This window comes from Pteronotus mesoamericanus, unplaced genomic scaffold (genome assembly GCF_021234165.1).
Source record: "Pteronotus mesoamericanus isolate MK-2021 breed Mesoamerican mustached bat unplaced genomic scaffold, CSHL_Meso_final contig_25, whole genome shotgun sequence".
In the NCBI taxonomy this organism is placed as follows: domain Eukaryota; kingdom Metazoa; phylum Chordata; class Mammalia; order Chiroptera; family Mormoopidae; genus Pteronotus; species Pteronotus mesoamericanus.
In genome coordinates, this window is record NW_026555105.1 from 7,436,050 (window position 1) to 7,559,641 (window position 123,592).

General features: G+C 46.8%; 1 protein-coding gene across 2 annotated transcripts; it reads left to right on the top strand.

The window, feature by feature from the left end:
• Positions 1 to 20,518: 20,518 nt before the first annotated feature.
• B4GALT5 (beta-1,4-galactosyltransferase 5) lies at positions 20,519 to 82,584 on the top strand. Of its 2 annotated transcripts, none has more exons than XM_054573614.1 (9): positions 20,519 to 20,725; positions 64,686 to 64,820; positions 72,381 to 72,494; positions 73,396 to 73,520; positions 74,393 to 74,509; positions 75,134 to 75,321; positions 76,037 to 76,159; positions 78,774 to 78,875; positions 79,788 to 82,584. In XM_054573614.1, exons 1-9 carry the CDS (start codon positions 20,611 to 20,613, stop codon positions 79,933 to 79,935), a joined length of 1,167 nt encoding a protein of 388 aa, XP_054429589.1. In that variant the 5' UTR covers positions 20,519 to 20,610; the 3' UTR covers positions 79,936 to 82,584. The 2 variants fall into 2 exon arrangements, with proteins under 2 accessions (XP_054429589.1, XP_054429590.1); XM_054573615.1 differs by lacking the exon at positions 20,519 to 20,725 and adding an exon at positions 49,407 to 49,473.
• Positions 82,585 to 123,592: the final 41,008 nt, after the last annotated feature.

A 123,592-nucleotide genomic window follows, 5' to 3' on the forward strand; every position in this document is an offset into this window, starting at 1 on the left:
TATGCTTTGCCCAGGGCCGCCCAGCTAAGCGATGGGAGATGGGAGAGGGAGATTGTGAACCCAAAGCAGACTGACTCCAGAGCTTTTGTGGTGGGAGAAACTTTTTCTTAAAATAGTTCCCTTTATGGCAAGACTTTCCAGAGCCTTTCATCTGCTAGCGCGCTCTGTAAAGCTCCGGGAGGAGGTGAGACACAGGCAGCCTTCCCCGGACAGATGAGCTAAGGACGTCAAGGCTGCTTTTCAGAAGGGATTTCCCAGTGCTCACGCTGAGGCCCCTTGGAGGAGATAAGGAACCCTGGGCAGACCAGGAGCATAAAAGGGACAGACTAAGTACACACCACGCGCAGGCAGGGACACCCCTGGGGACTCCCGCCCTATCACCAATTGACTTCATGTGACTTTGAAAAAAAAAATCCCACCTCCTGACTTGTAAAGCAAATGACAAAACCACCTTTGAGATCCCTTAGCTCGCCAGCAGCATTTTCTCCACCATCTTTGAAGAAAGCAGGCAGGCTGACACCTTGGAAGTAGACATTCAGAAAAACTTCAAAGGGCGCAGCTGGAGCCTGTTTCCAGGAAATCCTTTGAAACATCAGGCAGGGCTGGCTGAGCGGCTCTCCACGGCGGCAGCGGCGCGGCGGAACAAACATGAGCAGGAAAGATTCTGACTATCCCCCGAGCTCCGCAATGCTGAGTCCCACATCCCCCTCCAACCCTTTAGAAACCACACTTGTCAACAACCTTTCTTTCTCGCTGTCCCAGCAGCCTCTCTGAGGCTGTTTCAGCAAGGGCCGGGCTTGCCAGATTAAATGTATTTATTTCATGCACTTAAAAGAATTGTAAAACTCAATTATCCCACTGACTTGAGGTTGTGCTTTCTAATTTTCAAAAAGGTGAAAACTGATCCAAGATAAACAGAATTCAAGGAACATAAATCTATCCAGAAAACACAAGTTTCCCTATCACCATTACCAGTTTTGCATATCTCCATCTAGGTGAATTTTAGACGTACAGCAGCATATACTGTTGTATCTGTTGAGATGCTTTTGGCTGTAAGTAAACAACAACAATACCCAACCTACAAATACATGACTGACTTATAATATGTCTACATGTAGAGGGTTTCAAAGTTCACTTAAGAGAGCAATGATATTATTGATGATCCAGATTCTTCCCTTTTCTTCTCTGCTCTCCTCGACCTCTGGCCCAGCACCTTTGTGTCTTAACTACGGGTGAGGCAGGGGCGTGGGCAGGTGGGAGCCACTCCCATGCCAGGACCCCAGGCAGTACCTTCACTGTGCACAGAGGACACTGAGTGCCGAGATGACAGACACCAAACTCAACTGAATGGATTCCCCAGCTTAACTTCTCTTTAGCTATGCCCCCCAAAATGCCCCGGGTTCTCCAGTGCCACCTGATGCCAAGACAGGAAATGCGGGGAGCTGATGGTCTTGGTGCTTGCAATGAAAAAAGCCTTATCTTTGCTGATACAGTCCTGTAATCGCGTGACTCTGAACACATTGTAAGGGCTGGGCAATTGATGGGCCCTGAACTCTTGTTTCATTCTCTTCATAGTGGAGCTACCTCCAGATGTAAGGAAAGCAGGACCGGGCTGGGTGATGGAGCAGGTGCAAACAGTGAGTTTCAGACAGAAATTGAGGATGATTTTAATGAGCCCTTGGGCTGCAGCAACTAAGTGTTCAATAAGGGAGAAAAAGGGTCTGGGGAGTCAGGAATCAAAAGTCCACTTGTAACCATGTTAAATTTGAGATCTCTATTAGACATCAATGAGTAACAGTTGGACACATGAGACAGACATTTATTACCTCTAGATTTCTTGATAAGTAAATCATATATTTGTAGGGTTGTTTTTTGTTTTTTGTTTTGTACTTATAGCCAAAAGTATCCCAACGGGTACAACATATGCATATACACATATATGTGTGTATATAATTATATACAGGTACCTAATTACCTATCTGTGGTACATGCACTTGGGGGATGGGGAGACTTGGGGCTGTGGAATGGGGCGGGGGAGAAACGGAAAGACTTACTCTTTCTGGATACTTTTATTTTGCTTAAAGAAAGGAAATGGAGGCTCAGGTGTAACTCGCCTAAGGTCAGTGGCCGCCGAACTGCCATTTGAAAGAAAGATGGCCGGGCTTCAGAGTCCAAACTCCTTCTTTTCTAACAGACTTGCCCCTAATGGAGCTGGAGAGGGAAATGAGTTCTTCCAGGGAAAGTGCTGGTCTTCTCGCCTGCCTCTCCCTGGGCTGGCTCCTCCCTGGGCCTCGCTGTGGCCTTGCCTGTGGCTGCACATCGATAACTACCTGAAGGGATTCCTGTCTGTGGCTGGAAAGGGCTGTCTGCACTCTCCTTCCCTCTGTGATGGAAACCACAAAGCCTGGGGCTACAGCTGCAGTGGAAATGGTTCCGGAAGGCCCCCGGACTGCCCACCTGTCCCGAATAGATAGGTTTCCCCTTCCTTCCTTTACTTAAGGATTAGAGCTGCTTGGGATTCCGGTTGGAGAAGCCCAGTTCTCCTGCCACTGATGGAGATATGTGTTCTTGGGAGAGTTACTTACCTTCTCTGCGCCTCGGTTTCCTCATCTGCAAAGTAATATTAAACCCAGTGACTGTCTCACAGGGTTGTCATAAAGTTTCAGCGAGTGAGCAGATGGAGACTACGGGGTTCTCCATCTACCTGGCTCACCATTAGTCTACCTGCATTGCTACTGCTTCACATACTCCCTCCCCTGTAGGGTCTTAGCACATGCTCTTCCCTCTACCTGGAATGCTTTTCCCTTCCCTCTTTGCCTAATAAATGGCTATTTTCCTTTCAGATCCTCCAACACAGAACTGTAACTTTCATGAGGTCTCTCCACTGTGACCTCAACACCCAGCACACCCATGTTTGGTATACACTCATTGTTCATTAAATATTCCATGTTTGTTCACAGAGTGAATGGCTAAGTGAATAAACAAAGCATGTGATCAGTTAATGCTACTTCATTCAACAAATGTGCTGTAAATCAGGATCAGGACCTACCTCATATCCTTGTGAGAATTAAAAGTCCACATTGAAAATATCTAGAGTAGCACTGAACAAGGATTACTATTAGCACAAATTTATACTGTTATCATGACTATTCTTCCCCGCAAGTGCTCTGGTCAGCTCAGGCTCTCTTGGTTCGAGGAGACTGGACGCTCCTCCTGGTCCAGCAGAGCTCCAGCTGGACAGCTGCGTCCCTGTGCCCACTCAAGCATCCCCAGCCCTTCCCAGAGGCAAGGGCGGGTCTCGTCCTCAGGAAATAAAATTCTCGGCGTCTAGTACAGCTTCTGCAACTCGACTTCAGTGTCTTTGTACATAACCTCATGCATCTGCCAGGCATCATGGGTACGTGATGTGGCCTCTGCCACAGTCTGTGGGGACCCCTCTCTGTGAAACAGCTGTGGGCACCCCAGGAAGCCGCCATCCTTACAGCTACGTGACCCTGCCCTCCAGCAAAAGTTAACGAATGAAAGGAGACAATGAGATCCTATCTGCTGAGAATTTGGCATTATGACCTAATGATTTTTGTGGGCTGCTGCTTATAGGAAGGGGTGTGAGCTCAGGTGCTGTGAGGAGGACCTGCTTGGTCATGGGCTTGGGGAAGAGGAGACAGAGGGGAAACGGAGATGAAGGAATAATCTACAGGCAGAGCAAAAAGAGGGCACAGAATATGAAAGTTACAATTTCTGATGCCTTTTCAGATGCTTGTTCCAGAAATGTCTGAAGCCGCAGCCACTCCCTGCCCTCGTGTTTGATATGATAACATAGAGACTGCGTGGTGGTAGCGTGGACACAAATTGCCTTTGCTTTTCAGGTCTTGATTCTCCTTCTTCTAGAAACAGCACCCAAATTTTCCCAAGGGAACTACTTAGCTCCTACTTTCTGTCCACGGTGTTCAGCAAAGCTGACTCCATCTCCACCTGGCTCTCTGCCAGCCTAATCTCAGCATTTTATCCCCTGAGAGTGAGAAGGGATCAGTTCAGAAGGGAATGAGGTCCCAGTTTGAACCAATGGGACTTCTTTCGGGACGTTTTGTTGTCAACAGTGAGAAGACAGATTTTCTTGGCCCTGTAGTTGCCGAGAGGGTGGGGCCATTGGTGTCATCTTGTCCTTAGCAGGACCGGCTCATTGCTGAGATGGAGGGATGTACCTGGGACATTGTCTGAGCCCTGCATCCAGCTATGCTTAAAGCTGACACTTGAAGCTAGGCTTTCCAATGAAGTGAGCCAATTGACTTCTTTTTTGCTTAAACCAATTTTAGTTGGTTTTCCGTCACTTACGCTGCCCCCTCATACTCCTCACAGTGAGATCCTTCTTTTCACTTACGGATTCTGTCACTTTTGATCTAAAGTGTTAAGGATTTAGCCTCTATTCTGATGACCACACTTGTGCTCAGTTCCCGGTGACTCTGTAGGTTCCGAGTTTTTGGCCTTACTTCTTTTTCCTGCTTTTCTCTTCTGAGAACTTGTCTAAGAAAAAGAGAAGTGAGACCTCCCATTCATCAAGTGATTACAATTTTAATCATCACCGTTGTCCTATGTGGAAAATATTATAATTAGCAGAAGTGAGATGATGATCAATGAAAGTAGGGCCGTAGAGATGAGGAAACGCATGCCTAAGTCACTGGTGAAGTGACTTGCCCAGTATTATCTACCTAGTAAAAAGCTGGGCTGGGATGTGAACCCTGGTCTATATAACTTCAAAGCTGGCCTTTAACCATCTCTGCTGCTCAGCAACAAAAACATGCCCATGCATAACCACCCACCTAAATGATATGTATCAGAAGTCCCCAAGTTTATGCTCTTTGACCTGCAAATTCCAGACCTAGGTGTTTATCTTAAGAACACTGAAGTCTTGTTTTACAACACTGAAAGTGAAAAACTGGAAACAATGTAAACGTCCCTGAATGGGGATTAGATAAAGTGTATGAAGAATTGTGCTAGGAAAAGCTATATATATTACAGGTTCATGGTGAAGGTCATAGGCTCTAAAATAAGACTGTCTTAAGTTGAAATTCTGACTTGGCTGTTTACTAACTGTATGCTCTTAGTTTATCTGACCCCTATGAGCTCTACTTTCCTCTTCTGAAAAGTGGGCATAGTAATAGTCCCTCCCACAGAGGGTTCTTAGGAATATCAAATGAGTTAAAACATAAAATCCTTAAAACTATCACGTGAGTGGTAGCAAAGGTGGGCTTTGGAACTAGGTTCTCTGAGTGAGTGTCCTATCCCTGCTGTTTACTTAACCTCTGTGCCTTTTCTTCCCTCATCTGTAAAATGGCCTTAAGAACTGGATTAGCCCTGGCTGGTGTGGCTCAGTGGGTGTGACTCAGCAGATCAAAAGGTCACTGGTTCAATTCCCAGCCAGGGCACATGCCTGGGTTGTGGGCCAGGTCCCTAGTTGTAGGTGCTTGAAAGGCAACCACACATTGATGTTTCTTTGCCTCTCTTTCTCCCTCCCTTGTCCTCTCTCTAAAATTTAATAAGCAAAATCTTTTTTAAAGGAGAGTAGGATTATTGTGATCAATTAACACAACACATAAAAATAAAGTTCTTAGGACAGGACCTGGCACACAGAAAGGTCTTAATAAATGTTAGCTACTATTAGTTTCCTGCTGAAGTATTACAGCATCACTGGTTACCCACCTTTTCCAAGATCTGTGAGGACCCTTCAATATGATCATTGTTAATGGCGTAGAGCTCCTACATGAGCAAGATACTGTGCTAAACGATGCCAAGCCCACTGCCTCTTTTTTGGTTTTTACGTTGGGAGATTCCTGTTTTAATTCTCCAGTGACATATTTACAGTGGAATATAAATTAGAGGCCTGCTTGCACACCAAAGAAAGCCAGGTCCTTTGGGTAAACACCACTTTGTTTTGTATGACTCTCAGGCTACAACTGTGTTTTATATTTGTAAATAAATGACTCTTAAACAATTGAAGGACAGTATCTTGTGACATATGAAAATTATCTGAAATTCAGATTTCAGTCTACAAAAAAGTGAAGTTTTCTTGGCACATGCCCCAGCAATTTTTCTTCTCACTGCCTATGGTTTCATCGGCCCACATAGGCAGAGTTGAGCTGTGACAGAGACCGTGTAGCCCACAAAGCCTAGGGTATTTATTTACTAAGTGGCTCCTTACCTAAAAGGTTCGTGGCCCCCTATCTTATTTGATTCTTGTAACATTGTTTTCCCCTTTGGACTAATGGAAGTCTGAGAGGCTATGCTGCCCCCAGCGTCACAGGCAGGAAAGCTTGCCTGGGAAGCCAGGTATCCTGGCCTCCGAGCCCGGGGCCTGACCACGGGGCGAGAGCCCTCCTCGCCAGCTGTCTCTGTGCCTGGGCATCCCCCCATCCAGAGGGCCCACCAGCCCTGTTCCTGGTCCAGCACGAGAGACGGCCATGTCTCCTCAGATGGCCTTACGGGGCACCTTGCCAGTTTTTTTTTTCCCCCGCTGGAGTCCAGCCTAGCTCACACAGGCCACTCTGTGCGGCTGTGGGCAGGCGGCCTCTCTCGCCAGCAGTGTTCGGTTACCCCAGTGACATTCAATTGTTCCTAAGAGAGGAGGCCCACTTTTGGCAGCTCCTAGACCTGGATTCCAGGAAGCTCTGCCTGACTCCTTTTCTATTTGCTTCCAATCAGCCAGTCTGCCTGTATCACTTTCCACTGCGTTGCGTAAGTTCGCCTGCTGCTCTCTCTCACTTTCTTTCTTGATGTCATTTCCATGCCCCTCGGATCTCACCGCTGGCCAGGGAGGGGGATGTGGGGAAGGGGCCAGAGGGAGGGCAGGTCAGCAGGTGTGTACAGCTGCCTCCGCAGGCCCAATGGCAAACCCCAAGGTTTCCGGGGACAGGTCTCTTACCCTGGACGTAGGCACCCAGGGTCTCAGCCCTGGAAAGAGATCCCTGCAAAGAGGGCGGTTCAGCCCTATGGACACAGGACCCATGTCTATGTATGCACTGGCATGACCCCTTGACCCTCCGAGGGCAGCTGGGCAGGACACACAACTCTGGAGACAACTAACTGCCTGAGTTAAAATCCTGGCTTTGCCACGTGCTGGCTGTGTGACTTGGGAAGAATTCCTGGATCTCTCTGTGCCTCAGTTTCTGCATTTGTACTACAGAGAGAATACTAAAACCTCCTTTATTAGACTGTAATAAGAACTGAAGCATTATAAATGGCTTAGTACAATGCCTGGCACATCATAAAGGCTCAATAAGTATAAGTGATTATGATTATGATTGTAATAATTACTATTGATGCTGATATTCACCAGAGAGAAAAGGTCATATATGTGTCCAAGAAGGTATAAATAGTAATTTCAATGCAACACTATTTTTAATAGTGCTGGATTGAAAACCACCTAAATATCTCTCAATAGAGGATGGCTAAGCAAATTATGACATATCCTCACTATGGAATTCTGTGCAGCAGTTATAAAGAATGGAGCAGATCTATTCAGCCTGATATAAAAAGACTTCCAAAATACAGTGTCTGGTGAAGCAGGAGCACACACAAAGCATGAAAATGTATGTAAAATACAAAAATGCAAAACACTCCATGAACAATGTACATGGCACTGTCAGATACAGATGTCACATTTAAATGTAAATTAATTAAAATGAAATAAAATCCAAAATTCAGCTCCCTAGTGGCATCACCCACATTTCAAGTGGTCAATAGCCACATGTGGCTTGCGGCTTGTGGATCAGACAGTGCAGATATAAAGTATCTTCATCCCTGCAGAACTTTCTGTTGGATGGTGCTGGTCCAGATGGGTAAAAAAGCCAAACTGATAAAAGCAACTGCCTTGGCACAGAGGGAACAAGGGTCACAGAATAGCCTTTACTCTTTTCACAGGTATTTACTGAGCACTCAGTCTGTTCCAGGCACTGCCATCGCTCTGAGACCCCCGCCCTCCCGGTGGTCTACGTCCGGCGGGTGGGGACCCTGTCGAGCAGAAACGGGTGCTGTGGTGAAAAACAGAGCGGGGGGTGTGGATCAAGAGTGTCAGCAGATGGCACAGGGTGATGATTAAAGACATTATTTTTTCACTTACCTGCATTTTTTTTTTTTAAATGAGGAGACCGCCTTACTTGCGTAATTAAAAATGTATAGAAGGAAAGAGAAGTACCTCTCCGCCCTGGATAGAGGAAACCTGGAATTTTGCCCTGGTTCTGTCCCTAACTTGTGCACCCTGTGCCTTAACCTTTCTGATGTCCTATTTCTTTGTCTTAATGTGCCTTAGACAAGGGCTCTGCGGCCCCTCTGGCCTGCGGTTGGATGCTTCCCCCAGTCTCCCCACCGGTCCCGGAAGCCCAGGGATCATTGGAGCCCTTTGGAGCCGTTAACACGTAAAGGCTCTGCAGGAATTACAACAAACCCAGGAGGGGGATGGATTTAGGAGGAAGGTGGGGGAGACCCCCTGACAGTCAGCAGAGGCTGGAATTTCCAGCAAATTTTGCCTGAGGGCTCTCTGTGCACCCAGGTTAAACCACCACCGAATTCCTGAGAAATCCCTGTGAACAGTAGTATCATTAGACACTTTGTAATAATAGCTAGTATTGATTGAGCATTGACCATGTTCCCGGCCTGGAATAGCTCATTTAATCTCCAATACAGCGCTATGGAAGTGGGCACAATTTATCAAGCCCATTTTACAGATGAAAAAACCAAGGTTCCAACAAACTAAGTAGCCAGATTGTTATCGCGGTGGAAAGCCTGAGCTTCAACTCAGAGGCCAGCCTCCAGAGCCCTCGGCCTTCACCCCAAGCTTCAGTGGCTTCTGTCAGCTAGAACCTAGACAGAAGACATAAATGCCTTTGCTGGTTCAAAGCAGTCCCCACCTGTGTTTGGGGCGCCTAGACCAAGTGAGGATTACTTCTGACTGAGGATGTTGAGGTTTCTTGCTTCTGCCCTAGCCAGCCACTCCTCAGAAGCCAAAAGACTCCTCAGTCAGACCGTAAACTTCCCAGGGCTCCCAGCTCGTTCACTGTAAAAGCTTTACTAGGATTAACAAGGCCTTCTGTGGCGGCCGCCGCCCACCTCACCTCTGATCGCCTTCCTCCCGCCTCCTCTCCATCCCCTCCAGCCACAGCCGTCCACCCAGCTGCCCCACCCTGACAGCTTGGCGCCTCCCCTGGGTGCTTCTGTGAGTTATAACCTTGACAACTGAAGCTTCCTGGCGGACGCGAGGCCTGAGCAGAGCCTGGCAGGGTGTTTAGGGGTGCATTAGACTCAGCGAAGGGGAAGGGGGGGTTCAGGGGACAGGTGTGACAGAGAGAAAGAGGGGGAGAGAGAGTCTGTCTCAAGGGACATAACGAAAGCCAGTGACACGCTGACCTGTGTGGCTCAGTTGGTTGGGTGTTGTCCTGCAAAGTCAAAGGTCGATTTCCAGTTAGAGCACATGCCGAGGTTATGGGTTCACTCTCCAGTCGGGGCGCGGCCTGGCAGACTTGTAAGGGCGTTTGGATTTTTCTTTAGGGCAATAGGGAGCCACGGAAGAGTGTTGAGTAAAGGAAGAGCACATTTGGATTTGCTTTTCCCCATTTTGGCTCTTGTGTATAGCTACCTATTTAGCTACAGGGGGCCCTCAGCCTCAACTCTATCACTAATTCATCCAATAGTTGTTTTTTTTTAAATGGCTTCTTTTTCCTTCTTGAGGTGTGTGTGTGTTTAGAGCAATTTTAGGTTTACAACAAAATTGAGAGGACGTATAGAGATTTCCCGCATATTCTTTGCCCCTCCACATGCACAGCCTCCCCTGTTATCAACATTGCTCACCAGAATGGTGGGGTTTTTGTTTCTGTGTTTGTTTTTTTTAACCAAGGATGAATCCATGTTGACACATCATTATCACCCAAAGTCTATAATTTACTGCGGTGTTGTACATTCACTCTTGGTTGTATATTCTATAGATTTGGACAAAGGTGTAATGACATATATCTATCACTATAATATATTACAGAGTGCTTCACTAAAAGTCTTCTGAGTTCTGCCTCAGTGAGAGGAACTTTGTCTTTCCCTCCAACCCCACCCCCAACCCCCGCCAACCACCAATCTTTATATTGGCTCCATGGTTTTGCCTATTCCAGAACGTCATATAAATGGACTCAGATTTTCTCTCACTGCCTTCAGATTGGCTCCTTTTACTTAGTTATATGCTTTTAAGGTTTCCACTGTTTGATTCTTGTGAGTGCTGCCGCCATGAATATTCATGTACAAGTTAGTTTATGTATAGACACACACTTTCAGTTCTCTTGAGTGCATACCTCGGAGCGAAACTTCTGGGTCATATGGTAACTCTGCATTTAACCGCTGGAACTCCCAGACTGCTTTCCATTTTACAATCCCACCAGCAAGCAATGCGCGAGGGTTCCAGTTTTTCTGAGACCTTTTGTTTTTTGAGTCCCACAATTCTATGGTTATATATATATATATACATATATGAAGAGGCAAAGGAAGGCGGGGATAGTGTAACAAGACGGGGTTGAAGAGGAAGGCTGGTACCTGGTAATACCAGGCTTTAGGCCTCAGGAAGGTATTAAGTTTTATTGCGATTTCAGGGGGCAGCTGTTGGAGGCTTTTATGATGGGAAAAAAGCATGAAGTGATTTGCATGTGTGTGTATGAGTGTATTTTCATTGTTTTTACATTTAATTCCTAAACGGGCAATAATTCCTGTGGTTCCTCACCCTGTAACAGGTAACTGCTGTTTTCTTTTCTTGGTGTTCATTTAGTTTCTTATCACACACAGAAGCAAATACAAGCACACGTTCTTGTTCTTTGTTTTTATGTAAGGGCAGTGCTATCCCACTTGCCTTTGAACATAGCAGTGTGCCTCAGAGACTTTCCCAGGTCAGCATGTAGAGAATACCACCATCCATTTTTTAGATAGTATTCTGCTATTTTATGCATCACAATTTATTTCCCTAGACTCCTCTTAATGAACAAGGGGCTTGTTAAAAAAATTTTTTTTTTTTGCTATTAATGACTCATGCTTTCAAAAAATAATTCCATACAAATGCCATCTCACACAGATGTAGGGGTTTTTTGAGGACAAATTCCCAGCAGTAGATCAAAAAGGTATGTGTATTTATGATTTTGATAGATTTTGCCAAATTGCCTCTAGAAAGGTGGGGACAATTTATACCCCTCCAGGAATCATGAAGATGCCCATTGTCTCAAACTCTTCCCGCCCAGTGTGTTATGAAGCTTCTAGAACTTTGCCAGTGTGATAGATAGATGGAACATGTTGGTTCCTGTAGTTTCCATTGACGTTTCTTAGAACGAGAGAGACTGAGCAGCTTTTCATACATTTAGCAGCCATCTGATTTTCCTTGCCTATGAACTGTCTGCTCATATGCTTCGTTCATCTTTCTATGGCGTTGTTGTCCATTTTTCTTATCTATCTCTACGAGCTCTTCTTACATGAGAAAGAGTAGCTCTTTGTGGAACAAATTACAAGGATTTTCCCCTGGTTTGTCATTGGTGTTTTGACTTTGCACATAGTAGTTTTTTTCTCTCCCAACCTGTCTTACGCATTCTCTTTTTGCCCTAAACTATTTTTTTTTAATGTAGTCAAATGTATCCAACTTTTATGGCTTTTGGATTTTGAATCACAGAAAGTCCTCTTTCATATTTTCTTATAACTTCATTGTTTGTGTAGTTCACAATACAGCTGACTGTCCTACTTGGTGTCTCATTCTGTTGCTTGCTGTTAGCTGCTGCATAGTATGCCATCACGTGGCTGATAAAACCACATTTTACTAGCCTGTCCCTCTCTTAATGGAATTTAGGCTGTTTGTACTCCATGCTGCAGTGAACACGCCTGTGAATATCTCCTTCTTCTCGCTTGCCAGCATTTCCCTGGAGCACATAGACAGAAGTGGAACTTCTGTCAATCTCTGCATGTAAAACAGCCTCTGATTCTGTCTTAATTCACGTTTTCCTGATTAATCCTAAGACTGGGCTTTTCTTCAGGTGTTTATGGGCCCTCTGGCTTTTCTTTTCTCACAGAAATGCTTTTTCAAACCCTTAGTCCCTTTTCATTGGGGATGATTGCCATTTTTTTTTTCTTATTGGCCTGTGAGAGTTCTTCACAAATTATAGCTATAATTCCTTTGTTACATCGGTTGTTATCTTCTCTTGGCTTATCACTTGTCTTTTCCTTTGTGGGGTCTTTTGCCACATAGGAATATTGAATTTTGATATAGTCCAATAGGTTGATATTTTCCTTTGTAGTTTGTGCTTTTTGTGCCTGGTTTGGGAAATCCCTTTCTCCCCAAGGTCATAAAGATATTCTTCTCTATGGCCCTTTAATCATTTCAGAGTTTTGTGAGGAAAAAACATTTTTTGAAATCTAAAATAGTGCCAAAGGTGACAGAGATGACATATGTTCATTGAAATGGGGGTATGGGTTAAGAAAATTGGGAAACAAAGCCATAACCTCTGCTACCCCGTGGCCTTTAGCTCAGGGCAATATTCCATTTTCTGTCATGTGGGTTGATTGATTATGGCTGGGCTCTGGGATGTGAAGACCCCAGACTCAGATTTTCTCTTGCTGCCTTTGATCAAAACTCCTCATTCTTACCCATGGCCCTGGGGCTGAGCTGTGACCACAGTCCCTCTCTCTGGCCCCCCTTACTCTAGTCACAGTACCAAGGCTGGTTCAAAGCCTTCCCCTGAGACTCAGGGGAGTGCAGACAGGGCAGGGGCAGGGGCGGGGGCAGGGAGAGAAGAATCCACAGTTTTTCCTTCCTTAGACCATGAGACCATGAGTCCGTGATGATATCGGATTCCTCCAGACACCTGCCACAACATAATGTCCTTGGCCAATTGGCTTTCCCTGTTGCCCACAGGGGTGGCCTTCCCTCCAGTCAGTGGGTGATACATGGAGCCCTGTCCATCTCTTGGGAATTGGGATATTTTTTCACCTCAGCAGTGGATGAAGTGAGCCCAGCTTTGGAACGTCAGCTTTCTGTTCAGGACCTGAGCTAGATGGGAGCGGCACCGGGCTTGGATATGGGAGTTGTCTGAGCTACTCAAGGGAACTTTCTAGAAACTTCCCCATCCAGGGCCATTTTAGGATCTTCCTGAGCCTCTAGCATTGTTACTTTTTAAGGCTCCACCACATCCTTTTAAACATAACAAAATGCAGCATCATGGCCTAATAGTCATGTGAGTCCAGAAGCAGTTGACTAATTGTTGACGTAATGTTGTATCTGTAGACATGTTAATTAAACATTGATTAGCTTCAGTTTTTGCAGCCTCTGTTTTATATTTTGGAGTCAGTATTATTTTTCGGGTCTCAAGTATCTTTACGTGCCCTTGAGATATTTGGAGACTCTGGGCTCTGGTCTACAGTGTCCATTGCTAAAACTGTCACCCCGCCCCCAGCTTTCTTTCAGGAGACAGGATGTGCCAAGCCCCCTGCAGTCCACAGACTCTCCAAGCACTTGCCAAGCACCTCCCGTGCATTAAATCACGACCTGCTTCCAAATCTTCCTCCTGTATGTGACATCGAGGGATATTTACAGAAATTCTTTGTCTTCTTGGCAGAATCAAGGAGTATTTGCTGGATCCCCTTCATTTGTGTGAAATCTTGGAATGTGTCCTTCATCCTCTACCTGTAAAAATCACAAGATATTTGCAAAATGCATCTTGTGTGTATAGTCATGGTCTGTTTGCACTGCCCCTTCCTCTGTGTAAAATCAAGGAATCTTTATAGAACACCATCCTCCCTGTGGCCTCATTAACTGGCATTTTCTTATGTTTAGTGCCATAGAATGTTTACAGAGCACCCCTGTTCCAGGTAGAATCAGGGAAATGAACACCCTTCTCTGCATAGGATCATAAATTGCTTCCAGGATCACCAACTGTTTGCATAGCACATTGGAAAACCAAGGAAGATCCATATATATATTCAATATAGAGTGTACACTGCTCTTTTCTATCTATAGAATTATATAATATATGTAGTCTTTTCTTAGGTATAATATTATGAAATGTTTACAGGGCATTCCCTGTATATAGAACTTTAGGGTGTGTGAACAACTTTTCCTTTCTGAATCGAGAATTGTGAATTGCTTTTGAGGAACACTCTCATGCATATAGAATCATGGAGTGCTTGCAGAGTCCCTTCTTGTGGCCAGAATCTTGCACTATTTGCAGAACACCTATATGATGATTTTATATAAAATCATTAAGCCCTGACTGTGTGGCTCAGTTGGATGAGCATTGTCCTGCAGAATGAAAGGTTGCCGGTTTGATTCCTGGTCAGAGCATATGCCTAGGTTGTGAGCCCAGTCCCTGGTTGGGGCACATGCAAGAGGCAACCAATTGATATTTCTCTCACACATCAATGTTTCTCTCCCTCTCTTTCCCCTTCCCTTCCCCTCTCTCTAAAAATAAGTAAATAAAATCTTTAAAAAAATAATTAAATATTTGCAGAGCCTCTTTGCTTATCAATATGGAATATCTTCAGAGCTTCCTCATCTGTACAGATTCAAGGAATGTTAGTTGAAGCCTCCTCTTCTGTGTAGTTGACTGAGCCCCTCATGGCATTGAATCATGGGGTGTTGGCTCTGCAGACTCATGGAATGTTGACTGAGCTCCTTATGGTATAGAATCATGGAATGGTGGCTATATGGACTCATAGAATGTTGACTGAGCCCCCCACAATATAGAATCATGGGATGTTGGCTGCATGGATTCATGGAACATTGACTGAGCCCCATGGAATGTTGGCTGTATAGATGCATGAAATGTTGTCGGAAGCCCCTGGGGTACAGAATCATGGCATGTTACTAACCACATTCCTCACTATAAAACTGGAAATGTTTACTCTACATCCCTACTTACATGTCAAAGATACGTGAGAGATGCAAAGGGTCATGGCCGGGTCACGGAAGGTCTTACAGATCAAATGAAGCTCAGGCTTTGTTCTTCAAGCTGTAGGGAGCCACCAAAGTTTTGGAAGTAGAAGAGCAACATGATTAAAACTATGTTCTAGGAAGCTCAGTAGAGGGAAGGAAATAAATAGGATAAACCAAAAGGCAGTGGCTTATAAAAATAATTTTTCATAACAAAGTGAAAACTAGGGTACTGATTGATTTTACTAAACTCAATAATCTTTAGTAAATACTTTGATAAAGTAAAGACTCATTCTTTAGTACAGGGTTAGCAAACTACAACCGATGGGCCAAGTCTGGCTAACTCTTTTATACCATTTCCTCTTATCTTACTCTTTCTTCAGAGGGGTTTTGTGGAGAAAGGTCAGAGCCCCGGAAAAGTCACAGTGACTGTGGATGAGGCAGGAAGTTGTGGGAACCCTCATTAACTGCTATAGAGAGTGTAAATTGGTACACACACTTTGGAGAACAGTCTGGAAGTAGTCAGTTAAGCAGAAGACGTGCATAACCTACTGCTCATCAAATCCATTCTTGTATGTATGTGTTCTGGAGAAACTTTTGCCCTGATGCACAGGATACACACAGAAGGGCACTGTTACAGTTATTATTGCTGTCCAGTGTCCACTCCAAACTAAGTAGTATTACCGATAACCACTTTATCATGCTTATAGATTTGCAAAGGGTACAGTGGAGACAGCTTCTCTAGAGCTTCTGCTGGGGAGACTTGAAGGTTGAGGCTGATTTGGCAGTTGGGGGCCGGGATATCTAGAGGTTTCTTTTCTTACATGTCTGGTGATTGATGCTGGCTGTCAGCTGGGACCTCTGCTGGGGCCATTGACCAGAGCACCTGGGCTTTCTCACAGCATGGCGGCTAAGGCCAACCAACATGTCAGAAGCTGCGTTACTTCAGAACCTGTGTGGTGGCATCTCTTCTTCCTTTTTTTGGCTATAAGTGTTCACAGTCCCACCCAGATTCAAAGGGAGGGGAAATAAAGAAAGTTCTAGAAGAGCATGGAAATGGGAAATATGGTTGAGGCCATCTTGGGAAAATAGATTCTGTCACACGCGTTCATTGCAGTGGTGTTCATACTGGGCCATCATCTCTTATCCAAACTCCTTGAGGTCAGAAGTGTTTTGAAATTTAGAAAACCACAGAATTTTGAAGGTAATATGGTACACACACTGAATATTTACAAAGCACTCCTTGAGCGGGATAGGTCACCCTGTGAGCAAAAAACCTAAATATTTCCTCAGAGGAGCATGTATATTGCTATGAAGTGTGATGAAGATTATAGCTAGCTTTCCGTCTGCTGAAGTCCAGTTTTGTCACTAAAGAAGTTCAGATCAGGTCAGGTCTTGCTGCCAAGTAAATTATGAAAGAACTACTAGGTTTCAGATTTTTTAGATTTGGAATTGTGGCTAAGGATCTACACATCAGTAATAGCAAAATATTGGATACAAACTAACTAGATATCATCAGGGAAAAAAGGACTTTGAAAAATGTGGCCCAATTATATGATGAAATACTATACAGCAGGGAAAATGAATAAACTCAAGCTACATGTTTCATTGTGGATACATTTTATAAAAATAGTGTCGAGAGAAAGCAAATTGCAGAAGAGTATGTTTGTGGTCAGTCAGTGGTGACAAACAGCCCTCATATCTCAGAGGCTTAAAACAGAGTTTTAGTTCTTGCTCATGCCACGTGTTCATCACTGGCCAGGTGGGTTTAGGGAGCTTCCTCCTCACTGTGGAACCCAACAATTGAGACAGCTCTTCTGCGGAAAATCGATGGTTATTATGGTAGGGGAAAAACAGCAGCAAAAGATGCACTGGCTTTTAAAGCTGCTGGCAGGAAGTGATGCCTGTTGCTTTGGCTCCAAGCCTCAGTTTCCTCTCAAAGGGGCAGATTAACCACTGTCTGGCTGGAGCTAACCAGGGTGAACCTCACAGTCAATGCATAGTCTGCTGGCATTTCTGGTACTGGAAGCTTTCAGTGCTAAGGCTCCTGGGACTTCAACAGCAGTTCTGCTCTAGTCAATGATCCTTATTCACTGACTGCCCCTGGCATTTGGAACTAAGATATTCATTGCTTTGTGATGTTATCACACTGCTGGAGATTAGTCTTCATGGATTGTGCGATGGCTTTTGTGCAACGGCTTTCTCAAAGAGGGTGCCCGGAACCTCTGGCCTCTTCACAAGAAGCACTTCTTGCCTCGGCTTCCAGCACACCCAGCCTCCTATCCCCCTGTATTCTGGGCAGCGTAAGACTCTCTACCATGCCATTCAAAGCTAGACTTCCTCAGGGCTCAGCCCCAAGTGCCCGCTCTCTTCCTCCAAACCAGCTGCCGACGGAGAGTACTGCAGTGTGGTTTCCATTTCCATTTTTCAAAAGATGTGGCATCTTTCCATATGCTTATTGGCCACTTGGATATATTCTTTTATGAGATGCATATTCAAGCCTTTTGCTTGTTTTTCTTTTTCTTATTGGATTGTTGCTCTTGTCTTTATTATTTTGGATATGAGTTCTTTATCAGCTCAAGACATCTCTATTTCTTATCTTACTATGCAACCTATATTTTCTCCTTAAAGGTGTATTTTGATGAAGAGAAATTCTTATTTGTCTGTAGCCCAATCTATCAAAATTTCCTGTTTTGTTTGGTGTTTGTGTCCTCTGACAACTCTTTGCCTACTCCAAGGACATGAAGATATTCTTTTATGTTTTTGTCTAAAAGCTTTTTTTGTTTTACAGTTTACAGTTGGAGTTACAATTCAACTTGAATTGATTTTGTGGAAGGTGTGAGGGAGCAGTGGGAAGTCTTTTTTTTTTCCTCCACATGGAAGTACAATTGATCCAGTGGTAGATGGATGTTCATTGTACTATTCTTGCAACTTCCCTGTAGACTTAAAAATGTTTTAAATAGCCTTGGCTGGTGTGGCTCAGTAGACTGAGTGCCAGCCTCTGAACCAAAGGGTTACTGGTTTGATTCCCAGTCAGGACACATGCCTGGGTTATGGGCCAGGTCTCCAACAGGGGGGCCCACGAGAGGCAACCCCATATTGGTGTTTCTCTCCCTCTCTTCCCCTCTTTAAAAATAAATAGAATTGTTTAAAAAATGTTTTAAATAAAGTGTTGGGGGAAATGTTTAAAAAAAAAAGGCAGAGGGAGTGTTGTAGATAAATACTAGAAAAAAATTCCAAATGCAATGTGTAAACCTTGATTTGATACTGTTGAAAGTTAAACACCTATAAAGGAATCCTTTAAACAAATGGAGACACATGGAAATGAACCATATATTACAGGATATTATAGTATGTTTGTTCATTTTCTTAGGAGTGGTAATATTATTGTGTTTATCTAGGAGAATGCAATTTTTCTTAGGATTCTTTGCTGAAGTATTGAGACAGGATGTACCAGTGAAGCAGCAACTTACTTTCAAATAATTCAGAAAAAAATCGTACATATGAATATAGATAGATAAATCTGGAAAAATGATAACAATCGTTGAATCCATATGGAGAGTATTCTTTGTACCACTATTTCAAGTTTTCTGTATGTTTGAAACTGTTTATTGGACACATGGTAGGGGAGAGGTCATCATGTGGGCCCAACAAAAAGCAGTTCATGTCAGCTCATTTCAGCGACGCAGGACTTCGGGTCTAGGGCTTCACCTCTGCCCTCTCGCTTATTCCACATCATTTCACAGATAACAAATAGAAGCTCAGAGGGGCAAGTGATTTACTCAAGGTCACATGGCCAGCTTAAGCCAGGCCACGATTTGAACCCACATCCATCTGAGTCAAAATTCTCTGCTTTTCCATTTTGTTGTTTAAGCCTCTTCTCTTCCACCTCATTTCTCAGCGCTGTTGGAGCTGGTGAGTTGTGTGCATTTACTGTGTGCGCCAGGCTTTGCATGTATTACTCAGATCCTCACACCAACTTGATGCAGTTTTTACTAATAACATCCCCCATGTTACTGAGAGGCCCAGAGAGATTAAGTAACTTAATGTCACTCAGGTAAGAAGAGCTGGGAGTCAGGGAACTGGGCAGTCTGGTTCTAGAGCCCTCACTGAAAGGATCAAAGAAACGCTGTGAAAAGTATAAATCAACTTTAGGAATATAAGACAGGATTATTGTTAGTTTTCACAGAATCCCTGCAAAATCCTCTCTCCTCCTGACTGCTTTCCGGCATCCCAAGACAGTGCCTCCAGGTTCAGATGTGTCTTCACAGGGGACACTTGCCTCCTCAGTTCAGCCGGCAGCTTCTGGAAGCTGGGGATGGTTCTACCCGCCCTGGAGGTAAGTCTTCTATCTAGGGACTGCTCACTGCCTCTGGAGAGCCTCTGGCCTGGAGCTGATTGTAAAGCCACGTGTTTCGAATATGGTCTCACACTCTCCTATGGAATAGGATACCAACTTACCTGCAGGGTGAGAATTAGGGATGAGGTGGAATGCTGAGGCGTTTACAGCCTAGGCTCAAGGGTATGCCTTGGGAGACAGATCAGTTTTGATTTGAGCTCTTACCCTTTCTCCAAGACTTGGGTGAATTGCTTCTTACTCTAGGAATTTGTTTCTTCTTTAAAACAACAACAACAACAAACATCATAGGAATAAGAGCACATATCTCAGGAATGTTGAGGGGGATGTAAAGAGATATATAAAACCCAGTACCTCTTAACACATGTCTTCACATTGTTAACTGTTATCCTTACATTCCTTATGATTCTGTGGCATGTGGACCCTGCCTAGAGCTCCAACCTCATTCCTGCAGCTCTCCCTGTCTTCCTGGAGGCAACTTGAGGGCAGATCAGGCTTTTTAACCTCAGGCCTTTGCATCTGCTATTCATCCTTTTATGCCTCAGTTCATGTCACCTGCTCAGTGAGGCCTTCCTTGACGCCACTACCTTCCTCCTCGTTTATTGTGCTCCTATCCTTTATCAGTACCTGATAGGATGAATCGATGTTTCGTTTTCTCCTATTTGAATATAAATTCCAAGAAGACACAGATTTTGTTTTGTTCTTGGTAGCCTCCCCAGGGTCAAGAACGGTGTCTGGGCTACGTCTGGCGTTCCATAAATGGTGAACTGAGCGAATGAGTGAATGGGTGAATGAATGAAGGCGTATTGCCTCCAATCCCAGATCTTCCGCTGCATTTGGCGACCAGCCGCTTCAGACACTGCAGACGATCCCTTGGCTCCTGGGTCGGGGGTGCGAAGCGCAGAGCCGACGGGCACCTGAACGATGTTCCCCGAAAGCCTGGGCGGTGGCCGTGCCGGGAGAGGGGCTGTCGCCATTTGGCGACGTTCCCATCGGGCCTCCGAGCGGCGGCGGGGGCCGCAAGGCGCGCGCGCGCCCTCCGCGGCGGGGCCTATTCGCTGGCCCCGCCCCGCCCGCCCCGCCCCGCCCCGCCCCCAGCCGCCCGCCCCGCTCTCGTAGCTCTGGAAGCTCCGGGCCGCTCCGGCCCCCGCCCGCTTCATGTGTCCGGGTCCGCGGCGGCCGGCGGCTGGGAGCGGCGAGGCGGCGGCCGGCAAGACCCGGGAGGTGGTGGCCGAGGCCCAGGCGGCGGAGGAGGCCCGGGAGGCGGCGGACGGGAAGCGGTCGGAGCAGGCCCGGCCCGGCCCTCGAGCGGCCCCCTGGCTGCAGCATGCGCGTCCGCCGGGGGCTGCTGCGGCTGCCGCGCCGCTCGCTGATCGCCGCGCTCTTCTTCTTCTCGCTCTCGTCCTCGCTGCTCTACTTCGTCTATGTGGCTCCCGGTATAGGTAAGAAGGGGACATGGGACCCGGGAGGTGCCGCTCCGGTCTCGAGGGGCCCCGGGAAGCCCCGCCCCGCGGCGCAGGGACCCCGGCCCGGAGGCGACCCGGAGCCTGGCGCTCAGAAAACTACGGGGACCCCAGCCTGATCCTCGGGAGACGCCAGGACATTCCCGCCCTCTACACCCCGACGGGCTCCGGAACTCCCCCGCGCCCCCGTCCGCCTCCCCCGTGCCCCCCTAACCTCAGCCCATGGGGAACGCAGCGTGCTCCCACACACCCCTCCTTCGTGCCGGGACTCCCCCCTTCCCGCTCCGACCGCCTTAGAGCCCGCACTTCCCGCTTCCCGGCTCCAGAGCTCCCGCTCCTCCTCCCCCGGGGTCTCCTCGAGCCCCCGCTCCCGGCATTCCGTGCACCCCGAACCGCCCCGGCCAGCCCGCGGGTTCTCGCCGAGCATCGAGACCCCTTGCCCGGATCTGAAGGCGCCCCGCCTTCCCCGTGGCCATCCATCGTCCCTCTTGCGCCTCCCCGATGACTCTACCGTTTCCTGCTCATCCTCCCTGCCCTTTCTTCCCACCACTTTCCCCGGCTACATCCACCTCCAGGTCGTCCCCAGCACCCATGTTCTCTCCCCAGTGGCCGGATCCCTTGCCTCGCCGCCCAGTGGCATCCCTCCCCATTCCAGCCACTAACCCTGGTGCGTCCAAGCCTTTTCCCAGCTCTGCTCCCACCCCCGCCCCGCCTACCCCAAGGGCACTCGCTAGTCACTTGCCTCCCGGACGTTTCTGCCTCCTCCGCGTCTCAAACCACCCTCCTGCGGTCCTCTGCCACAGTTTGTACCTGAAGGAAGGACTTCAGGTGCCGTCTGCCCTCTTCTCTCTTCCACTTGTGCCCTCTCCCAGTCTCGAGGAGAGAAGGTGGCCCTTCAGTAGTCCGTGGTGCCTGCTCTGGGGTCAGAGGGGACATTTAAATTGGCCCTAGAGGAGGAATGTGATAAGGGCCCTGGAGGAAAGGTGGCAGGTGGGAAAGGGGGAGAAAAGATGGAATGGGTACCCCTGCTTCTCAAAGGCATGTCCTTCAAAGGAAAGAGCCACTGAAGAAAGAGAACCCTGCTCGGGACTTCATAGGACCACGGAGCAGGCATCTAGGGCAGGAAGGGAGATTAGAAGGAACCCACAGTATGGGGGTGTTAAGGTCAGAGGACATTGAGGTCAGGCTTGGATTTGAATCTCTGCCCTGTATGACCTTGGGTAGTGGTCCAACCTCAGCTTTTCTCCTCTGTAAAATGGGCTACTGACCCTAACCTCTTAAGGTTTGAAGGGTGGAAGTAGATGAAGTCCCTTTTACAGCACTTATCACTGTACCTGATACATAGTTTTCATTAAAAAAAAAAAACCACACACCAAAAAACTGTAGAGGAAAGGGAGTAGATGGGAGGTTTCAGGAATGTGTTTGCCTGGGGCTCTAGAGAAAACCTCAGTTTAGGGTGAAAAATGATCGGGGGTGGGCTAAGGATAGTAAATTCTACTAGAAAAAGTCTGGATTATTTGTATGTTATGAAAAGGTTGATGATTGCATTAACTATAGGAAAATACCCCTTAGGATTGTAGTAGCGACTAGTGCCATTCTGTTTGACCCATCAACACGGAACTAGCTGAATAGAGACATTTCTAGATAGAGCAGGAGACTCCTGATTTTTGGGGGGAAGCATATTTTACTTGATGGTTAATTGATGGCTTGTACTATAAACTAGGTCTAGGGAGATAGAACAGGCAACATCAGATCACCCTACTAATTTCTGAGGTGTCTTAGGGAAAGCATCCCTCTGGGAAGCCAGCGTATATGGTACGATGGGTCAGTAGATAGGAATTTTGGCAGAATAAGAACAGGTTGAGTAATTAGTGAAATTAAATAAGAAGAGCTCATTCACATACTGGATATTAGAGGGATAAAAATGGGTGTGAAATGATGGATTTGGAGCTCGAAGCAGTCTTGCAGCTGTAACCCCTTTTGTGAAAGTGACAGGTATTTTCTGCTGTGGATGCATAAATCAGCCATATCCACATGGAAAAATATATCCCTCTGAGTTGGTGATCACCCTTTTGATTAGAAGGATTAGAAGCCAGGTTCTCCAACAGAAATGGAACTTACCAACTTAATTAAAATTCCTCAGTGGTAGATTTTTAGGTCAGTGGAACCCTAACTAACATAAAACTATACGGTTTTATGTGCTTTGAGATAGGAAAACCTTATTTGGGATAATTATTAAAATGAGCTTAGAAAATAATATTAGGTCAAACCATATGAAATTTCTGTTTTTGCGGGGCAAAGACAGTTGTATATAGTGGCAGTTTGGTATGGCTCAACCTAATACATTTCCAAGTAACGACAATTGTTGTCTGGCAAAACGGAAAGTGTCAGACTTATATTTTCTTCCAGGTTTAATTTTTTCCAGTCCTTGCTTTTGATTTGCTTCATATGCCCTGTGGCCACATTTTGCTCAAGGGCTAAAGAGAAATCACCACTCCAAGAGTGTGTTACAACTGTATTCAGAACTAGGTAGACTTGAATTCGAGATGAGAAAACTCATGTTGGTTATAATATAACCCAGCCACAATTTCAGCCTAGCCATTAACTTAGTACTTTTGATATCTAATGCCAGCTGTAATATCGGTGACTCATAGTTTCAGAGCAAAGGAAAATTTTCCTGAACTTGAGGGATCATCTGAAATGGGGTGATGGTACTATTTGACCAAGGAAATTGGATGTGAGGAAAATTACTAAATTTGACTATAGTGAGTTTGTAGCAAATACCTTGTACTTTTAGCTACTTTGTATCGCCATCCCAAACCAATTAGTACTTTTTAAAAATATGGCTTCATTGGACATTATGTTTGTTTTGTTGTTGTTAATTCAAAAGTAATGTTTTATATCAGCAGTTTAAAAATAGAAATGAGAAAGATGGGGCAGAAAGTGTGAATGAAGTGGTGGATTTATAAATGGAAGAGGAAGGTGATATATGGTGATAAAAATTCCTCTTTTCTCTAGTCCTGTCTGCCCCATAGCTTGAGTGATTCTTGTTTATTTAATCACTTATTGGACCTGCACTGATGAAAAAACCCTATTCCTTTCAGGATTCTGAAGAAAACTTTGAACTTATTTATGATCCTTCACCTTTTATAAAAAAGGCCCAAGAGCTCAGAGTACTTCCATATTACAGTCTTATCAGGTCTTTTAGAAGATAAGTGAACAATTTATTGATGTGTATGTGAAGTGCTGATTTTAAAACATTTTAATTAGTTTATGATGCCATCATATGGGAAGGTTGTATAAAGGTGACTGACCTTTGCAAGTTGTTAAAAGTTGCCAATTTTGAGAGAGGTGCCTGTAGGTGGTTAGAGGTAATATGCGATGTATTGATTAAATTTTAGCATTTGCACTTTTACTGCTTAAACTAATTTTTCTTTTGTCTTTTGATTATTGAGAAAAGGAAATATGGAATGGTTTTTTCCCTTTTGGCCTGCTTAGTTCCAAGAAAAGTTGGATTTATGGCTGGCTTTGGACAGCAGGAACCAGTAATTCTAATCCCACCCGATTTGACCAGATGACCTTGAGCAAGTCACTTGATTGTCTGATCTTACATTTGGCACACGCAAAAAAAGACTGGTTGAAAAACTAGAACTACATCTTAATCAAATTTTTAATGAGTTGTTTTTATATAGAGAAAGCTGAGAAATTTTGTTTTTTAGAAAGTTAAGAATTTATTTACATCCTATACAAATATTGGACCTGTTTTATAGACTCAAATACTTTTTCTAATAACCACAGGACAATTTCAGTATTGTTAAGTATTGTATGAAAATAGCCTTGTGTTATTGTTTCTCACATGAAAATATGCTCTCAATGCGTCAGTGCACTTAGTTCCTGAGCTTTTCTGGAATGAAAGAACTATGGTGAGATGTGGGTTATTTTATGTTAGAAAATTAAGAAAGCTCGCCCTGTTAAAGACACCCACTGCCTCCCTTTGTGCCTGCATATGCACACATATATTTTCTTCGCGTGTTGTGTCATGTCATTCTCCTGACGGAAACCGTATTTGGAAAACAGGTTGAAGTTATACATCTGAACAGGACTTCAGTCATGTTTTATGTCCTCTCTGCAGAACTTTGCTACGTTGGAAGCAAGGTCTTGGTTTGGAGTTGAAATGTCCTTTAACAGTGAAAATCTGCTAGACTTGGACGATCTTTGGAAGCAGCTGTTCAGATGGTCTCAGTTACTTTTCCAGGCCATTGATTCTCAAGCCAGTAGACGGTTCTGCTCCAGTCTAGTTTCCTGGCCTGTGCTTGACAGGCCAGTGGGAGCAGCATCTAATAAATCACCAGGAGGAAGGTCTGTTCGTGTTGCCATGACTCTTTAGAGCTCTTCAAGGAAGTAGGAATTCCAAAGCCCTCGAAGCCAAGATACTCCTGACCTACTCACTCTAACTTTACAGCTTTTTAGATCATTGGGAGATGCATTGAACACATCCAACTACGTAAAGCAAACAAAGCTTTAGCAAGCACAAAGTAAGGAATGTGATGTTGCCAAGGCCTGTCAAAGAAGTAGAGAAAACTGGAAGTTAATGTTGGTCAAGATAAAAGATAATCTGAAGCAAACAGGTTAGGTATTGGCTTAAAAGAAATTAATGGCGCTATCAGAAGAGGGCGGCTTGTGTATACTATCAGCGCAAGAGCGGTTACTCTGTCATCCCTAATACCAGTCAAAAAAGGAATGCATTTCTTTACACACTGTGTATTTTTGTAGAAAGTCATGAGAATATTAAAGGAATTTAAGATCTATGAGTGAATAATACACTATTTAGTAAAGTAGTTGAGTGTCTGCCTATCACGTTACCAGCTATGGGAGATATTTGGATTCTAGACTTTTGACTGCTTCTCCCCTTTTATAGATGATCATGTAAGCCTGTGTTGAGTCATTAACTTGCCCAAAGCAGAAAATTATAAGATATCCCTGAGGCAGATACAATATAGTCGAAAAGACAAGATTAATCACAAGAAACAACTAGACAAAAATAGAAGGTACTATGTAATTAATTGCTAAATTGTATGATACTGGCCTTTAATGAAATGGGGGTTCAGACACATCCTGTATCCAACAAATAGTTTTTTTGAGTGCCTCCTCATCAGGCACTCTCCCCCACCCCCCGCCCCCACCTTTAAAGCTGGGGATAATGAAACTGAAGGGCTTACCACAGAAGAAGCAACAGGAGAGCCTTGAGCCGGCTGCTTTGGTTCTTTAAAAATGTCATAGGAAAGGCAGGCGCCCACGCAGAGCTGCTTTAGCTCAGTGGGAAGTCAGAGAAAAGGGAGCCTTGAAGACATGTTCTGGGGTCGGGGGAGTGTTAGCCCGGGACAAACTGCCACTGCCTATTGCTCCCCAGGTTGCTGGTCTCGCGGGATCCCTTAGAGTTTAGGGGATGAGTGCCTGTGCGGGAAGGAGAGGGGAGGGAGAGGTGCTGGCACAGGGTCCTTTATCTCAAGGGTGTTTATCTCGCTCTTGCAGGTGGGGATTTTAGGGAGGTTCCCCCCGCGAGGGTTTCAGCAGAACTGGTGTCAGACAGTCATTTGGGAGTTGGGCAATCTAGAAATGAATATAGAGGAACATTTCTGGAAGTTTGTTGTTGTTTTGGTTTTTTTTTTTTTGCCCTTGTGGTGCTTTTACTGTAATGGGGAGACAGCCAGTATATAAGACAATTTCAAATAATGGTGGGAGTGACTGAAAGTCTACTTTAGATTAAGTAGTTAGGGAAAGCCTGGTTGAAGAGGTGGTGTTTGACTTGAAAGGGTAGAACCGGTCACTCGCAGATCTGGAGCGGCAGTGGCTGGGGTGGGTTTGGGGGGCACTCAGCACATGTAACGTCCCCAAGGCAGGTATGAGCTCGCATGAAGGTTGACCGGATTTTCTGAGTGATGAGTGAGGGGTGGGAGATGAGTTCAGAAAGGTAGGAGGAGTCAGGCCCTGTAGGCCATGGGAAGGACTGTAGCATTGGACTGAACTTTACCTTCACAATCAGCTAGACTTAGGTTTGAATCGGTCCTGAGTAGGCCGATCGTTTTCAATTTTCTTGTCTGCCAGGGAGAGGATACTTTATTTCCGAGTGTCATGAGAATTAAGTGGCATATGCATGTAAATTGGCTTAACACAGAGCTTGACACAAAGCCCCATGTTTGTAGCCCTGGCTGGTGTGGCTCAGTGGATTGAGTGCCAGCCTGTGAAACAAAGGATTGCTGGTTCGATTCCCAGTCAGGACACAAGCCTGGGTTACAGGCCAGGTCCCGAGAAGCGGGTGTGTGAGAGGCAATGACACATTGATGTTTTTCTCCTCCTCTTTCTCCCTCCCTTCCCCTCTCTAAAAATAAATAAATAAAATCTTTTTTAAAAGCCCCACATTTGTAATTATCATTATAACCACAGGAGATGTCCGGCTGGTGTAATGATAGCTGAACACTGAGGGCTCCAGTCTAACAATACCAATAACTAGATGTAAACTTTTACTTCAGTTTTCTCATCAGTGCACAGATTCTTAGATCTGATGTTAACATGATTCTAAGCAAGTGCGGGCTGAACCTTGAAGTATAAAAAGGAATAGTGACTTCTGTCACTATTAAAAGACACCCCATTTTTAAAAATTCAGATTTCTCATTCACTTAGTCTCCCACATCTCATGAAATACTGAGCCTCAGATGCTGCGGTGCTGCTGAGATGGCAAAGTGTTTGTGTAAAATCATCGGACGTTGTGGTCTCACTTTTTAGGGGGGGCGGCAGATGGCCAAGTTCGCGCTACAATGCTATTGTTTTCAGACCTATGTCTTATAAAGAACACTTAGGATTTCTACACTGAAGGCTATTTTTGACATTGTTGTGACAGAGAAAAGGGGGGGGGGGAAATTTGTGTTGTCTTGGTTAAAGGAAAAAAACTGAAAGAATTTTATGGAAATATCTTGTGGATGGTAAGACATCCCTCTCCCCTTTTTGCCCTCTGGGTAATCCTTTTGAGTTTTAATCTGCTCAATCAATCCTTTCCTCTAACTTCACAGTTTTGCTTTTAAGCATGCAACAGCGCCCTGGACTCATTAGCTCCTGCCCCATCCTCAGTCCTCTAGATAATTGGATGTTAAGTGAAAATGAATATTACATTTTTTTAATATTGTGGCTTTATGCTGGAGAACATTCATACCTCCTGCTGATCCCGTGAATTCAGTGTTTTCCCAAATGGGAATCACAGTGAATAATTTAAAGTGCCATCTCTTCTCAAATTCTCCCCTTTTCCTCCCTCCTTTTGTTAGTTTGAGTAAGCAGTTATTAGACTCTAGGTATTGTTCCTCCTCCTTCCCAGGTTACAGAGGCATGCAGGTACTTCCAGCAACAGAAGGGAGCCTGGTCATTGTTTCTGAGGTACCTTAGTTACTGTCATCAATTATAAACACTGCTCTGAGGCAATTAGTGGCCTAATTACAAAGATGAAAAATGGGTAGTATTAGGTACAGGAAAGTGTACATTGTAGGAAAGCTCAGTGTTGTTTTAAAACTTAAATTAATCCAGGGTATACTAGTGAGCTCAACTGTTGATTATTAAAGAGCTGTAAAGATTTACATATCAGTAAAAAGGGACTTTTTTCACCTTCCAGGTGGTCCTCAAAGTATGATTAATAGACATTTAAACTTTTGCTTAATTCTCATGTGTTGAATACCCCTAAACTTAGACAGAAAAACAGGAGTATTTTCTCCTACTAGAACTGCTAATTAGCCTGTCTGCTTTTAGGCACCAAGACTAAATTATATTCATGACTGTGACGTGGATTATTTTCTGATCAGTAGACCATTGGCTGATGAAGATCAGAAAATAGATTTTTCTGAATGTTGTGTCGTGGTCACGTTTGTGTAGTTAAAAGAAGAAAAACCTTTTATTCTAGTTTAGAAAAATGACAAAATTGCCAATTTAAGGACATTAAACCAGATGGAGCAAAGAAGACAGTAGACTGGCTTCAGGAGTCTTGATGTACTTGTTTTGAATCTATGATTTTAAATAAAAACATTGACTCTTTTGTCTTTTTCAGAAAAGCTCATTTTATCCATATCTTCACAACATACAGAGTAGCGATCAGGCAGTTTTCTGGATCGTCATTTCCTTGTGCCTAGGATAGTGCTTGCTCCATCGTATGCACTTAAATATTGAACGATGTGTGCGGAGACACTATTGCCTGGGTGAGCCAGCCTCTTCATTGTTGGATTGCCTTTACACCGGGGGAAGGGATTCCTGTATTAATCCTGATTTTGAAGTGACTTGGAATTCATTTTGCCCCAAACTACTTTGTACTTCTTGTTTCCTTGCCTTTTTTTTTTTTTTTTTTTTTTTTTTTGGTGGCAAAATCCATGTAACATAAATTTTGCCATGTGTTTTGGTAATTTAAGTGTGCAATTTAGTGGCATTAATTACATTCACAATGTAACGCAAACCATCACCACTATTTCCAAAAATTTTTCATCACCCTATACAGAAGCTCTGTTACCATTAAAGCCACAACTCTTAACATCAGTCTAGTTTCTGTCTCTGTGAATTTGCCTTTTCTGGATACTTCATATAAGTGAATCATGTAATTGTCCTTTTGTGCCTGGCTTATTTAACTTAGCAGATGGGTTCAAGGTTCATCGGTGTGGTCAAGTTAGCATATGGCAGAACTGCATGCTTTTTCTGGCTGAATAATATTCCGTTATACATAGTCATCTGTTGAGGAACACCTGAGTGGTTTCTGCCTTTTAGCCGTTTGTGAATTTTGCTGCTGTGAATTTTGGTGGACACGGATGTGTTTGAGTCCCCGTTTTCAATTGTGTTGGGTGTACACCTGGGAGCGGAATTGCTGGGTCATATGGAAATTCTGTGTAATTTTTTGCAGAGCTGCCAGGCTTTGCCGCAGCGGTGGCACCAGGGCACGTTCCCAGCAGCAGCATGTGCTGGTTCCAGTTTGTCCGCGTTCTGATTGACACTTGTTATATTCTGGTTTTTCGTTCTTTTTTTTTTTCCTTTGGTTATAGATATAATGAAGGTGTGAAATGATAACTTATTGTGGTTTAGCTTTGCATTTCCTTAGTGACTTAGAATGTGAGCATCTATTCATGTGTTTATTGGCCATTTGTATTTCTTGTTTGCAGAGATGTCTGTTCTGGTCCTTCGGTGTTAAGTATGTTTTTTTCTTTCTTCTGATTCTTTGATTTCCAGCTGATCATTTTTTACCCATCAGAGCTTTGTCTCTCCGGCCGTGTCACAGGCATGAGATGGCAGGTGGTGATGAGAAGGGATGGCCCCTGGGTGACTAGAAAGTGTGTGACAAGAGCACAGGATTATTTTTTTCCTGTTTCCTTTCGAACACTGTCAGAAAAGGAACAGTGCTAAAGACTGAAGAAATAGAAAAATCTAATGTGTAAAACCCGCTGGACTTCTGAAACTCTCATGGTAAAATCTGGCAGTTTGATTTTTTTTTTTTTCCTGGTATCAGCTGAACTTCAAAAGCATTTATCTAAATGTGAGTGATAATGGTAGTGATTAAAGACAGGTGGTTACCTAGGAAATTTTTGTATTTTGGGGCCTGTGATAATGGAAAGTAAATTATAAGTTGCCCTTGTGTTTGCCTGATTGGGTTGTTTTCTTAGAGCTAACTTCATTAATCTCTACACGTTACACCCCTACAGTATGCTACTTGGGGGTACAGTGATGAATGAAGCCAACATCCTGTCTCTGTTACTTTTTAAGTCTTCAGCTCGGGAGCATGGCTCTAGGCTAGTAAAAAAATGTTATACTTCTTCACAGATGTGTTCAACTGAGGGTCAGTTCAGCTGGTGTTCAGTTGGTATTAACTTTCCTTAATTGCCAGCAATAAAGTGAATATGTAGACATTTAAGATAGCAAAATGCTTTTTAGAGAAATTCTTTTTCTAAGTATATTTTATTGAGTATGCTAGTACAGTTGTCCCAGTTATTTTTCCCCTGTTTGCACCCCTCTGCCCGGTACCCGCCTTCCCTCTAGCAGTCCCCCCCCTCCGCTTAGTTCATGTCCCAGTCGTGCATGTAAGTTCTTCGGCTTCTCCATTTCCTGTACTGTTCTTAACACTGCCCTGTCTGTTCTTTACCTGCCAGTTATGCTTCTTATTCCCTGTACCTTTTCCTCCCATTTTGCCCCTTCCTCCCCATATGATCTCCATTTCTATGATTCTGTTCCTGTTCTAGTTATTTGCTTGGTTTTGAGGGGGGTTTTTTAGTTTTTTTTAGAGTCAGTCGTTGATAGTTGTGAGTTTGTTGTCGTTTTAATGTTCATAATTTTGATCTTCTTTTTCTTAAATAAGTCCCTTTAACATTTCATATAGTAAGGACTTGATGATGATGAACTCCTTTAATTTTACCTTATCTGGGAAGCAGTTTATCTGCCCTTCCATTCTAAATGATAACTTTGCTGGATAGAGTAATCTTGGTTGTGGGTCCTTGCTTTTCGTCACTTTGAATACTTTTTTGTTGTATGTTCATTGCTATATCTCTAGTGCCTAGCACACTGGGTGCGCGGTAGTTGCTCAGTAAATATTTTAAGTCAGTGAAGTAAGGTTGAGACAGAAAATCTGAGGTCCTAGAAGGTACAGCTGGCTAGTTCCCTGCTCATTTGGGTTAAGTTAAAGGTTGATGTACTAACCATTAAAACTTTAAGGTGAGAAACTAAACGGATTAAATAAAAACATAATGGATTTATAAAAATGTTAACTGTAATTGAAAGCATGATTCATACTATAGTGTCAGATTCATTATGCCCAATGCAGTCTAATATTCGGTTATGTGGGGGCCTGGTTTGTGGGCAGGTGACAAGGAGAAGTTTTAAGTTTTACCCACGCAGGGTACAAAGTGGATTTCAACCCTTTTAAGCACTTAGTATCGTATATCGTATGTGTATGATAAGGTTTTGAAATTTCAAATCACTAATGAGTGTATTGATGAATTATTTTGTGCCTAAACTTGAAGTTTAGATTAAAAAAATTGATAAACGTAGGAAAACAATCAGTCCTTGTTTAGGGTGGCACAGAAAGAAAAAGTCTCGCACGTTGCTAGGAACTTGGTTTCTGATTTTTAATTAGGAAAGTACTTAGGTTAATAGCTTTGGTGTTTTTAAAAGTATGATGATACTTATACCTTTATGTCTTGAATATGCTTGCCTGTCTTTAATTTGAGAAATAGTGTTTGCCTCGAAAATGAGAAATTGTTTAATATTATACTTCTTTCAAGGATAGATGAGGAAGAAACACTTTCTGAAATTGGAAATCCATATGGATGGTATAGAAAATAAGTCCATTATTCACAAATAGCTCGTCTCTAGTGCTCCGTGCTATTGGATGGATGGTGGAAACCACCTTGCCTCTCTTGCTAAGATGGTCTTTCAGTAAAAGCTTGAGCCTGACTAGTGTCAGGCTGGCATTCATCAGTTGCTAAGCAAAAGGGGTGTCCGAGCTTTAGGCACCTCTGGACCACACTGGAAGAGGAAGAGTTGTTTTGGGCTACACATTAAATACACAAACCCTAATGAAAATTGATGAGCAAAGAAAAGCTTTTAAGAAAAGTTACGTTTTTGTGTTCGGACCCATTCATAGTCATCCTGGGCCACATGCAGGCCACAGGTTGGACACCCATCTGGAAGGGACCAGTGCAATCCTTCATTGTGCTGTGCGCGCGCGCGTGTGTGTGTGTGTGTGTGTGTGTGTGAGAGAGAGAGAGAGAGAGAGAGAGAATGTGAGAGTGGGAGGAAGTCAAATGTTTTGGTTTTGGTGTTGGTTTGATTTTGTTTCATTGCTGGCTTGGCATTCCTGGCTCTTTCATTCTGGTTTTAAGTATCCAGAAGTCTTAAGATTTGTGTGAGTTGAAAGATCTGGATTTATTTGAATTTCATTTGGCACTAGGGGTAAGAGCTGCTTTTTTGGTTAGCTTGCTGTTTTAAGAAAATGTTTTTTTCTTTAATAATTTTATTTTGTTCTAAAGAATTTGAAACATGTGTAAAAATAGAGTGAATAGAATAATGGACCTCCATGAACAAAGGTAATATTTTGATGTGACCTTTTTTGGTTAAGATTTTATTTATTTATTTTTAGAGAGAGGGAAAGGGAAGGAGAAAGGGGGGGAGAAACACCGATGTGCGAGAGACACATCAATGGATTGCTTCTCGAACACCCCCGGCTGCGGACCTGGCCCGCAGCCCAGGCGTGTGCCCTGCTCAGGAATCAACTGGCGACTTTCCGATTCGCAGGCCGGCGCTCAGTCCACTGAGCCACACCAGCCAGGGCTTGATGTGACCTTTATATTTATGAAAAATATAAAGGTGAAAGGGCCCAAATGACCTCCCCTCCCAACCCCCCCCCCCAAAAAAAAACCCAGCAATAAAACACAAAGCAAACCAGAACAGGCTTTGGCTAATTTGTTGGATTTTTAAAGCTTTTGAATGATTGGATTTCATTTTTGTTCAGATCTCTTGAAGTGAGTGTTCTTAGTATGTATAAAGAGAAGACAAATAGTCTACCAGCACAGGATTACTGTGAGCTTTAAAGGAGAGAATGTTGGTCAGACAATTGCAACCTTAATCACAGTGTTTAGTTGGAATAGAGAAAGGGAAGGAGGGAGCCTGCTAGCATTAGCAACTCTGATGAAATGGTGCATAATAGGGCAGGGTTGAACCAGTTAATTACAGCAGAGTTTCTGAAGGATTTAATGTTTTCCATTAACCTGTCCTTCATTTAAACCCTAGAAATTAGACCTGGAAGAACAAGGGTCAGCATGTTTGCAAAGGATAAGCCTTCCCACGCTGTGGTAGTACCTGCGAGGCTGCGCTGAGCTGGAGGAGCAGGTGCTCCGGGTAAGGATGCTGCAGGCTCTGAGGCACCCTGGGAGCAGACGATTACCGCTGGCGTGTGTACCACCTGTGTTCTTTTGTGTCCCTTGGCTTTTTTTTCTGAGAATATATTGCTGATTTCTGTAGCTATTTACATCAGCTTTGACCAAAACCAAGTACACGGCTTGCAATGGAAAGAATGAGAAAAATACCTCTTTTAAGACTTGTTTTGGCACCCATTTTGTGGCGTATGTTTAGTAACATTCCCCAGTAGCCACAAATTAAACACCACTAGCAACTTAATTCGAATATTGTTAGTTCTATTTTAATTTAATAGTTCTGTTATTGAAATAGCAAAATAGTCTGCCTAGATAGAAGCTCTGGTTTCAGGTTGTACGTATGTGTGAAAAGCTGACAGTTTTCATTGTGATATTTGAACAAACATAGATTATTTATGTAAGCTTGGGTCATCAGAAACATCCTAGAGTCATGTTTAATTGGGATCTAACAAATGTTACCACCCTCATTCAGTTGAACAATATTTTAAAACTATTAAATCAACTTTAAGAATGGTAAAAGGAAGTTAAATAATTTATTCAGAATCATCTTTGCATCATGTGTTTTCATTTTTTTACTGTCTCATCTTTATACACAGATAGATATTTGAAAAATTTGTACCTGAGGAATTGCTAGGCCAAGAGAACGGATTGTAGAAGAATAGTAGCAATTTATTAAATGCTTTGTTTGTGTTAGAATAACCTCATAACTTTTTGCTATAACCTCTTTTCCTGGTTAGTTCTGTGTTTGCCCACTATCGCCCCACACAGTGCCTTGATACAAGATTATTTCTGGCAAGAAATTCTTGAGAAGAAAACATACTTGCTGTGTTTACAAATCAATATATGGGAAACCTGATGGGAAATTCTAGCCCCTTTGGTGCCAAGTTGATTTAATCTCATCCTTAAACATTATCTATAAAGTTAAATAGAAGAATTGCACATTTCTTTAAACGTTTTAACAGTGTGGCTAATTTAATATGAACATGTAATATTTAATCTCTCCTCTTTTGATTGGATTCTACAAAGCTGAAATAAAGGCTTTCTCAGAAACCTAGTTGTACTTAGTGATTATTTTTCTTCAGGTTGGTATTTTTTCTCTAGTTCGTCAAGAATAATTAAACTTTGAATGAGAGAGCTATTCAAAGATACATCAGATCAGCGGAGTAGAAACCAAAGTGTGGAGCGCCCTGGCACTAAACATGCATGTCACTCCCAACATTTCTTTGTTTTTTCAAATGTAGCTGGGTGACACATATTGTCCTCTAAATCTGCAGTTCAAGGAATTAAATATATAATTGAAGCTAACTTATGTGGCGTTCTTTAGGCTAACCTGGGATTTCCTAGCCCTTTGAAAGATCTCACCTGGAACATTAGACATAATGACAACTCACTATATTCCTTTGCTTTGCAGTTAGAAATGATTAGGGTGAAACTAAATGTGATATTTTCTTTTTTCTACCCTCTTTATTTATTTATTTAAATAAGAAAGTATCTTTTTTTAAAAAATTATTTTTAGAGAGAGGGGAAGGGAAGGAGAAAGAGAGGAAGAGAAACATCAGAATGTGAGAGAAACGTCCATTGGTTGCCTCTTGCATACCCTCAACCAGGAGACCTGGCCTGCAACCCAGGCGTGTGCCCTGACCGGGAACAGAACCGGCGACCTTTTGGTTCGCAGGCCAGCACTCAATCCACTGAGCCACACCGGCCAGGGTTTAAAATACCTGTATGTACAGAATCGGGATACTGTTGAGTCCTGCAATTTATTCTTTTTTTTGGAAACATGATTATATTAAACGGCCCTGCTATAACATGACTTAAGTGTTCTAAAAGTCACCATGCTGTACAAAATTGTTGATTAAGAACCACAGCGCTGCCCTGGCGCTGGTGGAAGCATCATCTGGTAACCAAAAGGCTGTTGGTCTGACGCCCAGGAGGGCACACACCTACCGCGGGTTCGGTCCCAAGTTTGGGCGCGAACGATCCTGGGTTCTGGCTCGTATGGGAGGCAACCAGTCTCTTGCATCGATGTTTCTGTCACGCCCTTCCTCTCTTTCTAAAAACAATGAAAAAATGTCTTAGGGTGAGGATAAAAAAAAAGAATTAAAAAAAATCAAACCATAGAGCTTACAGGAAAAGATGGGGTTAGGCACACAACACTCAAACTTCATTGACGAACACATTTTTAAAAAGGAACCTGATGAAAACAGCACAGTTCCACACATGCTAAGAAAAACCACAAACAGGGCACTTTGAAGAAAACAGAAGGTTGCTGTGGAAGTCAACATCAGAAGGACGGTAACGTGTGAGTTGTCATGAAGTGGTGGGAAGAAGGTAACTGAAGTCGCACCGAGAGTTGTAACAAGTGAGAGATGTAAGAGAGATGAGTATGAGATACCTGCTTGGTGAACGGAGGTCGCTGGTGGGTGTTCGAGGTGTGTACAGAAGCGAGTACGTACGTGTGTGTCTGTTCGGCCAGGTGTCGCTTTCTGCGTGTGCCTCGTGAGCGAAATCGTGCAAAGCATATGTGAAATTCCAGTTATGCTCGTAGCGTTCCCAGACATATCAGTTGTGTTGGAACAGATGTGCATTTTTAAAATGAGCTTCGTAGCAGAACTGCCTCATAAGACAAAATATGATGTAATTTGTATAAGTATGTCAACTTTTAAAAATGATTTTAAAAAAGTTTTGAAATCTCACACTTACAGTGGAGTTGCAAATGTAGTACAGCAACTTTTTCTTGAGCCATTGGGTGATATGATGTCCTGACACCCCCAAATATTACAGTGTGTTTAAAAATGAACGAGGACATTCCAACGAAGGACAATCCAACCATTAAAGTTAAGACATTAACATTATCTCAAAAGGATCCAGCTCAGAATCACCCATTGTGTTTAGTTGTCATGCTTCTTTAGTCTCCTTCAGGAAAACCCAGAAAAGTTCTTCAGTCTCTCCTTGGTGTTCATGACCTTCACAGAATGACAGGCCAGTTCTTTGGTAGCTTGTCTCTCGCTTCGGGTTTGTCTCATGTTGCCTCATGGTTAGATTCAACTTATGCATCTTTGGCAGCAAAACCACAGAAGTATGTATGTATGTCCTTCCAGTGTGTCCTATCAAGTAACATGGGATTGTGATTTGTCCCATAGCTGATGATATTCACTTTGATCACTCGACTGAGGAGGTATCTGTCCTGTTTTCCCACTGTGAAGTAACTGTCAGTATGGACCCATGCTTTTTAATGTTTAAAGTTTACTTATCTTTATCACCATGGGCTTGTGACTTTAATGTTATTATCACGGTCATGCTCAGTTGCCCTGATTAGGCCAACGGGAACCCCTCTGCCCTGACATCTGTCCTCTTTGCACATACCCATCACTCTTGAACACCTCCCTAGGTGTATTTTGTGCCTTCCTTATCCCAGACCTAGAATCTTCTATTTCTCTAAAGAACTGATTCTTTTTAGTGGAGAATGGTTATTTAGAAACCAAGATCCAAGTGCTGGATGCACTGGTTGCTATTGGAGAGTTGTGGCTTCTGGGCCTTCTCAGTGCATAGACTAGCTATGGATTATATGTATGCACACACATACACACAGTGCCATCTATACTTAGTTCTACATGTATATACGTGGAAATTGTGAGTTCACACCAATACCCACAATTGAAATCCAACACCTCAGGGTTCGTTCTCGTTCTCTGCCTTTCCATATTTGTAGCTCTCTGACAGTGAGAATCCTAACTCCCATTTTCCTTAATATGTTTACATACCTGATCAATCCCTCGCACGTAACTGTGCTGCTCTGTTGCCAGTCTCTTTCTGAACATCCTTCTCACCCCAGACATGGCTCAGCTCTCTTTGCGGGGCTGCCCTTTCTCCTCGCCCTTCCTGAGCTCCTGCACCTGCACCGGGCCATCTCCCCGCATGGATGCCCTCCTTAGCCCTCGTGGGCTCTGCTGCCTGCACCAGGCTGCTCCGTCCTCCCTGCGTGGACGCCCCTCTGCACCCTACCTGTCCCCTGGTACCCCACCCTGGCACTGCCCTCTTCCCCACTGGACACCTCCCTCACTCTTCCTTGCTCCGACACCTCATGCAGTGCGACCCTCCTCACCCTGCTGTGCTCAGACACCCCACTGCGGCCCATGGGGTCTCCCCTGGCTGCCCGGGACACAGACGCCCACCTCGCTTGGCCCTACCTAATGGCTTTAGGACTGAATTACTTTTGGGAGAAAAGGAGAAGGGTAAGGAGTTTTATAAAACTTTCTGGTAAATAAATTATCTTGGGGGGAGGGGTAGTTATTTTTCCTGACCATGTCACCTCGTTTTGCATTCTGAAACTATAGTCACCATACCTTTCTGAAATTCTTTTTAGACTATTTCTGTGTCTCTTGATGCACAGGATATTCTTGATTTCTTCCTAGAGACCGCACATTTTTAGCTAACCAGAGGGGGCATAGTGAAACATTTTGCCCACCTCATTATGGTGAGTCCTTTCCCCCTCCTCAGTCTTCCCCGTGGCTTGGACAGGGACTGTGGTGTTTGAGAAAGCCTATTTCCCAGAAGGGACTATCCCAGGCAGTAGTTTCCACTTCTGTCTCTCCCCTTCTTCTAGCTCAGGAATCCGTCTTCCTGTCTCCCGGCCTGGCAGTGGCAGCTGGTGCTGCTTCCTTTTGCGGAGCCCTTTCTCTAGGTGTTTTGTGTGTATTATCCTATTAACACCTTAGCCCTGAGATGTAGCGTTTTACAGATGAGGAAACCAGGCTTGGAGAAGGAAATAATTTGTTCAAGGTCTCAGAACTTGTAAGGGCTGTAATTTGAATCCAGGGCTGTTCCCCGCCCCCCACCCACCCCCGAGCTATGCTCTTGAATAAGTCCATGCTGCTCCTGTAGGGTCGGGATACATTTGATCAGATCAAGTTTTTCACTCCCTGTTTTTGATTCCTTTTGATTTAAGAAGAGTAAGTCGGAACTCTTGAAAGTGGTAGTTAGAGGAAGAAAAATAGATGCAGTTGGCTGTCTGGAAACACCAACACTTAAATGACTGTATTAATGGGTTGGACTCAAAGGGGTAATGAGTGTGAAGCCCAGGAAAGCCTGTGTCTTTTACTGGTCCAGGCACAATTTCTGTCTTTATACAGAAAGGACACTTTGAAGGATGAGGATTAAAACTTAATTCTAACTTCTCTCTTTGGAAGCTAATGTGAAACTTACGAAATATGAGGACCAAACCTTTTCTAACTTCTCTTTGGAAACTAATGTGAAAATTAAAAGTCTTAAAGTATACTTAAGCTGCATAATGCTATTCATTCATTCATTCATTCATACATTCATACAAAGAGCGGAAGGGAGGGAGGGAGAGAGGGAGAGAAACATTGATTGGTTGCCTCTTATACACACCCTGGCTGGGGACTGAGCCCGCAACCCATGCATGTGTCTGGACCAGGAATCGAACTGGCAGCCTCTCGTGCTGTGGGCCCATGCCCAGCCAGCTGAGCCACAGAGGTCAGGGCTGTCACCCTTTTTAAGGAAGAGCTGCTTAGACTTCCGCTGAGCTGACTCACTTTATCAGCCCATCCCCGTTCTGTTATCTTTTTGTGAATGGAATGATGTGACCACTAGTTATGTTGAGAATGGGTGCCCATCACTTGGTTCTGAGGTATTTTCTAGGGGCAGAGATTGTTTTGCACCTTTGTGCCCCTTCCAGTCAGCGCTCCCGGGACTGGTGTCAGGCACTGGGGAGGCTGCTGTGCGGGGGAACTCCCCCCAGGCTACTCCTCACGCAGAGTTGTTCCTTATGCAAAGCTGCAGGCCTGCCCTGGAGTCAGACTGGCACCAAAACCTTATTTGCACTTCTCCCTACCCAAGGAGCTGCGCTAATCATAGCTGAACATAAACACGCAGACTGGCAGCCAGGCTTTTCAAAGTGGTGAGGAAAGTAAGCTTGTTTCTTGATGATGTATTTATAACTGTGGGAATAATAAGCATAGACTCCATTCTCAGACTCCTAGAAGTCAGAGGTGTAGAAAGCTACCCTGCTTTCTATATCAGTCAATCACCTGGCTTGCAGACCTTTGGAAACACTTAAGTTACGAGGTACTTTGTTGTGCTCTGTTTAGGCCAAAGGGAATCTGCCTGCACCTGGGGGAGAGGAGCCTCGGGGAGCTCTGGAGCCCCACCTCCTGAGCTCTTGTCCCAGCTCTGCAAGTTGCTGGCCAAGGCACTGGGCGTTACTGCACCATTCTGCGCCTCCTTCAGCTCCTTCGGGGATGATAGTAATTCCTCTCTCGTAGTAGAGGGCTGACCAAGGTCCCTGGCAATCAGGAGCATGTCTAATAAATGTTAGCTTCTCCTATGATTAATGTTGTGCTTTTTGGGAGACTGTAATCTTAGGTGTGTTTTCAGGACTAGTTCACATGTATAGAATATAATAGGATACGAAGAATACAAGGGAATGGGAGAGGATGTTGAAGGTGACGGGAACAACTTCTGTATTTTACAGGTGGGGAAATGGGATTTTAGTGGTCGGAAAGGAATTACTGATTCTCCCAGGCAATATCAAGGCCAGAACTGATTCCCAGTCTACTGGTTCAACCAAGGGTTTTTATAAAATTGGCATTGGGTAATGGTACAGTGATGATGATGATGATGACAATATGATGATGCCAGGATTTCTTTTTTTTTTTTTTTTTGATTGGGGGTGAGATAGAGAGAGGCTTGTGTATAAATAGAAAAAGCACACTCAACATACTTATTGTTTTTATAATGCAGACTACAGTGAATAAGTTAAAAAAAAAACTTGGCAGATGGGAATATGCCAAAGATAGTGAGAAAGCAAGATTGTACGGGGCATATGTTTAAAACAGTTGAATTACGTACTGTCTGCTCCCCTTACAAGCATGGGGCAAGGTGTTTTGTTGCTGGAAAAACCAGGTCATGTGTATCTTTGGGGTGAGCAGCAAGGTTAAAACAGGTACAAAGGGCACTGTAGCTCCTTAATCAGAATGTGATGGGGATCATTACAGGGCTGGTACAGTTAGGGTTTTTTTTTTTTCTACAGTAGTTTTTATTTACTTTGGATCACAGTGTAAATAGTATATTCAATGTATGAAATTTGGAAAATACAGCAAACCGTAAAGAAAATAAAGGCAGCCTAAAATCTCATAACCCCAAAACAATTAACTCACTATTAACATTTTGCTGCCCTTTCTTTCTTGGTATGTGTAATTTTTCAAAAACATAATTGAGCTCACATTATAAATACAGTTTTAGATACTAAACTAAAATGTTGAAAGTATATTCTAGAGGCAAAATGACTTGTCAGGTTTTCAATCCTGTAAGAAAATGTGGACTTTACCATATGCCATAGAAGAACTTCTTTGTTAAATTTTTAAAAAAAGATTTTTAAAATTTATTTTGAGGGAGAAGGGGAGGGAGAGAAACATGTGAGAGAGAACCATCGATGGGCCACCCCTCGCATGTGTCTCTGCAGCCCAGGTACGTGCAACCCAGGCAGGGGCCCTGCCCGGATCGAGCTGGCGACCCTTCTCTTCACGGGACAATGTCCAACCAACCGAGCCACACCGGCCAGCACAGAAGAACATTCTTCCGTGTGTGTTTTATATCATTGTGACATTCTTAGCAGGCTGACTGTGCTACACCTTCATTTTTATCAGAATGACTGATATTCTCCCATCAATAGGTAGTCTCAGAAATAAAAATAAGTTACCTGATCCTCAAGGAAGTTTTAGCTGGTTCAATAAGCACTGTTTTGATCACTTATCTGCTAAGAAATATTCTAGGATCAGCGGAGAACAAAATCTGCTAATTTATGTTAAATTAACTGGTTGCCATATAAAGCCAGGTAACTAGTTCACAGCAGAGAAAGCAGTTCATTCTTGCCAAGAAAGAAAAAGATTTGGTTTGGTCATATGCAGAAAGGGAAAGCCCAATATTCAAGGAATACCAATTATAGGTAAAATAGAAATCCAGTAGTGAGGATTCTTCATTATTTTTCTAAGATTGACTCCTTTTTTGTACCTGAGGATATGTTTATTGATTTTAGAGAGAGAAGAAGGGCAAGAGAGAGAGAAACATAGACGTAAGAGAGAACTCCGGATCTGTTGCCTTCCATAGGCGCCCTGACCAGGGATAGAACCCACAACCTAGATCGGTGCCCTGATGGGGACGGAACCTGCAACCCTTTGGTGCACGGGGCAACACTCCAACCAGTGGAGCCCCCCGGTGAGGGCTAAGATTGACTCCTTACACCAGAGACTTGAAGATTGTTCAAAATGCAGTTCTGAGAAACAGCGGTTTAAACATAAAAGGTGTTCTGGGAGGTGGAAATGCGCGTGGGGATTGACTGGGAAGGGGCTTGAGGAAACTTTCAGGGGCGATGGGAATGTTTCCTGTCTTGATAGGGATTTGGGTTACACAGATGTGTGCGTGCATTCGTCAAAACTCAGCAAATAGACACCTATTTTATGAAATTTTACACCAAAAAGTGCAAATACTGATTTTTTGTTAATGATGTGTATGATGACATATTGAGAGGGCAGTATACTGATCTCTGCAATTTACTTGGAAATGCATGAATAAGATGAATCGATGAATGGATAGATGGCTATATTTGTGGTAAGAATCTTAAGAGGAGAATTAAGATGGTGAGTATATATGGGTGTTTATTAAAATTCTTTCAACTTTGTTGTATGTTTGAAATTTTTTATAATAAACGTTGGTAAAAAGAGTGTTATAAATTAGCACCATTAAGGTTCTAGTTACAATTATCAGGCAGAAAAGGGGCCATTTTAATCCTGACTCTGCCTTGATCATTTTAACTTTGAAGTTGCTCGGGGCAGAGCTAAGAGCCCTTGGATTCTTCATCTTTACTATGCTAAGGATCTCTCAGTGTCATTCTCATTGAGTCAAAAGATTATTTTTCTGATTATCCTACTGTCCTGGAAATGACCAAGTGGCATAAACCTTGTAATACTATCAAAGAAGTAGCGCTGGTGTTCATTTCTTCATAGAAGATCCATGGATACGTAAACGCTGTTTCCCCAAGACACGTTCTGAGGCCAGCACTCAGTACAGACCTGCGCGTCTCTCTTCCCCACCTGATTCTCCATCCTTCAGCCTGGATATTTTCTGTTGTCTTCTAGTTCACTCACTCGCCTTCTTTGCTGTGTCTAATCCAATATTGACTCCATCTATTAAATACATTTTGATAACTATTTCTCAGTTCTAGAGTTTTTATTTGATACTCCTTTTAATAGATTTCAATTTTATGGTGAAGTCTTCCATTTCCTCCCCATCTTTTTTCTTTACTTTTCATTTTACTTTCTTGAATGTAGTTACTGTTAACGCTTACGAGTGGTGACTCCAGTATCTGTCACTCCCTGTTGGTCTTCTCCTGATGTCCGGTTCTTCTTTTGATACCCAGTCATGTGGTTCTGTCCGGGCATGCCTGGCAACACTGACTGAAACTGGACGTTGTATGTAAGAAACTGCAGTGGCCTTAGATTATTTTATCCTCCTCTAGAGAAGGCTCACTCCATTTGTGAGGCAGATAGGATGGGGACTGAGCCCACTGGCCTCACCAGGGATTGACGTGAGCAAAGCTTGGGTGTGCTCGTGGCGAGGACTCACGGACTGCCCGTCAGCCTGCGGTCTGGGGCAGCCCTGCAGGGGTTCCAGCCGAGAGCCTGAGGTGTCGGCAAGACCCTTGTCCCAGGCATGTCCTGAACTGGAACCTTTGTCTTCTCAGCACTTGGGGTGGACGGAAACCCTGCTGTGCTCTTCGGAGGCTTCCTATTTGGCCTCTTGGCCTCCTGACCTATTAAGGGGAAAACGCTCTCAAATCTTTTCACCAGGATTCTGGCCCCTTAAGTTGCTTTTTTTGTTTCTTCAGACCTGAAATGCTGACAAAGTTCTGCTGGTGTCTCTGCTTCTTAGCAGTGGCTCTAGTCCTGTGCCCGAAGTGTTTGCCTGCTTCCTCAGCCTTGGTTTTTGTACCTGGAATTGGCGAGCGCCTTGAGGGACAAACCAACTGCAGTATGTTGGCTCACTCCCAAGGCGTTCATCCTGCTCTAGGATTTTGTTCCCTCACGTCCTGATTGCCTCAGCAGCTCTCCCAAGTCTTCAGACTTTTTTTTTTCTTTTTTTCTTTTGTATTTTATCTGGCTTTTCTGGCTATTCTCTGAGGGATCCCTTGTCTACAGCAAGGTACTCAGTCATAGTCAGAAGCAGAAGTTGCTCTATGTAAATCATGCTCGTTTGTTTTATTCCTTATATTGTAGAAAAGATGCTAGTCTGCACTCCATAGATTAAGGAAGACATGTCCAGTGTAAAGGGAATTGAAAACACATATCTGTTGATTAATCTAGAAGTGAACCAGCCAATACAAGCTTATGTATTTACACGTTACTACTATGCTTATTGTTTAACAATATCAGTGGTCAATTTAAAAGTATTAGTATAAGGAAGTTAAACGGTTTGTCTAAGGCAGAGCTTCTCAATCCCAGCACTCGTGACATTTTGGACTGGGTGGTTGTCCGTGGCCGTCCTGTGCATTGTGGAATGTTGAGCAGCATCCCTGGCCTTTTATCCGCTAGATCCGTATCAGTCCTCTTCCCCAGCTTGTGACAACCAGAAATGTCTCCAGATATTGCCAAATGTCCTCTAGGGAGCAAAATGACCCCTGGTTGAGAACCACAGCTCTAAGAGAAGAGATTAGCTTTCCTAACTTGATATGTATTTCCAGAGATGTAGAACTGAATTCCAGGTTATCCAAGTCATTGTCTTTCATTCTCTCCTGATTGCTAGATCGCAGATTCAGGGGCCCCCAAAATAGGTATAAGAGTAATGGAGTTTTTCACTATTAGCTTTCCTGCTGTGCTTTGGGAGTTTAGGCCAAATGCTCAGTTGTTCTAGGGTTGAAAAGACAGACTCTTTTTTTTTTTTAATTTTTAAATTCGTTTTTGGGGAGAGGGGAAAGGAGGGAGAAAGAGAGAGAAACACCAACATGTGAGAGAAACCCAGGCATGTGTCCTGAACAGAAATTGAACCGGCAACCTTTCAGTTTGCAGGACGTCGCCCAACTCTCTGAGCCACGCCAGTCAGGGCGAGAAGACAGACGCTTGACTCTAGGAGAGGCAAACTGTTCCGGCTCGTGAGTGCGCTCCCTTGGGCTTCGCAGAGGTGCACCAGGGCAGTCCGCTCTCACTGTGATCTGACACGTGTACAGCCTTTCAGTGGACTGCAGCAAACCAAAACAGAAATCCACTCTGAGTTTTCAGGAACAAAGGCCATAAAAAGATCAGAATTAAGGCTAAAACTAAGGGTGAAAAGATTAAAAAAGACCACTTAGAAGGACAATAACTTAGAAGGGGCATTTCTGAATGATATGACGCTGCCAAAATTATTTAAGCTGTTTGTTACTCTTTCTCTTACTCTGTGGACATTTTGCTGTTTTCCAAATCGTTCTGCTTTGATGCCAAGGCTCTCATTAATAATGCACGACCTGTTGATGGGCCTCCCTTCCCATCATGCCCTTTAGGTGCCGAGTCAGAGAAGGTTGTTACAGCAGCAGCTCAGCACCAGTGAGGGGGAGAGATCCCTCTGCGATGCTCATGCTCCAGATAAGGGCTGGATATTTTAATTGGGAAACTGATCTTTAATGAATATTTATTGGGTTGCTACTGTACTCTAGGCACCGTTCTAGGTGCTGGATTCACAGCTAAAACATACAAAGATCTCTGCCCTTATGGAATTAATAATATTCTAGTGTGTAGGGGTCAAGTCAGACAAAAAGAAAATTACATATCATCTTTGGCGATTAGTGCTAATGGAGAAAGATAAGCAGAGAAGGGGGGAAAAGTGTGGATACGTGGTTTTTTGGTGAGCAGGGGTTGCTGTTTTAAGTCTGGTGTGGTCAGGGAAGGTCTCCCCGAAGAGACAACTAAATAAAGACTTTCAGGACTTGCACAAGCGAGCCTTGCAGTGGGAGGGTGGCATGGGGGGGCGGGGGAGGTTGCAGCCCAGCACTGGCAGTGACCTTGAGGTGGGAGCTTGCCCGGTGTATCTCAGAACTGCCAGGAGGCTCTTGGAGCTGGAGCAGAGCCAGCGAGGCTCAGAGTAAAAAGAGGAGGGAGGATTACAGTGACATGGACCGTTTAGAATGGACAGGCCTGGCTTGAGATGGTGCCGTCCGCCTCTGCCCTGGTCATCAGAAGCCCTCAAAGAACCGCGACAAGGCAGAAAGAAGCAACAAGGAGGTTGTCAACACTGCCCAACAGATGTGGCACCGATCTTTAGCGAGAGAACTCTCTGGAACCATTAGAGAGATCCTGAGGATGGCCCAGCCTGCGGGCTGCAGTGTTGACGGCCGCCCCCTCATGACATCATAGATGACATCAGCAGCGGTGCAGTGGACCGCTCCACTAGTGAAGAACTACAAAGCAAAATACTTCAATGAAAGATCATTTGACAAACCCTCCCCCCGCAAAAAAAAAAAAAAAGAGAGAAGCGAGGATGAGGTGCAGATCATATAGAGCAGGGGTGGGCAGACTCCAGTGGCCACATGTCAATGTTTTGGGCTTTGCAGTCTGTAGCAAGCACTCAGCTCCGCTTTCTAGTCCGTGGCGCCGAAGCAGCCGCAGACAGTACTGGGCATAGCTGAATAGCGGGGGCAGTGCTCCAGTGACGCTTTGTTTACAGAGATAGGCAGCGGGCAGGGTTGGGCCCCCAACGTTTGCTGGCTCCTGGTTTGGAGCCTTGTCGGCCACTGTCCAGAGTTTGACTTTTACTCTGAGTGAGATGAGGTTTTTGAATAGAGAGGAGTGAGATCATTTGACTTCTATTTTAAAAGGATGCTGCTGGCCGCCAGGTTTAGAAGATTGTCAAGGGCTGAGGGTGAAAGGGTAGAGTTACCATTAACCAGGACAGGAAGACTACAGACGCAGCAGGCTTGTGGGCTGGAAGGCTAGTGTTGGGACAGGTGAGTGAGGGAGGACTGTTAGATGTTGAGGATGCAGCTGGTATGCAGACCAGCTGTTCAGGGAAGAAGCCAAGCCTGGACTTAGAGATCTGGGAGTCTTCAGCATACCTATGGCATTTAAAGTCATGAGTGAGAAGAATGAGGGTGACCGTAGCTTTCTCTGGACCGTTTTGACACTTTGGGAGTGTTCGTTATTTTAACTCTTAAATGTATTTTCAGTTCAGAACCTTCATGCCCTTTCGGTTACGTTTATTCTTTACCACTTTTAATCTTACTGTGACAATTCTGATTTTTATAAACAGCTTTTTTATTGTAGTAAAATGCATATAACGTGACATTTACCATTGTGACCATTTTAAATGTACAATCTCGTGGCATTAAGTACATTCGCAACATTGCGCAACCATCGCCACCGCCGTTTGCAGGATTTACGCCAGTGAGTAGAGTGCATTGAAGGAAAGCCTGGCTCCCCTGTGGGGTTCAGGAGTTAAGTCCACTGAAAGCTCAGTTGACATGTGAACAAGGTGTTGTTTGTTTAACCAACTTTCAGCCTCATAGGCAAGTCTCAGCAGTGTTCTGGACTGTGGTGGCAGAGAATGATAAAGGATAAAATGAAAATGAATTTTTAGCCTAACCTCAGGGCTGGCAATTGCAAAAACAAAAAACCCCAAAAAAGCCTTTGTTAAAAAATTTTTGAGAAGAAAATTAGAGGCAAGAGGTTATTTCCAAGACACAGCCCTGGCTTAGTCCTTTGCAGGAGACCTTTCAGGTCATTGCCCATAATTCATTGAGTCATCCAAGCAGTGCTGAAAACCATCAGCTGTAATCAAAGTTGAAAAGAAAGATCAAAGTATCCATTGTTCTTTCCTTTTGAGTTGTGGTTAGCTTTGGGTCTTGGCCCTAGATTTTTAAATTTTTCTTTTTTAATGTAATTACAGGGCAAAGGATTAAATTAAAATATCAGGGAGTTTGGAGGGGACTTAGCTTTGGGCTCTAGGACCTCTGAGAACTTTTCACTTTGCATGTCATCAGCAGCAGCAGCAGCAACAACAATGTATTGAAGTGCATGTGGAGGCCAAGGATCTCCAAGGTCTTGGCAGCAAACTGTGGGAGCTTTTAAGCCAGATCAAGGCAGTGATTGTCTCTTGGCTCCTTTTTCTATGAAGTTGAAATAAAACTTACTTCATCGAAATTAAATGAAACCCCTTACTCTTAATCTTTTTTCTTGAATAAGGCTTGAGCAAGGAGGAAGTTTGAGAAGATCATGCCCTCGTTATGTGTCCAGCCTCCCTTTGTCCTCACTATGACAGCGCTCCGGAACTCCTGAATGGCTTCCAGGGCTCCGTGATTGTGTATCTTATCAAGCATGCACTGGTAGGCCTTTTTCAAGACCTCATGGCCAGCCAATTTTTAAGTCTTGTCCTTCAGAGGCAGAGCCCACACCAGTGATGTGTCCCCCAAAGGACTCACGGCTGGTGCCTAGCTTGTGGCTCTAATAGGAAGGCATCTGCATTGTTTGAACAGTAGGTGAGTCAGCTCTGGAAAGGGCCTAAACTCTTGTCTAGCCAAATTATTACCCATCTCTCTTGGACTATGAATAATGATTCTGTGACATGCATTCGGTCCTGTTTGAGTTCCAGGATTGGTTCTGCTTTTCTATCTTGATTCTGTTGTGCTATCTCTGGGAAATTAATAACCAAGCTGACCTTCAACTTCTAATTTAGCCCAGGTCCCCGAGGCTGTATCTGATTGCCATATCAGGACAGGTGAGATACAGGCTCCCTTCCAATGCCATCTCATTCTCTACCTTGCCATACTTGTGTGCGCTGAGGAAGGAACATTTGTTTACTCTGTGTCTTAAGGTAGAAAATGTCTTTCAGAGCACATGCCGACATGAAACTTAGAAGATATTTTACCCATCCTATTAGCCAAATTCGTATCTCATTGTGTATTACATTCTGTTTACATTTTTGTTTCATTCATTCAGCTGCACAATAAAAATGCAGCTTACACTTTCTAGGCAGACAGTTCCATTTCAGAAATCAGAAATAGATCACGTAGAATCAAAGACACCTTAACCTTTTTTTTTTTTTTAATTTTTTTATTCTCACCCATCCATGCCTGGATCGGGAATCGGACCCACAGCTTTTCGGTTCCCGGACGAAGCTCCAACCGGCTGAGCCACACCCATCAGGGCAAAGAAGCCTTACTTTACCGTGATCACCCTCAAGTGCTTGCACTCTGCTTTGATGATCAGAGATCGTTGTGTTCAGTCTAAATAATGTGAAAGGGGATAAAAATGTGGAAATGCAGTCATACTTCGGTACTAGTCGGCATCAGAGCTCGTCTAAACCCTGTACTTGTCACATTTTGATGAGAAAAAGGTGTTTCAGCACTCGGGACTGGGTGCACAAGCTAGAACTTAATGTGAGTCATGACACCGCCCTGCAAGAGAAAACTCTGCCTCACTCATTGCTTGCCCAGTGCTTGTCCTGAGTTCCGAAATGAAGTAACAAGTACCTGGTACCACTGCAAGAGCACACTTTGGCCAGTGTGGGAGCAGCCAGGGGGTTAAGGCATCGTGCTGCTCTGGAAATGCTGCTTTGGAGAAACTGGAGTAGGCGTGTGGTGCGGGGGAGGGGGAGATCAAGGGATGGAAGGAGATTAGGAGCATTTGACCAGACTGAGTATCTGTAGTGTTTTCTTAGGGCCGGACAGACTTTGGGGAGGGAGATTGCTTGAAGACGTCTGGTACTCAAGATGAACTTGTACAGCTGTGTTTGGCTCAGCTTTGCACGGTAGGTAGTATGGTTGTGACTTAACCAACCTTTGAAGCCTTGTAGTTGGTTCTTTTTCTAGCCCTTACTCCCCAGATGACATCAGAACACTGCAGTGCTCTCTCGTACTCTCAAGTTTCTTTCTGCAAAGGCTGTAAAAAGACTGCAGGGAACAAAGAAGTCAGCAACACTGTAACACCTTTTGAAAGATAGGCGCACATACCTCATAGGGTGGTATGGGAATGCCCCAACCCCATAATTTTGGAATGATTCTGCTTTTATTGTAGATAATACTTGAGAAGGAATTCTCTGCTTCTCAAGGTGACTCCCCTTCATTACTCATGAGAAAGCAGCAGGTATGAGTCATCCTAAACACAGAGTATGAATGTTGTTTAATCTGTGCTTTTCAAGAGTGAAAGCTACTGCTGCGTACTTTTTCCCTGCCCAGGCCCTAACCCTAACCAGCACAGGCGTTCACTGCCTCTGTCTGGTGGGGCCTCGCCTCCCTTCAGCAGGCTTCCTAGTGGTCTTGTGTGTGCCTGCTCCAGCCGCGGGACCCTGAGGCCTTCACACGTGTCACAGGCACCGCGTGACTGCCAGGTGCAAAGAGTGTTGCCCATGGGGCAGTGGACTTTTTACAGGGAAGAGATCAGTTGACAGGTTCTTCTGTGCTGCCTTGAAGATACTTACTCATTCATCCTCCCTTTTTGGGGGGACAAGGTTAGTACAGTCTTCAATCAATAGCTTAACTTCATTTCTGCTTTTATTACCACTCCCAGCATAAATTATTTAGCACAAATGCAGACACAATCGCATAAAATGACTTAATATTGTTGTCTTGCTGTGAGCATCATTTTCTTAAGTGTGTTGTGCTCTAACCACAGATTAGCAAAAGACACTTCAAGAAAAATCTCGCTCCCTTTAGAAGGGTCGTTTAGGTGGAAAGTTATCACTGGTGCTACCTGATTTTTTTTTTCTTTAGGTGCGTTTTTATTTTATTCTTATGTAGTTCACAGCTTTTCTAGAACAGTATTTTTTAAAATTCACTTTTTACCTGATGATTTTTTTTAATCCCTTCAAAATGTGTCACTGACCCCAACGGTGAGCTGAGTCATTCTATGAGCAGAGACCCAGCAAGCTTTGTTTTGGGGAACGGGGCTGTGCTGGGGGGAGGGGCAGTAATAAGACTCTAACCTGAAGATTCAGGGTCCGCAGTTGTGCCAGCTCAAGAGTTGGCTTTGATGCAGGGTGGCCTCATTAGCACAGCGACCCTGCTCCAGAGATGAAGTCATACTCTCACCTATTTAATGATTTGCCAGGTTGTTGAAGTAAAGTCTAGAGCTGAAAATTTTCCTCCTTTTTAACAGTAATCTAATTATGAAGAGCACAGATGGCCACCGACAGTTTACAAACGGCAGACATTTGCTGATTTTAAAAATAACTGTGAGAAGGGAAAACCAAGGTGAGAAGAGAGACTAAAAATTAAATAGCCACGCGAGGTTTGGGATCTTCAGACAGCAGAAGGAGCAAAACAAGATCCAGGCAGGTGGTTGTAACAGTGCAGATTTTGCCTCCCTGCACACCGAGCCTCGACTGCACTGGCTGTAAATAGGTAATCGGGCAGAGGCCTCTGGTGACAGTCCCACAGGGTCTTAAGCAACCTTGAACCCTAGAGACTCCAGTTGTTGGGTGTGGCGGGAAATGCTAATTGGCCTCTGAGTGAGTTCTGCTAGGATTCGTATCCCTTGATAAACTTACTCCCTCTGGCAGTCTTGTTAATATTTAAAAGCAAAGTGCTAAATCTATTACAAAGCACCCTAATTTAATTTTTGTGGCATTTCAGTGCTACATGGTTGCCAGCCGAGTTTTAATTCTTAACCTCTGCAGTTTTTTGTTTGTTTGGTTGTTTGTTTGTGGGGGGTACAAACCTAGGAATTGATTTTAGTCTTAGAGTAAGGCCAGTCTCAGGAATTAGTCATTTTTCTTCTGGTGAATCTACTGTAAGAACCATCCAAACCTGGAGAGAATCGTTACGAGTTTATTTGAGCCAAACTGACGACAGTTGCCAGGAAGCAAAATCTCGCCAATTGAGAAAATGCTCCATAAAATGTCACTTATCCCACTTATTTTATACATCATAATCAAAACAGGAGATGTAAGGGGGTTTCATGAAATCCATTGCTGATCTGCTAGGGAGGTGGGAGAAAGCAAAGCGGGGAAACCTCTGAGCCTGGATCGGAAGTAAAGTGGATATGTTATCGTGGATGCAATAGACAGGCTCAGTTACGGTAAAGACTGACCTTGTCCAGGAAGCTGCGGCCCAGGACAGGGCTACCTGCTGTGACTCACTTTCAGTTAAGAAGTTCTGATTTCAGACCATCCTAGGTCAGTACCTTTAGGCCTCCGAGTCTGTAAGGCCTGCCGGGCAGGTCACCCCTGAGCCTGTCGGGTTTAGGATGTCGCCCCTTCTTGTCCGCATTACATGTGCAATTGAAGAGGTCCACAAACAAGCCAGCCTTAGGGACGCTACATGGAGAGGGAGAAGGATGCGCAGCTGGGTGTGGTCTGCGCCAGAGTCTTCTCCACTCCTCTCCCTTTTCTTCCTGAGCTCATGCTTTTGTTATGATAGCCAATTTTTCCTGGGATTTTTTTCCTTGTCTTCATCTCAAGTTTTGTGTCTTTAATGTTTGGATAATAGGAGCACATTGTTTGAGATCTTGGCTAGTTTCAGAGAATTGCTGATGTCCATGGTGGCTGGAATTGGGGAGTGGCAAGATCAGGGACAGAGCCAGGTTTTATGGATTCTTCCAAGTTATGTTAACCATGAGGAATTTGAACTTGACCTTGAAAGCAGTGGCAAGCCATTCAAAGATGAAGTAAGGAAGTAACAGGAAGATTTATTTATAATTTCTCTTCAGCTCTTCTATGAAATTATAGCTAAAGAGTAAATGCAATTCTTGGCTCCAAAAACAAAATAAAGAATTGGTGGGGGTGGGGGGCATTAGAATAGTTACTGAATGCTTTCACCGCTGACGTGAACATTTCTATGCTATTTGCTCCCTATGTTATATAATTGTTGACACATTTACAGGACTCTTAGTATTAGAATGGCATTAGTACACTTTAATTTATTTTAATTGGCAGTTTAGATACATCCAAAATCAAATGTCTCCTCCAACTTTTTATTATGAAAAAAAGAAATTAAACCTAAAGACCAGTTGAAAGAAGAGCACAGTAAACACAATACCCTTCATCTAGAGTCAATGATTATTATCATTTTGCTTTTCTTATTTTAACTCTGGCTCTCTCCCCCTCCCCACTTAACCATGTGACATTAAGTTGTAGGGCGATAACCTCTAAATCCATCAGCGTGCATTTTTTTGTTTTTTTAAAGTGAGGACATTCTCCTATATAACCACAGTACTATTATAACCACTAAGAAAATTAGCAGGACTTTCCTCATATCTTCTAATATCTAGTCCATGTCCAAATTTCAGCAGTGGTATTCAAAATGTTATTTGTAGATAGCTGCTGTCCCCCCAAATCACATTATATCTGGTATGTCTTTTTGGTCTCAAGTCTATAGCTACCTTCCCAGCTCCATTCCGCCACTATACAATAGTAACTTTATGAAGAATCCAGGCACTTGTTTTATAGACTGTCTACATTCTAGAATTGCCGGGAGTTAGTCTGATGTGTTCCTTAATCCCCTATTTTTTTGTAAACAGAAAGAAGTTTTGACCATGCATTGTGCTTTTTAACACTCCCTTGTGGACTAGGTTGGAGCTTCTGTTTCTGTAGACTTGGTGGGTCTTGCATTGTTTTATCAGGGGAACATCACTTAGCTAAAGAAGAAAGTTAACATCTAATCATTCTGGACCCAGGGAAAGACAAAGCAACCTAACAGACTACGGAAAATGAGCCCAGGGTCCTTCATGGCTCAGAGGATTCCTTTCTAGGACGGTAATTGGTTGTTTACAAAAGACAGGCCATCTGAACTGGAGGAAGAATTTCACGTCCACAGGGGAGACCTTGTTTTGCTAAGCGTCTGTTCCTTACAGCAGCGATTTGCAACGGATGAGCCCCAATAATTTTTGACACGCACTACCTGACTACTCAGTCAGGGGCGCTGACCGCTTCCCCTCAGGTAGTCCGATTAAAAAGGGACAACAGCCAACACAATAATAGCTGTCTGGTATGAATGAATCAAAGTTACACCTTTTTCTTTTTGTCAGATTAACAAAAAATACATTTTGCGGTGTGCAGAATTTTAGTAATTGGCTTACATGTGCCGAGAGCTGAGGAAGGGGAAAACTGCTGCCCTAGAGTTGAGACATTTTCAGTTGCTTTCTCTGGTAATGTTTGCCTTTCAATGGGTATCATGGCTCTGACTTCATGTGTTTTGACAATTTGGGTATTAATATTGGCTAGAAAGATGCCTTCTGCGAACGCTTAAATTCGCAGCGAGCAGATAACCCTGTTAGTCTGTTATAATCTTCCAGGCTAATGGTAATGTGATTATCATATATTATCCTCATGACGTGGAGAATAATCTCCTTTCCAAAAGGGATCAGGAAGGAGACCAAAGAACTGTCCCCGGAAGACTGCTTCGGGGTTGTCAGCAAGGCAGAGGAAGCCCGCTTGGCGAAGCTGTGATGGGAGGCACCAGAGCCTCTAGGATAACTGTCACTCATTTGGGGTTAGGCAAAGGTGGAATAACAGTTTGGGATTGGAGAAACTGTTTGTGCTTGTTAAAAAACAAACTCAGCAGAGTAAATTTGAAGAGCTAGTTGGCTTTATGAAGCAAGTCATGAATCAGGCAGCATCTCATCTAGCAACTAAAAGGGCGCTCCAAGGGTGTGTACAGAATGGAAGGTTTTCATAGGAAGAAGAGTGTGGAAGAAAATGAGGCATCTTTCGGGGGCCGGTGGCAGTGTTTTCATCCTGCAGATTGCCTCTTCTTTCTGTGGGGATGGAGAGGTCCCAAGTGACAGATTACCTCACTGGTGTTGATCAGAAGATTCCAGACGGGTTGATTAAGGTTATGTTCCTGGGAGAGTCTGAAACCTCAGTTAGATCAGGTATTAAATCTGGATTTGGTGTCATGGGCTTTTAGCATGAGTGACACCTGTGGCTTCAGTGGTCTGGGGCAGTAAAAAGGGGGAGCCCTCATAAGGAGAAAGCTTGGTTACAGCCCCTCCCATTTAAAATTATATGATTATTGTTAAAAAAAAAAAAAAGGAAGAAAAAGATATATCTTACGGCAGCATTCCTAGAGTGTGTCCATAGATCCTAAATAGGTGCTGTGTGGAAAGGGCATCCTCGGTATCTCTGGAAACTTTGATATTTGGGATCCATTCAGACAGATTTGGTTACTGCAAGAATTTTCACTGTTGGAACAGATAATCTCTTTATGTTACAAGAGTTTACAGACAGTCATGGAAATGCTACATAGTAACAAAGAAAGGGCTGATGACCCATAATTCTAAGCAGAGATGGCACTGTGAACATCTAGATGTACAATTTCTAAAATTGTTTTATGCATACATTTTCTGGTCTTTAACACAAATGTGATATACTATATACATCATACAACATGATTTTTCAAAATGAAATAATGGTTGCTTAGTTTTTCACGGTATGACATTAACATCACTTTTTCTCCTAGGCCCCCCTTTCTTTAAATTTTTACTTTTTAATTCTCACCCTGGGATATGTTTGTTGATGAGAGGAGACTTGCAGGCCTCTGTATGACCGCGGGGGCACCTGCTCACGCTACGCTTCCGTGGCTCTTCTCGTGTCCTTCCAGTGTGTTGGCAACGGGGGCCAGAGCCTGGCTGAAAAGACTGAGAAAACCACATCGAGTTCAGTAACAAGACAGGGTGACCGAGGCGCGGAGAAGCCCACAAAGCCAGCCAGGGTCAGGACTCAAGCCGATGGCATGGGCCTCCTCAGTCCAGGAATTCCCTTCCACCGTTCTTCCTTAGAAGGAAGGTTTTTATGCGGGGTTAGGAGCGTGATAGTCTATGCTAGGTGTTTTACACTTGTTGTGTTTATAAGGTTTTATAGCTTTTCCTTTTGAAGCTGTATAAGATGCTATCAAGCGTAGGTATCAGTTAGCTTGTCTGTTACTTTGCCGCTTTTGAGTTGTCTCCCAAGTTTTTGCTTTTAGAAATAATTTAATAAAGAATTGTGCACAGAATGTCCTCATATTTGTGGTAATTTATTTGAAATTGTTAGATCAGCGGGTATGGCTTTTTGTTGAGTTTGCAATAGCTTTCCCAAAGGGTAATACCAGTTTACACTTACACCAGCAGAGTGGGTCGTGTATCGGTTTCACTCTGTCCTTTCCTGGCTTATAGAATCTGCCTTCTGTGGTCATAGAAAAATCAGTACACTTCTAACTGGGGAAAACAAGGCACCCTCACCAAGTGGCCGCAGCCTGCTTCGCACTAAGCTGTAATTTGTTCATCCCTAGCTGAGTCTACTCCTTATCGGGCACTGTAGATGAAGAAAGGGGTGAGACAGTCTGTACTCTCAAGGAGTTGCAGCGTGCTGGGAGAGACAGGCTCCAATTTCTAGTGGTCATGGATGGAGGGTTACGTATCAGCTGGGGAAGAGCCAAGACGGTTCTGATCATGGAGGTGGGACGCTATCAGGAAAAGTTACGAAGACAGCCATTAAAGCGTGGTGTGAGCGGTTGTCCCCAGGGCACGTTCACGCAGAGGAGAGGTGTCAGCAGGGGCAGGAGTCGAGGTTCTGCCTGGTCAGCAGACAGAGAGGGGAAGAGGATAGGTCCCAGAGGTGGGCAGAGCCTTTGTCGAGAGTCAGCTCCAGAGACCAGCGCTGCTCTGCTGCTGGGCTGCGTCTCTGGCACATTCGCAGCAGGGACATCTGTACTCGCTCGGCGACTTACCTCCAGGGCAGGCCAGCGTAGGCACAGGCATTCCATGCAGGCAGCACCAGCAAGGTAATGTATCGTTCTCTCTGACCCAGGGTTACGTTCACGTCATACAGCGCAAGATTTGAGCTTCCTTGTTTGCTGGGCCCCTCCCGTGAGTGTGTACTTCTGAGTGTTGGTAATTGATCCTACTGCTCAGAATCCAGGGAGAATCATAACCTATGCCTCAAATGGGAAGGACAAGGAAAGCCAAAGATTGGTCAAATGAAATTTTTCCCGCCCTGGCCTGTAGGTCATTTGGTGGGAGCATCGTCCCGTAAACTGAAGGGTCGTGGATTTGATCCCTGGTCAGAGCACATAACCTAGGTTGTGGGTTCAGTCCCCAGTCGATGTATGCGAGAGGCAACTGATCACTGTTTCTCTCACATCAAAAAAAAAAGAAATTTTTCCCAAAAAGTAATTGTTGGGATTCCTTACTCTCTTAATGTCTCTCCTCCCTTTTCCCCCAACACACAGTTTTCTTTAAATACTTTTTGTGTGAAAATTGTCACACAGGTCCTCCAGAACATTAAAATAGAGGTGCCAAAAGGTGTAAATTTGTTGTCAAAAAATGTCCTGCATCTAAAAAAATAAAAGAAAAGCTTGCTTTTCTTTCTTCAATGTGTCACCCACAACCTTGGATCTCAATATCTCTCTGTATATAATATGAGTATCATTTGTTATTAAGTAGATCTGAAAACTAAAAATTCCAGGATTCACATTAGAGCTTCAAAGTTATAGAATTTTTATAAAACTTAATAAAATTTTAAAGATGCACCATCCTCTATTATGAGCTTTGGAACCCACTACTGAAGTGAAATATGAGGCCAGTCATATAATCAGTAGTAGGAAAGATCCAAATAAAAGGAACCGGTGAGCACAGTATGGGAATGATAGCTATGGATTCAAGGGATTTCTAGGCATTGGGAACCTGAGAGATGATAGAACATACTTGTTAAAAACTTGGACTCTGGAGACAAAGGCATGTGAGACCTTGGCTCCACATAGTCCTTACTTATTTAAACCTCAGTCCCCTCATTTACAAAATGAGGGTAATAACCCACCTCTTGGTTTCTTGTGAGGATGAAATGAGATAATGTGCACAGGTATTTAGAAAGGGACTCGGTAAATGTATACTTTTTACAGGAACCCGTCCCTTTATAAGTAGAATGAGTGGATTTATTCTATATACAACATCTGTTGTGCAAAGATTTTGGGAGGGCAGAGATCAATTATTTTCCAGATTCTGGTTTTTCTCATAAACTATTGGTCAAAAAAGGTAGCGCAGGTTTTGCAGATTTTCTATTGTGGCAAAATTAAATGTCAACGTTCCTACGACACATTTCTGTTCTTTGTTTCCCCTTAATTTTTATTTTGTCTTATATGTGGGAGGAGGGAGACTTCCTGTTTTCTTCTATTTATTCCTTCTCTGCTCTGTTCCCTTCTCCCCTTTTCCCCTATCTTTTTATTTTATTTTGAAAGCGTGGACCTATGCATTGGGGTATAACCCCTGGTCCATAGATTTGTTTCAGTGTTTTCATGGAATGCCCTTGACTCTGTTACAGTTCACACATTGTGTGGCCTGTAAGGGATTTTCAGAACAAAGAGGCATGATGTGAGTAAATCCGGGAAAGAACACCTAGTCCAGCAGGCACACCCGATCCTGAGCAGCATCTTTGCTGACTGTCAGATGTCCGCCCCCAGCCCCAGCTGTCCCTGGATGTGGTTAGCATGAGTCGTACCTGGCTTGGTGTCTTGACATCTTCACTCCATCTGCTTGCTCCAGGACTTGGCAGACAGCGTTGTTCCTCCTGCTGATTCATGTAGAAAACAAAACTGTAGCCTTTGATAAGATTTGGACACTCACCTTTCAGTAACCAAATGGGATTCTACATAGAGAATTCAGTCAGTCCCTCCAAAGAAGTTCCTCCCATTAAGGAATTTGTCTGGGTACTGAAAAGCGCATATTTGAGCAGGAGTGAGTTTTCTTGTTTTGATTGATACTTCCTAGTTGGCCCACCTGAAATCTGATCCTGGACCATTTCTTGAATGTCAAGTCCCTAAGTATAGCACATAAAGCCCTCGGTGATCCTGCTCCCCTCTGTTTTTCTAGCCTCCTCTCACGTTTTTGCTGTGCATGCCCTTCATTCCAGCCATACCGAACTGCTTTTAGTTCCTTCAATGTGTTTTCCCCCTGTGCCCCTTTGTCTTCATTTGTGCTGTCCCCGTCCGTATTTCAGAGCTCCTCTTTCAGGACCTTATCCTAGAGTCACCTCTTCCTGGGTCTTTTTTGACCCTGCCCTCACATTATGGTTTAGCAGCTGCTCTCCCACGCTCCCATATTGAAGTATAACACGTGGATTAAAATGTGCGCAAATCAATGAATAAATACCTTGATGGCTTTTACAATATGAACATACCTATGTAACCAGTACCCAGATCAAGAAGTGAAAGATTAGCGGAAGCCCCCTTGGAACCCTCCCCCTCCTCGGATACCTATCCTCCTGACTTCTGTCACTGTAGGCTAGTTGTGCTTGTGTTTTGGACCTTACATATATGGAATTACACCACAGGTGCTCTTCCGTGGCATTTCACATGGTGTATGAGAGATTCATGCCCTTGGTTGTGTATAGTTATAGTTTAGTTATTCTGGTCACTGTATGCTGAAATTCAAACAGGCTTCAATTTTGTTTAAGGAGAATTTTTATTATTTTCATGTACAGAAAACTCAACAGTATATACCTAGCCCAGCTTGGCGGCCAGTTCTTTAGACTAGGCTACAAATTTTTAACCTGTTCTGTACATGGACTTCTGGGCTCTTTTCAGTTTGGGGCAATTTTGAATGGTTCCTCATATTACAAATAATGTTGCACAACAAATTTGTGAGGAGCGAGAATACCGGAAAACATTTTTAGAGGGGCTGGGGGAGGGAGTTGATCTATTTGGCAGCTCTGCTAAATTGGTAGAAAAGAATTTCTGACCTTAGGAACAGGTTAGTACAGTGAAACTGGTTAACTCACAATGTTTTGGGTTCCTCTCATAAAAGGAGTAGGGAGCTAATACAAGGGACAGGCTTGAAATCCCATTTTCCATGCCTTCTCGGGCACAGCTGAGTTCAGAGTTGTCCCAACTTAGATATTCATTTATTCAGATGTTTGTTATGCATCTTCTGTGTTCCAGACACACTGTTCTGGCCGCGGGGGCGGGGCATAGCTCCTGGCCCTCGTGGAGCTCTTGTTCTAGTGAGAGAGATGACAGCGGACCGGACAAGTAAGAACATGGGTGGTGTGTTAACTAGAAACACGGAGCAGAGCAGGCGCATTGTGTGTGTGTGTCTGTACATATGTATGCACTGGGGTATTTGGGCACTGCGGGTAAGGCACAGATATTAAAGAGTGGTCAGGAAAGGAATGGCTTTTTTCTACTTTTAGCTCAGCAAGCCAGATGCAACAAACATTAGGGATACACATGTTTAGGATAAAAAAAAATTATGAACTCATAAGTATGTAGAGTCTTTTCCTCGTGGGTTCATCTTGCTCCTAATCCGGAATGTCAGATTTCATTATGTGGTGAGGAGTGTCTGTGAGTCAGAGGCATTTGTTAATGTGTGTGTTCAAGTGACAGTTGCGCCACCTGATTCCTACGGACAGGGGCTGACTGGAATGCTAATGGAGAGGGGAAGAGCCGCCTTCCTGTTAGGAGACCGAGGGCTTTGCTCCCGGAAACGCCAGTCAAAGCCGTCGCCCACGGCGGCTCACACTGGCTTCTGGCTGGAAATTCCCGATCACAGAAAGCTGAAGGGGGCTCATTTTTCTCAGCCGGATTGCGAGCAGAAGAGAGCCCTCCATTTAGATACTGGGGCTGGAGAGGGATTACAGTTTCTCCGGAAAGTGTAAAAAAGTTATTATTAGTAAGCCTGAGTTTGTAGTAAATGTTATTTTAGCGTTTATCAAACTGCATTGTAATTTCTTACGGAATTGCGTCTGTACCTCATCCTGTGTTGTCTTACTCATCCTGTGTCCCCTGCCCCCCGCCCCCGCCCCCTTGTTCTAGTATCTTCTGTGAAAAGCACTTAGGGAAGTGCTCAATACACACTGGAACAAGGGACGATTTAATAAGCCGTGTGTCAATTCAAAAAATTTTTAAAGCTGTGATTCAGCCACTGTTGATCAGGGCCATATTACCGGAAAGTACCATTTTTTCAGAGAAAAAGCTCATCAAAATGTTTTGGAACCTTACTTCTTTCTGTTTTTAACTTCATTAACTGTATGACCTTGGGTAAATGATTTCTGGAGGCCTTCCTTATCTAAAATAAAAAAATGAAGATGATACGTACTTCACAAAGATGTGGATTTTAAATGAGATCATTCAGATTAAAAGCAGCGTGTGTGTGCATACATACTCGGCAGTGTAGGCTGGAGCCATGGACTACATTTAGTAACAGGACTGTTAATAGGGACACTTGTGAGGTCCCACAGTTGGGTCTGTATAACCAAAGGTGGGAGCGCAGAATAGGAAAGGGTAGCTTAGCAGCAACACATCTGAAAAGACTGAGGGTTTGCCTCCAGCAAGCTTAATGTGAATCAGCAATATGGTGTGACTATTTTCCAACAACATTTGTTAATTATTGACTGATCGATTACCTACCTGGTAATGGAAGTTTTAAATTCTATTAACAGAAATTGAAAACACAATTTCCCAAATCAAGTTCTGCAGAGTCACTTGATGTTACTAGTATCAGGGGGCGGGGGCTTGGTTTGGGGAATGGCGGGGTAGATCATTGAACCACTGTGTTGGAGACTTTCTTGGGTCTTGAGTTGCTGTGAATTGTGGGTCTCCAAGAGGGGGCCCGGGATGCCAGTGCCTTGGGAACAGAGGCAACCGGGCTGCTGGGAGTTCTGCTTGTGCCGGACCTCGCTGCTCTGCCGGCCCGGGCACTGCCCTCTGCCGGGTGCAGACCCCAGGGCCCGTGTCCGGAGGAGAGCGGCCAGGCTCGCCGGACTGCGGTGCCCCCGTGGGAGGGGCGCGGAGGGGGTGGGGCCGTCGGGCCTCGGGCGTGGGGGGCGGGGGGGGCGGGGGGGAGGTGAGAGGCATCGCGTGCGTGTGTGAGGGTGATTGAAACTACCTGCAGTGGGCGAAAGGTTTCGACTGTTTTGTCAGGAGGCAGAGTGAGAGCCAGAGAGAAAGTGACTGGGAACCATTTTGGATCCAACCCCAAGTAAAATTTTCTTTGAAGATGGCTGTGTTTTACATGCTGACTCTGTGCTCTTAAAAGGCATGGTTTTTGGATGGTGTGAAAGCGTTAGATGCTCTTGAAAGTGTTCTTTAAAATCCCATCCAATCCCGTATATAAATATGTGATTATTTTCCTCTTGTTGTGCGAAATTTATTTCCTCAGCCTTTTTTTCCTCCAGTATTGTGCTCATTTCTGTAGAGAATTAGAGAAAGCATTAATAAGATGTGGTTTGTGCAATTTATTCGTTGGATGACAAGACTGACGCGTGAGGCAGTTGTTAGCAAACTAAGACAGAACAGAAACAAAAGGCCCGTTTTGGATAATCCCCAACAGCACCACGGAGCCGGGAGAAGCGGGGGAGAGCGCAGAAGGATCTACACTGGGGTCCGAAGGGTGCCTCAGGTGTCCGTGGCAGAAAGAACGGGACCTGGCGGGTCGGCAGGCGCAGGGGCGGTGTGGCTGCCTCTGGAAGGAGGAAGGATCCTTCTGGCAGGAGAAAGACTGGAGAGCCATGTCCTTAAGAGTAATCATTTTAACCGTGGGGGTGCTTCAAACTTTGCGGAGATTGTGGCTAGAACGTGGATAAGCAAGGCCTTAAGCCTAGTGGTTCGAGCATAGATACATCTGATCCAGGACCATTTTGCTGTTGACCTACGTGGAGAAACTGAGGCCTAGAAGTTGACTGTAAGTTGGGTTGTTTACTTGTCTCTTAAGATAATTATGAGGAGTAAATGCGATAAAGAATTACGGAATTAAGTGCTCAATAAATGTTACTTACCATTACTTACTATGTAGCTAAAATTCCCTAGAACCATGGTTCTGGATAAAAATGCAGACACACGGGGTCAGCCTCTGGGGGTGGGGCCTGGGCCCGGCTCTAACAAGCCCTCCAGGAGGGAGGCAGGGCAGAGTTCGAGAGCTGCCTTAGAGCAATCCTGCAGTTGGGATTCCAGAACTAAGAGAGAATTATAAGTGGGGCTTAACTACAGTGTCCTTTACACTGTGGAAGACAGAAAGCACAGAGAAGACTGCAAGATCTGTGGGGAAGGACGCAGTATATTTTTTGCAGTGCTAACAGCTTTTACACATGGTGTTCAGCAGATACTTGTTTTTGTATTATTGAAGACAACTGGTTCCGCAGTATGTGGGGAATGGAAGGATTTCAGGGCAGTTATACGTATTATGTATATATTCTATAGCTCAAATGATAGGAAAAAACAAAACAAAACACAGGACCACTTTAGAAATTTGATACTGGATGAAGTTTAAATCTTATGTTTAACAGGTATTTATGGACTGTCTATAAACTGTGACCCGGTACCGTGCTATCTGCTATAAATAGAAAATGAGATATAACTCTTATTTTCAGAGGCTTCAGAGAGCTACACTTTTTAAAGGGTTTGAGGCTGTCTCTTTCCATAACTTTTTCCAGTGAGAGAATAAGCACCATCTGGGCTCTTCCCCCAATAGCCCAGAAGTTAATGCCAACGCCAGAAGTTAAGCGTGGGGTTGTCTTGCGCTCAATGCAGGGCCCGATCCACAAGGGCTGCCTCATCTCTGAAAGCCTTCTGAACACTGGCTTCTTTTGTTTATGAGTTCATGGCTCGGGGTGTACCTTAGAGATGATTTGAAGTCTTCTGAAAGATTTTATGTATCTGTTTAATTTAATGGGGGCCACCTGGGCTTTTCGTGGCCAAGAGTTGTGCCGGTTGGCTGGCCCGGTCTCCACCTCCGTCACCAGCACAAGCACCAAACACAATAGCTTGAAATAAAGTAAAGTGACTTTTGAACTTCACCCACTTAGTTATTTACTGCTCATTATGCATAGGATGCTGTGATAATAATGATGAAACTGTGTTAACAAAGTATATCTAGTGGAAGAGCCAGGACAGACCGAGGCCACGCATGCCAAGTCTGGAGGAGCGGCTCCTGCCCCCACGGAGCGCCCACCGGGCCTGCCTGGTTAAGGCTTCAGAGGGTCCCCGGCACACGCCGGAGTTTAGATTTGTAAATGGGCCACCCTGTAAGACACCCTCCCTTTCAAGGCGGTGAGGGGGAAGTGAGTAAATTCTGTTGATAAAGCAGCTGTTTTTAAGCCTTACCATTTCCTGAAAATATGAAAATAGATGGCACGGTGTTTGAGATCGCAAGGGAATGCAGGAATTATATTCACTTCTATTCCTGATCTCCGAGCTTTCTATCACTGAGAGACTTAAAGAAAACCCAGCGGAGTTTTCTCTCTGAAATGGCAGTGTTGGGGCAGTTAATCTGAATAATCATTTGTAAAGAATATAGATTTGGTTTTGTTCTGATTTTTATTAAGATATAATTGATACATAGCATTATATTAGTTTTAGCTGTATAGTATCATGATTTGATATTTGTGGATGTGTGTGTGTGAATATGTATGTGTTTCAGTTGACAATTGAACTTAGTCCCTGCTTTTCCCCCACCGCTTTGGACTTTGGGGCCGAGGTGGGTGGGTAGCGAGTACTGCTTACACTCTTTCATTATCTTCTTTCCTCGCCAGACGCCCAAAGAGAAGGAGCTGGCGCCTTAGTCCACCACTTCTGAAAGGCTGCCAAGACCAGACCTAGACCTCAGCATTGCCTTAGGCAGAGCAGTCGATGGTTCCACTCCCGGTGGTTCCATTCCCGTGTAGAGCTGTCAGGCATTGAGGAGGAGACTTAGAGAGATCCGAGACCTTTTTAAAAATACTTTAATTGCTCCAGAAAGGCCTTCCTGATTGTTACCTTGCTAGAATACAGATTGGGTGTTGGAAGACCTGGTGGAGTATACTTCTTTAAATGTATGGTTTTTCTGAAGCTCCCGAATAGTGACAGAAATCCCCCTAAGTCCTGCTAGGCACACTAAGAATGTGGGTGTCCTGGAAACATTGGACCCCGTATGGAAAACAGCTGTGGCATTCGTAAGGTGTTAGAGCGAAAAGAGGTTTAAAAAAAACAAAACCCAAGTTATGTGTACTTTTTGTTTGTCTTGTTTTAGTGCTTGCTTTTAAATTCACCTCGTCTTTCCTCTCCTTCCTCTTTCCTGCAGTGAACACCTACCTCTTTATGATGCAAGCGCAAGGCATTCTGATCCGGGACAACATGCGGACCATCGGCGCTCAGGTCTATGAGCAGGTGGTTCGGAGCGCCTATGCCAGGAGGAACAGCAGCCTAAATGACTCAGGTATGTTGTTAGTAAAGGACGTGGTCTGCTTCGAATGTCTCCTCCCAGGAGAAGGAAATTTGGTTCGAATAATTATCTTTGATGGAACAAAGTGTATTGTAAAAGAAGGAAGGCTTGGCTGAGTCTTACCTTACTACCAAAAAGAACCTCTCGCAAAACAAATCCTTGTTTGTTTTGCTGATAGTCTGTTAAGTGTGTTTGAATGAATGACTCCATTTTCGCTCCTAGTATTTTTCAGGGACGAGGAGGTAAGGAGTACTTTCAAGACCCCTTTTCAGTGTAGTTGCCCCCAGTAGACCGATGAGGCATATTGCAGGACAGCAGCAGAACAGGAGCACCCAAAGCTGATCCTGGAAGTGATTTCAAAAAAACGTATTTCTGCAGCCACTGAGGAAAAGCAGGACTTGGTTGGACTTCCTGATACTTATTTTATGGCTTCATGGTGTGGGATTTGTTTGTTTTGCTCTTTGCATTACACATGGCGAGGACAATGTTCATGTTGTTTCCAAAGCCAGCCCAGCCTGGTTGCCACGTGGGAAGGGTTGCTCCATCCTTTCTGTCCGACTCGGCTTGAATTTGTTCCACCCAGTGGGGCTTGTTTATGAATGCTTAGCAAGTTCTTATCTTGTAATAAGCATGTCATTCAGGACAGTTTCCACAAATTACAAAAGTGGCTTCTGGAAAAAGTTTATGAGGTGACCTGGTTTACTTTCCCCAGCCAGGTGGCATTTTCATACTGTGGTGTTTTTACATATCTTTTCTTTTTTTAAAAGATTTTATTTGTTTATTTTTTAGACAGAGGGGAAGGGAGGAAAAAGAGAGGGAGAGAAACATCAACGTATGGTTGCCTCTCATGTGCCCACTGCTGAGAACCTGGCCTGCAACCCAGGCATGTGGCCTGACTGGGAATCGAACCAGCGACCCTTTGGTTCTCAGGCCAGTGCTCAATCCACTGAGCCACACCAGCCAGGACTCATCCTATGGTGTAATTCCAGCTCCGTGGCTGAGCCTGGTGGTCAGATTCATTCAGCCTTCAAGAGAGCTTTCCAGGCTGTTCAACTAAACATTAGAGTGATGGACACAAGAGTGAACATTTCTGCCTCAATCTTTGGAACTTTTACCTGAGGCTTTTATTATTTTATAAGCACTAATTATATAAAGAGGAAAAGAGAACACAGGTTAGATGGCTTCCTTAAAATATAAGAACTTGTTTCTGAATCATGGCTTTGACTATTTTTATGTAAGACTATATACATAGGCAGGTCTTTACCTTTGAGAGAAAGCTTTTTTATGTCTCTCTTTCTAACTCTTCCAAAAATTGAACAAAGGAAGTATTTCCAGATGGTTAAGTGGGACTGTCGTGAGGCTTATCCAGTCTAGCCAGGGATGGGTTTCATTTTAAAAATAGATTCTGAGATTTCCATTCTGCTGAGCACTCATGATTTGCCTCTTAGGTCTTTAACTGAGGACTGGTGTGCTTTCCAATGGCTCCTTACTGCTTTCACTCAAGCCTAGTATCATCAAATATGTATATTTTTTTAAAAAAGTCTTTCCTTCAAATTGGTCCTTCCTTCTGTAGTAAGTTCTAAGTTAGTCCACAGCTCACTGGAGAACATGAAATTGCTTTGCAAATGTGAATTACCTTCTGGTGATTAAGATCTCAAGAGAAACATTGCCTCTTGAAGGGAAGTTAAATCTTTAAAAGAGACCACATCCTAGTCCTGGCCAGTAGCACAGTTGGTTAGAGCATCATCCTGATACACTAAGGTTGCAGGTTTGACCCCTAGTCAGGCCACATACAGGAAGCAACCACTAAAATGCATGGATGGGTGGAACAGCAGACCAATGTTGTATGTTCTCTCTCTCTCTCTCTCTCTCTCATTCTCTCTCATTCTCTCCCCGCCATTATCTGTCTCTCTCTAAATTAATTTTTTGAATGATTTTTTAAAACTTTAACTTTTTTAATTGGCCACATCCTAATTTATCAATCTGTCCTGCTGGCCAGCTTAGCAGCAACAAAGCACCATAGTTAGCAAACCAGATAAGTTTTGGTACTTCCTTCCCCCTCTCCCCCGCCAAGAGCAAGCAATTGATTTTCAGAGTTTTTTAGCCAAACTGTGGTCTCAGGACAAGAAAACACATTTAAAGCATTGTAACCTAATCCTGAGATGACCACCTTGATGGGCGTCTTTGTTATCGACACATCTTTAACGAGTATTAAAAAAGAAATATCGTTTCTTTGGAAGTGTATCTAGTGAAAGCCAGTCATTTTTATTCATTTCAAAGCAGTTCTCTGCTGGCAGAGCCAGGGAGGGGATCCTGGCCTACCGCGGCAGGTGCCGGCCTTACGCATGCTAACTCTGGAAGGACGCTAATTCCTTATATTGGGCACATATTGTCCCCTGACATCTTTCTGACATATGTAAGTTTCTACATATTTTAAGCAGAGAGGCAAATGTTTTTTGGTTTTCTCCTCAGTGGGAGGGAAAAATGGTGGTTCTTTCTGGAATCTTTCGATCAGCACTTCCCACACTCTGCTCAGCTAGATTTGGTAATAGGAGGGAGAAAGCAGATTGCGGCCCTGCCCCATATTGGGGTAGCCATGTCCGCCACGCTTGCACCTTGGATCCCAGGGTTGGGGGGGCTTATAAAATACTGATGCCTACACCGTGTCCCCAGAAGTTCCTATTTAATTAGCCTGGGGCATAGCCTGGGCATTAGGATTTTTAAAAGCTTCTAGATGGTTCTAACTGCAGCCAAAGCCGCTGAACCACTGATGTGGGATAGAGTTGAATAAGCAGGCCCTTTTGAATCTGTAGGTGGAAGGATGTCTCTTGCTTTCCCATTTTATAAGCGTGGAAACAGCTGCCTTCTTGCCCTTCTACCTTCCTTGCTAGAGGAACATGTCCTGATTTGGAAAAGATTAGATTTAAGTGAAAAAGTAAAACCATGGCCATGGACACTCTGCGAGCGTGTTTTTTTCTTTCAGCAGTTTCCTCCTTCAGTAAGTACCTGCTTTGGAAGAGTGAGACGCGGCGTTTGGGTCCCCCGAGGGGTGTCTGCCATGTGGTCACTGATTCCCGGGTGGCAGGACAGGAGAGCCAGGGCCCCACAATGAGTGTGCAGTTTTACAGACCAGGAGCAATGGGTGTCCTCTGCCTCTTTCACTTCCCTAAAATTTTTATCTCCAGAACTTAAAATGTAAAATAAGGAAATTCAGAGTTTTGGGAAGTTTCCCCCTAAGATTATTATTGTGTGGGTTATGATGGAGGACTTCCACTTATGAGTTGTGTATTTGAGGTTCTTTTCTTTTTTTAAATGACACTATTTAGTAGCCGGAAGGAAAAAATACATGGTGTTTTGTTTTGCCCTGTTTTGTTCGGTGCTGGTTGGTCCCAGGCCTGTTACGTCAGTGTTTGAAGGCAGCAGGAAGGAATGTATGTGGCTTCAAACCCCAGAAGTAGGAAGAGTTAAAAATTGTCTCCTCTCCCACATGTTTATGTTGTTGTTGTTTTTGTCTTTATTTTTACTTACTTTCTGTCTAGGTTGTAGCTCTGAGGCTTGGTTCTGTCATTGTCATTGCCGAGGATTATTATTCTCTTCTGTTTTTTGTTGATTTGCTTATGAAAACACTTACTATAATCCCTCTGGGAATTTCTTTGCCTTCTAGGAAAATGTAATTACTATGATGTATTTTAAAGAGAAGAGTATGTGTATGTAATTAAGAAGCAAAATCAGAATCATCCAGAGTAATAATTAGTATTGAAGGTTTTTCACATAGTGTTTTGAAGTGTTACCATATTTGCCGTGTATAATGCGCACCCACGTTTTTGGTCCAAACTTTCAGGAAAAAAATCTTTCATTTTAATTTTTTAATTCAATTTTTTACTTATTTATATATAGAAACAAAATTGATTATTGTATCCAGGGTATTATTTTGCATATGGATATCGTTATTGCTTTGTAGAGTTTTACTTTTAATGCATAAGCATAAATAAAAGAATTAAAAACATTTATACAGATATGGAATTAGTACTACTCATGTATAGTGCGCATCCCTTTTTCCCCCTCAAAAATGTGAGCAAAAAGGTACACATTATACACAGCAAAATATGGTAATTAATACCTTCAGAAAAGACCCAACTTAGGACAGGTGTGCATGTGTGAACTAAGGACTTTGGACTAAGTTCTGCATAACTGTTATTTTACCTTTGGGGTTAATGCTGACTTACTTTATGTCTTTATGTAAATGCAGGCTTCGTGTTTTCCAGGAAAGCTGCAACTAAAAAGGACAGAAAGAGTCTGTGACTTTCTTTCCCTGTTGCGAGACTGTTAAAATCCTCCCCCCGTTGCCTCTCACTGAGGTTTGTCCTCTGAGCACTTGTGGAGGAGGCAGCTGTGTGCCTATGGTAGAGGGTTCACTGTGTTAGCAGTTTGATTCTTGGATACAATCTCACGGTGCTTTTAAAAAAATATCTGAGTTGAAGATTCTGAATTTCAGGTTGCAAAGTGAATTTGAGTAGGAAGTTTTGTTGTTTTTTAAGATTTTAATTATCTTTAGAGAGAGGGGAAAGGAGGGAGAAAGAGAGGGAGAGAAACATCAATGTGTGGATGCCTCTCATGTGCCCCTCATTGGGGACCCAACCATGTGCCCTGACTGGGAATCAAACTAGCGACCCTTTGGTTTGCAGGCTGGAACCCAATCCACTGAGCCACACCAGCCAGGGCTGAATAGGAAGTTTTAATGTTCATAGAATCGGCATGAATCTGAAAGGATTGGTGAAAGCGGTTTTAAAACTCTGCAAAAATAATACAGTATAATGGAAAGAGCAGTGACCCAGAGTTTAGCCAGAGCTTTGTCATGTTCTAGCCAAGGCTCCCCATACGAGTTGTACATATGGTGCCACAGTTTCCTTATCTATAAAAAAAGTAAGGGGTTGGAGGGGCTCCCTTTATACAGTCCCCTAGGAAAAAGGCGTCTGCCTCACACACTTAAAACCCCACGAAATGACACTCCAGAGGTGTGTGTGTGCTGCATGCGTGTATACATAGGTGGTGTTTAAGCCGTTAGGAATGAAGAGAACAAGGAAGGAGATCACAGCAAACATTTTTGGAAGTTGGAAAACAGGTGTATCACTCATAAAGGACTTAACAGACCCCCTCCCCACACCCGACTGCTAATGTGCCAGCAGGGAAAGCCCGTTTATACACAGTTTAAATATCCTCATTTAAAAATTGTGATGCTCTCCTTGCCTAAGGCGCTGGGGTGGGCCCCAGAGCAAAGCTGGGGCAGCCCTGGGTGGCGCCTGGGCAGGGCCGTGGTCTACTCTGGGACCTGGCGATCAGGCGGGGCATCGCTTCCTGGCTCCCAGCTGCTCAGTGGCACAGCGGCCTGGCTTTGCAGTTTCTTCGGGTTCTTTCTGCGTACTGGTGGCTTCGTTGGCAGTTTTGTTCTTGGCTCTTTCTTTGTCCAGTTTCAAATATTCCCCAGGGGTTAACTCTTCACAGTGCTTTTTATGTTCCTCCATGGGGTCGTCATCTGGCTCCCAGCTTTCCAGTTCCTTGAAGCACAAGAAACGCTGGACCCAGTTCCTACCCCAGAATCTCCCAGAAGCTCAGAAATTAGCAATCTCAGGTACTTTGGGAGATAGAAATAAAGGTAGCAACTCAGATAAAGGTTGGTTGAAAAGCTACAGGAAAAGCAGTCAGACACCCAGGTCCCTTGCCCATCTGGGCGAAGGACTGGAGACTTGATACCCTTCGAAGATGGTAAAACAGAGGCTCCCTCAAGTTGGGGTTACCTGGCTTGGTTTAAGTGTCCTCCATTCCAGGATGCTTATAGCCAAGACTGTACTGTTGTGGCAGATTAGAATAGACTCCCCTGGGCCATGTGACTGGACCAAAAGGAAAGACCCCATGACACTGAGTCTGGGAGTTCCGAAACCAGACTTCTGGCCAGAACACCCTGTGATGAACAACCTCGGTCCAAACCCTTCCAGGTAGCTGATCGGTGCCCTGCTGTTCAGTATTAGCAGATGACCAAGGGTTGCTGAGCCAGGGATTGAAACAAGCAAGAGGCAGCAAACTGGAGGAAACAGACTATGCTGGGAGAAGAATATTAAAACAACAGTAACATATATTCTCCAGGGTAGGAGAAAAAGGATAGCAAATTATGAAACAAGACTATATTGTAAGAAATGAATGTTCAGAACATAAAAAGGACTCTCTGGAGTTAAAAATGTGATAGCAGAAATGATCATTAAAAGAAGAGCGGGGTAAAACTGAGGAAATTGGTAGTGTAGCAAAATGGCTAGGTACGGTCCACACAGTGAGTAAAAAGAGACCCCCTCGCAAGGCATACCAGTATGAAATTTTCTGAACAGAAAGTTCTTGATACTTCCGGAAAGACATGACCACTCACCTTTGATCAGGGATTGGAATGGCTTTGGCCTTAACAGACTCAATGGAGTCCAGAGGCGGTAGGACAGCGCCTTTACAACTCTAAAGGAAAATTATTGCCAGCCTAGAATTTTCTAAACCCAACCAGCCTGAGTCCAGTGAGGAAGAATAAAAGCAGTCGGATACATAAAGTTTCAAAATCACTTCCCATTTCCCCTTCTTAGAAAGCTACATGGAGAATGTGCTCCATTAAGTGAGAAAAAGGGAGAAATTGAACTTGGGGAAAATAAGGTTCAATACAGTGGAGGAAAGGAATCCCCCAGGACGATGGAGAAGGGAGCTCGGAGCAGAGCATCTGCACATCAGGGCACATCAGGCGTCAGGCGCGAAGGAAAGCCCATTCAAAGGGGGGTGGAGCGGAAGGCCCTGCACCTTCTTGGGAAGGTGAAATTGAGGGAATGCCTGATGCCGGAACGGAACGTCTTCAGCAGAAGCGCAGTGTTAATGCGCATGCTGTCGAGCCAGTCACTGCCCTGCACAGAACCTGGCAAACAGAAAAACAAGACAGTCAGCCTGGGAAAAAATACTCAGGAAAGGAAGGAAAAGTAATCCTAACTCCCCACATTTCTCAACTGTGAGTGGTATCTGTAGAATCGTCATAATGTAAATATTAAAGACTCTACTAATCACAGTTATCACGTGACTGTTTGGAGGCTGGCCGATGGAAAGGGTGCGCTGGTGGAGCAGGGAAGTGGGAAGTCCACAGGTAAGGCCTGAGACGGAAGCGTGCGATTAACCACGTAGGGAATGAAGGTAACCAATAAGGTCGCTGGCTAACAGAAGTGAGAGTGGTTCCTTTAGAGAATAAGGTACGGGGAACACTGCTGTTTTATAGTTACATGGTGGAGTTGTTTGACTGTAAGCCGAGGGCATATAAAGCTGCAATATCAATAAGAATAGAAACACTGGTTAAAACAACATCATCTGGTTAACAGTTTCACTGATGGGTTTACATTTGTAGCTGTGGTGGAGAGCTAGTCCAGAGTCCTGCTTCCCAAAAAAAGGATGTCTAAGGAAAAAAACTTGGGTGGTAGACATCTGGGGGCTGCAGAACTGATCACGTGTACCAGTCTGAGTTGCTTTTTCTTCTCGCCTCTCTAGATTATCCTCTTGACTTGAACCACAGCGAAACCTTCCTACAAACCACAACTTTTCTTCCTGAAGACTTCACCTACTTTGCAAACCATACCTGCCCCGAAAGGCTCCCTTCCATGAGTGAGTAGAGCTCTTGCTTATCGCCCTCTGCATTGAAACCGCTCTTTTCATTTGGTTAAAACAAGAGGGAGGGTGTTCTTGCGCTCTCAGTGTATACGCCTCTAGAGAACAGAAGTGCCTCCCCCGCCACTGGAAACAGGGACTGGGAACGTTACTCGTGTCCTGACCCCACTCAGCCCCCTGCAAGGTCCCTCACGTTCCTGGTGCCGTTGTCTACATTTTTCCCTCTTGACTTTGCACGCACAGCCTTGCTTGTAACTTGGGGTCTATTAAGACGTCCTAGAGAAAGTATAGGCAACCAGCTTCATCTTTCAGTATAAATCTTACACTGATTATAACTCATTTGATATGAGAGAAGTTATTTTCTTAAAAAAGTGCTAGTTAAAAAAATTCTCCCTTCTATTCTTGGGCTCCCAGGTGCACTCTTAAAACAAGGACAATAAAGTATTATACCTTTTCTGTACCTTAGTTCTGCTGTCATAAGTCAGAGATGATGCGTGTTCTGAGCTTGGACATGGCCAGCCAGGGTCACTGGGAAATCAGCGGGGACAGTGAGCCTGCTCCTGCCCCCAGAGCACACAAAGGGCTCCAAGCTCAGCTGTTCTCCTCCTTCTCTCTAAGTTCAGCTGCCGTTTTACATGGTCTTAATTTCTTTCTATACCCAAGGCAGAAGCAGAACTCTATAAAGTCTTGGTTTCTGGATTTGCTGCTTTACCTGGTAATAGTGATGACCTGAAACGCAGGGAGTTAGAAAGCCGAGGAAGGGACTCCCATCCCTGTTAAAGACACAATAAGCTGGAAAAGCGCTGAACTTCTCCATAGGGTAACCCTGGACACGGGGAAGGAATCTATCATTTTCTGGCCTCTTACTTTATTTTTCTCTCTCTCTCTCTCTGTCCAGAGGGCCCAATAGACATAAACATGAGTGAAATTGGAATGGATACCATTCATAAACTCTTTTCCAGAGACCCAGCCATCAAGCTCGGGGGTCACTGGACACCCTCCGACTGCGTGCCCCGATGGAAGGTAGGCGGTGGGCCCAGACCCGCAGCGCCGGGAAGCCCACCTGGGGCCGGCCGCCGTACCCAACCCCCGCGGGATTCGCTGCCTGTGGCCTTTCACAACTAGCTTCCTACTAACCCACTGAAGAGTATTTGCATTTGATGAAAATATTCTGGAGGAATGTATTTCCCTAAAGACTCTTCTGTAGCCCCAGAAATTTGCATCCTTCTGATGACTAAGCAGGGTCCTTTGTCTCCCTTATAGGACTGTCGTAAGCCGGGGTGGGGGACTGGTAGGTCTTCTGTGGCATGCTGACAGAGGCCATCTTCACAGACTCAGTGCTTCCTGCCTCAGTCGCCATTGTCACTGTAATTTCAGTGGGGTGAGACGTGGAGATAGCCCAACAGCGAGGGTTTGGAAGCGCATGTTCCATGCCCACCCGGTGAGGCAGCCGTGGGCAGCGCGCTCGGAGCAGATCTGAAACAGGTCAGCGTTTCCCGCCCACGGCTAGAATGTAAAATCAGTTTAATGACCATCGTTCAATAAATACACCTGTGTTCAAGTTCATTGCATAGTGTAAGGGGAAGCACTGTTTTGTGAAGTGTATTTTAGTTGTATATTTATATATACCTAGGGATCTATCCATGTACTGGGTCACCATGTATGTCTTCCCCTGGCTGTGGTCTAGAATGAATGCATTCAGCAGGCCCACTATGTGCATACTATGAGGCATGTAAGAGAAGGACCTTACTTCCAAGGGTCGACTTGCCAAAGTGGTTCTTCCTTTAGAGGAAGCTGAGAACGAGGCAGCCTCCCAGCCCTACTCCCCGAGAGCTGGTCACTAACTCTGCGGAAGCGGGGGGACTAACCAACCCTTTTGGTTTGACCCACTCCAGGTGGCCATCCTTATCCCCTTCCGGAACCGCCACGAGCACCTCCCAGTCCTGCTCAGGCACCTGATTCCCATGCTTCAGCGCCAGCGCCTGCGGTTTGCATTTTATGTCATTGAACAAGTGAGTGGTCGGTCCTTTCTTTGCCCTCCTCCTTCTCCCGGCGCAGCAGTTTAGAGCGCTTCCCACTAATCCGCCTGCAGTGTGAGGAGCCAGTAAAACCGACATTTTGTCATTGAGTCATCCTGAGGCGGGAGGGGAAAGAAGGAGCAATTCTGTGCTGCCCTTTGACATGTTGCTCAGTCAATACCACAGGTGTGAGTCCAGAGTGGAACTTTGTTTACCCTGGAACAAAGGGCTCTTGTGTGTTGGCTTTGCCAGAGTTGCATTGGGTGGTGTCTGCAGGCTCCAAGAGATTCCCTTATAATAAGGAGCTGTAAGTAGAAACTGGCGGTGTGTTCTCCTTCCTTGTATGGGGCTGGGTGATTTCCTAGCTGCTCTTTGCCTTTGTGGCAGCCTTGGGAGAGAGACGCTTGGGCTTATCGTTGTCACCCGTGTTATTTCCAAGGAAATCGAGGCTAGGGGTCAGGTGGCTGTGAGTCAGCGATGAGTGGAGCTGCGCCTGCCTCACTTCTGGCCCAGTGACCTTTCCCCAGTCGCCTTCAGTAAGCTTCCTCTTGGGCCAGGCTCAGGCAGCAGCGACTATGCCTCAACAGTCCTTTTACAAGTAGAGTTCTGTCCTCTTAGGTTGGCACCCAACCCTTTAATCGAGCCATGCTTTTCAACGTTGGTTTTCGAGAAGCAATGAAGGACTTGGACTGGGACTGTCTTATTTTTCACGATGTGGATCATATACCAGAAAGTGATCGTAACTACTATGGCTGTGGACAGATGCCAAGGCATTTTGCAACCAAATTGGATAAGTATATGTATCTGTGAGTATCATTTCCTCCTAATTCAAGAAGTAAAACTAAAAGAATGAGGAGAGATGCAAAGATGACAAGTCCAATTAGCTCCAACCCAAATGTCCATCAGCTGATGAATGGGAAAACGAAATAGAGCGTAGCCACACACTGAAATACCGTTTGTCAATATAAAGGAATAAAGTACTGATATATGCAACAATGTAGCTCAACCTTGAAAACATGCTAAGTGAAACTAGTTACAAAAGACAACATAGTATGTGATTTCGTTTATAAGGTCTATCCAGAATAGGCAGATCTATAGACAGAAAGGAGAATAATGGTGGCATGGGGCTGAGGGGAATCGGGGGAAGCGAGGAGTCCCTGCTAACGAGGAGTCCCTGCTAATGGGTACAAGGCTTCTTTTGGGAGTAATGAACTGTATCCAAATTGATTGTGGTCATGGCTGCACAACGCTGTGAAATGCTAAAGCTCACTGAATTACGCTCTTTTGAAATAGGTGAATTATGTAGCATGTCAGTTGTGCCTCCGTAAAGCTGTTTGAAAAAACGTTCTGTGAGCTGCTCAGGTTGACGCGTCTGAGCACGAGGAGACGATTTCAGGTGGTCCAGGGCAGCGGCACGGAGAGTGTTGTTCTATTTAAGACATGTTCTCCAGCGGGGTGGCCCATTCTGGGAAAAACGTTGCCCTCCAGTGCGCACGTGGCTGATGTTGTACATCCTTTCAGGCTTCCTTACACTGAGTTCTTTGGCGGAGTGAGCGGCCTCACAGTGGAACAGTTTCGGAAAATCAACGGCTTCCCCAATGCTTTCTGGGGTTGGGGTGGAGAAGACGACGACCTGTGGAACAGGTATGGGCCCCTCTTGTGGTGCCTTCTAGAAATGCTCCCGTAGGAATGGAACGTGAGCCATGTGTCTAATGTAAAATGTCCTAGTAGCCGCACTTCAAAAGGTTAAAAGAGGAGAACAGGTCAAATTAACTTTAATATGGTGCTAAAATATGTTAGCAATGTATTTATCATAATGTATCCAAAATGATATCACTTTAACATGTGATTAATATAAAATGTTAATGGAAATACCTGACATTCCTTTCTTTCTTCACAAAATATTTGAAATCCAGCATATATTTTTCCATTCATAATACATTTCACTGAAACCTCCCCAAACCAGAGGTCGAATGTTAGTATTGTGCACGTAGATTTATCCACGCAATCAGATAAGGCTTTATTATTATACAGGTTTATGTGAACAACCCTGTGAATAGTGTAAACTAATATTTTTAGGAGTAAAGAGTGACTTAATAAGGAATGAATAAGCAAAAGAATTGCTGCCTTGTATCTGCCTACATTTAGCTTGGCTTTTAAAAAGAAAGTATGTGTTGGTTGTTAATTGCAACGTAACATTTGCTGGTAAAAATTCACATGATACAAAAATACATAAACTGGAGTGTAAATCTTAATCCCCATTACCATCCTATTTCATTCCCAGGAAGCAGCCATTTTAACCAGCTGTTTCTTTTTGACTCCTTCCTTCCTTCCTTCCTTCCTTCCTTCCTTCCTTCCTTCCTTCCTTCCTTCTTTCCTTTTCTTTTTCTTTTTAAAGATTTTATTTATTTATTTATTTTTTAGAGAGGAGAAGGGAGGGAGAAGGAGAAGGAGAAAAACATCAATGTGTGGTTGCCTCCTGAACGTCTCTTACTGGGGACCTGGCCTGCAACCCAGGCATGTGCCCTAGACTGGGAATCAAACCAGCGATCCTTTGGTCTGCAGGCTGGCACTCAATCCACTGAGCCACCCCAGCCAGGGCTAGACTTCTTTCTATGCATAAATAAGCAACTCAGACACATCCCTTGCACCCTCCCACCATGTTAATATGGTGAGATCCACTTCATTATTTTTAATAATTGCATAGTATTCCTTTATGTACATACACAATAATTTATTTTAATTCTCTCCTGTTGTCATTTACAATTTTAAATATCCTTTGTTCACATGTACAAATATTTCTTTAGATTAAATTCCTAGTTGTAGAACTATAGAGTCAAGAAGTAAATGCACTTTGTTGTATTTTATTTTATTTTTATTTATCGATTTAGAGAAAGAGAAGAAGACAGAGAAAGAGAAAGATCGATTTGTTGTTCCACTTACTTAGGCATTCACTGGTTGATTCTTGTATGTGCCCTGACCGGAGATTAAACGTACAACCTTGGTGTATAGGAACAATGCTCTAACCAACTGAGCTATCCAGCCAGGCCAAGAAGTAAATGTACCTTAAATATTGATAATGATTGCCAAATTTTCCTTCAAAAAGGTTTGCAAACATATTCTAACTAGTAGTGCATTAGTGTGCCCATTTTCTTATACCACTGCCAACCTTAGAGATAAACAACCTTTTACACTTGGGGCACATTTTAGCTCTTCAGTAGTCACGGGTAGCTTGCAGCCTCTACATTGGACAAAGCCCCTCCAGGTCATTCTTGTGCAGTCTGATGGTAAAAATGGCATCTCATCCTTTCAACTTGGGATTCTTAGGAACCTAGGAGGATGAAGCGCTTTTCCATACACTTGACTGGTTTGACTGGTCCTAGAACCCAGCAGCTCCCTCCCAGGACACCTGTTCCAATTCTCATCTCTCTCCCCCAGCTTGGGGGCGGAGTGCAGTTTAGGTGCAGGAACTGTGGCTGGTTTCCCCCCAGCACCCTATACAATGCCAGGCACAGAGTAGATGCTCCATTTGTACTTATCAAATGAGAGTATAATTTGGAGTCAGGATGATATTGAAATAAGAAGAAAATGACCATAAATTTCATGTAGAATCCAAAGTCCATTAATGATTTCTTAGAGCCCTTTTAGGTCTCCAGTAAATCCAGCTTGGAAAATCTTTATTACATTAGGATAATATCCTGAACACCTCCTCTAAATTCAGCTTCCCTTGTAGTGACTTTTCATACATTGTGAAGTTTTACATCTAAAAGTTGTCCTGTAAAGTCATTCCATCTCCGTAGGGAATGGGAGAGGTGGGTGGAGACTTAACTTCTACCTAAGTCAGGAAAGTGCATAGCAACCCTGACTTTGCTAACTTGCATTACGGTGGGAAGGAAAGGTGTTGTCCACACATGAGAAAAATAGTTCTCATAAGACCCAAGCCAGCCAGATAGAGGGAGTAGCTGTGCACTCATCCACCGGGGACACACGCTATTAGACCTGTCACTGAGACCCTGTGTCACATCTCACCCTCGAGAACTTTGAATTTCATTTTGAATGTTTTTTTTCAAAACCTTTTTGTATTGTAGATTTCTTTTCTAAAACCATGAACTTTTCCAAAGGGTATAGGGAATTCGAAGACGTAGGTGTAGAGGGAGCTCTGTTGTTCAGCTCGGGGTTTCCCACCCTCGGCCTAGGTCTGGTCACCTACAGCACCTGATCGCTTTGCCTGAAAGCCCACTCTCTTTGTCTCTGACAGAGTACAGAACGCAGGCTATTCCGTGAGCCGGCCGGAAGGTGACACGGGGAAGTACAAGTCCATTCCTCATCACCATCGGGGAGAAGTCCAATTTCTTGGAAGGTTGGTGCCATTAGTTTATTCCTCTTACAAACATCCTCTATGCCTTGCATTTCCAGGTGTCCCAGAGCACGTTCCAAGCCCTCGCTTTACTCCTCAGCCTCGCCAGGCCCTGTCGGGCAGCTCAGTCATGGTTCCCACATATATTCTAATTTAACTGTGAGGCAGGTGTTCGAGAGTGAAATCAGTATGGGTGAAAATTTTCATTGTAAGCTCTTTTAAAGAAATGACGCATTCTGCATCTTAAGTTTTGTAATCTCTTCGGTAGCCTTCAGAGAGTTGAAGGAAAGTCCCTCGGGAAAAGGTCTCTGTGACTCCCCCTGACGTGGCAGAGCAGACTTGGCGCCCTTCCTACAAGCTCCGGCTCTGGAGGATGACCCTGAGCCTCTGTCTGTGATTGTGCAGTTGCTTTGATACCCTCTCTGCTTTCAAAAAGTGATCCGAGGTTGGACTCGTTGGGGCATGTGGACCGAGGGACCTCTCTGCATTTTCAAGGGTGGCTCCCTTTGTCTTTTGTTAACTGGGAAGGGGGACTGGTCCCTGGAGAGCCACTTCTCATGGCATGAACTGTCTTCATGGGAGGAACAGGGCACCGAATACAGACCCCGAACTTTCCCATCCGACGTCTCAGTATCTTAACCTTCCACTCCCCAACTCTGACCATGAGTCATTTAACCTTAGGAGCCTTGGTTTCCTCATTTGCTTACGGGGTGGGTGCATTAAATGAAATGTGTAGCAAATAAAGCACTTGGCATGGAATAGGAAGTATTTCTCATGGTAATACCATTGAGCGTGGAATAGCCCCATGGCCGGTCACCCGCCATGTGTCCTCTCCCGCGGTCTGCCCTGCTCCGTCCTCTGTCGTGAGGAGGTTAGACCCTCACTCAGAGCCACCTCTGTTCTCTGCGCCCACAGGTATGCTCTGCTGAGGAAGTCCAAAGAGCGGCAAGGGCTGGATGGCCTCAACAACTTGAACTACTTTGCAAACATCACATACGACGCCTTGTATAAAAACATTACTGTCAACTTGACACCCGAGCTGGCTCAGGTGACCGAGTACTGAGATAAGGAGAGAATGTGTGTTTGCTTTGCCCACCTCCCCCGAGAAAGCAGCCTGATGGGATGTCTTGGGGCTCCACCCAGGAAGAGAATTAGAAATATGGCGTCTGATGACGGGTCACAGGGTTCGAGGAATGATGTGAACAGAGTACACGCACAAAATGCCCTCATCGTTTGGACCCGCTGAGATGGAGGGAGTAAGCTCGGGAGCTTCTTTCATCAGGACTGGCTTTCTTTTTCCACAAGACAGACGTCTGTCCTGCTGCTCTTCTCCCCCGTCTCCCGCCCCAACGCCCCGTCCTAGCCCTGATCTCCGGCACCGGAACCGGAACCAGAACCGTGACCCGCCAGGGCCCGCCCCAGAGTCTGTTCCTACAGATGGCCTTTGGAGCTTCTTGGCCTTCAGAGCAAAGAGGCAAACCCACCACAGGGCAGCTGTGTTCTAGGAAGAGCAAATGAAACTCCACACACCATTCTTCATCTCTGGTGTTCTCTTCGGTTTCATTAAAAAAAAAAATTTACCTGCTTTGGGTGGGGATTGAGGGTGGAGGGGAGGGACTGGGGAAGATAAATAGACATGTAACAATCACTTCTTGAAGAAGTATAATTGTAAATAAGCCATGTAAAATGCCTTTTTTAAATTTAATTTTATAGCTGGCTTCAATTCAAACTGAGGATTTATATTGTCAGATCACTTATTTGGTTGGCAAATGCAGGAACTCAGTTAAAATGCAATGGAAGAATATATCTCCCAAATTGCTGTCACTTTGGAAAGGAGTGGATTTAGGGCATGTCACAAGAGAACAAAATAGTCCATTCACGGTCACTGGTAGCTGACTTCTGCCCCTGTCCGCCCCCTTCTCCCAAGGTCTTGCTCTTGACTTTTGCTCTGGATTCTCTCCCCTGCTGGGCACAGGCACCTCTCCCCAATCTTTTGCTGAACAGGATGCTGCTCTTTACAGCAAGCTGCTCGTGCTGCCCAAAGCAGACCCTTCCGGGGAGGGCGGCCGGCTCGCAGCCCTGGGCTCTGGCCCTTGTTTTGTCGGTTCGTCAGTTTATCACCCTAAAGAGGAAGGATGGGTGGTGTCTTTCCTTCCCTCTTTCTCTTGCTCACTTTTTTTTTCACCTGTGGAACGTGGTCACAATTTCTGAAATCTGTGCCTAAATTACCACCTAGCTTCAGTGATTCCTCTGGATATTGCCTTTTTGGTTTCCAACAGCATTCTCTAGTCCACAGAACTAACGAGCAATCGAAGGATGAGAAGCTCGGCCAGAAGCAGGTGACACTTGTGTGCTGTGGGTCGGCTGGGATCCAGGTCAGACCAAATTAGAGCTTTGAAATTAGACTAACAAAGCTCTGGGTGCGAGGGCCCTGGGCTCTGTGCACCCCTACGTGCTTTTGGAAATCAGATTCTAAATTGCATTTGAATTTGTGCCTCTCTGTTTTTTCCCTGAGCCAAATCCCTTAATTCATAGTCCCTGTTGACTTCTGCAGAATTCTGAAAAATGCCAGTGTTTTTTCCTCTCCTTTTCCATAAAACATATTTATATATCATGATTGGGAGTGCTTTCTGAAGAGTACTTCCTATTTTTTTTAATTGCCTTGTTTGCCTTCAACTTCCTTAATTTTCATGGTTTACATGGATGTACGTGTAGAGGTGTATTTGTGTATACACGTGTGGGTTGGGGTTTTTTTCTGATGCATGTGTTGGTTCCATGGACATATGATCCCCACAGGCTGTGGGAGTGATTGGCCAGGCCTTGTTTTTGTTCATGTTTTTGTTCTTTTGAAGAATAGAGTGGTATTTAGAAAATCAATTGCATTGCAAAGCTCTTACCAGCTCATATGAGAGAGCAGGCTGCTGCCCTTGAAAATGCTGGTAAGTTGTATTATATGCTTTAAAAGAATTTGAGAATTTCATGCTTTAAAAGACCTTCATGAGGGAACATTGCACACAGAAGTCCATTCGGTTTTCCTTTGATGTATGATGCACATAGCAATAAAGGTTGCTTTCCCCTTGTCCCGGCTGCCCCCTCAGACCTTTGGGCTGCCCGTGGCACGTCCCGCCCTCCTCCCTCTCCTTCCCTCTTCCTCGCTGAAGGCTGAGCGGCTTTCAGCGAGACAAAACTATGATGCCGTTGGGAAGACTTGGCCGGGACACACTGCTTGATACTTGGCAGGTGTTGTAAAGTGATCTTTTTTTGAAGTTTTTTTATCAACTTATTTACCACCAAGAACAAAATGTTGGCAAAAGGCTAACACCTGATTAAAAAAAAGAGAATGCTGAGTTGAGGACAGGAAGGAAAGGTCTCATGAAGTCAGGTCACTTAAATTATCTTGCAGTCTTGTGTAAGTTTGTTGTTAGTGTGAAATCTCTTACTGTGTACTGTGAGCCATTTATCCACCAAGTTGAGTATTGTGTGAGAAACTAAAATGTTAAAATCATACAGCCAGGCCGAGTGCTGTTAATGGTGTGAAATTCTCTTGTTTAAAAAAAAAAAATAATAAGAACCAAATGTGACCTTGTGCATATTTTGGCAGCTGAAATTCTTTAAGGCTACTACTGATGGGTATGACCCTCCCCCCTTAAATCATTCTTGTCTTTGATTATTGCCAGACAGAGAAAGGTTTCTCCTTTCACACTTTTTTTTGGGGGGGGGGGGGGGGGGGGTGCAGTTATTTGCAAAAATATTCCTTTTGACATTACAGGGACTCTTATTAGAGCTCCTCTTCCACAGACATTAATAGCTGAGCAACAGCCACATGTATTGATTGTATCCACTTACCATTGACGATGACATTGAACGTAGCTTATTTCCATCACTACGTTTTTTTGAGCTTGCTCTTATGTTTTAAGAGGTGCCAGGGGTACATTTTTGCACTGAAATCTAAAGATGTTTTAAAAAACACTTTTCACAAAGATAGTCCTTTGTCATTACATTATTTACTCATGTGTTTGTACATTTTTGTATGTTAATTTATGAATGATTTTTTCAGTAAAAAATACATATTCAAGAACCAAACTTTGGTGGCCATCTCTCTTTGTCGGGGACAGTTTGGCTCCTTGGGGCCTTTCCTTACATATGGGAGTTCAGCTCCTCCGGGTGTTCGGAACTTCAGGCGCTTGGCGTCTCCTTTGCTCAGCTGACCCCTGGGGGAGGGGGGCGGTTGTGCCCAGGGAAGCACTGCCCGCCCGGCCCCTGTAACCAGGCCAGGTGAGTAAAAAGTCTGCTGAGGCAGCAGAAGCCGGAACTGCCTGCGCCCGCCAGGCCTCCTTCCTCCTTCCGCAGCTGGGTTTTTCTCAAGATTTGGCCCAGGCGATGCCCAAGTCGAACAAGACCCCTGGGCAAGGGGAGGGGGAGGGTCGACGGAGTTTGGATCCGGAATTTTGCCATCTGCCTGATTCTGCCCCGAGGTTGTAGGTTGTACCACTCACCAGTATTAGTGAGTGCAAAGTTCTGGGCCCAGGTGGAGGGTATAATGATGAGCAGAAAGGCAGGGTCAGTGTCAAGCCTACTGTCCTGTCCGTCCGTCCCCCCCTCCCCGGAGCACCCCCTGGGGGAGGGCAGGGTTAAGACTCGACCTCGGTATGCACTGTAGCAGAGATAGCCTACCTGTGGGCCGTGAGCGGCTGGTGGAGCAGGTGTCCCGAGGCCAGTGGGTGAGCCAATGAGGGACAAGCAGCGCCTGCTGGGAGCGGCAAGCCCCGACTGTCCAGAGATCAAAGGGGCGTGCCCTGGGCGCCCTTGGGCTGAGGGGTTGGACTGGGGCGGGGGTGGGGGGGCCAGGCCGTGTGGCCCGGGGTCTTGTGGGTCAAGTAAGGAGTTAGATTTTATCCTTAGAGCAATGTGTCCAAGGGTTTCCAGCAGTTAGGGCTGGGTGTCCTGTGATTAGACGGTAATTTTTAATAGGTCGCCGGCTGCAGGGAGGGTGGGGCATTGTGGGGAAGCAGGGGCCCGGGTAGGTGGGCCCGTGTGGAGGAGCAGAGGGACGCTGGGGTAAAACGGCCTGGGCACGGCTTGCTTTGGGAATGGAGGGAGGGCTCCGCTGAGCTTCTGGCCTCCCCCTTGTGTGGATGGCGAAGCCACTCCCTGAGACGAGGGCACTGGAATCGGACCGGGTTCCACGGGAAGATCGTGAAATCAGTTGCGAGTGTATTAGGTTCAGGGGGTCTCGAGACAACCAAGGAGAAATGGCGAAGGAACGGTGGCATACGTTCCGGTTTGGGGACTCAAAGTGTTGGTTGGGATCGGGGAGGGATGTGTGAGCCTGGAGTAGGAGCTCAGTGAAGATCTGGGAATGGAGGAGGTTGATTAGGAGCTGAGCAGAGCTGGAAGTGTGGAGGGCGAGGAGAAGCGGGCCGTGGCCCAGGCCTCTAAGATCTCCGGTTAATAACAGTTGAGAAGAGGGCGCGCGAGCTGAGATGTAGGAAGGAAACGGGAGCGGATAGGACGGGAAAGTCAAGGGAAGAGATGTTTGGGGGAGTGGTCCACAGCAAGGATGCAGCAAAGGAGTGATGTTAAGATGAGTGAAAGCTAATGACCAGCAATGGAGAGGATGTTGGTCATGTGACAAGAGTCATTTCGCTGAGCTGGGGGTTAGAGTGGGCCGAGAAAGGGGGAAATGAAAGCAGCTGGGCATCTCTCGGATTTCCTGAGAAGCAGGGGCGGAATAGAAGGCTGGTGGTTTTGATTCTGGTTTTCCAACAAGAGAAACCTGAATGTGGTCTTTGAACCAGAGAGAGATGACCCCGCCAGAGAAAGAGAGCGGAGGGTACAAGAGACCAGGGGTAATCCAGCAGGAATGCTTCCCTTCCAGTGGCAGGGAAGGAGACGAGAGAAGAAAAAGCCCAGGAACAAGGAGGAACAAATTAGGAACGGCAGCCGTGGGCCCCCTGAGGAGACTAGGATTGCTGTTAAAACAGATAAGGACCTCTTGGTCACTGGAGTTAGAATTCAGCTGAGTTGACTCTAGGTACTATGACTTCTTCCCCCCTCGATTTTTTTTTTTTTTTTTTAATTTGGGAGAAGCCCAGCCATAAAAATAGTGGCCAATAGTTCCCATTTATTAAGGGCTTGTTTTGTGCCAGGAGCTGTGCTAATTAAGCACATTGTACCTGAGGGTCGACGTTGCCCCTCTTTCTAGAGCGCCGTTCTGCAACCTCAGCTCCTGACGCGTGGGGCTGGGTAGTTCTTTGTCCCGGGGAGGGGAAGGCTGCTGCCTGTCCTCTGTGCACTGCAGCCGGATGTTTAGTAGCAACCCCCGCCCATTACAACAACCCAAAACGTCACCGGACGTTGCCAAATGGCCCTGGGGAGAGCAAAATCCCCTGGTTCCACTGCTCTGGGACCGAGACACAGAAGCCACCAAAGCAACTGCTTGCCCAAGGTCACGAAACGCCCACAAAGTCAGTGGCTGGTGAACAGCACATCTTTCTACCCCCGGGTTCCTGATCACCATCCAACTCCGTTTTTGCACATGGGCTCTGAAGAGCTTCCGTTCACTGACACAGTTCACACAGACTCTTGCTGTAGAGGTAACTCGTGAGTATGTGCTTACTGAAAAAAGTTTGGATCTCTCTCCCTTTAATGCCAGCCGTTTGGCTGATGTCTGTAATAGGGAAACTGAGACAGGTTATGTACACTTAAAAAAAAAAAACCCAACAAACAAAAATCCTCTTGTAATTACTTTTGCATTTTAATCTGAGTATTTCTTGCTAACCTCTCTGATTGAAGGACTTCAAATGCAGCTCAGATGTCACCTCCTCAGAGGGGCAGTGGGCAAACCCTGGACAAAGCACATCCCTCACTCTCCTTTATTTTGCTTCACAACATTTTACTTTGAATCCCATTATATTTTTACTGGTTCTCATTCATTGACTGTCAACTCCAGGAAAATGAAATCCCCATGCGGGTAGAGACTGCTTCGTCCTCTGCCCTGCCCCTAGTGCCAAGAACTCGTCCTGGCACATAGTAGGCACTCAGTCAGTATTTGCTGAATCAATAAACCTGTCTTATTCCTTTAAACGGCCACCTGTAGTAACCCCTTGTATGGATGGAGATGATCTATTTAGCTTTCCCCCTCCTGATGGACAGGGAGTTTGTCTCCAATTTTCCACCATTATGTATGCACCCCAATGAACATGTAAATCCTTCTGCACAGATAAGTAGGATACCTTGAGAGGGTCCACGAACTGAAATTTCTGGGACCAAGGACTTGCACATTCTAAATGTTGATGGAACACATCAAACTGTCCTACAAAAGGGCAGTGTGGAGGAGACACTGTTTCATGAAGTGCCCACAGCCAGACCCACCAGCTGGACCCAGGCCAGAGCAGAGGCTGCTTCCCACTGGTCAGCGCCTGTCTCTTTACTGGTCTCCTGTACCCCAAGGTGTGCCAGTCCCTGAGGATGGGCCTTTGCCCTGACCCAGGCTGGCATGTGAGGCAGCCTTTTCCCCATCCGTCCTGTTCTACGTAATTCTCTAAAAAAAAAAAAAAAAAAGATTTTACTTATTTATTTTAGAGAGTAGGAGGGAAGGAGGAAGAAAGAGAGAGAAACACCAATATGTGGTTACCTCTCACACACCCTCTACTGAGTACCTGGCCCACAACCCAGGCATGTGCCCTGACTGGGAATTGAACCGGCGTCCCTTTGGTTCAGAGGCCAGCACTCCATCCACTGAACCACACCAACCAGGGCATGCTATGTAATTCTTTAGCTTCCACCATGCAGCTACTATGATATCCACATCCTCTTGCCACCACCCAAGACGCCCCTAGTATATAAGTTCCCTTTGTAAAATCGTGATGCGATGATGGAGTTGTCGGCCTCTTTCTTTGGTCTCTCGGCCCTGGAAGACTTTACAAACAGGCTGTATGGATGAAGGAACCCTTGTCCCATCTATGAACGGCCGTGCTCTTTATATCATTAATCCCCTGGAACTGGTTTTGGGGATGATGTGAGGTAGGGAAGGGTCCAAATGTATTTTTTACGGAACGAATGGCTAATTGTCCCAACAGTTTTTTATTATTGCGATTTCCTCATTTTCTTGAAATGCTGTGATTCATACATTGAATTCTGTAGGAAGATTCTTCCATCTCGCCAAGCCCTTTGTCTCGTTCTGCCTCACCTGGTATATATTTACATTACTCTATCTCCATGGCATGTTTTTATAAGACAGGTGTCTCTCACCATCCACCTCCTCCTCTAACTTTTAAACATAAGCTTTTCTAGAAGTGGAGTGTACGTACAGAAAGGTTCATAAATCACACATGAATAGCCTGCTTTTTGAATTGTCAGATTGAACACACCCATATAACCTCTTCATTGTTTATAATAAAAATTTCCTTGGCTGTTCTTTATGTATTAATCTAGTGAAATTTAGATTCATTTTGTCAATTTCTAGTAAAAATCTATCTAGGGATAAGATTGGAATGGCATTGAATTATTAACCTGGGAAGGATCACTATTTGTACAATATGAAGTCTCCAAAGTTACTAATTTTTTTTTTCTGAGAGAAACCGCAGACCATCCACTCCAGCCATGACCAGCTCATGTCCCTGTGGATTTCCAGCCAAAAAATAGTGGGGGGGTGGGGGGGAAGTCCCTAAATAATTGGCAAACGAACTTTATGGCTCCTTTCTGTATTGTGATATTATTTTGTCTTCAGTTCCATTAAGATAATTCTTTCAACAGAAATGTCACTGACTGGGAATATTGGCTCCAATTTACTTCTCTTGTGGGTGGATTGGTCTGAAGAATTAGACTTCCGTAGGAAGAGTTCCTTGTATTTATACTCTGGGCTTTACAGTGAAGCCTCCATTGACTGACCCCCTATTACGTGTCAAGCATTGTGCTCGGAGACTCATATATGCCCTGGTATTTACCCTTTACAATGTAGAAAGTATTGTCACCTCCCTTTTCCAAAGGAGAAACATGACTTCACTGATTTAGAATTTAGCATTGGGTATGTTTGGCTCTCTCTCCCTCCATTATCTTATCTCATTGACTTCTTTATTGGTTGAATTGAGAACGTTCATTTTTTTCATTCATTCAGCAAATATTTGAGCACCTCCACTGTACCTTAGGTCATATCGAAGACTCGTCCTAGACTAGGTGCTGGGGATTGAACAGTGAGCAAAATAAGGCCCATGTTCTCCATTCTAGTTGGGAAGGAAGCCAAACACATGGACAAAACCCACTTCATGGACTTTACTATGTTAGCAAGTGACAGGGAACAGCCACAATTTCAGTTCTGAACAGTTTTGCCTCCAACAAGTGTTGATGAGGGTATGGAGAAATGAGAAGGCTTGTGTATTGTTGAAGGAAGTGTAAAATGGTGCAAATGCTATGGAACACAGTATTTCTTCAAGAAACGAAAAATCGAATTACCATGTGATCCCGCAATTCCACTCTGGGCGTAGATTCAAAAGAACTGGAAGCAGAGTCTCAGAAAGCTGTTTGTATACCCATGTTTGTAGCAGCATTATTCCTAAGAGCCAAAAAGTGGAAGCAACCTCAGTGTCCATCGACGGACGCATGGAAAAGTAAAACAGAGTCCATACAATGGAACATTGTTCAGCTTTAAAAAGGAAGGACATGCTGACACAGGCTACAATACGGATGAACCTTAAGGATATTATGCTAAGCGAAATAAGCCAGTCGCAAAAAGACAAATTGCATATGAGCCCATTTCTATGAGGCTTTTAGAGTAGTCAAACACAGAAACATAAAGTAGAACGTTGGTTGCCGGACACCCAGAGGAGAGGGAAGTGGGGAGCTGTCTAATGAACACACAGTTTCATTTTTACAAGATGGAAAAGCTCTGGAGACGGCTTGCACGGCAATGTATAGTACTGACCACATAATCCTGAGCTGCACACGTAAAAATGGTTAAGATGGTACACTTTATGTTATGTGTATTTTACCATAATTAAAAATAAAAAAGGAAGAAAATCCTACTTCTCAACAACACTTTCAATAGGAACTGCCTTCATTACCCCTTTGAATCTTGGTAGCCCCTAACATAATAGGCCCTGATTAAATGTTTGTTGAATTCATTTGTAAAAAACACCCCAAACCTGTTTGCCTCTATTCTGTTTTTGATCATCTGTTTTGGCAGAATGACCAACACAGACAGAGGCGCCAGCTTCCCACCCATTGCCCTAGCCTGCCGCTAGCCCTTTCTTTCACCGTGTCTTGGGATCAGAGGACGTACAGTCTAATGTTGTGTCAGCTGTCCTTCCTGGGGTGTGTCCTTCTACTCGACAGGCTTGCTCTTCCCTCTGTGCAGTCTGTCACTCTTCACTGCCACTTCCTTTTCCTTTGTGTTGACAGGGCCACATGTGCCTGTCCATACTTGCTGAGCAGTTTGGTGTCCTCCCACGCTATTGCCGCTGTGTCAGCCGGGGATCAACCAGACAGGACACACGCTCGGTTTTCCTGGACTCCTTCCTTGTTCTGCCATGCCTCTCCATCATTCATGTGTCTATTAACTTTCAGCCTAACTCGGGGAAGGGCTGGTACACTCTGGCCGGCCAGCGGCCTGGTTTTATCAATAAAGTTTTCCTGGCACACAGCCAGGCCTGTTTGTCAAAATACGGTCTCTGGCTGCTTCAAGTTACAGTGGCAGGACTGAGTAATTGTGACAGAGACGTGTGCCCCGCACCCCACCTCCAAACTCTGAAATATTTATTCCCTGGCCCTTTACAGGAAAACGTGGCCAGCCTTTTGTCTAACAAATTCAGGTTCAAGTGCAAAAGGTTAAATTTTGTATTTGAGCCTGGCACTTTTTAGGCCAGGTGGTAAGTAAGTAAGTACAGCATGTTCAAAGCCAGCTTGGGGACGTTGACTTTGGGGGATTGTCCCTGGCTCCTGCCTCTGCGGGGCGCCCTCCTTAGGTTTCAGGTGTTCACTCTCTGCGCCTAACACCCAGTCTGAGCAGCCCTGTGCAATTTATTTTTCATATCGCATCATTAGATCAATTGTCTTGTTCATTTATGGGCTCTCTGGCTATGATCTATACTTCCCCACTTCACATTGTGAATTTCCTGAGGGCAAACCACCTCGGCTCCCCTCACCACCCCAAGCAGTGTCTGGGATAGATGGTGTTAAAATATTTGTGGAACGAAAGAAAAAAAGCAAACGGGGAGGGAGAGAGAAGGGTTGCCTTTCAATTTGTCCTTCCGGAAATCTGGACCAGCCCTGGGGTGTCCTGATTCTCGCTATCATCCGACTGCCCTGGAAGTGGGGTCCCAGGGAGGCAAGGCCACTTCCCCAGGCCGTGGGGCTCTGGTGGGAGGCGCGGAGTCCGGCTGCAGGTCTATCTTTCATGGTCCCTGTTCTTTCTAGAATTAAGAGCAGACCCACACCCCACTTCCTCTATTCCTCACCACCACCTCGCCACAGAGTGGGGACACCTTCCCTGTTGGGCCGCTTCACCGAGCCACCTGCCACTGTCCTGGAGATAGGGGCAGGGCCTGTGGGTGCCAGGTCTAGCTGCAGTGGGAGCTGAGGGGCGCAGGCGTGGCCAGCAAAGGAGGCAGCTGCTCCAACCTCCCGCGGAAGCTGTCGGCCAGCCACGAGCAAAATCTATTTCACAGGTGGCATAAATGACCCTTAGCAGTTTGTCCTGGCAGTTAGTTCTCTTGTGATGATAAATATGAACGCTCTTCAGCCATCATGGTCACAAGGGAGCCGCGGACCCCCGTGCTACTGGGGCATTATGGGGACCGGGTTAGGAGGGGGCATTTGTGTCTGTCACACGCCAGGGACTTCACGTCAGGCCTGGGTCTTGTCAGGATGGTCACTGGAAGCACCAAGGGTGGCTCAGGGCTGCACCAGGTGCCGTTGGTCCCCGCCCCATTGTTTCAAGGCCCCCAAAGCCACCCAATAAGCATACAATGGCAGTAACGACACTGAGCTGCGAAGCAGTTGGGGCTTCAGGACAGGTGGCCCGGCCTCACTTTTGACCCGATGGCCAGAGGTCCCTCTTACCCAGAAACGGTTTGTTGTGCACACTTTACAGATGAGGGAACAGCCTCCCCAAGACAAAGTCAGGTGGTCTAGTCAGAGCTGGTAAGTGACAAGGTCAAGATTCACGGTGGAGATTTTTCCAAGCCACACTCTCATTTCACGACCCAATATAAGTAAGAATATATTCTCAGAAGAGACAACAAATTCTTAACCTCTTTAAAAAAAAACAAAAAAGACACGATCAGGAAAAAACCAAAACTGAAATGGCAAATTATCTGGACTAAAAAAGCAGGTACTGTTCATACAAAAGCATAAGAGATGTAGCTACTGCTTCCCACAGAAGCAGTTTAGAACCTGGAAACATTTCCCTATTAAAAAGAAGAAAAACAAATGAATTAACTATTTAACGTAAAAAACAGAGAGCATAATTCTTTAAAAAAGGAAGAGTAAGAAATTAAAGGTCAATTCTACAACTTATGAGATGACTTAACAACAAATTAGTAGAAATAATATGTTTAAAATAAGTTTTAAAAGGCCCTTTTGGGGGCAAGTGCTGTAAAATAGACAATTCCTGGCAAACCTGATGCAGGGAAAGAGCAAAAAGAGCAAGATCAGGAATCAGATAGGAGACATCATGACAGGACTGGGAAATATTTAGGAGTCCATTCAAAAACAGCCAACAGCTCCCTGGGCCACCTCACTGCCCCTCCGGTCCCTCACAGGGCCTTCCAGAAAACCCCCTGCAAAGCTGCCTCTGAGTCCGCTTCCCAGTGAACCCCGCCAAAGATGGGGACCGATTGAAGAACCACAAAAATAGAGTATGCCACTTTGTGGCGATAAGGTCATTCTCCAGAAATGATGACTCAGGGGATGGTCACCCCCACCGAGGTCACACAGCCCCTTCTGTATCACAGCTCTGTGTCAGTCCTGCCCACAAACCAAGATACTGGCGTCCGGAAGAGCCCGAGGGGTGTACAAAAACGAGACGTCCATCAGCAAGACCACAAGTCCCCGGAGCCTTCACTTCCAGGGCTGTGGGTCTTCGTGGCTTTGATGGAAATTGCGTAAATGTCTCCTTTACTAATCCGACACTCACAGTTCTTACTATTGGAGGGTCAGGCCGCTATTCTAACCACCTGCTTCCGAGAGGCTCCGCCAGCCTGACTTCTAGTAGTTTTCGGTTTCACTGTTGCCACAAAGTCCCCACCCTCACACACTTTGGCAGGAGGAGCAGCGACACGGAGCAGTGAAACTACACCCAGATTCTAAATTTGAAAAGTTCTGCCATCTAGGTCTCCGAAGCTTCCTGCTTCGGCGCCTTCCATGGGCTGGCCTCTCAGGCCACAGCGGGGCTGCTTTCACTCTGCCACTCACTCTCACCCCGCACACTCCCCGATAGTGCTGGCCGGGGGCTCGGTGCCCGGTTGCCAAGATGAAGATGGCAGCGACTCAGCTCTCATGGGGGAGGCAGGCAGCTAGCTGACCACTCCCCGCCTGATGGTCCAGTAGGGATGAGTTGTTTGTCTTCTGAGGGTGCAGAGCGCACCCTACCTGGGGCTAGATCAGACAGCTTTGAACGCGCCAAGCAGAGCTTGCTGCCTAGTCTATAGGCACTGGGGAGCCAGGGAAGGTTCTTGAGAGTGGGTGTGGCATAACTGAAGGTGAGGTTTAAGTTTGTTTATCTGGTTACATGTTCATCCAGGCATGCATGCATCCATCCCACAAATATTTATGGAGCATCTGCTCTGTGCCAGGCCCTATTCTGCATACCTGGCTTCCATCTAGAGCAGTGAGCAAGACATCCTGGGGAGAAAGGGTGGATAGACAATAAACAAGTAAACAAGTGAGTCCCAGGTGTGCTAAGCGCTAGGAAGGCACAGAGTGATGGGGTTGAGAGTGAGCAAAGCACAGGGAGGGAAAGGGATGGTTTATAAGGAAAGAGGCCGTTATGACAAGAATAGGGGAGAGTTACGGGAAGAGGGAAGAGCAAGTGCAAAGGCCCTGAGGCAGGAAAGAACTTGGCTTGTCAAAGAGCAGGAGAGGAAGACAGTATGGCTGCCGGGAAGGGGAGGAGGCAAAGATGGGGCATTGTAGGCCATGCGGAGAATTCTGGGGTTTCTGGAAGGGCAGCCGGAGGCCGCCGGAACATTTCAGCGGGTAAGTGGCACATTTTGATTTCAGTTTCTAAAAGTTTTCTCTGGCTGTTGTGAGAAGCACACATAGCCACAGAGAAGCCAGCAACGAGGCCATAGGTGAGAATGCTGGTGCCTGGGACCAGCGTGCTGGCACTGGAATTAGACAGAAGTGGACGACACAGGACATATTTTGGAGGCAGTAGTGGCGGAAACAAAGGACTTCAAGAGTGATGCCTGACTTCGGAGCTGAGGCTACTGGGTGGTGTCCTGAGGAGCAAGGACAGGAGGTTGGGGGTGGTGATGGGGGGAGGAATAAGTATGTGGGGAAATTAAGGTATCTTTATAGGATGTGCCAAATAGGCAGTGAGATAGTCAGGCCCCGAGCCCAGGAGAGGGGTCAGGGTGCTGACAGGCCTGGGGGGTTCATCGCCCACATTTGTTTGCAGCCTCAGCGGAACGGGGTGAGGCTGCCAAGGGCGTGGCCGGGGCTGCGGTGGGGGCGCAACGACAGAGCTTGGTGGGAATGGTTCTAAGAGGTGACTGCAAGCACGGGATGCCATGTGATTGGACTTGGCAGCAAAGATGGCAACATCAAGAGCCACGGGGCAGCACACAGCATGGAAGCCTGGTGGGGGGACGCCGAGGAGGGGGTGGGGTGAGAAGTGCGTCAGGGAGGTCCCACACGCCCAGCAGAAACTCAATGTGGGGCCGAATGGACGGATGGTGTACCTGTGGGAAGGCGGTGGGGCCCTGACTGGGAGAAACTGAAGCTGCACAAAGAGGCAAATGCTAGAGGAATGTCCCTGAGTAGGCGGGAGGGAGGAAATGAACTGGCCTCCTTTCCCCTGGGTGTCATCAACTGTGTCCGCGCTCGCCCGGTGTGACGTTGGGCAAGTCACAGGGATGTTCTGGGCCTCCATTTTTACGTCTCCAGATGGGCCCCCCAGGCCCCAGGTGACATGTATGTTGCAGTGGGTTCGTCCTAGTTGGGTCAGTTTCCTGGGACAGAGCAGGCTCCAGCAGGGAGGCAGTTTTGATGTCTGACACCTCAGTTTGTGACTGCCCTGGGCCGTCCCCAGGGAAGCCACCAGGCTCCACCAGGCCCACCTTGCTCCAAGGTTCACAACCAGGCGTGACTGGCCCCTGGAGGCTCAGTTCAGATGCTATACGTTTTTGAGGGGCTGCCAGGCTGGGTCACAGGGGCTCTGGAATGAGACCGGCCTGGGTTTGATCCTGACTCTGCTGCTTCCTGGCTTGGGGACTTTGGACAAGCATTCTTCCTTTCTAGGTCTTAGTTTTCTCATCTGCAAAATGGGTTCTGTCATCACCAGGGTTGTTATAAAGATTAAATGAGATGCTAACTCTAGATCCCTCCTTCCCTCCCTCCCTCCCTCCCTCCCTCCCTCCCTCTTTTCTTCCCTCCCTCCCTTCCTTCCTCCCTTCCCTCTTACTTTTCTTTCTCTTACAGAAGCCAGGTTCTTCTGCTGGAGTCTCCCTCTTCTTAGGTCATGTCACCTGGGCGGGGCCTGGGTGGGGCCTGGGCCCCTGGGGCTCTGATCAGTCAGCCTCCGCCTGGGCCCCACCCACAGGAGTCTGGGCTCAGGGGCCCGCGGGTCTCCCGCTGCCTGCATGTATCTGCCTTTGCCTTCTGCCCTCCCGCCTGGGCCCTGAATCAGCAACTGGCTGAGATCCCACATAATACCGTACAAAGTGGGGATGGGCACCGCAGACTTGGAGGCTGGGCCACATAACAGGTGCACTGTGGGTCCAGAGTCAGCTGGTTGTTTGCCGAAGCCACGGGCAAAGGGAGGAGAGCAGGTCTGGTGGCAGCTTGTCACGCAGTCCCCTGCGGGGCATGCGGCCCAGGTGGCAGTGGCCGGAACTGCCTGGGGAGAGGAAAGGCGTGGATGCACTTAGCAGCCACTAGGGCAGATTGCCAGCAGCAGACCCTGAGAGAAACACCTGCCCGGGGAGGCTCCTACCTTCTAGCAGGTCGCTCTGGGCCCAGCCTTGTGACCCGGGACCTGCGCTGGGTCCAGCCGGCATCTCCCAATTTGCTTCCAGCCCTGCAGGCCCCAGAGACATGCAGGTTGAATCCTGGCTCTGCCCCTTAGTAGCCATGTGACCTAAGATAAGCCATTGGCGCTTAGGAGCCTCAGTTTCCCCATCGATAGAATGGGATACTAACAGCCGTTAATCCCGTTGATTCGGAGGATTTAAAATGCAAATAAGATCAAACCATGCCCCTGCTCAAGCTCGTATCAGACTTGGGAGAAAGTCCTGCCTCCCTGACCCACAATGCCTTGCAGGGCCCTTCTCTCTTTTCTTAACTCTGGCCGTTTGGGCGTCTGGCCACTCCTCTGTCACACCGAGCTCAATCCCACCTCAGGACACTCGCCCCTGCTGGTCTCTCTGCCTGGCCTTCCCTCCCTCGGCGGCTCCCACCGCGGTTCCTTCACCGCGCCTGCGCACTGTCTCACACTTCCGGTTTATTTACTCCGTGGCGCTGAACACGATCGGAAAGAATCATGCTCATTTGTTTATCTGTTCCCTATCTGCCCCTAAAATGTGAGCTCCGCCAACAAAGCATAGATCTGTTTAGTTCTTGGCCCTCCCTGATACCTAGCACATAGGTGCACTGCAAGTATTAGCTACAGTAATTTTTTTTAGAACGATTTCTAAGACCGTCAAGGTAGCTAGAGCTACGTGGGGGAACGGGCCAGCTATTTGTGGCCAGTTTCTCGCTCACCCATTATTTCCTTTATTCCTTCAGAACCACTTCCCCAAGCGCCTGCTGTGTGGCGGGCTCGGGGCTGGGGGTCCAGGATGGAGCTGGCAGTGGGGCAGGCGAGCTGTGCCAGCTCTCGTGGGAAGGACGGCTTGGCCCTCAGTCCTACACCTTCCATGGCTCCCTAGTGCCCCAGCCAAGGTCCACGCTCCTTGTCTGAGCATGTCCGCTGTCCCTTATCTGGGTCCCGCCGGCCCTTCCAGCAGGACCTCCCAGGCCATGCAAGGCCACTGCTGCCCCGCCGAGCTGTTCTCCACTCCCAGCAGCCCCGTTCTCTCCCACCCTCTCCCGTGGCCAAGCTTGTAAAAGTGTTCCCAGGGACACGCAGGGTCGCCTAGAGGCGCCCGGCCCTTCCAGGCCCTGTTGCGTTCACACCACCTCCCGATCTCGGGTGAGCTTGTCAGTTCTGTGGTCAGACTGGCCCTCTGCCTGTCGGCCATCCTTCGTGTGAACTTCCTCTTGTCAGGGCCACTCACCTGCCCCATGGCCTCGCAGGGATGATCTTACGCCTGTTTCACAGGAAAGGCACCAAGGCACAGAGAGGTACAGTGACTTGCCCCAGAACACACGGCTAGTACAGTGGACTTGAACTCAGCAGGCTGAGCACAGATGCATTCTTCACGTCCCTGCTCTGCTGTCTTAGCTGTTAGCTGGGCCTTTCCAGAAACTTTCCTGCTACCAGCCTGTGGGGAACATGCCCCCACACTTCCCGTCTGTCCCCCTGAGGCTCCCTCTGAAGCCTCAGACCATTCTATTACCTCCGTGCCAGGCCCCCAAGCTGCGTGCCTCCTAGGCCTTCCCATGTAAGGCTTCTCAGTGTCCCTGTCTCACAGAGGGGGAAACTGAGGCACGGAGCAGGGAGATCAGGCTTGCCCCAGGCCGTGAAGCAGGAAGTCTGAGTCAGACGCAGGCTCTCTGACCTAGAAACCTGAGCCCTGCGCCCCCGCGGGTCTTCACACTTGGTGTCACCAGAGCCGGCCACCACAGCTGACACGGTAGTCAACCACAGTGGCTGTCGCTGCCGCTGCCTGCCGCAGCTGCCCACCTGGTTCCCATGGCTCTTCCACGCAGGTGGCCTCACCCTGTGCTTGTCAGGTTGGTCCGGGGTTTCACACCGTTTTAGAGAAGAGAGAACTGAAGCTCAAAGAGTAGGGTGACGTGGCTGAGGTCGCTGAGTCACTGAGGCATGGGGATGGATTTAGAAAGGGGCTCTGGGGCCTCAAAGCCCCTACGCAGTTCCCTGCATGTCCAACCGACCAGGCTGCCTGCCCTTCTCTCCCTCATCCGGCGAAACGCGCGTCTCTCGGGAAGCTCTGGATCGTCAGTCACTCCCAGACAGAGTTTCCCCGGACTCTGACAAGGGGAGCCTCCTGCTTGGACTGCCCCGGACCCTTTCCTTTCCATCTGGCTGTTGATGGGCCTTTGCGTGGCCAGGTCTAGCCCAGAGCTGTCCCCATTACATGGCTTCCTCACGACGCATGGGCTCCCAGCCTGCAGCGCGTGGTGCGTGGCCTGGGAGCCCGCCACCCAAATAAGCAGGGCCTTCCCGACACGTTGGCTCTGAGGCAGGCCCCGGAGGTCCAGCAGCTGCTGGGCCTTTGCGCTTGCTATCCCCTCTGTCAGGAAAGACCTTTCCTCAGTTTCTCCCACAACCAGTCCCTTGTCATCCTTCCAGTCACAACTCAAATGTCACTGCTTCACAGAGGCTCTTCCTGACCATTGGGCTCACTATAATGTGAGCTCCAAGAGGGCAGGGTTTTCTCTGTTGTGCGGGGAAGACCAACAATAAAGAGGCAAACATTTCAACAACATCCTTTCTGCTAGTGATATGTGCTATGAAGATAATCAGAGAGAGTTTAGGGCAGGGAGCCTCTGTGAGGCCGTGACATGTGGGCAGAGATTTGGATGAAAGGGAGGTGCCATGACAATATCTGGGAGGAAGAGAGGTCTAAGATGTGGGGACAGCAAGTGCAAAGGCCCTGGGGCAAGGATCGGCCAATGCATATGAGGAACTGCAAGAAGGCCAGTGTGTCTGGCACAGAGAGAAACTGAGTGAAAACTGAGGGTGATGAGGTGGAGGCAATGATATTGGCGCAGGGAGGGGTCTTTATAGGCCGCAGGGAAAACGTTGGCTTTTCCTCTGAGTGAGGAGAGTGCCAAGGGACACGACCGAGGCAGGTCTCCACAAGGTCCCTCACTCTGCCTGTGGAGAACGGACTATATGGGGGCAAAAAGGGAAGGAGGGAACTTACTCACTCAACCAAAGGGAGTCCCTACTGTGCACCTGGCACAGTCCTGGTGCTGGACACACCGCAGTGAACCACTTGGATGAAAGTTTCTGCCCTCAGGCGCGCACACGCTCGAGCTGGGAGCCCTAGGATGACCCAGAGGAATGAGCAAAAGAGTCAGCATGTCAGGTGATGGTACGGAGACAAGACAGACAGGGAAGCGTCCGGAAGCATTGGGGTTCACGTATGCTCCAGCACGTGCATTATTCACACATGGGTGCTGTTTGTCCAGGCCCGTGAGCTCCTCGAGGTAACAGTGGCCTTGCCATGGCTGGATCCCAGACCCCAACCTGGGGCTGGGCTCCAGATAGGACTCCTATCTCGTTCTACATATGAGGAAACTGAGGCTCAGAGAGCTACGGTGACTTACCCAAGGTCACACAGCCAATAAGTGGCAAAACCTGGATTGCACCCTGGGCTTCTTTCCCCTGTGCAGGGGATGAACTTGACTTTTGGTGTTTCACTGTCTTGAAGGGTCACCTGGCCGTCATCTGGGGGCCCGCCCTCTCTGTTTGTCTGCAGGCACAAGGTCCTCTGGGCTGTGAGCTGGGGAGGATAGCAGGCGGGCACAGTGGGTGCTCAGCAAATGAGCGCAATGAAGCCGGCATCAAGGCAGGGCCTCTAACTGTTCCCGGGTGATCTTTCCCTCTAGGGGATTACTTGGCACTATCTGAACACGATTTTGGTTGTCACACTGGGAGGTGGGGGTGTCTGTTGACGTGAAGTGAGTGGAGGCCAGAAATACTACCAGACGACCTGCAATGCACAGGACAGGCCTGGCGACAGAATGATCTTGTCCAAACGCGGTAGTTGAGATCCTGGGCTGGAGGCCTCAGTACCCCCGCGAATCGCCAAGGGTTGGCCCGCTGTGCACTGGCTCCACCTGGTGGCTGAATGAGGCACTGCAGCAGCCCTCAAAGTGGCCAAGACTTCTGAAATGATCCCTCCAGTATTCAGGTAATAATATCAGCGGCAGCGGCAGCAGCGATCGCGGGCTGGTGCAGCGCTTGTTGCGTGCCAGGTCAACGCGAGGTGTCTTATTCGGATAAGTCCAAATGCCACATCCTCACTAACAGGCAACTCAGAATGCATCTGAAATTGAACTCCTGATCTCACTCCCCTACCTCACCCCTGCGGCCCCCCCCCCCGGCCTATTCCACCCTCCTGTATGCCCTATGTTCACCCCTATGTTCATCCCCTGCTCAGAACCACCCCACCCCCAAGGGCTCCCACCTCGCTCACATTCACAGTGAAAACCAAAGTCCCTAAGTGGCCCACGAGGCCCTCAATCCACTATTTAAAATTGAGGCACACCCCCACCCTCCTCTTCTTTCTGCACGCAATTTTTTATATACAGCAAGACACCAAGTGTATATATTTCACTCATTTATCATGCTGAGTACCCATCTCCTCCGTGGGAACAGCTCCGTGAGGACAGGGGCTGTGTCTGTTCAGTCATTGCTCTCTTCCTGGCACCTAGTACTGTGCCTGGTGCATAGCAGGTGCTCAATCTGTTGACTAAGTGGATGGATGATCTGCAAAACACCTTGGCCTCACACTAGAATTGTGTGCGTTCTACTCCCACCTCCACCACCAAGGCTGCTCAACCTTGGGCAGGTTAGTTAACCTCTCTGGGCCTCAGCTTTCTAACAGGAATTAAAAATAACACTTATGTCGTTAGGTTCTGAGAGCATTAAATATGTTAATACCCAAATGTTTAGAGCAGTATGTGGTGCCTAATAGGTGCTCAGTAGGGTCAGTGTCTTACTTCAGTCACCTTTCCTCCTGCCCACCCTCCTCCACTTCTTAAACCCCTGGATGGGAGGGCTCATGTCTCAGCCATCTTCTTTAGTCTTTTGCACAGGTAGATGCGCATTTAACGCGGGCGTTGCTGGAAGGGCATGGATGGTTGAGGAGGGCTTCCTGTTCCCCACGTGCTGTGAAGTAGGCTCTTCTACTCCAGTTTACTGATGCTCAAAACCACGTTTCCATGGGCAGAGGCAGGACCTGTCCCTCCAACCTAGTCACATGACTCCTTCCAGCCAGCTCTGGGGGTGAGGGTCAGAAACAGGTGAGAGCAGAGGAAAGGGCTGTCATTCTGCAGAATGGCCAGCAGGGGGCAGAAAGAGATCTGGGACCACTCTGTCTCCCAGAACCTGGGTCTGAACAGCCCGCAGCCGGAGCACCTCCTCAAATTTTGCACCCTGGGCACCTCATGTGTGTCACCCTGGTCCAGGCCCTGGTCTGAGAGGCCCTGCCTTACCAGGAGGTGCCTTTCTCCTGTCCCTCCTAGAGCATCGTGCTGTCTTGGGCTCTGAGCTAAAGACTTCCCCACAGATATTAACTCATTTAGCCTTCATGACAACCAGGATGAGGCAGGTATTGTTATTGCCCCATTATTCAGAGGAGGTAACTGTTTAAAATATTCATGGACCCTCCATATCAGAGAATGAGACAAAATCAGAGAACTGGGAGGTGGGGGAGCCCAGAGAGGCAAAGCTCAACCCAGCCTCAGGGGAATGTGGGGAAGCCCACCAGATTTCTCAGGGAGAAACAACAGTTACGCCGGTGGAAGCAGGGAGACATTTCAGACTGAAGGGACAGTGTGTGCAAAGGCCCTGGGTTGGCCCAGGGCACCACAATAGACGAGTTTGGCTACAATGGCATAAAAAAATGGGAGGAAAGCAGGATGAGGCAGCGTGATGGTGGGGCTTAGCGACAGGTGGGGCTTGGAGACTTAGAGACAGGGCTGACCGCGGGGGCCAGACACGGGACACACAGGATACCATGGGACTTCAGCAGACGGCCCTCTGCTTTCTGCGGGAGGCTCGAAGAACAATCGATGTCCTCCCTAGAGGTGGGGCAACTTGCTCAGACAGCCACGAAGTAGCAGGCTGGAGTTTGAACCTGCTCTGGAACCTCCATGCTTTGCTCTTTTTGAGGAAATGCCATAAACTTGGGAGAGATGCTCAATGAGTTCTGGCCGAATGAATGACTCTCCTGCATCTTCATGTGCCTGGCCCCGGTAGGGGGCTTTTCCCAGCGCTGTCTGAGCAAATCCCCAGAAATAACTATAGGAGGGAAGTGCTATTATCTGCCTTACTTTTACAGATAAGGAACCAACACTCAGAGAGGGCAAGCGATTTGCCCAAGAGCACACAGCCCACAAGGCTCCAAACCAGGGTTCGGGCCCAGGCCCACAGGCGCTGGAGGCTGTCCCCTTACCTGTGGCACTCGCGTCTCCCCAACCCCTGCTGACTCTGCATCCTGTGCTCTCTGTTCTCTGCCTTCCCTAATCTATATCTTAAACAAATTTCTCACACATTTTCTTTAAAAAAAAAAACTAAACCTATTTCTGTACAAAGGAAACTATACTATACCTTTAACGGAAATGGAAAACCTATATCATTGATGACAAATGGGAGATAAGGATGAAAAAAATACAATACAAGCTATAAACAACTTTGTCGCCTTTTTGCCATACGCTGCTGCTCACCCAGTGCGGAAACGGAGGGCCGCTGGAGCTCTGATTACGGGAGCCTCAGCGAGGTGATAAGGAGATGCTAGCAGCGAGGAAGCTTTGTTCCTTGAGAGGCTCAGAGCAGCTGCAGGAAAATCTCTGCAGAGTAAACAGCCTCTCTGTGATCCAATGTCCTATGTGACTTAAAACAGCCCTCAGTGGCCGGGCAAGCCCCTCGACCCCAGGCCAAATCCTTCTTCCCAGCTCATCCAGGCCCCCCCAGACCCTGCATCTAAACCCCTATCCAGGCCTAAGATGGGACAGGCAATTCTGGAAGCTGAGCCTGGCTGTCCCCGACCTGCCGCCCTCCCTGGCAGAGCCCCTCCAGGCAGGGTACACCAATGGCACTTAGCCTGGCCTCCAGAGCCTGGGCTGCGGGGACTCAGCCTTCAGTGGTTGGGCGTATCTTTTTTATTTCTTTTTAAGAGAAAAATGTTCCCTGCACCACCACCTCTTTCCTGAGCAGGGTTTGGAAACCATTTCCAGATGGAAAATAATTTCAGGGAAGAGGACAGCTAAAATTATGGGCCATTCTGCTGCCAGTTCCCCATGGGACAAACCAGCCTCAGCCCTAGATCTTTCCTGAGGTGGGGCGGGCGGGCTGAGTCCGGGAGAGAAGCCCAGATGGGCCGTTGAAACTGTACGTCTCGACTGGCTGAGCTGTGGCCAGGTCACAGAGGCCCACCCCCTGAGCGGTGTGGGCTGCTCTCTGGGGCTGTCCGACATGCCAGGCTCTCCTCTGGCGTCCCTAAGATCCCTTATCCAACTATAACTTCCTCCTCAGGGTTCGTGACCTTCCTGGGGCTGGAAAGAGGGGCTCCTTTACTTGCTCCGTTAACCTTGTTCTGACCTTGAGGGTCCCAGCCCCTAATGTCTGGGACTCCGGGCCGACTCCTGATACTCCAGGACCCCTCTCTCTGAGTTTCTCACCATGACCCCAGACTCCCCTGTGCAGGCCCCCACACCCAGCCCTGGCCTGGCCGGAACAGACACGTGGGCCCAGTGCGGGCTTGGAGGTGGACGTTCGCAGCACCTCCTCCCTCCCGTCTCTACCTCCTGGGCGCTGGTCTCCAGTTCTTGTCTCCTGAAACCGGCTGCTTCCCCGTGTCCATGGCCTGTCTGGGCCGCTCACCTTTACAGCCGCCACAGCCTCTTTGTTTGTCTCTGACTTCAAAAGAAAAAGCACTTTTTTGTTTAATTTCAAGTCACGCAGCCTTCATACAAGTTCAAGCAATCCAGAAGCATGTCAAAATTTAAGGTTATTATTTCAATGGCTAATAGTAGTGGTTTTATTTCATTGTTTGCATTTCATTGTTTAAATGTTGTGATAGATAAGCATTGCTTTTCTGCTTTTTTAAATTACATTTTTAAAATTATGTATTTTTAAACACATAGGTAAAACATGTATTGGGTTGGCCAAAAAAGTTGATATGTTTTTTTTCCGTAAGATGGCTCTAGAAGCGCTTAGTTTTCAACTCCATTCAAAACAATTTTGTTAGATTGTATTGTCACAGCTGTCATATCAGTGTGCATTTTTTAAAAACTTAACAAAATTGGTGAATTTTTATGTAGCCATTTTAATGTTAAAGATAAAAGAAAATACGCAACATCTTTGGCATACTATGCTTTATCATTTCAAGAAAGGTAAAAATGCAACTGAAACGCAAAAAAAGATGTGTGCAGAGTATGGAGAAGGTGCTGTGACTAATCGGACGTGTCAAAAGTGGTTCACTAAGTTCTGTGCTGGAGATTTCTCACGGGACGATGCTCCACGGTCGGGTAGACCAGGTAGATCGGTTGAAGTCGATACCAGTCAAATCGAGACATTAATTGAGAACAAGCAGCATTATACCGCGTGGGAGACAGCGGACATACTCAAAACATCCAAATCAATAAAGTTATTGGTGAAAATGAAAAATATCTTTCATTTTCCAGAAAAAACTCAACGGACTTTTTGGCCACCCAATATCTTGGTATAGTTTAAACCTTTCTCTTAAAATGAGAGCGAAGCAGACACCTTCTGTTTGCTGAGTTCAACCTGCTATCATGGGTGTATGTCAAGGACCTCCATTGTTTTGTTTTGTTTTGTTTTGTTTTGTTTTGTCATATTCTTTTAATATTTTATTTTATATTTTCGTTCGTTCTTGATGTCCAGATCCACGACATCTGTCCCTGGGTGTCCGTGTGTCTTTGGAAGACTAGCAGCATTATTTTATGCCTGAGCGTCTTTAACTTGTGGGTAAGTTCTCCTTCTGCTCCTCATCTCTGTATCTGCCAGCCTGCTTCCCAGATCTCTGCAGGTCGCCCTGCGGGGCCAAGCGTCCCTGCCAGCCTGGGGAGACGTTTATTTCTGCTTCGCTTCCAGCAGACTGTTCTGCCGTATCCTTTGGGGTGGAAAAACATTTTTCAGTCATGAGGAAACCTGGGCCTGAGCCTGTCTCCATTGAAGTTGGGACTACACCCGGGGCAGGGAGGGACAGAGCTCCAGCTGCCACGTGACTAGACTAATGCGGGATAACTGCGGAGGCCCCCCGACGGGCAGCTGTCTAGCTGTGTGCACACGCGGCCAGCATGGCGTGGGGCGAGGGTTTCTTGAGAGTAGTGGCAAGCGCACAGAGAGGGGCCCGGACCGGAAGCCTCCCCCGGCCGAGCTGCCCAGAGCTCCTGCCTTTTCTCTGCCGCTCCCACAGAGCCCAGGGCCTGGTAGAAGAACGAGTTGCTGGGTGTCTTCCAGGAATGGGCTGAGCTAAGTGATGAAGGAGAGAGACCGCCCATGCCCACCCTCTGTCTGCTGGCACAGGATGACGGCGTTGGAAGTGCTCTGGCTGGCGCAGCAAGGCCAGCGGCTAAGTCAGAGCTCCCCAGCCCTAGGTCTGGTGGGTGCCTCAAAGCCAAGGTCTCCTCATCAGTGAGATGGCGAGGAGTCCCGGGGTGTCTGAGTCACTTCTCATGCCTTCCTTCCTTTCAGCCACCACATTCTACTCTATCCACCCATCTAGTCACCAAGCATTTATTGAGCACCTACTAAGTGCCAGGCACTGGACAATGATCTGTGCCTTCCTAGGGCTGTGTTGGTGGGGTGTGTGTGTGGTGTGTGTGTGTGTGTGTGTATGTGTTTCTCGACATCCATGTCCTAATCCCTGGAACCTGTGAATATGCCTGGTTTCATGGCAAGGGGGAATTACAATTAAGGATGCTAAGCAGCTGACCTTGAGTTAGGAGATGAACTTGGATTATGAGACAGGAGCAATGTAATCACAGGGGTCCTTATAAAGCACCAGGAGAGTCAGAGCCAAGGAAGCAGCATGAGAGACTGACCAATGCTGCTGGCTTTGACAGGCGGAGGGCGCCACAAGCCAAGGAGTGCAGGCAGCCTGTAGAGGCTGGGAAAGGCGAGAAAACAGATTCTCTCTTTAAATCTTCAGAGGGCACTCAACGCTGCCCCTGGATTTTAGCCTAATGAGACCCAGTTTGAACTTTATAATAAACATTTGCTGTTTAAAGCTACCAAAGTGTGATTTGTCCCAGTGGCAACAGGACACTAATACACAAATAGACGAGTGTGACACAAGTTCGCTGGGGACTAGTGTGGTGGGGGAAATAAAGCCCAACAGAAGGTGGGGAACGTTGGGAGGGTTTGCAGTTTTAAACGGGTGAACAGGCAGGGAGGGCCTCTCTGGGGGGGCCATGTTTAACGGAGGCCTGAAGGAGGTGAGGACGTGAGCCACCTAAGTAATGGGGGAGTGTACAGGAGAGGGGGCAGCAAGGGCAAAGGCCACGAGGAGGGAGGGCGCCTGGTCTGTTCAAGATGTGGCAGGGCAGCCATGGAGCAGGACAGATGGATGGGGACAGAGTGGGGAGGTGGGGGCGGATGGAGAGAGACGAGGTCAGGGAGGTTGTGGGAGTCAAATGAGCTCTGCCAAGAGGGGCCTGGCACCTAGGAGCCGCTTAGCAGGATCTTTGAGGGAGGCTCCCGGCTGGAGTTCCAGCCTCAGCGGAAGAGCCTGCTTCTTTCGACAGGAGCTGGTCCAAGGCCCATCCCTTTCCCCGCTCTGCCCAGCCCTGGTGAAGTCGTGTCCAGGGCAGCGAAGTGAGGAGGGAATGCGCCCCACCCGCAGAATTATCCTGTTGATGTCGGCGCCTGATACGGCCTGGCCCAGGCAGGGTGGACAGAGGTATTGTGACCTGTCTTTCACCCCAGAACTGTCAGGCGTGGCAGGAGAAGGCAGCACGGTCTCCCCTGTCATGGCCGAGCAGGCCAGTGTGTGCCCCGAGCTGGGGCAGCTGGGCTGCAGCAGGGGGCAGAGGGGAAGCTTGCCACTGCCCCCCCGCCACTTTCTATGTCCCCTCACCTGCCTGGGGGCTTGCCCTCTCCAGGCCTCAGTCTCCACATCTGTGGCACAGGAGGCTGGATTAATCAAGGGTCTCAAACCAGCAGCCTGCAGCCACATCCTGTCCACAGACATGTTTACATGTTTTAAACTATTTGCTACCACATAAAATTTGGGGAAACTTCTGGTAATGCAGTAGATTGCTGGCTTTTCTTGAGAAATCAAAAGATCTGGTGGCCGGTGACTAGTGCTGAACAGAGGCAACCACAGCCCCACCCGGCCCACGCAGTCATTTCTGACTCGTCTTGGGATGTGGGGGGATTTGAGTTGACAACCCAGGACGCTGATGGCTCTTCCAGCTCTGATTTCTTACATCCATTCAGTCTGCCCTTGGACAGGGATGCAGGGTGGGCTTCCTGTGGAGGCAGGGCCAGGGCTGAGACGTGCAGGGTGCGCAGGGACCAGAGGAGGGGGAAGGGGTTCCGGCAGAGGGCACAGCCTGGGCAAAGCCGGGAGGCCAGGGAGCGGCAGTGGCCCGGTCAGAATGAGGCTGGAGCTGAGGCGTGAGGGGAGAGGGGCGTGAGGGGTCCTGCAGGGGTCTGGGAGGGCGGCAGGGCCCAGTCACAGGCTGGGGGTGAAGGGAGGCTGGGCTTGCCCTGAGGGCAGTGGGGGTCCTGGGAGGTCTGCCCCCAGGGGGACAGGGTCCTCTGCACAGCCTCCCCGTCCGCTGACGCTCATGTCTCCTTTACCTCTCAGTCTCCCCGTTTCTCTGTCCCTATTCTCTCCATGTCTGTTCTGTCTCTCACTCTCTTTGTCTCTCTGTCTCTGTCTCTCTCTTTCTCTCATCTGTATGTCTCTGTGCGTCTCCGCGTCCCCCTCCCCTGCCTCATGACTTGCGTACTTTCTGTCCCCCATGCTCCCCCGGGCCCCCTCCACCACACACACCCTGACATGGACGTCTTCCAGTGGAAACGCTTTCACCACCAGCCGCTCGGAAAGCTCCAGGAGCCAAGCCTGGCCCCAGGCCCACTGGCTTCCATCCTGGGAGGAAAACCACAGGTTTTCACTTTCTCCATGAGGTGGGATGGGCCTCTGTAGAGAGGCACCACCGAAGCCCGAAGCCTGTTGCTTCCCTTGAGCTCCTCCTCGTCCCCAGATCTGCCCGGAGCGGGATTTTCCAGAGGAGGGGAGGGTGGACGCCGAGCGAGGGAGGCTGGGGGCCGAGAGGGCCTTGTCTAGTCCTGACACTGTGCCTTATCCGCAAGGTGCAGGCACGTAGTAGGCCCTTGGTAAATGTTCCCTGGATGGATGGATGGATGGGTGGATGCAAGGCGGGACGGACGGACGGATGGATAGGACTATATCTGAGAACACTGATCTTGGAGGAAAACTACTGAGTCATCATGATTCAGAGCTCAGAGCCATCCAGGCCAGCTCCACCTTCCCTCCCTCCTGGCTCCCTCACGTCCAGGGATATCCAGGGAGAGGATGTATCTTAGTTAGAAACATTTGACGTGCCTATGAGCAGAGACAAGCCATGTGATGCCCTGGCTTCCGTGTGACTTATAGCCCCCACAATGCCCAGCGCCATGCAGTAGTACCTACGACCTGTGAGTAAATAGACACACATGAAGGAAGCCCATGAGGCTTCATCAAATATCTCCAGTGTCCCATAGTCAGGATGGTGTCAAATCGCAGCAAGCCTGTAGACTATTGTCATCCTATAGGTGCAGGGTGTGAGCTCAGGGGAAACCCACCGCTAGGAAGGGACGGGGAGGCACTGAGCGTGAGCCGGGTGTTCTCTGGCTCCCAGGCCGGTGCCTGTTCAGTCATGACCGCTGGTCTCAGGGTGGCCTCAAGCCTCAAGAGGAGACCTGCTCTGTTCGGGGAGGGAAGAATAATGGTGCTAGGCTTTCTTGAGCATTTACTATGTGCCAGACATTCCAAGTATTATATATCCTTCCTGAATCAGTCAAGGTGTCACCGGAAAAATAGAACCAGGAGAGACAGAGATAGGCATAGAGAGAGACGGAGACTCTGAGGACCGTCTCATGTGACTGGAGTCTGTTTTGGCACATCTGAAAGCTGCAGACAGGCCGTCAGGAAGAGCAGGCTGGACACACCACCCAACGTCTTCTTCCTCGGGGTCTTCTACCTCGGCTCTGCTCCGAGGCAGCTGATTGGATCAGGCCCACCCAGGTGACCCAGGACCATTTCTTGCGCACAGTCAAGCCCGTAGATGTTCATCGCACCTTCACAGCAGTGCCCCGGGTGCCTGTGTTTGGTTGAATAACGAGGTACCAAAGCCCAGCCACAGTGACACACGAACGGACCGAAGCTGCCCCAGAATCCTGGGAGGCAGGTACCCTATCGCTTCCATTTGGGGTGGGAAGGCTGAGGCTCGTTGAACAGCCGGCAGGGAAAGAACCAAGTTCAGAGCAGGGCCGGGGACCTCCGCGCCCAAGTCCTCACCACCCCTCGGTTGGTCTTGTCATCGCTGTCAGCGGTTTACGCCAGGGCGATGGGGAAGGGAGGCAGGAAGAACACCCAAGTCAGAGGTCAGAAATTAACTCGTCCATTTTAGATCCGACGCCTTTTTGTCCCAGAGAATAGAGGAAGAACTTGGGATATGGACTGAGTGGTCAAGGTGGGGGCAGCAAGCTGGGGTTGTTCAAGGAGCGGAGAGGAAGTCAGTGTGGATACTGGTAAGCGAGAGGAAAGTGGGACTAGGCGAAGTCAGAGAGGCAGCAGCGGCCAGACATCCAGGGCCTTGAGAGCCACCATTATTATCATTTTTACAGTGATGCGTTAGAAATGACTATTGTCCTTTGACGACGAACAGAAGGGGCATCCACAGAGGCCGTGGAGGGTGCCTCAGAAGTGTGCCATGAGCACTCCGCACATGTGGCTGAACTGCCAGCTGCCAGATATGTGGCTGAGGAGTTTATGACCTGGAACTGGGGGGGCTGAGGAAAAGAAGAGAGGCCCGGGGCCAGCTGCTGTCCTGACCCCGGAGGCCACCCTCCCGAAGGCTCTCCCAGCTGCTGGGAGCCAGCTGGGCCAGCTCAGCCCGTCCAGTCGCTAAAGAATTTTAAAACCATTCAAATAACACATGCGGAGGTTCTCCTTTTAAGAAGCTAAAAGATGATACTTGAGGCTGTGGAGTCTCCTCCTGGGTCTCAGCGCCCCACCCCAGGCCCACCCCGCCCAGGCCCTTCGCTGCCTTGTTTATCTCCTTAACACTTAGTACCCTCGTGTATTGATGCCTTACTTGTTTCTTGTCTGTCGCCTCCTCGAGATTGTCAGATTCAGCTGGGCAGAGATTTTTGCTTTTTTTTTTCCCCCCACTGCTGTATCCCTGACATCTAGCACAGTGTCTGGCACATAGTAGGTGCTTAATAAATATGTATGAGCTAGATGAATGAATGAATGAATTAGTAAAGAATTAGCTCCATCCCAAGCTGTCTCCTACCTCCAGAGGTAACTGATCTTATTTATCTTTGAAAGGGGTGCATCCAGACCTAATGCCAGTGGCTCGAAAACAGGGATGATTCTGCCCCCAGGGCACGTTTGGCCTTGTCTGCCGACATTGTGGCCGTCACACCTGGGGGAGCGGTGTTGTTGGCATCTAACAGGTGGAAGCCAGGGATGTTTCTACAAAGCACATGGCAGCCCCCATGACAAAGAACCCTCTTGCCCGGATGTCGATGGTGCGCAGGCTGAGAATCCTGCCTTGTTCTATGCGGCCACACAAATTTATGTGGACTTGCAGAAGAGACAGATGTTTTTGAGGGGGGGGTGTTTTTAAATACATGGTGTCATGTTGTGTATATCATTCTGTGCTTCCTTTTCTCTCTTAATAACAAATCTTGGAGATTGTCCATGTCAGACTTCCCCGTCCTTTTTATCAGCAGTGGCGCATTGCTGAAGATGAACCAGCCGCAGTTTTCTCAGCCAGGGCCCCCCCCCAACCAACCCCCCCCCCGCTGTTGACACGTAGATTGTTTCCTGGTTTTGATTATTGCAACACTGCTTCAGTAAATATGTTTGGATTTTCACTTACATGAGCCAATCATTTATTTTGAGCTTTTTTTTTTTTTTTTTAATTTCTTTCACTTCAGCCAGGTTGAGCTAGGATTTCAGCTCTTGCCACAAAACCACCTGGGAACACTGAAGAGACTTGAACAAGATGATCTCAAAGGTCCTTGTAGACCAGAGGGTCCCTGAATCTGTAAGTGAACAACTCCTCGCTGGAGGAGGAGCCTTCCCTGAGAAGGCAAGGAGCTCAGGGAGAGGCTTGGCAGAGAAAGGGGGGGCTGCCAGGTGGCAGGCACAGCGGGCGCAGAGGTCTAAAGGCAGGGCATGCAGGCCCTGAGAGGGTAAGCCTCGCCTGGTCACTGCCAATGCGGTCCCCAGACCAGCAGCAGCAGTGCTGCCCAGAGACAGATGGGAAGAGCAGAAGCTCAGGCTCCGCCCCGGATCCTACTGAGTCAGAATCTGCATTTTAGCAGGACCCCCAAGTGTTTCTGATGCACAGTAAAGAGGGAGAACCAGTCTCAGTTTCGAACACCCAGGAACACGTTTTTATTCTATAAGAGATAAGAGTGGCCTGAATTGCTGCTTCTCTCTGTGTTCATACCCCTCAAACACCCTCCACAACACTCTCCACTTGGTGGAAGAACAAAGAGGGAAAAGAAACGGCAAACACACGCACATGCTCCATGACACACGCAGGCACGCAGAAGCACGACACTGATGTCATTAACCATTCAAGTGATGGCTGACAGGCACATATCCCTTTCACGGCACAATTTTCTAGCCAAAACATGCGTAAGGCTCCAGGCAATTCTCCCACCAAGATGTGCCACCTCTAAGAGTCATCTAAGCCTAAAGGTCACAGGTGACACTTCATGGCCCTTAAAGGACAGTCAGCAGTAAAACTGTATGAATTGAGGGCTCGTATCTTTCCCCACTGTCTGGGAGACAACCCATCAGCAGGGGCGGTCGTTTCTGATGGAGAGCGGAGGTCGCTGTGGCTCGGCCTGTCGAGACCTCGACTTTGATTATTCAGCTCGCCCAGCGGCCCCTCCGCCATCAATCCTCTGTCTCTAACGGCTCAGAGTCAGGCCTTTTACAGCAACCATCTGTATAAACAAAGTATTTTGGGGTCTAGAAAAGTGGTTTCTTCTCTGGGCAGGATTTTTTGACTTAATTGTCCTCTCACCTCCTACTCCCATGCTTCAAAGGACCAAGACCGCACAAAAGAAACATAGCATTTTATTCCATGTCCCTTCAGAAGGCAAAACCATGTTTGAATTCCACGCCTCCCTGAGGGAGATGGCTGTGTTGCCACCGGGTCCCAATATCAATGGCTTTGGATGTCAAGCTGAGGGGACAGATGTCCTGGGCTCTATTTTCTCCTGACCTCTGATCTTTGGTCTCTGGCCTCAACCTCTCCCTGGATTCTGTCTCCCCTGATCTCATGGACTCACCTCTAAGCTTCCATCTGCTCACACAGGAAGGAAGAGAGAGCACACGGTGTAAATATTTAGCTTGAAGGTCTTGGAGGGAGTTTTTGAGAGGCCCCAGCAGTGGGGCTCCAGCCTTGGCTGACCTCACAGCTTCTGCCATTGCCACAATCTTGGTCCTTCGTGCCTGTCTTCAATGTTCCGTCTCCCCAGCTCTGCTACCTGGGGCAATCGGTGCTGGCTCCCGGGGGAGGCTCGGTGGTGGGGGGTGAATGTGGAGCCCTTATCACCTCCATCAGTGCACCCACGGCCGTTCCCAGGGAACATGCATTCACAGTGAATGCAGCCCATCTCTGCGGCAGGCTGCCCTTTGGACCACATCACTGGCCAAGCTCCTCCCGCAGAGGCAATCTGGGTCTGCCACTGTAAAAGGCTGACCTCCTGCGCAGCAGAGGTTAACACCGGGAGCTCCCGGCCAGACCTGGGTTCGAATCCTGCTGCTTCTTAGCCAGGCGCCCATGGCCAAGGTGCTTTGGCTTCCTGCACCTGCATGCCCTCCAGGTAGAACGAGGCTAAGGCAGTGGGTCTTAACTGCCTTAAGGGGTGACATTGTCCGCTGGGAGACATTTGGCAATGTCTGGAGACATTTTGAGCTGTCACCACTGGGGGAGGGTGCCACTGGCGTCCAGTGGGGAGAGACCAGGGATGTTGCCATATATACTACAGTGCACGGGACAGTCCCCACAACCCAAAATTGTCCAGTACAGACATCAGTAGTGTTGGAGTTGTGAAACCTCCCGGTACAGTGACCCCCACATCATAGGGTTTTGGGGAGGATAAAGTTCACACAACAGTTTACACGGGGGCTTGCATGTGCTAAATGCCCGATCCGCGGCTGCTAATGTAGTTATTATTATCCTCCCTGTGGACTCCATCCTCTTCTCTGCAGGCCCAGACCCTCTCCTAGCACAACTCCAGGGGGCGTCCTTTACGGTACAGTGTACAGAAATGGTGCCACCTGGTGCTGTGCAAAGAGGACGCCTGGCCTAAGCCCCTTTCCATATCTCAACCCCAGGCCTCTTGCCCAGGCCTCTTGCCCGGAGTCCCGCAGCAGCCGCCGCGCTGGTCTCCCCGCCTCCCGGCTTGCGCCCCTTCGCTGCATCCTCCGCTCCACCACCACAGCGAATCCATCGTAGCCAGTGTTTTTTTCCCCCTCAAAAGATTTTATGTATTTATTTTTAGAGAGAGGGGAAGGGAGGGAGAAAGAGAGGGAGAGAAACATCAGTTGTTTCTCTCACACTCCCCCAAGTGGGGACCTGGCATGCAACCCAGGCATGTGCCCTGGCTGGGAGTCAAATTGGTGACCTTTCAGTTCGCAGTCTGGCCCTCAATCCATTGAGCCACCAGGCCACACCAGCCAGGGCTCGTAACGTGTGGTCTATGAGCCCTAAGAAGGCCCTAACTGCTTTATGTACCTTATCTTACTTAATCCTTAGAGGAAACCTGATAAGCAAGAACTAAGATTGTCTCCTTTTTAGAGGAGGGGATACTGAGGCTCAGAGAGGTGCAGTAACTGGCCCAAAGTCACACAGCAAGTTAAGTGGCAGGGCTGGGATTTGCAACCAGGCTCGTCTGAGTCCAGACCTTTTTCCTGGAATCATCTCTGTACTCACTAAAATAGTGGGCGTACTTCAGGATCCCCGGGGGGGAGGGTCCTGTTATAATGGAGAGCCCATCTACGGTGGACCCCAGGAACCTGCATTTTGAAAATCTCCCCCCAGCCCCCGCTGTGGGTGATTCTGATGTTAATAGTCTATGGACCACACCTGGAAAAAAGACTCTCAGGCCCTGTTGCTCCTCCTCCTAAAACCATCAATGGTTTCCTTTCCCCCTCAGAACTGAGTTTAAAGGTTTGGGCATGTAACGCTCTCTCCTTCACCTTAGTTTCTGAGTTTGCGTCCTGTCTCTCACCCCTGGGCATTTGCACATGCTGTGCACCCTGCTTGCAACACACTGCGAGGCTTCTCTCCCGCTTTGTGGTTCCTTACTTGCTGCTGGGCTGGGGGCTAGGAGGCTTGGCTCTGAGCCTCATCAGCAGCCCCACACAGTAGAAATTTGGACCCCATCTTCTCTCTTTTGGGGACTCAGTTTCTCCCCTGGAGCCACGAGAATTTGACTAGATGGAGCCTCTGGAACAGAAGTGTCCAGACGAGGATTTCACCCCATGGCCAGGCATCTGGGCCACCCCCTTCCTAGCAAGTGTTCGGCGCTAAGTCATGCTGCTGAGAGGTTCCAAGGAAATCCAGCCCAGCATCTTGTTTTGTCAGGTCAGTTTTCCCCACCTTATCTCCAGCCGACTTGCTCATAATATTTGGACACTTGGTCTCAAGTTGAGAAATCTAGTGACTCAGAGAGAAAGCAGCTACGGCCGGCCCCTGATCCCTGAACCCTCTATTCCTGAAAGGGACGTGCCCTCCCAGACGGAGAAATGTACTCTCCCCACCAGCAGCTCTTCACAGAAGCCCGAGAAAACAGGCCCAGGGAGGAGAAACAACTTCCGTGAAACCGCACAGCCAGCCAGTGGCATGTGTGCATTAAATATTTACTGAGCACCTACGTGGTGTAAGTCCTACGACAGGTGCTGGGAGACGGTGGTGAGCAGGACAGAGCAGGGAACTGTCCTCGGGGCGGGGTTGAGTCGTGGCTGGAGAGTCTTGATTATACTGAAAGCTAACACACAGCTCTTTTTCTGAGCTGGTCACCATTTTAAGTGCTTTATGTGACGTAGTTGTTTAATCCTCCTAATAACCCAATGAGATGGTTTCTGTCATTTTACAGTAAGAAAACTGAGGCACAGAAGGGTTAAGACAATTGCCCAAGGTCACACAGCTAGTGTAGTGGGCTAAATGGTGGACCTCCAAGGTATCAGGTCCTAACGAATCCCTGGAACCAGCAAATGATAAAAATCACCGTATATGATAAAAATCTTTGCAGCTGTGATTAAATTAAGGATTTTGAGATGAGAAGATTATCCTGGATTGTCCAGTGGGGCCTAAATGCCACCACATGTATCTTTATAAGAGGAAGTAATAGACACACAGAAGAAGAGAAGGCGACGGGAAGACAGAGCCAGAGATTACAGTGATGTGGCAACGAACAAAGGAACGTTGGCAGCCACCAGGACATGGAAGAGGTGAGGGATGATTCTCCCTTAGAGCCTCCAGTGGGATCGCAGCCCCAGCAACATCTCGGTTTTGGCCCAATGAAACTGACGTTGACCCTCCGGCCTCCAGAACTGTGTGAGAATAAGTTTCTGCTGTTGTAAGCCACCAAGTTTGAGGTAATTTGTGGCAGCTACAGGAAACTAATACAACAAGTAAATGGTCAAGCTAGGATTCGAACCTTGGCAGCCTGTTAATTTTCAGCTTTCTAGATACATCTTACTTCTGTTCCTTCGTCTTTTGTCAGTCCTAGTCCTGCAGGGTGGGAAATATTGATTACTCAAAAGTAAACTCTTGCTCTTTCCAGTTTTTTTCTGTTGGCTGGGAGGCAGGTGTGAAGGCCGGAGCTGGAGCAGCTATCCTGTACCCAGAGGTTGAAGTTGCATATTGGGCATGGCTGAGCCATCTCAGCAACCCTGGATGAGTGATCTATAAATTGTTACACTACAGACAGAAATAAATGTCTTTGTTATTGTTGTTGTTGTTGCTAAGAAGGAAGGGGGGAAGGAAGGAAGGAAAGAAGGAAGGAAGGGAAGGAAGGAAAAGAAAAAAGAAAAGAAAAGAAAAGAAACCTCATTATCTGAGTTCCTCCTAGAAATGCCTGAGTTCACAGCTGCCTTCAAGTTTTATGGAGAGTGAAATGAACAGCACCTATTTTAAGAACTATGTTTTTTTGTTAGTTTTGTTGTGTAAGGAGCTCTCAGTCCCATCTTGGAGTCAAGGCAAGGAAAACATTTGTCTCTAGACAAGCTTGCCTATAGCCTCTTTTTCTTTTTCTCCTCCTTTTCTTTAAATATCAGGTGAACAGGTGGATACAACTCAATACGTTTCTCTTTTTATCTTAGCTGCCAGGAAACTCAATTAAAATCACTCAACTGTCATGATTGTTTTGTCTCAGGTGCATGATAACATCTATATCTATGCTCCACGGCATCAGGGTTTATCACTTAACATTTTCAGTTGTCCTGGGAGACTTGATAACAATCGGCCAACGTTCAAATGCATCTCTGCGTCACCAGTTTCCCTGTTGTAAAATGGGGGTGGTAATCATAGAGCAATAGATCCCCAAGACTCGTCCTGCCCTTCTGGTAACAGAACCCATCTCTTATTTTAGGAAGCACCCCCTCCCCCACTCAGTCCACATGATCTAGGGTGGCCTCTACTGGGGGGCCGGGCTGTCTTTCATGTGATGTCTTATCCTCAGGCAGACTAGCCCAGGCTTGTTCTAACGATGGCTCTTCAGGGTCCAAGAGAGAGAGAGCAGAAACGGGGAGGACTCTTGAGGCCTATGCTGGGAACAGGCGCGGCATCACTTCCCTGCATTCCATTGGCCAGGTAGAGTCTTGAGGCCAAGCCCAGACTCAGACACGCGAAATAAACTCACATCGCAAAGGGCTTGGGGGCAGGGAGTTCATTAATTAGGGGATCCACGGGGTGAAACTACTCCATCCCCACCTCCACGTCTAGGAGTGGGCAGGAGACCCAGGCCTGGCCAAATGAGTATCCCATGCGGCTCCAGGGATTAGGAAAGGAAATTGCATCTGACTTCCATAAGACAAACCTCAGACAGCCCTGGATTTTCACTAAGACTACTGACAAAGACTCTCCTTCCACCGGGGCTGCTGAGCTGGCAGGATGCGGCGCTGCTAAGAGCTGTCTTACACAACCCGGGGAGAGGCTGCCTGCAGGTGAAGCCAACGCAGAGGAAAGCAGAGCTGAGAGATGGAAAGGAACGAGTCCCAACAACATCCTTGGAGCTCCTGGGGCCTGCTGTACCTGAAGCTGCATTTCCCCAGCTCCTTGAAGCCAGGATTCTATCTCTGGTCTTCCCCTGCTAGTGCCAATAAATTATCTTTTTTTTTTTTTTTTTTTTTTTTTTGCTTAAGCCAATTTTGAGTTGAGTTCCTATCACTAGCAACGATAAACATCTTAACTATTACTTGTAGACAAATGGCTCTCATACTGAACCATGAGGTAGCGGGGGAGAGAGAGTTTTTCCTTTTCAGGGTCAAGTGACAAGGGTCCGTTGGGGCACAGGACCTTCGGAATCTTGTCCCATCACTGGGAATGGGAACACACAGTTGATAGGAACAGAGAAAAGCCAGGCTTTGGAGTGGGACATCCTGGAACCATATGCTGCCTGCATTGCTTGCAAGCCTCCCGAAGTCGATTAAGGACTGGTGAGTCCTGCGGCCCCAGGTGGTTGTAAGGATTCCAGGAGCTCCAGCGCCTGTACCTGTACATAACGCAGAGGGAGTGCTTGCTCGCTGGCAATGAGGAACTTTCAGCTCTCTCCCTGGAGCTCCGTCTCCCTGTGACCGGCCTGAGTGCAGGCAGAGGCCTTCCTGGAGAGAAGCAGGGGAGGGAGGGAAACGCCTGCCCCTGAAGCACCTGAGTAAGGCTGGTTTTCCGCGAATGGTTTATGGTATTAGTCTGGCTTAAGAGTTTGTATTTCTTGCCACATGAAGCTCATGAAAAGATCAGATCATGGACAGAAGCACAGTAGCTGAGCTTTTGGCCGTATTTACTATATGCCAGACACTGGTTACACATGTCCTCTAAAGGGGGACCGAGGCCCAGAGAGATTTAGTAACTTATTTAAGGCCACACTGTATGTAAGTGGCGGAGCTGGGCTTTGAACCTAGGCACTGTGGCTCCAGAATATCCCCGCTCCTAACCACTGTACTAGGTGACTTCTCTGGAGACTATAAAAGGCTTTTCTTTGCATAGCCAGAGTCAAAGTGAGGACATTATCGCTGGTATCTATGTAAATAGGGCCTTGATTTTTGTGTGTACAAAGGAGCAGTCCAGGACTTACCAGCAAGCCATCTCAGGCTGCCTCCAACCTGGACGTGTTTTATTTGGTCCATGCAAGTGTTTTACATATTGGAAAAATAAACTTTTTATCCCCCTCGGCTTCTCTTAGATGTAGGGCTGGAGCTGAGGGGCAGGGCTGGATATGAAGGGGTCTGTTCATTGCAGGGGGAGGGAGGAGAGGAGGCCTCGATGGCTGAATAAGGCTCGGTCTGAGGCGGCCTCCGCTCTCTGAGGCGGCCTCATCCAGGCCCCAGCACACCCCCAGGAGCCAGCATTCATCCTGCAGGGCGCACAGGGCCCTCTTGTTCCCCCGCCCGCCAGCCTGGAGCCCAGGAGGGGCCTCTGGTGGGAGCCCTGACTCCACGGTCGCCGGGCTCCGTGTCCCTGCCGATCCCCACCCCTCTCTGGCCTTTCCATTTCTCATCTGTAAGATGGGCTTGCAGCCATCCCTGCTGCCCAGCTTCCAACCCGCCCACCCTACCTTCTGATTCTCCTTTGGAGATCCACTCTCCCACCTTGTTTGTCCATCAGGGTCAGTGGGTGGGCCCCTGAGCCAAACTCAGCCAATCAAATTCTCTCTTGTGAGAACCAGAAACTTAAGGGGAACTAAGGCTAAGATGGGGAACAGTTGGTGCCCTGGGGATTCTGTCCTTTCCAAGTCCCAGCTAGTCAACATCTCCTCCCTTCCTCCCTCCCTCCTATCCTTCCTCCTCTGGCTCCTTCTTCATATTCCTCCCTGGCATTTTCTCCAATAAATTTTGCCTCTGTGAGCCTTGGCTTCACCATCTGAAAACTGGGAATTGTAGTAGTACCCATTTTACCAGGTTCTTGTGCAGATTAGATGGATTAATACGAAAAAGCATTTCCAATGGCCTAAGATATCAACTAAGTTAGAGCTTTAATTAGAAAAATATTTTAAATTGCCCCTCCCTTATGGGTCTGGTTTTCAGCTTTGAAGGAGGCAGCACATGTAATGTTTTCCTTTCTGACACAATTTGTTTGTGGCCTTTAGGATGCAGACATGAACCAGATCTGGTTCCTGGAAGAGACAAGGCAGGGGTGTGGGAGGAAAGAGCTGCCCTTTCCCAGGCAAAGCACCCCATTTTCTGAAGGGGTTGAGTCTTGACATCACCCCCATGACCTGCAGCAGCCAGATAAGAGAGCTGAGGTTCAGCAGGATCTGAGTTGCCCAGCTGTCTTGTCTCTACGGGACAGTGAACATCCGGACCCACTGAGACTGCATAGGAAAATGTCTGGATGATTGTCACTAAGTGGCAGCCCCTGGTACATCTGGACAGAGGAGGGAATTTCCTGACCTGTGGGGCTCCACTGCCCCGAAGAAGGCTTATATACATACACCCACTGCACAGGCAAGGTAAAGCAACCTGCTTAGGGTCCTGTGACAAGTGAGTGGCGTGCTGGGATGTGAATTTAGCTCTCAAGCCCTTGGATGTGCCAGCCCTTCCGCCACGGGCTTGGGGTGGTCTTCTCTCATCTTCATTCCAGAGGATGTGCCAGTCTTGCCCCAGCAGGGCCCTGTCAGTGCTCATGGGTCAGGGGAGTTGGGAGCCTCTGCTGCTTTCCAGATCCTGCCGGTTCCTGCGAGATGTAGCCAAGGGAGCCAGATGCGCTATTGGCCTGGTAAATGCAGGAAGCCCAAGCTGTGTAAAAAACTGAAATGAAATGAAATAAAAATAAAAATAAAATGACACAGCATTTTGCATCCTCTCCATGGGCCGGTACTGTGACAGGTGTTTCAGATATATTATTTATTATCCCATGTCGTCCTCATCATATCCATAACTGGAAGGTCGTCTTAGTTAGAAGTGGTTTTGGCTGCATGTAACAGAACATCTGACTCATGGCATATTTACTTGATTATCTCATTAAACAAAAAGTCTTGCTCTTTCTGCGGACACACTCATGGTGATGGTAGCGGCAGGCGCGACCTGCAGAGTTGACGCTGGTGAGTTCGCCACCTGCATATGCGGTGGAAATTCTCCACCAGCAATGGCATCACCGGTGCCAAGGACCATGTGTCCATCCTAATGATGAACGTGGCCGAGGTTGTTGACAAGGCGACAGGCAGTTTCAAGGGCCAGTTCAAAACCTTTGCTCTCCGCTTTTGGCAGGAAGGGCGAGTCCAGTGACTCCCTTCTCCCTCTGGCCAAGCCTGATGGCATCACCTCAAAGGACTTCTGACTGGAGAGCTTTACAGATGTGAAATTTGTCATAAATAAATAATGAACCGCACTCTCTCCCCTCCAAAAAAAAAAAAAAATAGATAAATAAAAGTCCAGAGGTAGATGGTTCCAGGGAGGGTTGTTCCGCAGTTCTAGTTTGGGGCTGTGCAATCTCCCTTGCCTGCCCTCCTAACATCCCCACCGGCACATCCTCACACAACAGCACCCCAAAAAGAGGAGGCAAATAGGGTGGGGACATATACCAGAAGGCACGCCCGTGGCTGCCCTGGATCAATCCTTAGCAAAGAGGATTTCCCTGGCTGGCTCACACCAGTGGTAGTTCATTTCCAGGGAAGGAGATGGGGCCACTTGCCTAAACACCTACCCGATTCCTCAACAAAATCGAGTTCTGTTAGCAAGGGAGAAGCCAGGGTCCCCCCGAAACATCCTCTCCTTGGTGTACGAGCAGCTGGTCTCCTTCCCTGGAGGAATTTTGCCCCTGGGTTGAGGGGAAAGGAGGGACATGCTATTTGGGACCCTAGTCTGCACACAAGCCAGGGGTTTGGGGTAGAAGGGTTAACATTTATTGAGCACCTACCGTGTGCCAGGCCCCACAGTGGGTGATTTCATCCTCTCATCATTTCTTTTTGTCTTCACAATAACCCTGTGAGGAATGACATGTTCATCCCTTTTTTCAGGTGAGAAAACTGAGCCTGAGCCCTGATCGCACATACGGCAAGAGGCCGAACCAGAATGAGTGCTGAGAGCAGCCATTTGTCACCAGCACTCACTGTGAGTCAGGCGCTCTGATAGGTGTGTCACCTGGATTAGATCATTTACTCCTCACCCCAGCTCCATCCCACCCACGAGGCGCTGCAGCTTGGGGAGGAGGAGCAGGCTGCCTGAGGTCCCACAGCTTCGCATTGGCTGAGCCGGGCGACGACCGCCAGAAGGTCGCCCACGTGCCCCCAGATTTGGAGAACAGCTCCAAGCCTGTTCTCTGGCCCTTTTGGGATTGTTGGCTTCAGCAGACAAGATGGATAAATAAACAAGAGGCTCAGGAAACTCCTTTCCCCTTTTGATGTTCTGAATCCACTGAGACCACATGAGCATCAACGTAGCTGCCTTGACATCCATCACTAAACAGGCAAATAAATGAATCTTTAATATGATAGCAGGAAATGTTAAGTACTGGCAAGGGGAAAAAAATAGGATAAGGCAATAGAAAGTGAGGGTGTGACTGCTTTAGACCAGGTGGTCATGGAGGGCTTCTCTGAGGAGGTGACAGTCGAGCAAAGACAGAGGGACGAGGGATGGGATGGAAAGAGCAAGCTGGGCAAGTCTCCCACAAAAGAGCATTCCAGACAGAAAGAAGAGCATGTGCAAAGGCCCTGAGGTGGGAGTGAGTTTGGCACGCTTGAGGGAGGGTGAGAGTGAGTGTGGCTGGAGCTGAGGTGGGGGGGGCTGTGGGGGGACAGGAGGCCAGGGAAGTGAAGGTGGAGGAGGCAATCATGTTGGTCCTCGTAGCACCTTGGAAGGTCCTGGGCTGTGCTCTGAGTGCGGTGGAGCCATGGAGCGTTCTGAGGGGGATTCGGTGACAGGATTGGATTTAGGTTCTAGTGAAACTGAGACAGTACAGTAGGAAAGCTGAGACAGGAAGCTAGGAAAATTTCTGGGCAAGCGGAATGGGGAAACTGAGATAAGAAAATGAAACCAGGCCAATCAGTTTGAGCAATTTACAGCTAGCTGGTCAATCAGTGGATCTTATCTCCTCTAACCAAGGATACTTGAGAGTGAATTGTTTGGGAGTGTGTGCTTCTCCTCTCTAAGCAGACAACATGTAGCCTCCCTGGCCATAAACCACAGGTGCCTGGGGAACAGAGGGACGTTAATGCGAATGGAGCGCTAACTCTGGAACTGGGAGGAAACTGCACTCCCCTTCCAGCTCCTCCTCCCCTTTCTCTCGAGAGAAAAGGCACGTCTGCACTTCTTCGAATTTGGCCCTTCCAGAGTCCCACCTTTCCCCTGTGCAAACTTGCCTCTGAAAGCCCAAGGTAAAGCAGGTGGCAGGGTTTTTACCCGCCAACTGCTCAGACTGCTGGCCTCTGAAATTAATAAAAACGCAATTATAATCCAGTCCCTGTCTCTGTTTTTTGGCTGAGCGGTGACAGACAGCATGACTAAGAGATCCTCCAGTTCTAAAACCAGAAAAGTCAGTGTTCGTGCTGCCTGTCACTACCAGACCCAATAAGCAGAGACAAGCAAGGATGGAATCTTTATGGGCGCTTTATTCAGATGCCAGTGACCTGAGAAGATGGCAGGTTATGTACCCTCAAAAACTGTCTTAACATCTCATACGAAGCTGATCTTTTTATAAGAAGAAGAAAGGGTAGGTAAGGAGTCATCGGATGAGAATTGCTGTTGATTTTCCCAGAACTTCTTTATCTGTTGATTAAAAACTCTTCATCTACGTTCCCTCTCTGGAACACAAGGGCTCCGACTTGGGATACCATCCCCATCGCTTGCAGACATGCTGGGGTAGGCACAGAGGTTGATTTGCTTGTCGACCTCCTGGAGTCTCGGATAGACGCCAAGCACTCCAATTCCTGGAATAACAGCTTTCCACTTGCATTGATCATTTAGGCCTATCAACTATACCTAAGGCTCAAATCTTTAACTCTTGGGTTCCCACATCACTGGCAGGACCCTTCGGACTACTGTGGGGAGAATGGGCTGTGGAGAGATGAGAGCTGAAGCCAGAGGCCTAGGCAGGAGTAACAGCTCCTAAGAAGGCTGTTGGGAAGGTGAAACCTGCCTCAATTCCCCCAGCAGTGAGCAGTGAGCACAGAACTAGAAGCAGACCTGCTGGGCCCCAGCTCCACACTCGGCCCATGGTCTCACAAAACTTACCTGCGCCAAGCACTCAGTTTGCAACTCCCCCTTACCGACAAGCGCTCCTCAATTCCTCACACCCCCTACCGCAGGTAAGTAGAACTCAGATCCGCCTGGTCCCAGATTAAGTAACCCGGCATCAGTGAGGGTAAGTTTCCTGTGTGAGGTTTGCCAGGGTGAGAGTGGGGCCAAGTGGGTGCAGGGAGCTGCAAGCGTGAAGCAGACCTAAGGTGAGGCCCAGGCCTTCCAGCTGGGAACCCAGGTTCTTACCGGCCCCCAGGCGGGTCTCCTGTGGAGCCAACGGGGCTTGGAGGCTGGCACCTTAACCATCAGGTAATCCTGACAATGGCTCCCACATCCTGGGCCCCCGCCATGCCCCAGCTAGAGGGCTGGGGGCCTTACGCTCACTGGTCTGGCCCTTACAGCAGGCGAGGGCTGGGGACCTGGAGCCCAGTTCCAAGGAGCTCCCGTAACCCCCTCCCTGCAGTGATGCAGGTAATATATAGGGGGCAGAATCCAGCCCAAACCCACCACAGGGCAGACAACTAAGTTCTCTAAGTTTTCCAGGTGCAGATGGGACGAGGAGAGGGCTGGGCAGTGGAAGTGTCACAGGTGGGCACAGGTAACCAGGTTCTTGGTGATCGTGGACAAAAAATTGAACCGAACACACAGAGTTTATAGCAGGAAGTGAGAGAAAGCAGATTTATTAAGCCACACAGAACATGGGAGCAGGCCAACTCTGAGCAGAACAGAGCAGAGCAGAGCCTAACAGCAGCATCCCCGAACTCAGGGGCTAGAGGGCTTTTATTCCTTAGGGTGGGTCTCCCATGATTGCCTTGATTGCCTACCGGGAAGGGGGTCCCACAATGCTAATTTATTATAATACCGTTATAACGAAGCAAGGGTCAGGTAGCATCTTCTGCACAGCTGCATTCCTGATTCACTAGGATTCACTCCAGAAAGCAGAAACTACCAGTCTTAGAGCAGCGTCTCCGCCCTTTATCCCTGTCGTAGCCCTGGGGCACCTCTGGAGTTTCCTCC

Bases quoted from the DNA above. Each gene is read 5' to 3' on its own strand.
- B4GALT5 (XM_054573614.1), top strand. From the start codon at position 20,611: ATGCGCGTCCGCCGGGGGCTGCTGCGGCTGCCGCGCCGCTCGCTGATC. The intron at 20,726-64,685 runs GTAAGAAGGGGA...TCTTTCCTGCAG, and splicing joins CTATGTGGCTCCCGGTATAG to TGAACACCTACCTCTTTATG. The intron at 74,510-75,133 runs GTGAGTGGTCGG...CTGTCCTCTTAG, and splicing joins CATTTTATGTCATTGAACAA to GTTGGCACCCAACCCTTTAA.